General features: G+C 40.9%; 1 protein-coding gene across 1 annotated transcript; it reads right to left on the bottom strand.

The window, feature by feature from the left end:
* Window positions 1–38,144: 38,144 nt before the first annotated feature.
* On the bottom strand, window positions 38,145–41,240 carry LOC127535837 (putative nuclease HARBI1). Its single transcript, XM_051954726.1, is given in 5 exon segments — window positions 38,145–38,482; window positions 38,485–38,520; window positions 40,331–40,442; window positions 40,528–40,640; window positions 40,743–41,240. Coding segments are annotated over 5 exon segments (1,038 nt in total). The 5' UTR covers window positions 41,182–41,240.
* Between the last annotated feature and the right edge of the window lie 102,939 nt (window positions 41,241–144,179).

Raw genomic sequence — 144,179 nt, 5'->3', positions numbered from 1 at the left:
TGGCTTGTCAATATGCATTTTTGCAAATTCCAGTCTCGCTTTTTCATGAGTTTTTTCAGCAGTGGTGTCCTCCTTGGTCGTCTCCCATGAAGTCCACTTTGGCTCAAACAACGACGAATGGTGCGATCTGACACTGATGTACCTTGGCCTTGGAGTTCACCTTTAATTTCTTTGGAGGTTGCTCTGGGCTCTTTGGATACAATTCCAACGATCCGTCTCTTCAATTTGTCATCAATTTTCCTCCTGCGGCCACGTCCAGGGAGGTTGGCTACTGTCCCGTGGGTCTTGAACTTCTGAATAATATGAGCCACTGTTGTCACAGGAACTTCAAGCTGTTTAGAGATGGTCTTATAGCCTTTACCTTTAAGATGTTTGTCTATAATTTTTTTCGGATGTCCTGGGACAATTCTCTCCTACGCTTTCTGTTGTCCATGTTCAGTGTGGTACACAGCTTTTCACCAAACAGCAGGGTGACTACTTGTCTCCCTTTAAATAGGCAGACTGACTGATTATGAGTTTGGAAACACCTGTGATGTCAATTAAATGACACACGGGAGTTAATCATGTCACTCTGGTCAAATAGTTTTCAATCTTTTATAGAGGTACCATCATTTTTGTCCAGGCCTGTTTCATTAGTTTGTTTTTTAAAATAATTATGTTAATCAACAATTCAAAAGTAATGGCTGTTTTTGATTATTTAATTTTCAATAAATTTTTATTCATTGTTACTTTTGTGAGTTTCAAGTGATTTCAGTGAGAATTGTGGGTTTTTCCTTCTTTAACTGAGGGGTACCAACAATTTTGTCCACGTGTGTATGCCCAGATATCTGATGTTGCCAGTAGGAATAGAATAATGCAAGTTTTGGACTGTGGGATTCTATGAGTTTTCTGTTAAAGGTAATATGATTGATTTTGACCAGTTGATGAAGTAGTCTGAAAGCCATGAGAAGGTTGTAATAAGGTTAAATACTTTCTTCACTGAGGTTTTGGTTCTTGTAGGTAAAGTAAAATGTCATCTGCGTATAGGATAATTTTCTGTTCAGACTCCAAAGCGCAGATACCTTTGATATCAGTGCTCTGACGTACAGCTGTTGATAATGGTTCGATAAAGATCGCAAACAATAAAGGAGAGAGTGGGCATCCTTGGGCCTATTTCACGAAGCAGGTTTTACAAACTCTGAGTTTCTTCCACAACTCTGAGTTGATCTACTCTGAGATAGAAAACTCTGAGTTTTCGGTTTCACAACGGCCAGGGCTGGCCCTCGGACTTTGGTGGCCCTAAGCAAGATTTTTTTGTGGCCCCAAATCACGTGCACAGCTTGTAATTGGGTTAAAACACACATGCACATGATTGACAGCAAATATTCAGCCCACTCCTGAACTTCCTTTTTGAAGCCATGATGCCATCTCCAGTGCTACTGCTTTTCCATCTGTGGCTTCTCCAGACCAGTGTAATCGATCAAGTTTGAAACGGTGCCATGGTGTCACAGTAGCCTAACTTACACACGAAGCATGGAGTCACCAACTGACTGCTGGTTTATTTTTTCCTTCCTGTGTTTTTCCCATATAGTTTTCTAATAAGCCAGTTTAAATTGATATGTTACCATGATGATTTATGTTTTATTGGAATAAAGACAGGCATGGGTGTAACCACCATCTCAGAAGTGAGGGGGACAAATTTTTCAGAGTGATTTATCATTCTCTTACATTTAATTGCACCGTCCTTAGTGGCTAAAGAACCACATAATCCCTAACAGCCACGGTACAATACCAGGGGACCAACTAGGCTAGTTCTTTAAACTATAAAGTATAAAACTTTAAACTATAAAATCTAAAGTTTTAGTGGCCAAACTCTAGTTGAGTTGACAACAATGTCCCTTGAACATCTACTGGACGAGTAGCCAAAGGTGCCAAACACTGAACATGAAATGATCAGTACTGCCTGGTTTCTCCCTGCAATAGATATCTTATTTTCAGGAAGTTACACACGTGGACAAAATTGTTGGTACCCCTCAGTTAAAGAAGGAAAAACCCACAATTCTCACTGAAATCACTTGAAACTCACAAAAGTAACAATAAATAAAAATTTATTGAAAATTAAATAATCAAAATCAGCCATCACTTTTGAATTGTTGATTAACATAATTATTTAAAAAAACAAACTAATGAAATAGGGCTGGACAAAAATGATGGTACCCATAACTTAATATTTTGTTGCACAACCTTTTGAGGCAATCACTGCAATTAAACGATTTCTGTATTTGTCAATGAGCGTTCTGCAGCTGTCAACAGGTATTTTGGCCCACTCCTCATGAGCAAACAGCTCCAGTTGTCTCAGGTTTGATGGGTGTCTTCTCCAAATGGCATGTTTCAGCTCCTTCCACATATGTTCAATGGGATTCAGATCTGGGCTCATAGAAGGCCACTTTAGAATAGTCCAACGCTTTTCTCTCAGCCATTCTTGGGTGTTTTTGGCTGTGTGTTTTGGATCGTTGTCCTGTTGGAAGACCCATGACCTGCGACTGAGACCAAGCTTTCTGACACTAGGCAGCACATTTCTCTCCAGAATGCCTTGATAGTCTTCAGATTTCATCGTACCTTGCACACTTTCAAGACACCCTGTGCCAGATGCAGCAAAGCAGCCCCAAAACATTACTGAGCCTCCTCCATGTTTCACCGTAGGGACAGTGTTCTTTTCTTCGTATGCTTGGTTTTTGAGTCTATGAACATAGAGTTGATGTGCCTTACCAAAAAGCTCCAGTTTGGTCTCATCTGTCCAAAGGACATTCTCCCAGAAGCTTTGTGGCTTGTCAACATGCATTTTTGCAAATTCCAGTCTGGCTTTTTTATGAGTTTTTTTCAGCAGTGGTGTCCTCCTTGGTCGTCTCCCATGAAGTCCACTTTGGCTCAAACAACGACGAATGGTGCGATCTGACACTGATGTACCTTGGCCTTGGAGTTCACCTTTAATTTCTTTGGAGGTTGCTCTGGGCTCTTTGGATACAATTCCAACGATCCGTCTCTTCAATTTGTCATCAATTTTCCTCTTGCGGCCACGTCCAGGGAGGTTGGCTACTGTCCCGTGGGTCTTGAACTTCTGAATAATATGAGCCACTGTTGTCACAGGAACTTCAAGCTGTTTAGAGATGGTCTTATAGCCTTTACCTTTAAGATGTTTGTCTATAATTTTTTTTCGGATGTCCTGGGACAATTCTCTCCTTCGCTTTCTGTTGTCCATGTTCAGTGTGGTACACACCTTTTCACCAAACAGCAGGGTGACTACTTGTCTCCCTTTAAATAGGCAGACTGACTGATTATGAGTTTGGAAACACCTGTGATGTCAATTAAATGACACACCTGAGTTAATCATGTCACTCTGGTCAAATAGTTTTCAATCTTTTATAGAGGTACCATCATTTTTGTCCAGGCCTGTTTCATTACTTTGTTTTTTTAAATAATTATGTTAATCAACAATTCAAAAGTGATGGCTGTTTTTGATTATTTAATTTTCAATAAATTTTTATTCATTGTTACTTTTGTGAGTTTCAAGTGATTTCAGTGAGAATTGTGGGTTTTTCCTTCTTTAACTGAGGGGTACCAACAATTTTGTCCACGTGTGTATAATCTCTCCTTACCTGTAAAGACCCTACATCCTTGTCCCTGCTGCTGGCCTCTGATCCATCTCCTCCCTGACTCTGCTCTTTCTGTTATGGCAATAAACATTAAAAAATGTGGTAAGTAAAATTCTGAAATAGCATTAGGAAGAGTAAAAATTGCAGCAGAATTTAACCTCAAAATCACTTTAACCCATAGATACTTTTTTTTTTTTCTCTCAGCCACTTATATATTTTTTTTCACCTCTGCAGACCCTGCATGGTCAACATTACTGCTGGCCGCCGCCTCTGGTCCATCTCCTGCCTGACTCTGCTCTTTGTTATGGAAATAATCATTAAAAAAATCTGAAAATCAAAATTCTGAGATAGAATTAGAAAGAGAAGGAGTAAAAAATAGTTGTAAATTTATACCATAGATAGCCTATTGTTTTTTCTCCTCCCTGACTCTCCTCTTTTGGGACCAAAAGACTTAAATACATGGAGAGCAATTGTGAGCACATCTTCTGCCCAGAAATGAAAGAGGACTGGGCTTATTCCAAGAATAAACTAATTAGCAGTAATGTAACAGAGGCAACAACATTTAAATTATTGTTAACTAGCTTAACATATTGATATATTGCCACGTTTTACCTTGTCATCATTTAGTTAACAAGTCTAACATTGTTTGCATCCAACAAGGTCACACAACTTACACGGTTTGTTTGGAAAAAACTGTGTAAAGCTTTTTGCTTCTTGCTGGCTCTGGTTGGTTTGCTAAACATTACTCCAGACGCACGTTCAGCACAGCACAGCACAGCAGCACGTCTCCTGTGGAACACTTGCGTTAGCATGCGCTCATGGTGCATTCAAAGACGGCTCGGGAAAGCACGTTACTGGATGCTAATAACGGGTTTAGCTGTTGTAAATTACAAGACACATGTCTGGGGCTGCGGCTGCCGCCCAATCAGCGACACTGAACTTACAACGCGTGTTGGGAGGTTGCCAGGTTAGTCCGAAGCAAGTAATGTTAGATGGCAGTCTGTGGGTCACTCAGACCATCAGACACAGTCAATTCGGGGGCCCCCTAGTGGCGGCAGGGCCCTAAGCAGCCGCTTAATTCGCGTATAGGGAGAGTCGGCCCTGACAACGGCTGATTTGACTTGGGTTAATGAACTCGGAGTAGTTTGACCCGGAGTTACGCGCGTGCACCGCAAGTCTGAAAAGACAGCATCAATGGAACCCTGATTCGACGAGTCACCATGGAAACAGGGAAGCGAAAGGCTGCGTTTTTGAAATGGAAGTTTTTAACACGCTCATATGGCGAGTTTGAACATGTTTTTAGAAAGAAGTGCAACACCGCTGCAGCTGCAAAAGAGAGGGAGACGGTGTGGAGAACACTGCTGCCCGGATCAATGAGTAAGTTTAAATGTAGTCCTTTGTAATCGTAATAATATTACAGGGAATAACTGTCTGAATGGCAGCCTAGTAAGTTATTTCATTTAGGGGAAATCCCGACGGGGCAGCAGCTTAAGATGAAATATAAAAACATTGTTCAAACAGGTCATACCTCGGCATTATTTCATGGAGGTACTTCATGTTGATCATGTTTTACATTGTAAAGTAGCCTAAATATTAACTGGCTGTTTGACTGTGCAGTTGTTTTATCCACATATAGCCTAAATGTCTGCATCCATATCATGTCCTGTTAAATAATTAAGCCTATTTAAACTAACATAGACTTCTGCTCAGCCAACAGAAAGAAAGCAGATGCCTATAAAACGGTGGTATAAAATGTCATGGATGCATACATATATATATATACCTTGTAATTGTAAGTAGGCAACACTCCAAAGTTTTATCCAAATGGTGGTTTAAGTGTACCGAAACATACAACCCGGTCTCACGGGGATTCGTGAAACTGTCACGTAAGTTTTAGTTTCGGTTTCGTCGTGCGCACCAACACGATTTCGTCATGTTTTTCGTGCCGCTCACCACGAAATGTTTTTCGCTGTGGTAATCACATCTGAAAGTGGTTTATACCGGCGGATTCATGACGATCTAAGCTGTCCATCGGCGTATACTGCTTGTGTGATCGCGTTTGCGGCCGCCGGACATTCTTGAAATTCCTATGCAAATTGGTAAGTGTACCACCGGCTTATGGTTAGGTTATGGTTATGGTTATGGTTAGGATTATGGTTAGGGTTATGTTTAGGAACGATGTCATGCAAAATATAGCGTTGGATTCGCCACGGTTTTACATTAAAATATAATATACACATTCTTTTGAAATACGTTCTGAGTGGCACGAAAAGTCCGCCGTTTAAAATACATTGGTGCGCATTTCGTGGTGAGCGGCACGAAAAACATGACGAAATCGTGTTGGTGCGCACGAAACCGAAACTAAAACTTACGTGACAGTTTCACGAATCCTCGTGAGATCGGGCTGAAACATATCACTGATCTAGGATGAAGAGGATGAAACTGTGTCTGCTGCCTTTACAGAGGGGTTCCAGAAAGGCATACAGAGGTATGTTACGGATAGTTCTCTTCTCATTCAGATTTTGGGTGGAATATAGAGTGTGACATTTAGCCTACACTGAAGTGTTGCACATTCTCATCCTTTTTAACAGAGCATGGCTGGACAGCAGCAGGATGGTTCCTCAGCTTCCACTGCAGTGAGATGGATGTTCAGGAAACACCAGAGGTTCATTCTGTGGAATTCATGTGCAACTGTATAAGTTAATGTCTTCTATGTATTCCCAGTTATCAGTTAAACGGATTTACAAACTGCATTTGCTGAGAAAAATCCAAAAAACAGATTAGGAGGGCAGATCTGGAAATTGAAAGACTGGAGCACAAGTTAGAGGTGGGTGATGGTCACAGGTGAATTATGTTAACTACTGGAACATGAACTGAACTATCTTTTATTTGTAGGAAATAAAGAAGACCAAATGAAATGTGTATCATGTCTTTATTTGCTGTGGTGGTGATGATGGTGACTTAAACTCTAAAGTGATTATTGCATACGGTGTCTCTGACCGCTCTGCTGTCCTGGATAGCTGCAGGTGGATGGGCTCATCATCTGGGTCTTCAGTTTGTAGGGCAGGGTGTTGCTCTCCTCTAATAGTGGTAATATTATGAAGAACAACACATGCCACAGTAATATCACAGGCCCTCTCAGGGGTCACCCTGAGGAGACGTAGGCTCTGGAAACGGGCTTTCAGCAGGCCTATGGTCATCTCCACCCGGGCTCTGGTCCTGCAGTGAGCCCGGTTGAAGTTCTGTTGGGGGCCTGGTTCAGGGTCAGGGTATGAGGTCATCAGCCTGGGTTGGCATGGTAACCCCTGTCACCCAGCAGAAGGCCATCAAACTCTCCTGTAATGTATAGTGGATACATCAGAGTATATTAAAGGAGGGAGACAAGAGAATTCTATTGTGAAAATCTTTAGGCTGCTGACCACGCTGCAGTCTGTTGCTCAGGTTAGACTCTCCATAAATCCTGGAGTCATGAACAGACCCAGGTCACGTGGCCTCCACATTAGAAATGATATATGCAGCATCACATTTGATCTGGACAGTGCAGAGAATGACAGATGTTGAACTATGATGCAGTCTTTAACATTTAGAAACAGTAGTCAGTCTACCTGTAGCCTACCTGCACATTTATGCCTGAATGGACTTCCTGTTCATGATGTGAGGGAGCTGTGATGGGGATGTATGTGCATCTATGCAGCCAATCACACTGGGAAATCCTAAAAGAAATTAAAATGACTAATCCCAGTCTGAGGCTGCAGCACAATGTCATGAACAGAATATGATTTAAAATGAATTTAACAGATCTCTACATCATTCACCTGCAATCCCATGCACAATGATGAGTAAAAGTCGTTTCAGAGCCAGGAAAACTTTTCTGACTGTTCTCCATACAGTTGCCTTACTCTGCATCTCCGACATTATATAAAAACTTTCATTTGCAAAGAACCGCAGCGCAACACACAATATCTGCTGGATGTGAGAGCATGACTGCGGCTGGTAATGTAAATGTAAGGACAGATTAGGTTGTTTATGTAGATTATGGACTTGAAACGATTACGAAACGGTACCGCTCAAATCGATAATTGTCCGGAAATGCGAGAACATTTATGCGCGGTCTGATAACAATCTACTGATGAATATTTATTATCTGTGCAGTAATGCTGCTCCTTTATCCACTGGATCGTTAATAAAAGCTGTTCTACGCCAAAACTCGCTCGCTTAATGACTGAATGAATGAGGAAATGAAACAGTGTGTGTGGCTGAAAGTGGGCGGAGACGGAGAGAAACTCGAGGTTTTCTCAGATAAACCTGCTGGCGAGCAGGTTAGAGTCATAGAGTCTGTTACTGCGGTAACTGACCTGGAGTTGAAGTTACCCCTCTTTGTGAAACAGGCTCGAGTTCCCCCGCATTCCCTGGTTAGAGTTACCTCGCTTCGTGAAACGGAAAACTCTGAGTTTCCCTCATTTCAGGGTTAACAAACTCAGAGTTTTCACTAAACCTGCTTCGTGAAATAGGCCCCTTGTCTCGTTCCCCTTTGCAAACTGAAACTTTGTGAAGTGATCCCATTAGTGGTGACTGTAGCCTTGAGTGAGTTGTACAGAGCCGCTTTCCACTGGATAAACGACTCTCTGAAGCCAAATTTGAGGAGCACAGCGAAGAGAAAAGACCAATTAACTTTGTCAAAGGCTTTTCCTGCATCCATTGACATAATGATAGCTTCTTCGTTGTGGTGTTGCGTCAAAGAAATTAGAATAAGAAGTCTTCTGATATTGTTGGTGGAGTGTCGGCCATTTATGAAACCTGTTTGATCAGAGTGTATTATTGACAGAATAATTTTCTCCAACCTAGAGGCAAGTGCTTTTGAGATAATTTTGATGTCAGTGTTGATTAGTGACAGAGGTCGATAGCTGGAGGGAAGTGTAGGATCTTTGTCTGGTTTCAATAATAATTTAATTGCAGCTGTATTCATGTGCAAACTTATATAACCATTATTTTTTAATCTCTGTCACTGTCCTGAAGAAAAGGGGGGCTAACATTGACCAGAAATGTTTAAGAAATTCAGGAGGGAAACCATCAGGACCAGGTGCCTTGCCTGCTGGCATACTGTCTAATGCATACTGTAAGTCTTTGATAGACAATGGAGCATCTAGTGTGTCTCTGTAATCTGACGTTAATTCGGGAAAGTTTAGATTGTCAAGAAAGTTATGAATATCTTCTTCGTTTGGGTTAACTGTTGATGAGTATAAACTCCGGTAATAGTTATAGAAAGTCTGATTAACTTCCTGGGGTGACTGAGTGTATTTTCCTGAGGGATCCTGAATTGCTGTCATGAAGGATTTTTCTTTATTGCGCTGGAGTTGGTTCGCAAGAAATTTTCCTGATTTATTGTCGTGTTCGAAATCATATCTCAGTTGTTGTAATAAGAACTCTGTTTTCTTTATTAGTATTAAATGTCAGACATAAATGATAAATATAAATGCTAAATATAAATGTTAATGTCATATTTAACATTTATATTTATCATTTATGTCTGACATTTAATACTTACATTTAACTATTTAAGATATTTCTAAGATGAGAAACATTGCAGTAAATGTTGCAAAAGGTCACCAGAAAAAAAAATCACACCACGTGTTTGTACATGGTTTGAAGCTAAACGTGACAAAATGAGCTGCTTTACAGACGACACCCCATATAATATTAATGAATGCAATAGTTTTCATCGAAGACAGCTGTTAAAGTTCAAAGTGTCTTCTTTTATATCACAAATATAAACTAATCAAATAATCATTTCTGATGACAGGTTGAAAATGCTGTGTCCAGTGGGGTAACTGGCATATCCTGCACGGATGAACAACAGCTCTGGAATGTGGGGACTCAGAATGAACCTTGGCTCAAAGCGATTGATAGGACAACTACATACCTGTCTGCCTGCCTGCTTGCCAGCCTCACCTGCTTGCCAAACCCACCTCTGCTTCAATCCAGCCAGCATTCTGCATAAACTCTCTTTTCCTCCCACAAAAATGCACTTTTTCCTTTATCTCAATCTTTCACTTCATAAATAAATTCCATTACTTTTTTAAACTAAATTCTGTGTTGATGTCTGCACTTAAGGCTCGTGTCCGGAGTTTCCGTTTGTTTTCAATTTATGTATCATTGTTTAACAAAGCTTAAATGTGTTAGTCTAGTTCGATACTATAATATAATGTTGGTATGACGCAATATAAAAATTTATTCATGAGCTCCGCCTTCCTCTCATAGACCCCCATGTTATTCCAAAAAGCGCCGGTCGCTGCCGACCAATCAAGTTCGAGCTTCCGCTTTGTCATGCTGTCAATCAACGGTTACGCGCACAGCAAGCAAGCCCCTGCAGAGGTGGACGAGCTACGCACTACGCAACCGCACGCACATTTGTTTTGCTTGTGGAGGAGAAAGCATCAGGGATCAGCAACTTCCAGAAAAGTTACCAATCCCACGGCTTGTCAGGCCAAGAGACTGCAGGACGTTTTTTGGCTCGGGGTGCTCGCGTCGCTCCCCGACCACGGCCTCCATAGCCCGCCTGACGGCTTCGTTTAGATGCCCGACCTCTGGAGGAAGATGTTGGGGCGTCTGGGACATACTCTTCGTCAGAGGAGTCATGCAATTCTGAACTCTAGATAGAAATAAATAAACAATGTAACACATATACACGCGTAAATGCACTAAGTTTGATAAACAACGTCATCGAGAGGGATACACGAGTGTAATCACATATTGAAACTTTACTCGTTCATCCTAGCAGATTCATGTTATTTTGGTATTAGGACAAGTTAGACTCAATACAGCATTCTAACGTAATTCCTTTATGATTTACTAATTGTACTAAACGTAGAAGAGTGGAAAACAGCAAAACAGGCAAGATGCTGCAGCACTCCGGGCACTCTTGTCAGGTACTGCGCACGTGCACAAATAAAGGGGCGAAATCAGAGGGAGGGTGGGACCAACAGTGTTTTGGGAGACGCTGCGATTCAAACTCCGGACACGAGCTTTAAGGCCACACTCAGTCATTACAGCAGTAAGTGCTTTAAAAAATAAATATTTGTAACATAAACACATTGATAACATTTGTTAATAACAAACAATTTACAAACAGGTCAGACATTTTTAGGTTTATTACAATTATATTGTAAAGATTTCAGATGAAAGGGGCTTCAGATGGAGTGATGATCTTGCAGGATAGCTGTGTTCAGACACAGATCCTCCCACTGAGTTTCCATATCACAACGTGGAGGCATGCGAATGTGGTCATCCATCTCCTCTGCATCCTTGATGCTGACTGTCATATCTAATTACAAAAAACACAATGAAAATGTTTTTTTATTAGGAATTAAACTTCAACCAGAACATCCATGGGTCATGTGAGTGTTGCTAAGGTCCACATAATGACAAGTAGTACAGACTAGCAAGAATTAAAAATACTGAGACTGATATACGTTGCAAACTTTAGGTCTTACAAGTATCCAGAAATAATGTAAGCTACATTAAGACTGATCACAGTGTTCAAAACCACCATCTTAATAAAATTTAAAATGTAATTTTAGAAATTGTTTCAGTTAATTGTTGATAACTGATCATTAAATGTAATCACAGCACCCAGATAGCAAACTATGGGTGAATCAATGTTGAATCTATGTTGAGACCTAATGTCGAAATTATACAGAAAGTGCGAGGTTGATAAAATGTTGAGTCAACGTTTGCTTTTCAACCATAAATCACACTTTACCCAGATAGCAAAAGATGTTAAATCAATGTTGAATTAGGGTTAAGAAGGTTGAATTGTGGTTACGGTTGAAGACTGATGGTTGGATCAACGTTGATTCAACAACATTTTGTCAACGTTGAAGTTTGTGTTTAAAAGATACCATTGAATCTGCATTGTATTTTGGCTTAATTAAAATGTTTGACAGGTCAATGTTTAATTAATGTTGAATCTATGTTTGCAAACGTGTAATCTATGTAAGCAAACGTTGACTCAACATTTTATCAACCTTGCGCTTTCTGTATAATTTCTACGTTAGGTCTCAACATAGATTCAACATTGATTCACCATAGTTTGCTATGTGGGCATGGATCATGGGAACTTTACGTTAGGCAAAACAATATCTCACTCACTCCTATCTGACAACCTCTTCAAAGCCCGCTGTGGCTTCTTTACTGGAGCATCATAGCCGAGCCATTTCTCGGGGTCAGGGTGCTCCTCTGTTGGCTCTCTGTCCACAAAATGAAACGAACATACATAACGGCGCTTCGGTGGGCACTTAAGGTTTAACGCTTTCAGCCACAGCCGCATGTGCTCCTCATCTTTGGGCGGAAGATGTAGATTATATGGTGCCCCACAACACTCCGATCTCTGCACGATGTTCAAAACAGGTTTGTTTCAAAAACTCTCTCCTCTTGGCCCAGTTATTATGGCAGCCTCGACATCTTGATGAAATAAAAGCACTAGCTGGTTACCTTACACCGCTCATTCCTTTTGTTGACAACTGCACTTCCGGTCTGAAGCAGAAATCACAGGACAAAATGCTGTAATATGGCGCCACCCTGGCGAAGCTGCAAAATAGGGTCAATAGAGAGGGAGAGACAGAAAAGTAGTAGGAGGAGGGGGTTCTCCGGTGGGGAGTGTAGATAAGGAGAGTGAAACATTTACATTTGTGTGATTTTGATTTTTTTTTTTTTTTTGGTTACATTTTCGAAACTAAATTACTAAGTGATATAGTATTTAAGATTTTATTATTATTGTTATTAGAAGAGCCAGGGGGTAATGGAAGATTCCCAAAATAGCTGCCCATCTATGTATAGTTTGTCCACAATTAGTGCAGTCCGTTTACCTTTCTGCCTGTGTTCTTTCATGATGGGGTATAAAACTTTGCGCCTCTCATTTATTTCTCTGGGAAACTGGTCATTCATCCCGTAAGACGTACGTACCTTTCAGCTCCCATCCTTTGCTCCTTACAAGCACTTTCTGTTGCGATGATAGGACGGGGACGGTTTCCTCCTCAGGGCCCGAGCCGGTGGACGCGGTGGAAAGTGTTGTTTTTAACCGTATTCGCAGGGATTTTAAGCGATGACACCAGGAAGTTTTAACCAGGGACTCTGGATTATCCGGTGTGGACTCAGGGATGCCAGAGAAGATCAGGTTTTCCCGCATACTCGTCGACTGAATGTCCAGGACAGTCTCCTTCAGGATTTTGTTCTCTTTTTAAGTGTGGTCACCTCTGAAGTGACGGCTGTCAGCATGGACCGGAGTTCCGAGTTGTCTCTCTGCAGGTCCTCTATCTGCTGGTGGGTGAACTCCAGGGTTGCCTTCAGGTCCTTAATCTCCTGGTGAAGCAAACCAAGGATATCAAGTTTTTTATTTATAGATTCGAGGACACCTACCTGGATATCCGTGGTCTGCAGGTCTAGCGTGTCAGGCGCGGAGTCGGCTTTCTTCCTCTTGTTTGGGTTTGGGTTCTGGGAGACCGGAGCGGAGTTTGGGTCTTCCATAGTGCACCGGACGAAGTGGTCGTCGATAAATCTCTCAAGGTCCTCCACTTTTAGCACTACTTCTACGATCTTGAGCAGGCTAGTTAGTTAGTTTTTAAAAAATATATATATAAATAAGTTGAGAAAACGGCGATTTGTTTACTTCTAATCTAGCAGCTGGGGGCCGCCATGTTGAATTTCGTCACTCTTGCAGAATCTCGCGATCTCACAGCATCTCGTCCGTCCACAGCCTCACTAACTCAGTCTAAGACACTGATTCTAAATTATTGCTACTCTTCAAAGGAACAACATCTGAATGCTAAAAAGCTATGACACCAGCTGGATATCAAGAACACTACCAAACATTTGTTCTCAACCCTTTCGGTTTATTTTTTCATAAGATGAAGGCATGTATGAATCAATAAGCTCTCAATGTTTTTTTACAACTAGTCAGACACAATGTTTCCTAATAAGTGAAACTTTTGTTGCATCTTGTAAAACTCTCCCTATACTCATTACTTCAGGTCAGCATTACTATCTCCACCTCTGGTTCATTTGGGTTATCAAACTCATTTTGCATCACGGGCGGCTTCGCCGATGTACTGAAACACAAACATTGCTAATTACTCCTGTCTCTGTCACTAACGGCTAATCAAGGCTGATGCTGATAACAAGGACCCCCCCCCACACACACACACACACACACTCACACACACAAGCACACACTCTCTCTCTCACACACACACACACACACACACACACACACACACACACGCACTCTCTCTCTCTCTCTCTCTCACACACACACACACACACACACGCAATGCTGTGCACAAAGCCAAAGATATAAGTATAAGACGGTTTCATAGAACAACAAAAAACACCCCATGTGAAGTAAAACTGTTTTATTCTCCTGAAATGTTACACTTACAGTGTAAAGAGAAAAGGAAAGTCACTTCTTGAAAACAGTTGGTGAGCAAATTAAACATCAAGAAACAAAAAATGAGATCAGCTATCCTTAAATTCATCCATACTATATCCATAAGTAAATATTCAGGGATACACTACCACCCTCATCCATCTGTGGGTGTTTAGCCTCAAGGACCTGTGGCATGTCTTCCTGTCTAGGGGTGATGCACTGAGCTGGATGATGCTCCATATCCTGGCTGGGTGTGTGAGTGGGTGAGAGCCAAGAGGGCAAATGGAGCAATATAATCTGATGTCAGGGGGCTTCAGGGGTGGAAAAAAAATGAGAGGGGAAGAGATGTGAGAGCAAGAGAGGGTTTAATAAGGATAGAAATGGAGATACAAGGGGGAAGAATCATATAAAGTGACGGAAAATCATCTAACAGAGCTTGCTATGCTAAGTTTTACTGCTGCAGAAACAGAGTTTGAAGGTATAAATACATTTATTGGTGTTTTTTTCTTAATCTAAGTGCTTAAAGACAATGGAAATGACACCCTATGATGTTAGTAGGACTGCACAGTGGCTTGGTGGATAGCACTTTCACCTTGCAGCTTGAAGATTCCCGGTTCTCATCCTGGCCTTCCTGGGATCTTTCTGCATGGAGTTTGCCTATGTATGCGTGGATTTTCTCCAGGTACACTTGCTTCCTCCCACAGTCCAAAAACAAGCTGAGGTTAATCGGTAACTCTAAATTGTCTGTAGCTGTGAATGCGTGAGTGTGATTGCTTGTCTCTATATGTAGTCCTGTCATAGACTGGTGACCTGTCCAGGGTGTCCCCTACCTTCATCCTAAGTCAGCAAGGATAGACTCCAGCTCCCACATGACCCTAATAAGGATTTAAGCGGTGTATAGATAATGGATTAATGATGTTGGTAAATATCAGTCAGCAGTCAGCTAACCCAACCTCAGCCTAATTTTAGCCCCACTGAACATCAGTGAGCCGCTATAAGCAGGGGTGAAAGTAGTTTTAAATTCTTGCCGGAACTATTACCATTATGTCCGTAATGTTGCCAACTCCTCAGTAAGGAAAGTCGCTTTTGGCTGTCCTAAAAGTCACTAAATGACGTCATCTCTTAACTTGCATATTTCCCAGTTTGCATGTAATTGTAATCAATGTTGTAGGAGAGAGGAATAACGTTGTGGAAGAGACCAAAAAGTGAGTATAAAACACCCAAAATATGTTTTTGAACTCAAGGTTAAATGCTGTGGTTTATTTTAGTATGACAGTGAAGAAACATTTTCATTTATATCCCAATCCGTAAGTCTGGATGGGATCTGTAGTGACTTTGCCACTGGGACTGCTGCGGGGTTACTGGACTGACAGCCTGTGCTTTGGTACGGGGAGAAGCTCACAGCAGCACCTGCTGCTTGTTGAGGACAGTAACTGCACAATGATCTGAGTTTTCCTGTCAGAGTCTCCAAAACGGCAGAAAAAGTCACTAGATTTGTTGCTAGTTGCTTTTGACAAAAAAATGCTTTGGAAGTCGCTAGATTTAGCGAGAAAGTCGCTAAGTTGGCAGCACTGTATGTCCGTTGATGCTAACCGTTGTAAATCCTGTTGAAAGTTTTTCAGCCAATCACAAGAACGTGTGGAATTTCAGGCGTAATTTATTGCTCGCCCCCTCCCGGCGCAAGCAGCGCTTATTGACGTCTATTGACTAGTTGTTGAAAATGTCCCAGTGCAATAAATCAAGCACACCTATTTGCTATTGGCTGCTACTGGCCACAACAATCGCTGTGTTACAGAAGTAGACACGCACGCGCACTCACATACTGCTGAGTGATCTCCGGTCGATAGCAGGGAGCCGAGCGGCGCATGGGGCGCTGTACCCATAGATACCGGTGGAAGAGTGGCGTACTGCCACCGGATCTTTTCCCGGAACTGCGTTCCGCCACCAGATCTTTTACCGGAACGCAGTTCCGGACCGTTCCGGCTTACTTTCACCTATGGCTATAAGGCTGAAAAACACCCAACAATCCTGATATGTCAAGAACTTTTTTCAGTACTTAGATCATGCAGGGACAAGGCTATTCTTTAGAACTCGGTTAGAGTGTCTGTTCAAACTAAAATATTCTGAAATCTTGATTTTGCAACTTAGCACTAAAATATTTCTGCCATCATTATTTACAATTGAAAACTTAAAAACAAAACAACAACAAAATAAACAATACAAATCTGAGGAACCTTCAGTGGTGATCTCTCTGGTCCCTACTGTACATTCATTACGATGAAAGATCTCTTCATATGACACAATTCTGCTCAACAGCAGCACAAAAAACTTCCCTCACACTGATGAAGGTAAATCAACAACTCACAAAAGAGAAGGGGAAAAAAGAAAAGAAAAACTGAATATATTTCTTATGAAGCCAGGATGATTGTGAGATGTGTAGGACAAATGTACTTAAAACTGAGTATAGAAAGCATAGGCTAATTATCTCTTTCTCTATTGCTTTTATGTCTTTCACTATTATTTTGTTTTCATTGTCATTGTTGTGATTCCTGCAAAGCAATAAATAAATAAATAAATAAATAAATAATAATAATCCTTCCACATGAGATTAGACTGGATTCAGCTTCACTGTATTGCATGAGTCCAACGCATTACAATTTAGTGCTTACACCGCTGTGCTGCCAGAGTTACATGAAGATCAAATACTCTGCAGAATGACCAATAGACCAATATGCTGAAGGTGTGCAATAGCAATAACACTACAATAACAGAGTCCATATTCATGGTAATGATGAGATGAGGCTTTCAGTGCAACACTGATGTCTTTTTAATAGTTTTGGGGAGCAATAAAATAACTCTATGGTACAGAGGAATACAAGAAAATCAGTCTATGGATGCTTGTTAGGGAGCATTTTCATACTGGCTGTGGAGTTTTCACTGGATTTGTCGACCATTTCAAAAAAGCCACACATTCTTGGCAATGTTCCCTTTTATAAAATGTCTTTGCAACTTTGGAAGGTACATAGCTTTTGCACATGGTGTCATATGTAATCATATTTTGTTCTTTTAAGTGGAATAAATGCACAACCTCCCCTTTAAAAGCACGTCACCAAGTACGGGGGCTGTATGACTACGGGCAACACAAGTCATCGTCAGACTCCACTTTGAACACGCAGCCAATCTAACATGCCCGCTGCGCTCTATCAATGTATAGGTATGAATATTCACACTGGAACAGGATTTTAAGGAAGACTTTGATGTGAAAGGGTGACTATCCAAGATGTTGAAAGCATGTTAAGGAGATTAAGGATTCCTAACTTATGGACTACTGACTGTCACCAAGGGAAAACATCATTTGGTCTCGAGATGTACATTAGAGTTCCAGTAATAAGTCCAGACATTTGTACACAATTGGTTTATAGTTTGGGTATAAAAAAATGAAAAAAACAAAACTTGAAAAAAGGTTGAGAAAGGATAATAACCTCTATTAACCCTGCATTTAAACAGATGACCCCACACAGCAATGGTCAGGGCAGGTCAGGAATTACTTTGATTTTGTGAAATGGTCTGGGAAGGCACTATGGCAAGGCAAGTGAACCATTTTTTTCCTTAACAACTTGAGGGAGATGACACTAATTGTAAAAAAAAAAGATAAGATAAGATAAGATAATCCTTATTAAGTAAGAACTACGTTTACTTAGCTGTAAGTGGCAATATGTACATTGTAATGTTTAAATGGTGTGTTAAGGAATTGCTTGTGATTGCTGCCATGCCAATTTAATCATTAACTGACTATTGTGATCAATTTTGTATCATTCCATGTAGAATGTAAACAATAAATGAAACTTTTGAATAAGCACAAAAATGTGATTTGTTCATTTAAAATCTGCATGAAGTTAGGAAAAAAATATAATATTTTAGTAACTGCATTCAAAATGCCTGAACTATATTCAAAGGAAAACTACAAGTACTCCAAAAATAATTGTATTAAAAGAGAAATCCTGCACCAAATGTTGGATGTGATGTGATGTTGGGTTTAATGTCAGTAAATCATAGTAAGAGCTTAAAAATTTGTGCCGTGGTTCACTATACATCTGTTGGTTCACAGATTTTATGGACTACAGGACAATATGCATACTGGTGTGTAATTAGTTATTTGGAAATATTTCAGTATCTTGACAGCATTTTAGGACCTGAAGTCATGATGTAAAAGTCGACCATGTACAGCGTGGGTGGAACACTGGACACCAGTTTGGTTTGATCACTGGTACTGAAGCTTCTGTGATGTAATTTGGTGTTTTTCCTGCATATGTGGATCAGGATGTGGCCATTTCTTGCTGAGGAATCCCTTGGACACCCAGATCTTGATTTGTCTTCCAAGCTCTTGGATTCTTCTATTCAACTGCTGAAGATCTGCATTTGCACTTCCTGGCTATCTGGAGGCAACTGTACCCTTCCTGGCTGAGAACATGGATCTCTACAGGCGTGTTTCCTGCATTAGGTTGTTTGTTTTAGCCATTTTTTTCTCTGAATAACTTTAAAATGTGCTGGCTTTAAATAGACACGAAGCACAGCAACAAAAATTGTGTCTTTTAATAAAAAGCACGACCTTCATTAGTGGATCACTGGTACCAAAATGATCCAGTACTCAACATATTTTTATGCTCTCATCAATTTTAAATCTTCAATGGCGTTTTTAGGATTTGTTTACTGTTTAGGCTGTGACGGTACTAAAACAAATTGCACTTCAAGGCCAAAGAGTGATTTTTTTTATGCAATATTTCACAAATGTATGGGCTGTATCAAAACTTTTTGCCACCACTGTATAGGTAATTCTAAATTTTCAACAGCTAGCACAAAAAAGTGTTTAAAAAAAAAGAAAGAAATAGCTTTGTCAACAGCACCATCATTAAGGCTAGTCTCTTTAACAACTCTAATTAAACAGGCTAAAATAATTTTCCTCGCCAGTTCAGATTAAAAAAGTATTCTAAACAAGATAAGTAATTGTGCTTACCGAGGGCTTGTTAATTTAAAAGCACTTTGTTAGCCTAATAGCATAGTTGCCTAAGTCATGAAGGCCAAAAAAATGACTTAGGTAATTATGCTATTAGGCTAACGACTTGTGTCTGCTCCATTATCTTACCCAACCCAGCTGTTCCTTCTAAGCTTGGACTGGTCAAAGCTATTTGTGTCCACTTGAAATTGTAAAAAGACCATTTTATTGTCCTGCAGGTTAACCATGTTAACTTAAAAAAAATTAAAATTAAAATGAAGCTATTAAGAAGATCAAGACTCTGTTAACGGCTTACAAAACTGCTCTTTAGTATCCAGTTATGAATAAATAAATATAAACTATGCTAACAATGCTAACTCAAGTTCATCTGGGACGCGCAAATAGATCACTGGATCTGGATAGAAGAACATGAAGATTCCACTGGGACGCTCTATTTCTGTTGTTTTATACAGGGACTTCAGTATTTTCTGCAGAATGACTGCAAAGCCTCTCTGCTTTGACTCTGTAGGTTGACAAGTCAGCTGGCATCCTGTTTCCATGCAATCCATTTCTCCTTCCTGTCCTCCTTCCATCTTCCCTCTCCATCCAGTCAGTCCATCAGTCTGAGTCAGTGTTTCAGTGCCGTGGGGAGTCTGGCAGCCTGTCTGCCACTTTCATCACTGACCTTCCTCCTTCATCTCCTCCTCATCCTCCCACACTGTCCTTCTCCCTTCTGTCCCGCTTTTATTCTCTTGCTCATTTGCTTTCCATCCCCCATTGACCTCTCCTGTCTCCTCTCCCGTCTTTCCTAACTTTCACACTCGTTCTTCCTGACACTTTCTCTCCTCTCGTCTTTTCTATTTTTTAACGCTGACCTCTCGCTCTGCCTGTTGGTCTCCAACTCTCTCGTTTCCTCCTTGTCTTTCTCAGCCTTCCTCTCTCTCTCAGTTTGCATGCTGATGAATGCAGCTTTCCGGCCGACACAATTACTCAGACTTGTTCATTTTCATATAAAGTATGGTTCTGCAGCTGAAGTATAGTGGAGGAGGGGTGGGCGGGGGGACATATTCTCCAGAGTTTTATTAGTGGATACTAGAGACATTGTAGGGTTTTACTGCAGAGAAAGAGAAGAAAGTAGCAGGTACAGGGATAGGAGGGGAGCCCACCACAACAGAAGAATCTAAAAAACATGGAAAAGTGTACAGAAGAAAAGCACAGTGTGTAGTTGCAGTCATGAGATTTAATAAGTGGCTAGAAATAAGCTGCACTTGTGAATGAAAGCAGCAGTGCAGCCAGATCTTTTGCAAATATATTTGGACACATTTTTCTATCTGGACACCACGACTGTATGTATTTTTCAGACAATGTAGTACAACTGCTAAAGTTCACACTGACAAAAAGTTTCTACACTGTCCTTCATTGCCCTGAAAACACTGCTTTATCATTTTAAGCATTCCATATTTAAACTAATGACTCCTGCTAGCCACAAGCTAATGAGCCTGTTTTCTGCCAGAACTAGCTAGTGGCTTCAAGTCAGAATGTCACGAGTGCCAAAAAGTCATTCTTCAACTCAGAGACAGAGGAGAACACAAGCTTTCACTCCTAATTAAAATGTCCAGTTTGCAGTTTGGGTTTACCCATGCAATTACAGCTTGGTGAACTTTTATCATATTTATTGGATATGACACAAACACGAACAAATTAAAAGAAATCAGATGGTGAAAAAACATCTGATGGAGGTAAAATTTCAGAAAATAAAACACACGCACACACACACACACACCCACGCACAACTAGTGGTATGCACTGATTTTGTTGCCACAACTTTTGTTTTGCTGTCGTGTTTTGTTCAGTGTACTTTTTCGGAAATGTTGCTATTACTTTTTGTCTTTTTGTTGTTGCGATTTCTAATTTGATAATTTGCTTTCGACTGTGTTGCATTTTTTGTTTTGTTGTGTTTCATGATACTTCCAGCTAGTGGTCAAAACATGTGATATAGATCCTACAACACAGTTTGTGGTAAAGTGCAGCTGTAATGTTGAAGATTTGATTCAATTAAATTCCATTTTGTTTATATAACGGCAATTGCAATTCAAATGGTCTCAAGGCGCTTTACTGAACCCATACGCCTGAACTCCCAGAGCAAACCATAAGGCCACAGTGGAGAGAAAAAAAAACAACTTCCTTTTAAAAAGGAAGAAGCACTGAGCAGAACCCTGTAGATTCTTGGCATGTATATGTTTTAACCCATACAGGCTATCACTATAAGCTGTGGCTATGCTCTTTATGCTTCCAAACTGTAGTGTGGACTGTTTAGTTACAGAATGATTACTTGTAAAGTAGCTGTGTTTCTGGGCAAATCAAAAAATTCTAAAGTCTCCTTCAGCATTTGATGGCCAGAAGATTTCACAGACTATACTGTAGCGATTGAAGAGCCAGTCGCTGTGACTCAGCAACCACTCTACAGTATTTATTTTAGCATACTGTTTATTGTGGTGACAATAACGCTACGACAAAGACAACAGAAGTTTCCCAGCTGATTGTCTTCTGGTTCCCCTACAACCACATCTCTTGACATGCTTATTTGAGTGTGTGTGTGTAGTGAAACCAAAATGTTACTGATGAACACTAGACCAAAATGTTTTTCAGCCTTTTATCAAAGATATGTTTTAGTTTGTCACACAAATCAAAAATGAACAAATAAAAAAATGAAAATGTAAAAATTGATCAAAATCATCATAATCAACAATGTATTAAGCAAATTATTTCCCTCTGTAGCTGGCAGAGACCAAATTGGAGCTAAAGTGATTTTTTTCCTCTTAGGTCTTGTTTTAACTTGTTTAATTGTGATTACAATTAAACAAACAGCAACAACAACAACAGCAACGTCAACATCAGCCTTCTGCTGCTGGACCGTGAGAGTTTCAGACAAGTGATGAGGGAGACAGCAGAGGCCATTATAGAAGAAGAGGGTCACAGAGAGAAAGGTGGATAAGAGAAGGAACGTGGGAACTGATAGACCAGAGAAAGGAAACAAAAAAGAAAAGTGACCAGGCAAAAACAGCAGTTGAGAAGGAAAGAACAGGTCGAGAATTGGACCGAAAGGTGAAGCGCAGTTGCCGAGCGGACAAGAAGGAGGGGATGGAGGACAAGGCAAGAGAAGCGGGGGAAGCAGCACACAGAAATGACACAAGAACTCTATATCGAATTGTAAGGGATCTCACTGGAGCCAGAAGCAGCGCAAGTGTACCCATAAAGGACAAACAAGGAAGAACACTACTGACCACCGAAGAACAAGATAAACGTTGGATGGAACATTTCAAAGAAACCATCACCAACAACGATGTACAACTTCAACAATATAACAAAAGAACCACCTCTGGCAGTCAGTGTAGCAGCAATAACAGAAGAGGAAACAACAGCGGCAGTGAGAAGTCTCAGAAACAACAAGGCAGCTGGCCTGGATGAGATAGCAGGAGAAATACTGAAACATGGTGGACCTGAGATGATCAAAGAACTGACACAACTGCTGAATGCATGCTGGCAGGAAGGGAAATTCCCGGAAGAATGGCAGCAAGGTGTGATTGTGAAACTACCAAAGAAGGGGAACACAGCCGACTAACAACTGGAGACAAATAACTCTACTATCGATCCCTGGAAAGGTGTTGTGCAGTGTGCTGTTACGCCGACTGAAAAGAGCATTGGACGCAAAGCTGAGAGAAGAACAAGCAGGATTTTGAAGTGGAAGATCATGCATGGAACAGATTTTCACCCTGAGGAATGTAATAGAACAGTGCACTGAACACCAGGGACCTTTGGCCATAAATTTCGTTGATTTCAAGAAAGCGTTTGACAGCATACACCGTGAATCAATGTGGAACATCTTGGAAGTGTACGGCATTACAGATAACTTCATAACCATCTTCAAAAGGTTGTACCAAAACTCCAGCTGCTGCGTAAGAACGGAGTCAGGAACAACACCATTCTTCAACATTGACACTGGAGTCAGACAAGGGTGCATTCTGTCGGCATTGTGCTTCCTACTGGCAATCGACTTTATCATGAAGAAGGCAACAGAGGGTCAAGACCTTGGAATCAAATGGAAGGAAACAGGGAAACGGCTAACAGATCTAGATTTCGCAGATGACATCGCTCTACTGGCAGAAACAACTGATGACCTACAAAAGCTAACACGACAACTGGAAGAGGAGGCAGGGAAGATCGGGCTCAGAATCAGCAGTGAAAAGACCAAGGCTATGACAACAACAGCAACAACAGTAACAACTTAATCATGGTTGGACAACAAGCAGTAGAAGCAATAGACCAATTCACCTATCTGGGCAGTGTGCTGGCAAGTGATGGAGGCATAGAAGCAGACATCAACTGCAAAATTGGAAAAGGTGCCGCTGTCTTCAGAAAAATGAATCGAATCTGGTCAACACCAACAATAACAACAGCCATCAAGCTCAAGTTGTACAACACTATTGTGCTACCCACGACGCTGTATGCCTGCGAAAACTGGAAAATGACTTCAAAAATCCAAAAGAAACTCGATGCTTTTCATCAAAGATGCCTGCGGAGGATCCTGAAAGTCAGTTACCGAGATAGAATAACTAACGAGGAGATCCACCAGAGAACCAACACAAAGCCACTACACGAAACGATAACACTGCGTCGCATCAAGTTGGCTGGGCATATCCTGAGGTATTCTGAACAACGCCATGCAAAAACCGCGATGACCTGGGTTCCAAGCGAAGGGAAGCGCAAGACAGGACGCCCAAGGATTACCTGGAGATGGACTTTTCAAGCAGACCTAACAGTGCCACAACAGCAACTTGGAACCACCATCACCTGGGACAATGCCGAGACGCAGGGGCAGGACCGATTGCAGTGGAGAAAGTTTGCGGCCCAATGTTCTACGCAGAACAGGCGAACCTAAGTCTAAGTAAGTCTAATTGTGATTATTTTTCACACTTAGGTTTTCAGCTGGTGTTTGATTATTTTTAGGGACCAGACAGTGGTGTAGTGGTCCCTGGAGAAGTGGGTATACTCTTAATTTTCACCTTTTTTTTTAATTAGTCCAGAAAAACGCCCTGTTTTAGAAACAGTGACATAGAAGACTACTCTTTTCAATTTATTCAGTCATTTCTACTTGCCCACTATTATAAAATTATCATGACTTGATTTGGAGCAGTTTGTAGTTATTACTGGTCATGCAAGCAAACTGGATTAATGTAACATGTATTTATCATGAGGCAAGCATGGTGTTTCAGTTACTTTTGAACATTTATTTAAATAAAATACTTCAAATATGAAGTTGACAGTGCATCCTTGTTCATATTTCATCATGAATAAAACCTCAATATTGTTTTAGGTCAAATCTTAAACTACCTGTCCCCATTCTTGTGTTTTTACTTACTTTAAAATCAACTACCAGCCTAGAGGTTTTCCCACATTATCCCAATCTAGCTAGCTTCAGACTTACGTTAGAATAACGTTAGCCTTTCAAAACGTTAGTCAGACTCGGCCCGACACTCAGTTTAACCCGTTGCGCTTCAGTTGCGCTTCAGTTGCGCTTCAGTGTCCCACCCGCGGTACACTTTGAGATCTGCATAAGCAATTTGCTAAATGTCTGAAACTGCAAACGCGATTATACAAACACTATACGCCGATGGAAAGCTTAGATTCTCATGAATCCGCCGGTATAAACCACTTTCAGATATGATTACCACAGCGGGTGAGAAAAACACATTTGTCCGACAAAAACGAATATCCATCCATCCGTTCTCTATACACGGCTTCAACGTACACAGCGCGACTCACATTTCCGGGTTCATTATTACACACGGATGAAAGTATTCCACAAAAAACGGCCATGATCCAACCTTAGACATCCAGACGACACAAGCCAGTAAACTATTTTGTCCAAAACATGTCTTGAAGTCGGTATATACTCCACGAATAGGTCATTTTCAAGGAAATGCACCTCGCGATGCGCGTCCAATATTCCCTGTATTTCTCGTCATATTTTTATTTACAAATAGAATATTAGCGATTTTTTTTGTACTGAAAATGGCTGGAATTGACTGCGGCTTTAACCACTGGCGACAAAATATCCTCTCCTTGAAATGTGCAGTCATGTTGCCAGTAGTTTAAAACAATGATTCATTTGGAAACCACCTTAAAACTTACCTGAGAATTATATCGTCCATGAAAGTAGGTTTGCTCGATACGTGCCACTCACTTGAAAGGTGTTTATTCTGACTTTCTCGCATTTCCGCGCATCTTTCAAGCAGACCTGTCAATCAACTGGAGTGCCACAGAGGTGTTAGCAAAATTTTCCTCTGTATGACCCGCCCTACTCTGCCTCTGATTGGCTCATCCCTAAAGTTAACCAATCGAATCAGTGAAGGTAGCATGTACCAGCCAATTACAGGCAGAGGAGGGTTGTTCATGGCTTCATCATCCTTAAGGAAAAGAGGGCTACCTGGCACACAGATATTACTGAATGATGCGCACCAGGGAGCATTAAAAGTGGGTATACGCAATGCTAACTGAAAAATAAGTGGGTATACGCCGTATACCGCCGTATACTGCCGTATACCCTGGACTAAACCACTGGGACCAGAATTGCTTAGTTTATGTTAAAATATAGCCTGTTGCTATACATTTACCACAAAGTAAAGGGCTCTATTGTGCATGTTTCGAAACTGACGGTTCCACTGGGGATTTTACATTTACATACTCTCTTGATAGCAAGAAGTTGTTTCTTTATGATCAGAATGAATTACTACAGGCCTACTGAACCTACCAGAAGGTGGAGGAGGTCTGCATAGTCACTATGGGTGAATCAATATTGAATCTATGTTGAGACCTAACGTAGAAATTATACAGAAAGCGCAAGGTTGATAAAATGTTGAGTCAACGTTTGCTTACATAGATTACATGTTTGCAAACATAGATTCAACATTAATTAAACATTGACCTGTCAAACATTTTAATTAAACCAAAATACAATGTAGATTCAATGGTATCTTTTAAACACAAACTTCAATGTGGACAAAATGTTGTTGAATCAACGTTGATCCAACCATCAGTCTTCAACCGTAACCACAATTCAACCTTCTTAACCCTAATTCAACATTGATTTAACATCTTTTGCTATCTGGGTAAAGTGTGATTTATGGTTGAAAAGCAAACGTTGACTCAACATTTTATCAACCTTGCGCTTTCTGTATAATTTCGACGTTAGGTCTCAACATAGATTCAACATTGATTCACCCATAGTTTGCTATCTGGGATGGCAGAGGGTAAAATGAAAAAAAAGATGTATATGTACATATGAGAATAAATCATCCAGATCGTATTCAATAAATGGCAAACGCAAACAGTGGGTTTAAATCAAGGTTGTAAATGATCCTAAGAGTTTGTGCAGACATCAACTTTGGTGAGAAGTTGTTCCTGACATGTGACCGTACAACTTAGTGCTGCCATCCAGGTTTAGTTTTGACTCAGGGCACAGAGTTCCCCAGGTGATCTGAGAAGTGTACCAGGAGAACAGGCATAAAATATTCACTGGTTTTCTGAATTTTGATGGCTTATAAACAAAAGTTTGCCAACACATATGTGTTCACATCAGTTTTATCCTTACAAGTACCCATCTTGTCAGTTAGTAAAAATAACAGTTCTTTAGCTTCATGTAGCATCAGCTTTGTTGTTTCATAGTGACATTATGGTCATCTCTACTCTGCCTTAATTTTTTGTTTTCTGCACCTGTCTCTTGCTTGTCTTTGCCTAAAATGGCAATACTACAAAGAAAGAGCCTACAGTTGAGCCAAAAATCACTCATGCCCCTAGCAAATTTTGACTTAAAGCTACTTTTATTCAACCAACAGTTTTTTGTTTTTTTTTTTTATTGGAAATGACACAGGTGTTCCGAAAAGATAATATGATGATGTACACGAGGCATCATTGCGGAAAAAATAATTTCTCAGCTTTTATTTACATTTAAAAGTAACTTTAAGTGAAAACTTGCTTGGGGTATTAGTAATTTCTGGCTTGACTATTTCTCTTTCACTTCTACACTTGTGTTTGTCTGATGCCATGCTTTAGTTATAAAACTGAACACATACACACGTGGACAAAATTGTTGGTACCCCTCAGTTAAAGAAGGAAAAACCCACAATTCTCACTGAAATCACTTGAAACTCACAAAAGTAACAATAAATAAAAATTTATTGAAAATTAAATAATCAAAAACAGCCATTACTTTTGAATTGTTGATTAACATAATTATTTAAAAAAACAAACTAATGAAACAGGCCTGGACAAAAATGATGGTACCTCTATAAAAGATTGAAAACTATTTGACCAGAGTGACATGATTAACTCAGGTGTGTCATTTAATTGACATCACAGGTGTTTCCAAACTCATAATCAGTCAGTCTGCCTATTTAAAGGGAGACAAGTAGTCACCCTGCTGTTTGGTGAAAAGGTGTGTACCACACTGAACATGGACAACAGAAAGCGAAGGAGAGAATTGTCCCAGGACATCCGAAAAAAAAAATTATAGACAAACATCTTAAAGGTAAAGGCTATAAGACCATCTCTAAACAGCTTGAAGTTCCTGTGACAACAGTGGCTCATATTATTCAGAAGTTCAAGACCCACGGGACAGTAGCCAACCTCCCTGGATGTGGCCGCAAGAGGAAAATTGATGACAAATTGAAGAGACGGATCGTTGGAATTGTATCCAAAGAGCCCAGAGCAACCTCCAAAGAAATTAAAGGTGAACTCCAAGGCCAAGGTACATCAGTGTCAGATCGCACCATTCGTCGTTGTTTGAGCCAAAGTGGACTTCATGGGAGACGACCAAGGAGGACACCACTGCTGAAAAAAAACTCATAAAAAAGCGAGACTGGAATTTGCAAAAATGCATGTTGACAAGCCACAACGCTTCTGGGAGAATGTCCTTTGGACAGATGAGACCAAACTGGAGCTTTTTGGTAAGGCACATCAACTCTATGTTCATAGACTCAAAAACCAAGCATACGAAGAAAAGAACACTGTCCCTACGGTGAAACATGGAGGAGGCTCAGTAATGTTTTGGGGCTGCTTTGCTGCATCTGGCACAGGGTGTCTTGAAAGTGTGCAAGGTACGATGAAATCTGAAGACTATCAAGGCATTCTGGAGAGAAATGTGCTGCCTAGTGTCAGAAAGCTTGGTCTCAGTCGCAGGTCATGGGTCTTCCAACAGGACAACGATCCAAAACACACAGCCAAAAACACCCAAGAATGGCTGAGAGAAAAGCGTTGGACTATTCTAAGTGGCCTTCTATGAGCCCAGATCTGAATCCCATTGAACATATGTGGAAGGAGCTGAAACATGCCATTTGGAGAAGACACCCATCAAACCTGAGACAACTGGAGCTGTTTGCTCATGAGGAGTGGGCCAAAATACCTGTTGACAGCTGCAGAACGCTCATTGACAAATACAGAAATCGTTTAATTGCGGTGATTGCCTCAAAAGGTTGTGCAACAAAATATTAAGTTATGGGTACCATCATTTTTGTCCAGCCCTATTTCATTAGTTTGTTTTTTTAAATAATTATGTTAATCAACAATTCAAAAGTAATGGCTGATTTTGATTATTTAATTTTCAATAAATTTTTATTTATTGTTACTTTTGTGAGTTTCAAGTGATTTCAGTGAGAATTGTGGGTTTTTCCTTCTTTAACTGAGGGGTACCAACAATTTTGTCCACGTGTGTATATGAAACACAAATGTTATCCAACTTTGCATGAATGGTACATAATATCATGTGCACACCATGGCTGTCTGATAAAAATATGAACATATTTAAATGAAACATTAATAATGTAGCCGCAAGGGGACACAAGCCAGTGTCTTATTGTGCCAGTCCCAAGCCTGGATAAATACAGAGGGTTGTGGCAGGAAGGGCATCCGACGTAAAACTTTGGCCAAATCAAACATGCGAATCAAAAGTATGACTTCCATACTGGATTGGTTGAGGCCCGGGTTAACAACGACCGCCATCGGTGCTGTTGACCTACAGGATGCCGGTGAAAAATGGACTACTGTTGGTCGAAGTAGGAGGGGAGGAAGGTGTGTTCGTAGGAAGAGAGAGAAGAGGAACACCAAGAGTCTAGAACTGAGAGTAGAGACTTTGAATGTTGGAACTTTGACAGAAAAAGGTAGAGAACTGGTTGACATGATGCAGAAGAGGAAGGTGGACATACTGTGTGTCCAGCAGACCAGGTGGAAAGGTAGTAAAGCTAGAAGTTTAGGAGCAGGGTTCAAGTTGTTCTATCATGGTGTAGATAGGAAGAGAAATGGAGTAGGAGTTATCTTGAAGGAGGAGTTTGTTAGGAATGCCCTGGAGGTAAAAGAGTGTCAGATCGAGTGATGAGCCTGAAGCTAGAAATTGAAGGTGTGATGTTCAATGTTGTTAGTGGGTACGCTTGTTTGCTATATATGGCAAAACAGACCTCTGGAGACACTGCAAGGGATGCAAACTTCAAGCGAAAGAGAATGACCCTGAGAAGCTAAATGTTCAGGCAATTTGCTCTCTATCACTTCCCAGGGATACTTTCCAGTTGACTTAAAAAAAGAAAATCTGGAGACATTACACTAACTTAAATGATAAAATCTGATGCAATAATGGTTTCACTGATTGAGGGAATGTTCCTCAAGTATGGAAAATTTAGGTGGCACTAAGGGGCATTAGAAGTAAAATGAGATAACTTGACCGACTTGTTCTGGTGGCAATAGGTAGATAGGACTTGATCAACCCAGGAAAGTTTAACATGGAACGGATAATCAGTGTCTCATTCCCAACTCTCTTGGGCATTTACATCACTCATTTCTGTACTGAATATTGTGGGGATTCCATGCCTCCAATTGCCTTGTGCGTTCTGGGAGAAAGTTCTTTAGCCTCTGGGTAAGGTCCAACAGACTCAGAGGAAAGTTCTTCCAATAGACTGTCATTTCATAAGACTGCTGTGAGATCTTGCATGAATGAGCCATATCATATGTGTACCCTGGGTCTATGCGAGATTGGAGGGTATGCCTGAATGAAGCCATTAGGAACATAAATGGAAAAGTCTGCAGCAAACAGATTGATGAAGGGAAGATGATAGGTCCTCTACACTCAAAGCCACCCTGAGACAGCAAGCCATTCAACAATGGAGGACTGCGAAATACATGATGCATGTAGGTGGGCCATTAAAACATGTGATACAGCCTGCAGAGGCACTGATGAGTATATGTTAAAATTCACACACTTGCTGTCCCTGCTTTGGTAATAAAGAACAAAACAAAAAACAAAACACCACAGACACAAGCACTATTCATAGATTTTTGCACATATTAGAGAAATTAAAACTATGACCAAATGTGGACCAGTAAAAAGGTCCCCTGTTGGTGAATGTGTGGCAATACTATGATCCCCTGTTTGACATGTATACAAGTAGTCACACACATGGGGATCAGTCAACATATTTCAGTACTGGTCTTTATAAGATCCCTAAGACCACAAAAGAATTACATTGCTCTCTGGATTACAACGAAGAAAAAATGATTTGGCCATGGTTAAACTCAATTTGGTAATTATTCTGAAATGTATATGACAAGAAAATATGTTAAAATTTAACTATACAATGCATAAACATAAAGGGAGAAAGATAAAAGATCAGTAGGTTCTGCACGTCAGAATGCAACAGGCGGACGTGTTGATGATGCTGATGTTCATACTTGTTCAAGTTTAATGGATGTAAGTCAAAACTCCCCATCCACTGTCTGTTTGCATTACAAGAATCAGATACTGCATTCACTTATTCCAAGCTAGTTACTTTTTTCTGATTAACAGTACTGATATACAATCCTACAATCAATTAATATTTCTTACCTCCCTGCAACATTTTTCATGACTCCTATAAATCCCTTCAGCACTGCTTACACCTTCAGAAGTTAAGTACTTTTCTTGCAAAACTGACATTCACAACTGCAGCTACACCACAGTTGTAAATTTTTGTGTGATTCTCCCATAAAAGCATACACAATAAAAAGGTTAGAGATGCACCAAATGGCGTGTAAGTACGAGTAACATGTCGCAGTCATTTTATTTCATTGCCTGAATGTTCAATATTGATTCAGAGTGTCTTCCGTTCAGTAGTACACTGGGTGTGTTGTTCGTCCAAGGTACCACGTCTAGTTGAATACAAAACTAGCCAACACAAGCACTGTAGACAAGGTTAATAGCTCTGGAGCCTTTTTAGTTTCAACTGAGTTATCAAATTATGAATGTGGCATTCTGTGTTTTAATATGATTTTAACAAGGAAGTAATTGAGTGTGAATCACAGCTGAACTGAATGTCGCTGTTGATAAAAATTTTTTGCCTTAAACACTTGAGATTGTTTTCACTGCGTTAAGTAGAAAACAGCCTCACTGGATATACTGGGTGGCCTGGCATTGCAGCTTACACGTTTCTGCACTTTGCTGCGTGTGCTAAAAAGTGTATGCGCCATACATCAGCATGTGAATAGTGGTGTTAGGAAGTAAACACTGTAGAAATGTGCAGGTCATTTGTCCTGTAAATTCTGATAAATCTTTCAGGCCTTCACAATGGGGTTTAATGAAGCTTAACAGCCAAGCATGTTGGTGAGAAGTTCAATTGTTCCCAATTTCTGTTTTGCTGACTCTACTTTCTTTCCCCCTGTTCCTCCATCTCCCTACGCAACCCTTGTCTCTGCCTCTTTCCCCTCCTCTCCATCTCGATCGTCAGCCCTCTTACTCTCTCGGTTAAGCATCTCAGACGCTAAAACCCCTGACGCTGGGAATGCATTTATAGGTAACAATTATGTAAAGTAAGTTAAGCCTTAGCCAATTGTGCTTTGCTCCTCTATCCCCTTTTGTGCTGCTAGTTTGAGTAACTAGACTTCTTTGCTGTGAGCCAAATAACTATGGCATGTGCACTCTCTCTTTTTTGGAAAAAAAAAGTCTACACAGGAAGGTAAGCGCAAAAGAATAGGAATAAGATGGCAAAAGACTTGATATGGAGGTTTGAAAGGGATTTTGAGGGGGAAGCATATGGGAAAGAATAAATATCTGTAACACGTTGTGGAGGTAAAAGAATAAAAAGGGAGACAACCCCAACTTCTCTTTTGTTTACAGATTGCCTCTTAAAAAGGAGTAATACCAAATTCTCTGTTGCTGTGACCTCAGAAACTTCAACACAGACAGAAACCCCCTTTAAGGCCTTATCTGCCTGACATGACTACACTAGTCAACCATGGACTGTATGACAAAATTATTGCTAGGACACTTGCCTTTTGTTTGCCACTGTTTTGATAGTAGGGACCAATATGGAGAGAATTTTGTTTCTTTATTATTCAATCAAAAAATGTTTTGCAACCAAAAAAGAGAGTTTAGACCAAAATACATAAAGTTGCAATCAAAAAATAAAAGATCAATCAAATAGAATAGATCTGAGATCAAAAAAATAATAATTTTTGAGATCAAAACAGAACAGGTTGCAAATGAAAATATAATTTGAGAACATATTGACTTAACTTCAATCAAAACTAATATTTTTTTGCTTGCAAGTTCAAAAGTTTTGCTTGCAAGCTCAAAATTTTGGTTGCAAATTAACAGGGAGAGGGGAAAACTCACAATTGTCCTGGTGGGGAATCGGGAGACCAGGTGGAGGGCTGAGCTGAGGAAGATGGCGGCGGAGGCGGTGTGAGGACTGAGCAACAGGCGGACAGAGAGTAGATGGGAAGAATGCAGAGTGGGCGAGGGATTCCGGGTGAAGAGGGAGGATGGGGCCAGCAAGGTAATTCTCCGAGAACAGAGTCCAGACGATGGAGGGTGTGTGAGGGGATGCAGAATGTAGCAGGGTTGGCAGACGAGGTAATTCATTAGTCCAAGGAGCTGTGTGCTCGTGGTGGGGTGCAGTGAGTCTCAGGTGGGAGCATGATGCAGGAGATCAGTGCCCAGTATGTGGCAGGCATGTGACAGATATGTGTCAATGACGCAGCGAGGAATTGAGTGAAGCGCCAGGCTTTATACTGGGCTGATTGTCATCGTGCTCAGCTGTGCCTCTCCCCAGCTGCTCCTAATTAGCCGAATCAGCACTGGCACAGGAGGATTGTGACAATTAAAGCTGCAAGCAGCGTTGGATGGGTCCTCGCATCCTTGCTGGTCGGCGACCCCAAGCATTTCCACCAGGCAATGCTGAGAGTGTATTTAGGCCCATGAATGTGACGAGGGCTGGATTCTGAGCACACAGGTCAAATTTCAGGCAGATTGGAGCATGCACAGGCCATTTATGCAGCAATTTCTGTCCATCCACCAGGTGGCGCTATCTCTGTGACTGTATATTGGTCTATGAAACTCATAAGGAGTGGACTCTGATCAAACATGTAAAGTTTGAGGCAGATTGCAGCATGTACAGGGGATTTACACAAGACGTCCTGCTTCATGGCGTAACATTAAAGTTCAGTTGGCAGCCATGGCCACACCCTTTGAGTTTTGTGAACAATTTTCACAAATATGCAACCTGCAGGTGTGTTTTATATATATATTGTCCCAATTTCAGGTGTTTTGGAGTTATTGCCTGTGAGAAATCAGTTGTTGAAAATGACCAAAAACACCAAAACTCTGACATTTAATTCAAAATGGTCGACTTCCTGTTGGGTTTAGAGAATGACCCTAAGAGACTTTTTTGTTTGCACTGATGTGCTACACATGCATGCCAAATTTCCAAGTCACAGGTGAAAGTCTCGGAGGAGGCTATTTATTCAAATGCTGTAGGGGGCGCTATGGCACATGCTGTGAATGTATTTTGGCCTATAAATATGATCAGGACAGGACTGTGTTTAATGTGAGGTCTGAGGTAGATTGTAGCATGCAGAGGATAGTTAGGTAGCACTTGATGTTTTATGGCGAACCATCAAGACTCTGGAGGTCGCCATGTCCACACCCTTTGACTGTGGAAGAATCTTTTAATAACTTTTGATCAGGAGATCATGTTGTATATCCTGGCAAAATCTGAGGTCTCTTGGAGTTAAACCCTAGGAGGAGTTCGCTCTCAAAAATTAAAAATATAGAGAAAATTTTTTCCACTTTTCACAATTCAAAATGGCGGACTTCCTTATGGTTTTAGGGGATGGCTCCAAGAGGCTTTTTTGTGTGTCCTGGTGGTCTCTATATGCCTCCCAAATTTTGTGGATGTAGGTGAAACGTGCTGCGGGGGCTGTTTATTAAACATACTGCAGGGGGCGCTATAGCACATGTAGTGCAGAGATGCATACAGTGTTATTCCTTGAGGCGACAGTGATGTGTGTGGAAATTTTGGTGAGCTGTTGAGCAATGGTGTGTGCAAATGTAATTTTTGAAGTTGTTGTTACCAATAGGTGGCGATGTGACTTTTTCTAAATTTTTCAGTGTGGATGTCCTCAGACTTTGCCTGGTGTCCAGCACATGAAGTTTGGGGCAGATAGGATGAGGATTTGCTGAGATATAAATATTTTAGTCGTCATGGTGAGACATCGAAATTCGCTGCGCCACCACAGACACGCCTTTTGATGACACGTCACCATTTTCACTGTGAATCATCATCAACATGTTTAGGTTTATGTCACCACATTTGAGGTGAATCTGAACAAGAGACCAAGAATAATACATCAAAGTGTAAAAAATGATGTTTTCTGTTGCCAGAAGGTGGCACTCTGACTGTGAATGGATTTCATCATATGGATGTGATCAGGGCAGGACTCTGATCATACATGTAAAGTTTGAGGCAGATTAGAGCATGTTCAGGGCATTTAAACAGCATTTGAAATTTCATGGTGAAGGATCAAAATTCCAGAGGCCGCTACAGACACGCCCTTTGACTTTGGAAAAAGATTTTAATAACTTTGGATCATTAAGGCCTCCTGTATGTCCTGGCCGAATTTGAGGTGAATTGGAGTTTCCCCCTAGGAGGAGTTCGCTCTTGCAAAAAATAAAAAATGGACAAAATCTGACATTCAACGCAAAATAGCTCACTTCCTGTTGGGTTTGGAATGTGACTGTCACTCACTTTTTTGTTCAGCCTGATGTGCTGCATATGTGTACCAAATTTGGTAGCTGTAGGTGAAACATGCTGCCCGTGGGAAAGTGTAGGAGCCATTTTGCAAGACACCTCCACAGTTCCTTTAAAATATCAAATTTACCAGTTCTGATGTGTGTACAGATTTCCATGGCTTTTTGAGCATGTTTAGGCCCTCAAAAAAGCCGTCCTTTTCGGAAAAGAATAATAATAATAAACCTAAGGGTTTCAATAGGGTCCTTCGGCACCGTGGTGCTCAGACCCTAACAATGACATCATATAAAACATCTGACCACATTCTAACCAGAGATTTCACATTCCAGCCTTCAGAACGTCGATATGCTTCATCTATTTTTTCCCCCGTTATTCAGGATTTATTTATTTTACCGGGGCATTGCAAGTTAATCAACATTGTATTCTATAGAATCAATGCATTGTAAATTAAATGCACTGACTTTACAGAACACAAAATTAAAGTTTTTTTTTATTTCTAAAGACGTAGAACAATAATAGAGACGATTATATTTATTCTACAAAACCTTAACGAGCCCACTCTTGAACTACATAGCTAGCTGCTGTTTCAAACAAGATCTCACAACTCAAGACGTGAAACAATAAAATAAGAATGAATAAAAACAGACCAAATAAGATCATCTTGCTGAATTGTTCCACGCTAAGTTCCATCTGCAGATTCCCTCTCAGACTAAAAACTGCCTCTTCACTGAACACCTTTACACTTATATATACTTATGGCTACCAATAGCTGTGAATAAATGTTATTTTTTCCCCTTTTTATTAGCTTTATTTGACAGGTAAGTAGAGAGACAGACGAAAAAGTAGGCAGAAAGCCGTGAGCTGGAGTTGAACCCGAGCCGCTGCATCGGGTTTACCTTCCTTTTTACAGAGCTCCTGTTCAGTCACCTGAGCTAATGCACAAGTATATGTGTTACACTGAAAGGAATTGGTGTCTTTTCTCAGTGACATGTCAGTTTAGAGTAGTGTGACACAACAAAGTTCTGCTGCTGGTTTGAACTTGAATGTCCTGTGAATTTTGCTAAATTGCTGCATTTCAAATCCAATACGTTAAATACTGCCGGGCTGTTTTGGTCAAATTTTGATGTTTGTGTTATTTAAATAAGACAATGTAGCTACAATGTGATCTAAACCTGCCAATACTGTATCAATATATTAATGTTATACTGCAACACTTCGGCATTCTGTTATCACCCGGCTTGGTGAACTTCTTGTTAAATAACGTGCACACCGTGTTCTGGGGCCTGTTTCACAAAGCAGGTTCAAGAAAGTTGATCTACTCTGAGATAGAAAACTCTGAGTTTTCGGTTTCACAACGGCTGATATGAGTTGGGTTAATTAACTCGGAGTAGGTTGACCCGGAGTTACGCGCGTGCACCGCAACTATAAAAAGACAGCATTAGTGGAGCCTCGATTCGACGAGTCACTATGGCGAAGGGGAAGCGGAGAGCGACCGATTTTACGCCACTTAAACTGGATATTTTAATGTGGGCATATGGCGACTTCGAACACGTTTTTCGAAAGAAGTGCAACACCGCTGCAGCTGCGAAGGAGAGGGAGACGGCGTGGGAGACCATTGCTGCCCGGGTCAATGCGTAAGTTCGGCCTTTGAAATCACAATAATATTACAGGGTAAACTGTTTGAATGGTAGAATATTAACTTATTTCATTTAGGTGCAATCCCGCGGGGGAGAAGCACACAGGGCCGCAGCTGAAGATGAAATACAAAAACATTGTTCAAAGAGGTAAGACCTCGGCATTATCTCATGGAGGAAATTCTTTTTGATCATGTTTTACATTGTAAAGTAGCCTAAATATTAGGTACGTGGCTGTTTGACTGTGCGGTTGTTTATCCACACATAGCCTAAATGTCTGCATCCATATCATGTTCTGTTAAATAATTAAGCCTATTTAAACTAAGACAGACTTCTGCTCAGCCAACAGAAAGAGAGCAGATGCCCGTAAAACGGGTGGTGGCCCTGCACCGCCACCTCTAACGGAGGCAGAGGAGTTGGCCCTAAGCCAGAATTTTGGAAGGCCAGTGGCTCAGGGAATCCCTGGAGTCAGCTCATCTTCTGAGACCACACCCCAAGACACAAGTGCTTTCATAAAATGTAATATGCCGTGTGTGTGTGTGTGTGTGTGTGTGTGTGTGTGTGTATTTATATTTAAAGCATATTCATACAAATATTTTTCTCTTTCGTGTCTTCTTTTTCATTTGGCCCAACAGATTCTGATGGTGCTATCTGCCTGGTGGAGCCTCTTCACGCCACAACAGACCTTGTAACTGTAAGTAGGCAACACTCTAAAGATTTTGCCAAAAGATAAGTATACTGAAACATATCACTGATCTAGGATGAAGAGGATGAAACCATGTCTGCTGCCTTTACAGAGGCTGAGCCAGAAAGGCATACAGAGGTATGTTACTGATAGTTCTCTTCCCATTCACATTTCTTAACATGCTGGTGGAATATAGTGTGACATTTAGCCTACACTGAAGTATTGCACATTCTCATCCTTTTTAACAGAGCATGGCTGGACAACAGCAGGATGGTCCTTCAACGTCCACTGCACAGATTGACACAGTGAGATGGATGTTCAGGAAACACCAGAGGTTCATTCCATGGAATTCATGTACAACTGTATAATTTAATGTCCTCTATGTATTCCCAGTTATCAGTAAAACAGATTTACAAAATCTACTTAATGAGAAAAAATCAAAAAACGGATAAAGAAATGCAGTACTTGGACCGCCAGATTAAGAAGGCAGATCTGGAAATTGAACTACTGGAGCACAAGTTAGAGGTGGGTGATGGTCACAGGTGAATTATGTTAACTATTGGCACATGAACTAAACTATCTCTTTTATTTGTAGGAAATAAAGAAGACCAAATGAAATGTGTATCATGTGTTTATTTCCTGTGGTTTATTTCCCGTGGTTTATTTCCCGTGGCTTAAACTCCAAAGTGGTGATTGCATATGTTGTCCCTGACTGCTCTGCCGTCTTGCAGAGCTGGCAGGTGGATGGGGTCATCATCTGGGTCTTCATATTGTACGGCAGGGTGTTGCTCTCCTCTAATAGTGGTAATATTATGAATAACAACACATGCCACTATAGTATCACAGGCCCTCTCAGGGGTCACCCTGAGGTAACGTAGGCACTGGAAACGCGCTTTCAGCAGGCCTATGGTCATCTCTACCCGGGCTCTGGTCCTGCAGTGAGCCCGGTTGAAGTTCTGTTGGGGGCCTGGTTCAGGGTCAGGGTATGGGGTCATCAGCCTGGGTTGGCATGGTAACCCCTGTCACCCAGCAGAAGGCCATCAAACTCTCCTGTAATGTAAAGTGGATGGGTCATTCCTACTATTCGGTGCCATTTGAGTTCCCATGACAGAGTATTGCATATTTTTGGTAAAAATGTTCTAATACTAATTTTCAAAAGCCTGGCTTATATGGTTAACAGTTCTCTACCATAATATACAATGATATGTATGCAGGAATATTTCAATTTGAAACAATTACCCTTATTTTTGGATAAGTAGGCCAAATTCCCATGTCTCAAATCATGTTTGCTCAATTAAAAATACATATAAAAGTAATAGTAATAAAATAAACCCAACACTTTTCACTATTGTTGCACAGCTTTGTTTATAATCTCCCTCCCCAAATGTTATTTTTTGTTATTTATACATTTTTACTGCTTAAAATATTCAAAATATGTTGTGTCCCTGAGTCAACTGTCCACCCTGTTGCTTTGATACAAAGATCTCTGCACACGCCCCCCCAATACATCATCTAGTCACATGATACAGGAAGTAGCTTACACTTTTGGAGGGAAAATCAAACTAATGGAAGCAAAGTAAGTACCTCTCTTTAAACAACCTTTTGTTTAAGTGTTTTAGAATGCTTGACTGACGTGGTAAAGCATAAGATGTCCACCCTGTTACCCTGTTTTATAGCAGAAAATTATATTTTTTGGTAATTTCAAAAATATGGTTAAAAAATATGTTAAAAATCTTCCTTGGTTGTCACTAAGTGCTAGCTTGTTTTTCATCACATTAGCAGTAAGGGATAGCTTTAGCATTAAATGTCCCCCCTGTTACCGTCCACTCTGTTACCGTTTTGTAGAGTAACAGGGTGGACACACAGTATTGAACTGATTTCTTGCCTTTAATTATTGAATGAATTTCCTATCATTAATTACTGATCAAATTTCTGTTTTTTCTATTGAATGAATTTCCTATTTTTATTTATTGAATGAATTTCCTATTTTAAATTATTGAATGAATTTCTAATTGTTAATGAATTATATTGTTCAGTGAATTTGTATGTAAAGCTGATGCTAATGAAGTTTTTGATGTTTTTCATATGACTAGTTAATGATATTTTTATTTATTTGTTGGAAGTATTTAAAAAAAATAATTTTAATGTTTATGTAAAGGCTAAATAAATTTACTTTTTAAAATAAAATTTTGTTCACAAATATTAGGTCCATTCTGTGACGTCTTGTCCACCCTGTTACTCGTCTGTCCACCCTGTTACCTTATTATTTTTTGATGAGAATTAGATAAAAAGTCTGAAATATTTAGCATATCTTTGTGTTTACTTGGAGTTTCTAATTAGTATAATGAAATCACAAAAAAAATAAAGGCAGATTCCATTGAAATTATCTTAAAATTGGAAAGAAATGTGTTCAAATTGTGTTGTGCCTTACAATAGAGCACATTTTTTGTAGATATACTTCTTTGTTAATATTTCTCAAAATAGATATTTCAAGGGTAAATTAAGGGACATTTTAGCTCTTACTAAATGTAATTATTATAGCTAGAGTGGTTTGGAAACATAGTGTAATAGATGTGAGAATGTCCCGTAACAGGGTGGACATTTGCCATCTGTCACATGCAAAGACTTTGGTAAAAATATTAGATTACTGATATCCTGAGCTGGACCAATATAGTTTTCTTATAGTTTGATAAGTAATCCTTCAGATAAAAGATGAAAAAATTGGAAATTTTAACATTTTTTTTAATAGATTAAACAAGGCCAAAATGGCACCAAATAGTAGGAATGACCCGGATACATCAGAGCATTTTAAAGGAGAGAGACAAGAGAATTCTATTGTGAAAATCTTTAGGCTGCTTACCACGCTGCAGTCTGTTGCTCAGGTTAGACTCTCGAAAAATCCTTGAGTCGTGAACAGAGCCAGGCCACTTGGCCTCCACATTGGTAATGATGCATGAAGCATCACATATGATCTGGACAGTGCAGAGAATTACAGATGTTGAACTATGATGCAGTCTTTAACATTTAGAAACAGTAGTCAGTCTACCTGTAGCCTACCTGCACATTTATGCTGTGAATGGACTTCCTATTCACATAGTCTCCTTCATTCTGTGATGGAGCTATGATGGGGATATGGGTGCCATCAATGCATCCAATCACACTGGGAAATCCTAAAAGAAATTCAAATGACTAATCCCAGTCTGAGGTTGCAGCACAATGTCATTAACAGAATATGATCTAAAATGAATTCAACAGATCTCTACATCATTCACCTGCAATCCTGTGGAACTCCTCCTTGATGGCTCTCAGAGGTTTGTGCCCAGAGAAAACGACAAACATCGGTAGAAGCCGTTTCAGGGCCAGGCACACTTTTCTGACCGCCCTGCAAACAGTGGCCTTACTGTAATGTTCTGCATCTCCGATGTTGTATAAAAAACTCCCATTCGCAAAGAACTGCAGCGCAACACACAACATCTGCTGGGATGTTAGAGCGCGACTGCGGTTGGTAATGTTGCAAATGTAAGGACGGATTAGGTGGTGGATGTAGATTATGGAGTCCGAGGTGAAGCGGTACCGTTCAAACAGATAACTGTCCGGAAATGCCAAAACATCTATGCGCAGTCTGAAAACAATCTCCCGACCAAGATTCAATTCTGCGCGCAGTAATGCTGCTCCTTCGTCAACTGGACCATTGATAAAAGGACATGCCATTTTAACACACGCCAGAACTATTCAACGCCAAAACTCGCTCGCTTACTGACTGAATGAATGAGGAAATGAAACAGCGTGTGTTGCTGAAAGTGGGCGGAGACAGAGAGAAACTCGAGGTTTTCTCAGATAAACCTGCTGCCGACCAGGTTCAACTCATAGAGTCTGTTACTGCGGTAACTGACCGAGAGTTTACCCCTCTTCGTGAAACAGGCTCGAGTTACCCCTCTGTCTCAGGGTTAAGTTACCTCGCTTCGTGAAACGGAAAACTCTGAGTTTCCCTCATTTCCGGGTTAAGAAACTCAGTTTTCAGTGAACCTGCTTCGTGAAACAGGCCCCTGGTCTCCTGTCTTCTGCTTTGACAGGAGTAAACAGTAAACTGCAGTAAACAGTGATCGCAGCTCCACTCGTCCCAACTGCGTTTACATAGTTTTTCTTTCATGTAGCCTGACAGCGCATGACTTTTAAAATGAGAACGCCTCTTATTTTCAGTTATTTTGTCAAGACCGAAATGTATAGAACAGCAGAAATATCGTTTTATAGATGAAGTTGTCCCATTGTTTATTTCCTGGTCAGTAGGTAAGGGTCCTGAAAAGCCACGCCTATGAAACATCTGTCTCAGAAACCCTGCTATCACCAGTTGATTGGAACACCAGTTAATCTTGAACACCGATTGTAGCCTAAAATATTTAGCATAATTAATTTGTGCGCAACCGGCTACCAACTTACCTAGCGTGGGAGCAGCCGGCAACAGCACAGAGGGGAGCGGTGGAGCAAGGTCAAACCGACCAATAGGAACTCTTGTCTCGTCCACCAGCATTGGCCCCGACCATTTGGTTCAGTCAGATTTGCAAGCAAAACTTTAGAATTTGCAACCAAAACGTTTGACCTTGCAAGCAAAACTTTAGAATTCACAACCAAAACTTTTGAACTTGCAAGCAAAACTTTTGAACTTGCAAGCAAAAAAATATTAGTTTTGATTGAAGTTAAGTCAATATGTTCTCAAATTATTATAGTTTCATTTGCAACCTGTTCTGTTTTGATCTCAAAAATAATTTTTTTTGGTCTCAGATCTATTCTATTTGATTGATCTTTTATTTTTTGATTACAACCTTATGTTTTTTGGTCTCAACTCTCTTTTTCGGTTGCAAAACCTTTTTCGATTGATTGAATAATAAAGAAACAAAATTCTCTCCATAGACCAAGAGTTCCTCCAAAAATCCTTCATTTGTCATTCTGTAGAAGACTTGCAGGGTAAGGGGAGAATGAAGTGAGAGACAAGTACACTGAAGCGGTAAATACCCATGTGGATAAATTTACAGTAATGGAAACAAAGCTGTCCATATGTAACCATGCACAGCAACACTGTCACTGGCCGGTCCAAACCCCTCGACTCTGCGTTGTGTATTTTTAATAAAGGAGTCAAAAAGGCCAATATCGTCTGCTCTGTGCCGTTTAATGCTGGTAAAACAGAGAACCACTGGTCAGCAGGTCAGTCATCTCAAGCAAGGTACACTCATTGACGTCTCTCTGGAACTGACGGCGTTCTATACCAATTATACCACACATTATACAATAACAAATTACTAAAACACAATATGTACCTGGTAAAACAGAGAACCACTGGTCAGCAGGTCAGTCATCTCAAGCACGGTACACTAAAGAAAAAGAGCACATTCATTCAGCTAATGGTCGCTACATAGCTAGGTCACCGAGTGTCTCATGTCTAAACACATATAAGAGAACACATAAAAGCATAAAACATATGCAACCACTCTCCACTCGACATCCGGATGATCATATTTAACACATACTCAAAATACAAATGACCGTGTGCCCCCAACACCAGCCGCACACCACAGCTCCAGAGAGGGCGCCACTGAGCCATAAACAACAACCAGAAGCAGAATCCAGCAAGTGGAATTATATATCACATGTACACTGTTACACATATACATTAGTTATAATTCATTTTATTTGACAATTTTCTTTATTAGATAAAAAGTGTTTAAGAGTAAATTGAAAGAGTGAGGCTTCTCATTTTGAGAAGAAAAGAAATTGAACCAAATGTTCTGTTATTACCTACGAATTTCCACTTCCAATGAAGTGCTGCATTTACTGAGCTAAAATGGAAGTAGCAGATGCTTTCTTTATGTTGTTAATAGTGTTTTTGTTCCCTCTTGACCTCTTGCTGTATGTTTAAGTCTTAGCTGTTATTCTGTAAAACTGAATATTATCATACCAGTTTGGCAGAGTGATAAGTGTGTCTCATACAATAAAAATGCATTAGTATGTTGCCCTCAGGCATGACTGGGTAAACATACATATATATATATATATGAATAAAATATCGTCAGAGTGGAGCCCATAATTTATGACTGCACATATATATTGAATATTGATTATGAACAGTGCATTTGTATGACTACAGTGAGGATTATTATCAGATAACTGAGTGGGTCTGATGTAGCTCATCATTAAAGTTTTAACCTCACCCACTTAGTCTCAACACCAGGGAGCAGAGTGCTGAATAGAAACAAATGAATGAATTACATTGGGTTTAATATAGTCCCAGGTCACTAATCAACTAATTGTTTTGTATCCAGTGGCCTCAGGTATGTATTGACACAAGTTGTTGTAACATGCTGGTTCAAAAGTATAATGGGCTGCTGTTGTAATTTTCCAATGGTTGTCTCACTATCACAATGCCAAAAACAAGGACATACATACAGAGGTGTGTCTGTTTTAATGGTAAAGAAATTGCCAAAGCAAGCTATTTGCATCAGATCCTGTAAAACAAAACAGCTGACCAGCAGTCACGTGACAAAAATATCGGACTTTTTCATTGAACTGCAGGTGGTGTTTACAAAAAGCAGATAGAAGACAAATATGAAAATAACTTAATAAAAATAAATTTATAAACATGTAAAACATAAACAGTTGTGAAAAAACCATTTTATGGAGAGTCACCATGGCCACAAAGTTAAATTGGATAACTTCTTTACAAAGTGAAAATTGCTTTGTCACTGTTTGTAAGACAACCATGGCATCTTGAAATTTGAGAAAAGTTAAAGCGGTTATACATCAGACGATTTAAAAATGAGCATTATTGTGCTTACTGGTGTCTGTCCTACAATATTTCTTTGAATGTCTCTATTCTTGTTTTTGTATTTGTTTTCAATCATTTACATTTTTGGAAAGTGTTGTGTTAAATGTCAAAAGTCTTTGCTGATGTGCAGCTTTCTGAATTGATATGTAAATATTTAAATAGAAACAAGAAATATAAAAATGCCATCCATTTTGAGTATGGTGTGCAATGCACTTTTGACTTTTTTGTTTACTTGTTTGTTTGTTTTTGCATTGATCACACATAGATAGTGATGATAGAGGTGGGCTGTTAAGCCAGCTGGAATAACTCCCATGCATGATAATCTGCTGGAACAAATGCATCAGTTTTTGTCATGTGAATTTCAGTGCTTTTTGTCAAGGCCCATGTCTTTTACACAAGCTGACCTCACATTGCTGCATCAGATGGCTGGTGAGACTGCACAGCCTTAAATTGTGCATCAGTCAGTCAGGAGAATCCTTTAATTTCTTCATCTGATCAGAATCTAGCTCAGAATTAAACTTTAATATTTGAGGACACTGACAGTAGGTCTCCCCTCCCAGTCATTACTCTGGCTGCAAATTACATCATCAACATGAAGTGACAGCTCCCACTTTTGAGATATTTTGACTTCACTTTTCTACAGTGGGTGAAAGTGGTTACATGTGGTCCATCTTTACATACCATCTATGATGTCACTTCAAAGAACACAAGCTGAGCACAAATTTAGCCGCTGGACGCTGTCCGATTCTATTTAGAGTTCCTCTGCTGCCATGCATGTCTATGCATACAAACACAGTCCAACACCTGAAATAGCTGCATAGAGGGAGGAAGTAAATGCATCATCAACATGACTTTGTTTTTATTGCCTCCGTTTTAATTACCAACCAGCACTCATTTGGGGGGTAGACTGCATTCCGTTACTGAAGAAGTACTTTCCACTTTTACTGCACTGAGGAATACGCACACACACGAAGAAATCTGTGTGTTTGATTTTTGTCTCAGCAAAAAATCTTTAAATGGACTTTGGTATCCCTCATTGAATCTCAGTTTTCTCACAGCAGGACCCACAAACACAGAAATATATCAAACCATCCTGGACACAGCAACTGACAGAAAAGAGAGGGAAAAAAGGAAATAGGGAATTCACAGTTTAAAGACAAGTAATGACTTTGAAGGCAAACGCCTGCTGTTACAGTCTTAGTCATACATGTCAACTCCATTATATGATACACATAAATGTTTTTGTAACTGTTTCCTTTTTCTAGTAGCAGCCACTGTTTTGGGAAATTGTCCACTGCACTGCGTCCTGAGCAAGTTTTCCTATTTAGCAGTCAGTCAGTCAGACTATTGTTTAAAGTACACATATCTGTGACACACTGGTTTCTGTACCGTGTATCTTTTAGATTTGCTGTATAAAATAGCTACTGTGGGGGAGGTTTTGACTGGGAAAATCATCTAAAACATTATTACTATTAACATCATGACTTCTGACCTTTGCAATAACTCGTAATAGACAGTGGTTGTTGGTTTTGTTCCATACAACATCCAAAGGGAAGAAAAACATGTCAGGGGAAGTCATACAAAGCAGCACAATATCAAGGAAACTCTTTAATTTAAAATTATGTAGATCCTCAATGAATGTCCATGTGACACCTACATGATGTCACTGAGCACAGTTGTGAAATCTGGACTGTTTCAGAAAAGTACAAATATCTGGTCACACATGCTGTGAGTGAGTAATAGCTTTTGTAGTGTAATTGCTCAGCTCTGCCACAAGGGGCAAAGTGAACATTAGTCATAGTGGGGCTGTGTGAGATCTCCAACAATTAGTGTCGTCTGTCTCTGCTTTTAAATGTACAGAAGAACTTAGTTATGTTTTATATGTGTCCAACAAGGTGGCCATGACCGTCTTTTAAATGTGGAGATGTACTTTGCCAAGTCAGAAAGAAGCATCCTAACATTGTCACAGATTTTAGAGTTGGATTTTAGAGGAGAGGGCCCTGACAGTACCCCTCCCTGTCAACAGGCGCCTCCTGGCGCCCCATGAGGCCGGTCAGGGTGGTCACGGTGGAAGTCCTTGATGAGGGAGGGGCCCAGGATGCGGGCCTAAGGGACCCAGGATCGCTCCTCTGGGCCATAGCCCTCCCAGTCCACTAAGCATTGGAACCCCCTACCCTGACGGCGGGAACGTCTAACAGGCAAGAGACAGTGTAGATGGGCTTGGCATCTAGCATGTGTGGGGATGGGGGCGCTGGAACGGAAGGGTTCAACGGGCTTTCCTGAACCGGTTTGATCTGTGATATGTGGAAAATGGGGTGAACCTTCATTGATGGGGGAAGTCTAAGATGGACAGCGGATGGGTTGATAATTTTATCTATGGGCAATGGATCAATGAACCGGGGTGCAAGTTTCTTGGACGGGACGCGAAGGGGCAAATCTGTGGCAGACCCTTTGATGAGGTGCATAGATAGGCACCTTGGACCGGTGTCGGTTTGCCTGATCTTGGGTTCGGCGGGAGGCTCGGAGGAGGGCGGCGCAGGTCTGACACCAGGTGCAGGCGCACCAGCGGAGATGCACCTCTACAGAAGGAACCACTATCTCTCCCGGTCTGGAAAGAGCGGAGGCTGGTAGCCGTAGACACAGTGGAAAGGGGACAGACCCGTGGAGGAGCAGGGCAGGGTGTTGTGTGCGTACTCCACCCAGGGGAGTTGGGGGTTCCAGGAGCTAGGGTTTTTAGACATGAGGCATCGGAGGGTGACCTCCATCTCTTGGTTTAGCCGTTCCGTCTGGCCGTTGCTCTGAGGGTGGAACCCTGACGCAGTACAGAATGCGCGCCAGACCTGTGATGTAAACTGGGGCCCACGGTCCGAGACGGTGTCAATGGGGATGCCATGGGCTCAGAACACGTGGGCTACCAGTAGGTCAACGGTTTCATGGGCTGAGGGGAGTTTAGGCAGAGAGATAAAGTGAGCAAATTTGGAAAAGCGATCTACAACAGTTAAAATGTTTGTCATACCTTGCGATGGGGGCAGACCGGTGACAAAGTCCAAAGAAATGTGGGACCAAGGGCGACGTGGTATCGGCAGAGGATGGAGGGGTTGGCTGATTGGGGGTCTTGTTTTGGGCACACACGGAGCAGGCTGAAACAAATTCACGGCAATCCTGCCTCATGGTGGGCCACCAAAAACGTCAGCGCAGGATCGCTAGCGTCCTGGAAACCCCTGGGTGGCACATTAGCTGGCTGGAGTGGCTCCACCGGAGGACGTCTGGACGGACGGCCTCTGGGACGAACAGTGTTCCTGGGGGACCGGCTTCAGGAAATACCTGGTTCTGCTGGGCTCGACGGACAGTGGTTTCTTTGTCCCATGTGAGGCAAGCCAGGTGACAGGGGGACAGGATTGACTCAGGGCTATCAGGTGTGTCCTCTTTTGCGTAGACGCGGGACAGGGCGTCAGGTTTGACGTTTCGGGTTCCGGGACAGTAGGACAAGGTGAATCTGAATCGATCAAAAAACAACGCCCACCTGGCTTTACAGTTATTTAGCCGTTTGGGCGGCTGAAGGTACTGCAAGTTCTTATGATCGGTCCACACCAGGAACGGCTGTTCGGCCCCCTCCAGCCAGTGCCACCACTCCTCCAGGGTAAGCTTCATGGCCAGTAGCTTTCGATCGCCCACGGCATAGTTTCTTTCGGCCGGGGAGAGTTTACGGAAGTAGAAGGCGCAGGGATGGAGTTTATCATCCCCGCCGGTGCGCTGTGAGGTGTCCGAGGTGTCAACCTCCACAATAAACTGTAGGTTAGGGTCTGGCTGGACCAGGATGGGGGCAGAGGTGAAACGGGTTTTGAGGGTCTGAAAGGCGGTGCGGGCAGCGGGGGACCAGATGAATTTGTGGGCTGGGGAAGTGAGAGCGGTCATGGGGGCTGTGATCAGACTGTAGTTCTTGATGAAGCGGCGGCAGAAGTTGGTGAAGCCCAGGAACCGCTGAAGCTGTTTGCGGTCCCTGGGCTCCGGCCAATCCTCCACCACCGCTATCTTGGCTGGGTCCATCCTGATCTTCCCCGCAGCGATGATGTAACCAAGGAAGGACACCGTCAACACGTAGAAGACACACTTTTCAGCCTTTGGTGTATGGATGCGTGTGAATGTTGGTGGTGGTCGGAGGGGCCGTAGGCGCGGATTGGCAGCCACGCTTCCATCAGTCTGCCCCAGGGCAGCTGTGGCTACAAATGTAGCTTACCACCACCAAAGTGAGAATGTGTGAGTGAATGAATAATGGGTCCATTGTGAAGTGAGTGGCCAAAAAAGCGCTATATAAATCTAATCCATTATTATTCCATTATTATTATTTAAAAATAGGCAATTTTCCCAAAGGCGTTCCAGGACCAACCTCACGTGTCGACGGTGCTCCTTTAGGCTGCGGGAGAAGACCAGGATGTCATCCAAATAGACAAAGACGAACCGGTTCAGGAAGTCTCGGAGCACATCGTTGACCAGATGCTGGAAGACGGCCGGGGCGTTGGTAAGGCCAAATGGCATCACTAGATATTCGAAGTGGCCAAGGGGGGTGTTGAAGGCTGTCTTCCACTCATCTCCCTCCCGAATCCGGACCAGGTGGTAGGCGTTGCATAGGTCCAGTTAAGTGAAGACATGGCTCCGTGTAATGGGGTAAATGCAGAGTCCAGGAGGGGAAGTGGGTATTTGTTGCGGATGGTGATCTGGTTGAGCCCCCGGTAGTCCACACAGGGGCGCAGTCTTCCATCCTTTTTCCCCACAAAAAAAAAATCCACCGCCGACAGGGGAGGTAGAGGGACGGATTAATCCTGCAGCCAACGACTCTTTGATGTAATCCTCCTTAGCAATACCTTCTGGTTTGGAGAGGTTGTAAAGTCTCCCACTGGGTAGGGAGGCATCTTGTTGTAATTTGATGGTGCAATCATAACGTCTGTGAGGGGGAGAGAGAGGGCTTGGTCTTTATCGAATGCTGGGGCCAGATCATATATTCAGGAGGCACTCCGGAGAGGTCAGGGGGCTCGGAGCGAGCAGGAGTCGTTGGACTACCGGGGGCGGGGGCGGAAACTAGGCAGGTGGCGTGACAAGAGGGACTCCAAGTTAGAATTCTTCCCTGGGACCAATCAATGGGGGATTGTGGAGCTTAAGCCAGGGGAAACCAAGAACCAGGGGTGTATGTAGATTTGGGAGGGAACAGAAGGAGATGGATTGAGAATGATTGCCTGATATTCGGATGGTGACAGGAGTGGTCTGAGACGTGGCCTAGACGGCAGCCGTTCAGGGAAAAGGCGGACAGGGGCGGTTGGATGGGTTCGGTGGGAATTTGCAGTTGTTTGACCAATGACTCATCTATAAAGTTGCCCGCAGCTCCCGAATCCACCAGCGCGAGCCGTGGCTTTTCCCAGCTTGGCCGGGCAGGTAATGTCATCGACCCTGACTGATCCACTTCTCAGTCCCCGCTGTTGCCCTCCGCTTTCGCCCAGCCAGTGTTGGGGGAGGAACCCATGCAGCTCGGCCGGCCTGCCTCACTGACGAGGAGAAGGCAGCCCGCCGTCAGCGAAATGCCTGCCTCTACTGCGGTGAGGTGGGCCTGGCCAAGCTGCATGGGTTCCTCCCCCGATGCTGGCTGGGCGGAAGCAAAGGGCAACGGCCGGGACTGAGAACTGGATCGGTGAGGGGAACTGGTTCCAGGGTGAGGTCCGCGGGTGCCGGAGTAGGAGGAATGGATCTGGACTGGGAGGCGAGCCCGGTTGGATGGGGAGACCTGGGACTTCTTCTTCCGTCGACGCTCCCGGAGCCGGTTGTCCAACCGGATCGTCAGGTCAATCAGTTTGTTCAGGTCTGCTGCCTCCTCCTTGGGTGCAAGCTTGTCCTTTAAATCCTCATTCAGGCCCCGCTCGAAGGCGTAGCGGAGGGCCAAGTCATTCCAGTCACACTCTACGGCAGTGGTCGGCAACTGGCGGCCCGTGGGCCAAAACTGGCCCATCAGGAAAAATATCTGGCCCGCCAGATGATTTTGAAAATTTGATTTGGCACAGAGCCAAGCCAGTCCGTCACCGCAACACGAAACTCTCGTGGTTGGCTGCTGCTGGGCATTTCCGCGTTCGCGCTACTGGTCGGACACGGTTGTACCAGCCAGATTTCACTGAGCAACAGTGCGTGCAAAACATGTGTGTGTCTCGGCAGTCATTTTTAAGACATCTGTGATCAGAATTGAGACCTGTGCCCCAAGCAGCGGCGATCAGCTGTAGAAGCGCCGCTGCTCGTGGTATCGCCCCCCACCCCCACCCCCACCCCCGCTCGTGGAATCGGAGCGCACCCCCCGCAGGTTGGCCCGCTGTTCGATTGTTTATAAACATTTTGGCCCGAAGCCACATCTACTTGCCGACCCCTGCTCTACGGTGTAGTCGGCCACACTCTGTCCCCCCTGGACGAGGTTGCCCAGCCGTTTTGTGGCATTCTGCCCTTGGACTGGATGATCGAACACTCGTTTCATCTCAGCGGTGAATGCAGAGTAGGAATCGCAGGCGGGGTTGTTGTTCATCCAGACCGCGATCCCCAGTGCCGCACTGCTCCGGAGAGTAAACTGAGGGTGTACGAAATCTTCTGCTGATCTGTGCTATAGGTAAGTGGTTGCATGGCAAAAATGAGGGATGTCTGCATGAGAAACTCCGAGCAGGCGCCTTGGTCGCCAGAGTAATGCTCAGGAGTGGGGATGAATGGTTCACGAGCGGGAGGTGAGGGAAGAGCAGCGGGCTCGGGAGCTGGTGGTCGAGGTGGTGGGGAAACGGGTCGGGACTGGGCAGCAGAAAACTGAACTAAGGATGAAGCAACCTGATTTAGCTGGGCGGTGATATTGTCCATTTGAGCATTCATATGACGGGTGGTTGCGGCCAGATCCTGTAGGGCTTGGCTATGCTGGTTTAATAGGGCTGGGGCGGAAGCTACCTGGGACATTTGGCTGGATAAAGCACTGAGTTGTGCGTTCATCTGCTGACTGGAGTCTGTAAGCTCACGGAGTGTTTGGTGGTGTGGACCCAGAAGGTTGCCTTGGCTGGCTACAGCCTGCATAACGTCGGCCGGGGCGGGCAGGTCTGGCCTTGGCAGCGATGCATATGCAGGGGTTGGAGAGACGTCAGACACTGACGATCCGGGGGGCCATGGTGGTGAATGGGCTAGGTGGCGGCTGACGTCTTGCAGTCTCGTGGGGTGCCGGATGGATTGAGAAGCCGGTGGGGAGCCAGAGGTGGGTTGAAGGTGGTGAATGGCTGGAGAATCCGGGGAGGAAGCCAAGAGAGGAATCCAGGAGGGGAACGAGCCGATTAGGGGATCCAGGAGAAACGGCTTGGTGCCGAATGAGTTCCAGGGGAGAATCGGGGAGGCAGAGCAGGAGAGAACCCGGACAGCTGGATTGTTAGGTTGAGTTCAACAACCTGGCAGGGTGTGGAAGGTTCAGCTGGTCTTTATTGCAGCAGGTGTAATCATGGCGATGAGTTGCAGCTGTCCGGGTCCCATGATGAGGCTAATTACCTGAGTGGCGGCAGCTGTGAGGCCACCCTCCACTCAGGTGAAGCGCTGAGGAGAGAGAGCAGAGAGAGAGGGAGAGGGGAGCAAGAGAGGTAGAGAAAAAAAGGAGGGAGATAGATAGGATGGGGTGTTTGGGATGCCAGGTAGGAAGGGGTGAGGAGAGGGCCCTGACAAACATACACACATACACACATGTACAAACACACTGACCTCTTCATGTGTGTGTAAAGATGTTGTGGAATTTTAAGATTGAACAAATGATGAACTTAGATGAATAGGATATGCAAATCAAATTTAAGAGCAAACATTAATAACGTTGGAAAACCTAACGTGTCAACTGAAGTTATGAAGACACTAAATAATCCTGTGGAAAGTGACAACTCAACAGAAGCCCATGAAGCTCATATAAGGCATTAACACTGGAAGTTCATTCCCTCTCTTCTTCTGCACTTGTGAGTTGAAACCAAGGTCATGCTGAGCTAAGCAGAAACAATGCCAGAGGCAATATGGTTTAATATTATGTGAGAATGGAATGTTAATGGCCTTGTGTATTTGTTTTTAATGTATTTTATTTTTTGTGAAAAATGTCAAATTGTTTTTATTGTATTTTATTTTATGAGAAATAAAAAAGAGGAGGTGGTCTAACTTTTGATACGATTATATCATATGCATCCTGATTGACGTTGGGTTGTAGTCTTCCACAATGGGAGAGGAGTGTTTAGGAGAAGATACAGAAGATGATGTAACACTTTGTGTAGTCAGTTAAAATCTTGAGATTTTGCTCATGTTTGTTCTTACAACTCTGTATTGAATAAACATTATTTGCATCCGACTCTGAAGACTGCTTGAACACTTTCTTGAGAAATTTTTGAAGACTCTACATTTTGATTCAGAATTGATTTTTTACTACTTGTTTAACAAAGCTACCTGATCATCGTTGGCCCTTAGCAGGCAGACTGAGTCACAACAAAGAGGTCGATGTGTTAGACAGAATGAATGCTGTCTAACATGCAGCAGATGGCTGCTCCTCTGTCTGCAAAAATAAGTCAAACCACAAAGAAGTCGATGAGGAAATGATCCTGATTCTCACTTGAGTTGTTAGACCAGTGAAGATTGTATGGTCTTTATCACTATTTTTAAATCTTCTTTACCCTTCTGTTGTGTTTGTTTCTCAGGAACAACAATAATGTTTGTGTGTTTAATGATCTAGAACTGTCAAAAACCAAAAAACTTTTTTGATCGCCTAGCTGGTGAGAGAGAAAGAGAGAGAGAGCTTTGGGTGAAATATGTCTCACAGTTGCAGAGAAACAAATAGTATTTGACACTTCTGACCCCTTTTAGTCTCCACTTTGACTACCGGGTCAAATTGACCTGGGGCCTATTTCACGAAGCAGGTTTTACAAACTCTGAGTTTAATCCTCAACTCTGAGTTGATCTACTCTGAGACAGGAAACTCTGAGTTTTCGGTTTCACAACGGCTGATTTGAGTTGGGTTAATCAACTCGGAGAAGTTTCACTCGGAGTTAAGCGTGTGCACCGCAACTCTGAAAAGACAGTATCAATGGAGCCCCGATTCGACGAGTCACCATGGCAATGGGGAAGCGAAAGGCTGCGTTTTTGAACTGGAAGTTTTTAACGCGCTCATATGGCGAGTTTGAAGACGTTTTTAGAAAGAAGTGCAACACTGCTGCAGCTGCAAAAGAGAGGGAGACGGCGTAGAGAACACTGCTGCCCGGATCAATGCGTACGTTTAAATGTAGTCCTTTGTAATCGTAATAATATTACAGGGAATAACTGTCTGAATCGTAGAATATTGAGTTATTTCATTTAGGGGAAATCTCGCGGGGGAGAAGCGCTCGTGTCAGCAGCTTAAGATGAAATATAAAAACACTGTTCAAACAGGTCAGACCTCGGCATTATTTCATGGAGGTACTTCATGTTGATCATGTTTTACATTGTAAAGTAGCCTAAATATTAAGTGGCTGTTTGACTGTGCAGTTATTTTATCCACACATAGCCTAAATGTCTGCGTCCATATCATGTCCTGTTAAATAATTGAGCCTATTTAAACTAACACAGACTTCTGCTCAGCCAACAGAAAGAAAGTAGATGCCTGTAAATCAGGTGGTATAAAAGGTCAAAGCATATATATCTATCTCAGTACACTTAAAAATCGGTGTATCATTCGTTCATTTGTTTTTCAAAATAAAACCAAAACCAAAAAAACGAAATAACGACTCGTTTTTTTCAATATTTGTTTCCAGACCCAAATCGAAAAAACGGATAACGAATCTTTTTTTCCGATTTCTGATTTTGTGCACAATTGGAAAATGGACTAAACGGATAACAGGGTTAGAATAATAACTCTAATTTAGCTATTATTGGTACCCATTTCCCAATGTGCTTTGCTCGCACAACAGAGTAGACGCCGCTCGGGCTGCTGCGCAGCGAGAAATACGGCCGCCCTCTTGGTCCGGTCACCCGCTCCACTCAGCGCTGTTTGACAGCGCATTTAATCCATCTTAACTCTGAATATTAAACTGATTTTCACGCGTTTTATTTTTATTGTTTTTGCTGCAAACGTCATACATGTAGCTATGTGATACAGGACAAATAGTTCGGCGTATTTTAATATTCATAGCGGGATTAACAGTAATAGAATATTCTGATATTAAGCTCGACTGTAGACAGGTATTTTGCAAACACTGTAAACACACACACACTAATATATGTTAGAGAAGCAGATAATGGCAGTAAAGTCAATTATTTTAATAATTTGAAGAGACTGGGAAATGCATACCAATAATAGCTAAATTAGAGTTATTATTCTAACCCTGTTATCCGTTTTGTCCATTTTCCAATTGTGCACAAAATCGGAAAAAAGATTCGTTATCCGTTTTTTTCGTTTTGGGTCTGGAAACAAATATTGAAAAAAATGAGTCGTTATTTTGTTTTTTGGTTTTGGTTTTATTTTGAATAACGAATGAACGAATGATACACGGATTCTTAAACTACCATTTGGATAAATCTTTGGAGTGTTGACTACTTACAATTAGAAGGACCTTGTAATTGTAAGTAGTCAACACTCTCAGGGGTCACCCTGAGGAGACGTAGGCTCTGGAAACGGGCTTTCAGCAGGCCTATGGTCATCTCCACCCGGGCTCTGGTCCTGCAGTGAGTCCGGTTGAAGTTCTGTTGGGGGCCTGGTTCAGGGTCAGGGTATGAGGTCATCAGCCTGGGTTGGCATGGTAACCCCTGTCACCCAGCAGAAGGCCATCAAACTCTCCTGTAATGTATAGTGGATACATCAGAGCATATTAAAGGAGGGAGACAAGAGAATTCTATTGTGAAAATCTTTAGGCTGCTGACCACGCTGCAGTCTGTTGCTCAGGTTAGACTCTCCATAAATCCTGGAGTCATGAACAGACCCAGACCACTTGGCCTCCACATTAGAAATGATGTATGCAGCATCACATATGATCTGGACAGTGCAGAGAATGACAGATGTTGAACTATGATGCAGTCTTTAACATTTAGAAACAGTAGTCAGTCTACCTGTAGCCTACCTGCACATTTATTCTGTAAATGGACTTCCTATTCAAGATGTGAGGGAGCTGTGATGGGGATGTATGTGCATCTATGCAGCCAATCACACTGGGAAATCCTAAAAGAAATTCAAATAACTAATCCCAGTCTGAGGCTGCAGCACAATGTCATGAACAGAATATGATTTAAAATGAATTTAACAGATCTCTACATCATTCACCTGTAATCCTGTGGAACTGCTCCTTGATGTTCTGACAGATTTATGTCCACAATGATGAGTAAAAGTCGTTTCAGAGCCAGGAAAACTTTTCTGACTGTTCTCCATACAGTTGCCTTACTCTGCATCTCCGACATTATATAAAAACTTTCATTTGCAAAGAACCGCAGCGCAACACACAATATCTGCTGGATGTGAGAGCATGACTACGGTTGGTAATGTAAATGTAAGGACAGATTAGGTTGTTTATGTAGATTATGGACTTGAAACGATTACGAAACAGTACCGCTCAAACCGATAATTGTCCGAAAATGCGAGAACATTTATGTTCGGTCTGATAACAATCTAACGACGAATATTTAATTATCTGTGCAGTAATGCTGCTCCTTTATCCACTGGATCATTAATAAAAGCTGTTCTACGCCAAAACTCGCTCGCTTACTGACTGAATGAATGAGGAAATGAAACAGCGTGTGTGGCTGAAAGTGGGCGGAGACGGAGAAAAACTCGAGGTTTTGCGAGATAAACCTGCTGGCGAGCAGGTTAGAGTCATAGAGTCTGTTACTGCGGTAACTGAGCGAGAGTTTGAAGTTACCCCTCTTTGTGAAACAGGCTCGAGTTCCCCCGCATTCCCTGGTTAGAGTTACCTCGCTTCGTGAAACGGAAAACTCTGAGTTTCCCTCATTTCAGGGTTAACAAACTCAGAGTTTTCACTAAACCTGCTTCGTGAAATAGACCCCTGAACACTATCTTCGAGATACAAACATGGCGGAGGAGAGTTACAAATATGTGAAGTAAACCATTTTTATTTTATATGTTGATTACACTTATTAAACCAAGCAGAACAAAAACATTTTCAACATTTCTTTTTTGTTTTTCAACTTTAAAATGGGTCAGCTTGACCCATAACATAATGGGAGGGTTAAGTACAGCATGCAGTTCATTTTGTAAATGTTGGTTCCTTTTAGAGTAAAAAAGACTATAAGTCAGTTGCTACATTGTGAGAAGCCATTTGCACAACGGTGGGTGTAGTTTCCTCGACATTCAATCAAAGTGGCTAATGCAGTACTGCAAAATAAAGCAAACATTAGTCAGTATCATAATTCTGCCTTCAGACAATTAAATGAACAAGATTGACTGAGATATGTACATTTTATTTATACTTTGCATTTACGGTGCCTAAAAACAAATTATTTATCCCACATGAAAGTTTTCCTTTTTTTATTTACTTTTCAACACTGAATCATGGTAAGTTTGATTTGTCTTTTTTGTCACTAATCCTGGTTATATCTGCACCGTGAAGTCACAAGAATGCTTAAAGCAGCGTTATGAAAATTAAAAAGCATAAATCAGAATTAACACAAGAACATTCCCAGGTCATTGAATATTACTTGGGGTCAACTAAAAGCCATTATGAATCAAGAAATTTAAAGAATGTGGCACATATAAATCTATCATCAGCAGTTAGTTGTCAAAAACTGAGTGACTATGTAAGCATGACACTAGAGACGGAGGCCATCAAGACACATATGACTCCTTTTAATGAGTTACAAGTTTCAGTGTCTGAGATGGGAGATACTAAAACACCTGTTGTCTGTTCTTCACCAGTCATAGCTTAAGAGAATGGCAAAGAGAAGAGCCACTTTTGAAAAATGTTTAATTAAATCTTGACTAGAGTTCACCAGATAGTATGTGGGAGACTCTGAAGTGAAGTCTGAAGATTATTTGTCCTGATGAGAACAAAACTGCCATTTTCGGCCATCAGAGCAGACACAATGTTTAGCAGACACCAAACATTACACGTCATCACAAACACACCATAAAGTCTGTAAAGCATGGTGGTGGCAGCATCACAATGTGCAGATGCATCTCAGCAGCAGGCCCTGGAAGTCTTGTAGGTAGAGGGTAAAATAAATGCAGCAACACATAAGGAAACCCTGGAAGAACACCTGATGCAATCTGGATGAGAAATGTGATTTGGAAAAAGTTCTGTTTTCCAGCAAGACAATGACCTGAAACAAACAGCCACAGCTACACAGGAATGGTTTAAAGACAACACAGTCAAAGCCAAATTAAACTGACCTTGATGCAATGTTGAAAAACAATAAAAGGGGAAAACTTTAAACAGGAGTGAATATTTTTTTTATAGGCACTGGATTTGTGCATATTGTACCTTTAAGTGGTCAAAGGTGTGTTTATGTGTGTGATGGAAGCCAGTGTATTGTTGTTTCTCTTTGGTAATTGTGTTTAGGTCTGCAGTAACATAAACAGGTTTAATTACAGCTACTGGTCGAGACATATTTTTTGGAGCTGGTAACTTGTTACCAATGCTCATAGTACACACTAAGAATTTTAGAGTTTATGTTTAACGTAGCAATATTTTCGTACATTTAAATGTTGCGAATATATTTCCTTGTAAATTAAAATATGAATCATCATGTTGGAATTTCAAATTAAAATTTGTTATTTTAGAAGGCAAATTTGAATTTATAAAGGTTGTGTAGATAAAGAGAAAAAACAAGGTAATTTTTTTTATAAGATAGACAGCAGTCTGCAGACCATGCATAAAAGCAGTCTCATATCTCCATAACAGGCTTCAAACCTGTTTCGTACATAAAAATCATTCACATTCATAATAAAGGGGAACAATAGGATCTCTCTGACTGTAACTGCATGATGACGTGATGGTCTGAGTGTGTTTGAAACTTCTGACTTTCTGGATTTTCACCTGAACAGCCTCTAGAGTTCAGTCCGAATGGTGAACGACAAACAGAAAATAGACATTTAGTGAGAAAAGGACGTGTCATTTTGTAGAGAGAGGTCAGGGGGCAGATAGGAGCTGACAGAAAGGTTGCTCTAACTCAGATAGCTACTCTTTACAACTGTGCTGAGCAGAAAAACAGCTCAGAAGGAACAATGTGTCCAGCCTCAAGGTGGAAAGGTTTCAGCAGCAGAAGGCTAAATCATGCTATGGAAGAGAGGCTCTGTACACAAATAATATTTCATTGATGTGTTCTGCCACATTTCTGTTGCCAATCAGAAAAAAGAAAACTAATATTACTAGTACAAATACCTTGATAGTAATATAAATTATTTTGATAACACTTAAGCATTGATATTCTTTGGTAACTTCAGACTCCACTGCAACACTTATGCATCTGTATTTGAAGGTCAGTCAGTCTAATGGCGTTAGTGTGATGTCAGTGTTGTGTGTACAGCTTATCAAAAAAAAAAAACATTAAAAAAATCAAGAAATAATGAAGAACAACAAATGCAATGCCATACACTACCCATTTACCAGCATATAAAAGAGACTGAAGTGGGTTGAAAAAGACATTAATACTGACTGTGCTCTGTTATTAATGGAAGAACTGCAATTGACATATATTGCCAATAATATTACAGCAAACAAAAAATGAATAGAAATAGTAATGCAATTGTTTCTGCTGCAGAGATAAACAAAATACTGTAGGAAAAAAGACACCTTTGGAAATAAAAAAGTTGGAGAAAAAATGCTGGATGAAGGTCTATAGTATCTGACTTTAACATTGCATGAGTAAATTAGCCCACTGGGAATTTGCTTCGAGTGTGAGTGCCCTGACTTCTTATTCTGTTCACTTAGGACTCTCGAATTCTGCAGAGACTTTATGAATACAATGAAAGAATTTCAGTGTAGCTGCTGTAAATCCAATGTAAGAGTATGTCTCAATTGTTACTCATATCTACACTGTGGCCAACTCAGCGTAAATGCTCTGTTTTAAAGCCAAATGTGCAGTGGGGCTTCTAGATGTGTTAAACAATGGTTCATTAACATTAGCCGACTTACCAGTGTTGTGTTGACAGGTTGAGTGTTCTCCTGCCTCTAAGTGGCCAAAATACCATGAATGTTGCTTAAAGTAACACAGCTATGACACACTTTATGATAGGTCCTTTTTACATTATGTTTTAGTACCTTTATTGTTTAAATTGACGTGGATATATTGTGCATTCTTGAAAATGGAGGATTACAATCAATGTATGAGTTCTATCAACATGTTTTTGCCCTAGAACCTGCAAACATGTTAATCTTATCTTCCCAAATCAGTTACAATGATCAAAACAGCTCTGAACCATTAGTTTATGGACAAATGTCCTCTTGTGGTTTTGGGTACTGGGACTTTTGTAACCCACAAGACCCTCAGGACCTGCTGCAGAATGGGGCCTTTGCTGATCAGACTTAGTCGAAGACATCCCATGAGTGCTCGATGATCCTGAGATCTGAGCAGTTTGGAGGTCGGGTCAGTGCCTTGGGCTCTTTGGCCTGTTCCTTCGGGGGTGGTGTCACTGTGGGACAGTGTTTTTGGTCTATAACAATGTTTAAATGGACAGTACATGTCAAAAAAACATCCACATCCATCCAGGAACCAAAATTTCTCAGCAGAACTTTACACTCTAACAAGATGGTGATGTCACCTCGCTGTCATCTATTTTTAGGCTATAGCTCATGGGGAAAACAACACAAATAAGACACAAGGAGAGGAAAATATGATGCAAATGATCCAAATAGCATGGCTGAGAAAGATAAATTAAGCTTACATGACCTCACATGTTGGCTATTTTGGAAAAAAAAAAAAAAAAGCCATTGTATTAAGTTAAAGGAGGCTGCTTAAGAAACTTCTGATTTTGTGGTGAATTGCCTCTTTTACATAGTTCACAAACATTTGCTTATTGATCAGCATGATTTTTTGCAGGAACATGCAGTTATAGAAATTATTTAAAAGCCAGAAACAGCATATTGTGTATTATAACAGCCATTGAGTCTGTTTGTGCGTATGTGTAGTAGCACACCACACAAAAAACATTAAATGATTTAATAGCTTTCAGCATAGGGTTATAACAAAAGTTTACTCTTCCTTCACACCTGTTCAAAGACTTTCTCTCCTCTTCCCTCCTGAAGAACTAGAGCGTCTCTAATTGACATGCTGTATGCATGGTCAACTCAACGGCGCTGGTGAGCCGCCCTCCTGTCATCGTATCCACCCAGAGAGGCCTCTGACCTGGGCAGCAGCCCAGATATTACACGGATCAGTGATGGAGAGCAAGGGCAACACTTACACATCTGTCAGAGATTCCAGTGTGGAAGTAACAAGTCGACAGGCGAGGATGAAAGCTTTCATAGATGCAAACACACACATGCAGGCAATCGCTTATGAGATTGCACTGTGGTACGCAGGAAGCTGTTCAGAAATACTTAGTCTAGTTTACATTTGTTTGAGGAGGCTGAACTGAAGTGGCTACATACTCTGTTTATGTAGGAAAACCTCTACCTGACACCCACAACATTAGATAAACAGAAATTAATAATGCATTGTTTACATGAACACTATTAATATGCAGTGTGAACACAAATTATTTTCTTTTGTTTTTGCATTTTTTTTATTTTTATTTTGGAAATGGATCCAATAGTCATGTGACTTCAAAAAGCTGGAAATAATCAGAAAATGTGACAATTTTTAAAACATTTGTTTCGTTTTAGCTTCTGCGCTATTTGTAGGTAATCAGTCAAACTGAAACAAATTAGCTGCATTAATATCCATCCATCCATTCTCTATACACCGCATTATCCTCACTAGGGTGGTGGGGGGTGCTGGAGCCTATCCCAGCTGACTCGGACGAAGGCAGGGGACACCCTGGACAGGTCGCCAGTCTGTCACAGGGCTACATATACAGACAAACAATCACACTCACATTCACACCTACGGACAATTTAGAGTAACCAATTACCTCAGCATATTTTTCGACTGTGGGAGGAAGCCGGAGTGCCCGGAGAAAACCCACGCATGTACAGGGAGAACATGCAAACTCCATGCAGAAAGATCCCAGGCCCACCCCGGGATTTGAACTGGAGATCGTCTTGCTGCAAGGTGAAAGTGCTAACCACTACTCCACTGTGCAGCCCCTGCATTAATATGTTCTTCATATTTTTGTTTTTTTCTGTTGTTTCGTTTTATTCTCATAATTGTTGTAGGTTATGCACCTTGCATAACGGATGGGAGCAATGATTCAAAAATGTGAGAAGACGAGTAATTTGTAGTTGAGTTTTATACTTTTGCTTTCCTTTGTACAGTATACAATACACTGTTGTTTCCCTTCAAAAATGCATTTCAAGCTACTTTCTGCACATTTTTGGTGCTTTCTTAGGATATAGAAGTAGTATCTCTTGCTAAACAAATGATGTTCACACCTATGCAGTACATTTAGCAGCAATAACAGTGATAATAAACCTCTGCTTTGAAAAAAAATAGTTATGCCATGAAATGTGATGTAATAAAAACGAGTGTCCACTGATGAAATACTGTCTTTCTGCCCTCTGAAGAGCAAAAAACTCAGACATTCACCAAATGTGAGATCCAGGACAGGTTGGTTGTTCATGTAAAGTAGATTTTTGGTTGAATCTATTAAGGTGCTCTGTAGAGGCTCAGTGGAGGTGAATCATTTTTGACCCTTAGGACACAAGACGTGTACAGGATGACAACATGAGGGTTAACCATGTTAACTCACTTGTACAAAAGGTCAGATTTCCTTGAGTTGTATCCTTCTTTTGAAACGGCATTCAAATGACACTGATATGGATTTGACCAACTTAACAGGTTTGTTCAGCTAAATCAACCTGCAGCCATTTTTCATCACTTCTAGATGTCTGTGCCTGAAGCTTCCAGCAGAACAGTGCACACTGTGGGATTGTGATAGTGGGAAACATGGCATCAGAACTAAGTGAAAGTGAAAGAAATTAGATTGTTACTCTAATCAAGTGAGTTCACCATCAGAACATCTGTGTATTAGAGACAGGAAAGCAGCTTTACAGTTGTGGAATTTAGTAGAGAGAACATGAGACTCAAATCGGCAAAAGTGTTTGACTAAGAAGGATTCTAGTACACATGCTCTGTTGGCCCAAAAATGCAGAAACAAGCAGAATATTTTGTATCCAGCTCCCTTTGATACATTAACGTCACATAACGTTATGTCCTGACTGTTTTTGTTGACCGATACTGCACGAAACTCTGGATGAAATAGAACAGTTTGAGGCTATTGCAAACAAATATTGTTAAAATTCCACTTTTAACCCAAATTCTGTGTTTGTTGCTACCTGATTGCTTTAACAGTACTGAAGGGAGCCAAGCAGTGGCGTTTCAGCACAAGCTGCTGGTGATACTAGGTTCTATTACACGTCCAATAGTTTTACAGCTACACTTAAGTCTTGTGGTCCCGAATTACTCATGTCACTTTCAACTTGTTTTTCGCCGTCTTCCTGCACCAAATTCTTTTCAAACCAGCCACGCCTGAGTAGCATCTGTGTCTATAAGTGTTGTGTCTCGTCAGGCTTTGCTTGTGTACAGCTGACTGGCAACACGCACATGCAGCGAGGCACAGCTACAGTTTTCTGTTGGGGTATCCACTTCTTCTGAGACTGACTGCCAGCATACAGCAGTTCCCATTAGCGCAGGGCTTTGTGAAAGGATGTATGTGTGTGTGGAAACTGTCAGTAAGCGTCCCGCTGTGCAGAGACCGAGCAATGGGAGGGACAGCAAAGTCTCTCCAAATATTCCATGCTGAGATACCATTTGCATCCTCACATACACATAGCTCTCTTTGTTGTCATCCTCAGCTGTCTGCTGTTTAGAAGATGCATCTCCACATACATGCTCTATTTGACTTTCATTCACTTTCATCATCTATTAGCCTAATAAGTGTTTTTTCTTTAAAGTTTTCTCTGTGGATACACATCCACCATCCTACTTTAACAGTCATTAGGGATTTAAAAGATAACAAGAAGGATGTGAGAAAAAGGCCACCAACAGGATCCTTCTTTCTGATTATAGCAGCTTGAAATAGCTAAGTTAGAATTAACAATCCTTCTGCCTGTCTCATTAAATTGTCAAGAAAAAAGAGGTTCCAGCAACACATTTGGTCATGCTGATGTGTTGTCGCATTTGTCTGATCCTTGATCTGTTCAGTCAATCTGAGTGAGATTCCACAGAGGCAATCAAATTTTTGTCTCACTTGGAGTTCATTATGATTCAGTAGTTTAGTAATCTAGCTGCATTTTAATTGTTGTAACTTGACTACTAAAGAATTTCAGCTACTCTTCCTCTGGAGGTAAACACAAAGTAATGATGACTCAAGGTGTTTTCAGCTATCTTTGGAAGAATGTCAGGCTTCCTGTTTCAGTATATCATATTTTATCGAAGAAAATCCAAACTAGCCATCCTTTGCTTTGACGTGAACTTTGCACATTCATATAAACAGACTCAGCTGAGTTTAGGTTGGTTATTGCAGCGGTCAGGACACTCTTCTTCTTGGGCAAACACCCCTCACAGAGCCAGGAGGTGGGATTTGGATCACTGTACTGCTGAAAAACAAATGGCGTTCTCACAAAACTCAAACCAGATGGGCCTGTCTGTCATTGCAGGATGGTGTGGTAGACATGCTCATCAAGTACTGCATTGCCCTGGATTGTCAGTGGTTGAGGGTTTTTGTGACTTAACTTGAAGAATGTTTTTTCTGGCTGGCTCTTGGGATGATATGGATTATTACAGTTGCTTACAAAGGCTGATGTGCCATCTCTTAGTTTTGATGTCTTCAGTCTTGCTCGATGCTGCATAAAATAATACACATCAAGAAAAGTTCTTAAAAGAGCAGATGTGTCTTAACTCTTTACTGGTGCTGCAGATACAACACCTTACAATGATGGTATTCATCAGTAATTCCACTGTGAGGTATACAGATAATGTATTGTATGAGATAGAGTACTGCTATTGGAGTGGTACTTGGTTGAAGTATCCAAATCTTGTTTAATCCTTGAATTTGTACATTCAAGTCACTGAGTTCATCAGTTCTTGACTCATTTTTCTTTAAATTATAAAACTTGCCTGACAGAGATGAGTCCATAATTTCTGAAAAAAATGTACATTCTTTTGACATTTTCAAACCTGCTGACTATGAAAATGAATTGAGACCAGGTGGAGAGGTGGAAATAACTAGTTTCCAGTTGACATCAAAAATTGCTATCCTGCAATCCTATCCATCCAAACATGTGTACACCGCTTAATCCTCGTTAGGGGGCGGCAGTCTATCCCAGCTGACACGGGTCAGGGGGACACCCTGGACAGGTCATCAGTCTATCACAGGGCTACAGGGCTACAGACAAACAATCACACTCACATTCACACCTACGGGCAATTTAGAATTACCAATTAACCTGAACATGTTTTTCGACTGTGGGAGGAAGCCGGAGTACCCAGAGAAAAAACACGCATGCACAGGGAGAACATGGAAACTCCATGTAGAAGGATCCTGGGATGCAAACCAGGGATCTTCTCGCTGCAAAGTAACCACCAAGGCACTGTGCAGCCCTCCTGCAATCCCACAGGGTGATCATCAGATGATGGAAGAACCTGCTCTGCATCGGTGAAAAGGTATTAAATGACTTTCACCTTTCAGATCTTCATTTGAAGACACAAAAGTTGGATTTTTTTTCTTGCACTTGTTCTCTGTCTTTCTGAATCAGTGTCAAATGCACATGTATGTACATTGACGTGTGTGTGGTTGGTGTTCTTTGACAAAAAAGAAGTGCAGCAAGCATCGCTAACAGGCGTAACACCACATTCTGACACCTTCGCACTTTAACCAACTCTGCGTCTGTCTGTGTATATCTTTGACTAGGAAAAGGCTTGGAAAAAAAAATGCTGTCCGAGAGGCTCTGTGAAATCAGTTGTAACAGAGATGGCTGCACAATGCAGCACCATCAGGACAACTTTGACAAGCTTGCACTATGGCAGCAGTGAGGGGACAAAGTAGCACCCTCCACATGGTGAAAAGTCTACTGCTGTCTCAATCCCTGCGGCGCCTGTGTTCTCTGGTGGTGTTACTCCTGCAGGGACAATTGGAAAAATGAACAAAGTTATCCAGGAACACAAAGTGCAGCTGCTTTCGCCAAAGCTCACTTTAAAGTCTCACATTTTAATATCAATTTCAAAAATCATACAGTGGAAATTAATTCTTTTGCAGGTTTGCATTTTGAAAGCTAAATACAGTGCCTTGTGAAAGTATTCGGCCCCCTTGAACTTTTCAACCTTTCGCCACATTTCAGGCTTCAAACATAAAGATATAAAATTTTAATTTTTTGTCAAGAATCAACAACAAGTGGGACACAATCGTGAAGTGGAACGAAATTTATTGGATATTTTATACTTTTTTAACAAATAAAAACCTCAAAAGTGGGGCGTGCAATATTATTCGGCCCCCTTGCATTAATACTTTGTAGCACCACCTTTTGCTGCAATTACAGCTGCAAGTCGCTTGGGGTATGTCTCTATCAGTTTTGTACATCGAGAGACTGAAATTCTTGCCCATTCTTCCTTGCGAAACAGCTCGAGCTCAGTGAGGTTGGATGGAGAGCGTTTGTGAACAGCAGTCTTCAGCTCTGCCCACAGATTCTCGATTGGATTCAGGTCTGGATTTTGACTTGGCCATTCTAACACCTGGATACGTTTATTTGTGAACCATTCCATTGTAGATTTGGCTTTATGTTTTGGATCATTGTCCTGTTGGAAGATAAATCTCCGTTCCAGTCTCAGGTCTTTTGCAGACTCCAACAGGTTTTCTTCCAGAATGGTCCTGTATTTGGCTCCATTCATCTTCCCATCAATTTTAACCATCTACCCTGTCCCTGCTGAAGAAAAGCAGGCCCAAACCATGAGGCTGCCACCACCATGTTTGACAGTGGGGATGGTGTGTTCAGGGTGATGAGCTGTGTTGCTTTTACGCCAAATATATCGTTTTGCATTGTGGCCAAAAAGTTGGATTTTGGATTCATCTGACCAGAGCACCTTCTTCCACATGTTTGGTGTGTCTCCCAGGTGGTTTGTGGCAAACTTCAAACGAGACTTTTTATGAATATCTTTGAGAAATGGCTTTCTTCTTGCCACTCTTCCATAAAGGCCAGATTTGTGCAGTGTATGACTGATTGTTGTCCCATGGACAGACTCTCCCACCTCAGCTGTAGATCTCTGTAGTTCATCCAGAGTGATCATGGGCCTCTTGGCTGCATCTCTGATCAGTCTTCTCCTTGTTCGAGGTGAAAGTTTAGAGGGACGGCCGGGTCTTGGTAGATTTGCAGTGGTCCGATACTCCTTCCATTTTGTGCTCCTTGAGATGTTTAAAGCTTGGGAAATCTTTTTGTATCCAAATCCGGCTTTAAACTTCTCCACAACAGTATCTCGGACCTGCCTGGTGTGTTCCTTGGTCTTCATGATGCTCTCTGCACTTTAAACAGAACCCTGAGACTATCACAGAGCAGGTGCATTTATACGGAGACTTGATTACACACAGGTGGATTCTATTTATCATCATCAGTCATTTAGGACAACATTGGATCATTCAGAGATCCTCACTGAACTTCTGGAGTGAGTTTGCTGCACTGAAAGTAAAGGGGCCGAATAATATTGCACACCCCACTTTTCAGTTTTTTATTTGTTAAAAAAGTATAAAATATCCAATAAATTTCATTCCACTTCACGATTGTGTCCCAATTGTTGTTGATTCTTGACAAAAAATTAAAATTTTATATCTTTATGTTTGAAGCCTGAAATGTGGCGAAAGGTTGAAAAGTTCAAGGGGGCCGAATACTTTCGCAAGGCACTGTATATAGGTGTTTCCTACAGTCATTTATGGAAATTTTCTTCATTGTCATCTCTGGACTACTAATCAGAAGGTCAGTGGTTTAAACCCCAATGTGGCCACTGTTGGACCCTTGAGCAAGGCCCTCAACCCTTCCTGCTCCACAGGCGCTGTACTGCGGCTGACCCTGCGCTCTGACCCCCCCAGATGGGGGGATATGCGAAAATCAGAATTTCACCTCGTGAGATTAATAAGGGATAATTTTTAAAAAATGGAACTCGAGGCCAACCTCTTTATCACCTCCACCCACACGTCATACACATTTTTTTTTGTTTGTTTGTTTCCCCTGTATAGTGTCAACAAAAATCAATGTAAAAAAGAAATCTGTGGGCAAGCACAGCCATGCTTGTACAAAATCCCTACACAATCTGGGAAAGCATGATATTTTACTTTGCTCATTTCAAATGCTGGATGAATTTGTCAAAATGAAAAGAAAATGTTGGAAAATATCTGTTTCTAGACAATTATCTTTCTTCCTCTACATCGGATTCTCAGCCATTTCTCTTACTTTTTGTGGATCACAACAGCCAGCCTCAACTCCCAACATATATCAGTGATCTTCTGGTGTCCATGAACCTGCTGCCAGTTAATTTCTGCCACGTTGTCTTTCCTTGGAACACTTTTGGTAGCTACTGACCATTGCAAACAAGAACTGACTGTGTAATAAGCATGCATTGTTTTTCATTGCATCTCTAAATGGTTTTAATATTGCAGCTGATCAGTACCAATGAGAATCAAACTAGATATAAGACAATAAATTTGCGTATTATCAAACTTATGTAATCTGAGAACTTAGATGTACTCTATCACAGTAAAGCCACATATTATGTCCTTAAATATGTGTAATATCAGACTTACAAATGTGGACAACCATTTGTGAAATGAAAATCTTCCAAATATTAATATATAAAAGTAAAGAAAAATAATTAAATGAAAAAGCACATGATAAGATGAGATAACTGAATAATGAGCAACATGTGTGGTGAACTTGAATGGTCAAGTTTTGCTAAGGTTAGAATTTTTATGCTTATAAGATTTACATGTGTTAATTGTGATGTAATATTTCATCATGGGTGATGTTCAGCTGTAATAAGCACATTCTGAAATGTTGTACTCACACTTTGCTTGTGTCCACAGAATGTTTTCATTTTGTTTTCCATGAAAAAAAAATGATTCAGTGAAACCACAGTTTACCATATCTGTTTATAAAGGTTTTAAATGCTCATTTCAAGATATTTTGAGAGCTCATGTCAAGTGATGTTGACTTTGCCTTAGATACTAATATTAATTTGAATAAACCTGATTAAATTGTAAATTGTCTGTAGGTGTTTGAGTGTGATTGTTTGTCTGTATACGTAGCCCTGTGACAGACTGGTAACTTGTCCAGGTGTCTCCTGCCTTCACAAGTCAGCTGGGATAGATTCCAGCTCCACCACGACCCTAATGAGGATTGAGTGTATAGAAAATGGATGAATGAATGTTTAGATTTCTGATGCTAGTCATTAATGTAGCATATCATCACGAAAAAAAAGAAAAAAAACCTATTTGTGAAATTCTGAGGTCATGCATTCAAAACACCACCAGAGACTAGTTTTTCTGAGAGCTGACCAGTTTAATCCAATTTCCTACAGACAGTTTCAGGGATTCATATGTGATTGACAGGTTTCTAACATCCATCCATCCATCCATCCATCCATCCATCCATTATCTATATACCATTTAATCCTCATTACAGTTGTGGAGAGGCTGGAGTCTATCCCAGGTCACTTTGAGTGAAGGCAGGGAACACTCTGGACAAGTCAAAAGTCTATGAAAGGTCTACATTTACAGACAAACAATCACACTCACACCGACCACCAATTTAGAGATAAACAATTAACTTCAGCATGTGTTTGGACTGTGGGAGGAAGCCGGAGAACCTGGAGAAAACCCATGCATGCACAGGGAGAACATGTAAATTCCAAGCAGAAAGGCCCTTTATAAACAACATTCATAAGACTTAATTAAAACTGCAATGATTGCATGGAACATATCAAGAAAACATAATTCACCATGCACCTCTGTTATAAATAATGTAATGTTTATTTGATTTGTGTCATTAGGTTGTAAGAGATAAATACAAAAGCATACACTTTTATGAGACTTATTAACAAGTCTTTAGTTAATTCATATGAAGAAATGCAAAAACAATACATACATAAAACATAAACATTTACTGTTTGAGGTAACAGGAAATTCTGATATGCTTGTTTTTTCCAGTTTGCTTTTCTTTCCTTCCTTTTCCTTTCCATATGGGTGTACAATCCATATGGGTATATTGTATCACAGATTTAACTGAACTCACAGGTTGTTCAGCTCCTCATCTTTAAGAGTACTTCACTGATAGGTAGTATTTTCCTGCAAATATTTCCAGTTTACACACACCAACAGTTTAGCTATACTATAAATGTACCCTCTGCACGTCTATGGTTTAGTTAAGTTTAACCACTGACTTGACTTGATTAGATTTAGGAAAAGCTCATCACCTAAATTTAGAAACATATTTTATGGGGAAAGGCTGTCTACTGCTGCTGTGGTTTAAATGTATTTAGCATTTTGAGCTGTTATATTTTTAGATCTAAAAATAGTCGCAGACCTAAGGGGTTACATTTTACTAATGCTGTCACTAATGCAGGGCTGCACAGTAGAGTAGTGGTTAGCACTTTCACCTTGCCTCAAGAAGATCCCTGGTTCAAGTCCCGGCCTGGGCCTGGGATCTTTCTGCATGGAGTTTGCATGTTCTCCCTGTGCATGCGTGGGTTTTCTCCGGGCACTCCGGCTTCCTCCCACAGTCGAAAAATATGCTGAGGTTAATTGGTAACACTAAATTGCCCGTAGGTGTGAATGTGAGTGTGATTGTCTGTATATGTAGCCCTGCGACAGACTGGCGACCTGTCCAGGGTGTCTGCTGTATTCGCCCAAGTCAGCTGGGATAGACTCCAGCACCCCCCGCGACCCTAGTGAGGATAATGTGGTGTATAGAGAATGGATGGATGTTACTGATGCAGGTCTCTTTTGAGAATGAGAATCTCAATGACATTACTTGTAAAAATAAAGCTTATTAAAAACATGTTAGGGGACCTTTGTTGTCATGGTTACAATATGAAACATTTTGGTAAGTTTTGGTGGAGATTTTGGTCTTGGTTTAGGTAAAAAACAAAACAAAATTAATACTGAAGAAGAAAACAAACAGCAATCTCATCTTGTTAAAAGTCGTTGTTTTGTTGACCTATCCATTCACCCCAACCTCCCCCTACACTGACTGTCTTTTATGCTATAATAACACCACCAGGCTTCCACTCTAGAAGGTTTTACCACTTAAATATGTAATTTTTAGGCATTTGCTTACATGACTAACTTCAACTAATTTCACCTAATTTGCCTAGTTTCATTGCAACACATCTCTTTTTAACAAAGTTTAACAGAAAATTCCTTGGCTTTGACATTTTCAATGACATTCTGTCATTTGCAGTAACGTCAACAGACACTGTCTGAACTGCAAAATGTCACATTTGCCGAGGTCTAATTTTGCCTTTTGTACCTTTGTGTCAGTGATGGAGGATCCTTGACAATGCCTCTGTCTTGACTTGAGGCTTAAAGAGATAAAAGAGCTTTCTGACTGTCCCCTAATCTAGATTCTAGACTAAAGATGAATAAACATGCTTCAGACTGCCACTTGTAGCATTAAAGATGATTAAAGGTCCTTCTGGTTGTTGCTGTACAATAAAGGTGATTGAAGGTCTTCTATTGTTCCTCAGTCTAGACTTAAAGGTCTGGGGAACTAAAATGTATTATTTCTGTAGTGCTGAGTGGATTTAAGTACTTAAAATGGACTATAACCTCCACTATCTTTATTGAACGAACATCAGGTTTTAATGGGCAAGCTGGGTAAATGAAACCAATAAATGTTACTAGCTTTACAATAAACGGAAATTATTTTGCTCCCCCACAACCCGCCCCAGTTAACAGTGTTTGCCAACATTTCACATTGTCTTATAATGGGCTTGTAAATGTAAAATGTTTGTGATTATAATTTTGGCAGCCTTGATAATGTCCATGGATTGGTAACAAGGAATGTTTAGGTGGCAAAAAAAAACACATCCCTGTTCTGTTACTTCAAATCTCGGCAAACTGTATACATTTTTGTGAAACACTGGATTCCTAGAGTAGATGACTACAAATCAAACAGGACGAGAACAGCTGATTCAGTGCATCTGTCTGATTAAAAATTACGTCCGTCCTGTCGATGTTCCATGATCCAGGAGGTTTTGCTAGCTCTGTTGGCTGCTTGTGTCAGTTCAGGCACTAATGGGGATATTTTACACACAGAGTGAGTGATTAGTACTAGCCAAAAATTAATATTCGACAGTGCATTCTCCAAGTTTAATCCATATCAGCTCTCATCTGGTATTTACTATCAGTGGGAGATAATTATATGTTCACTTTCTAAAGTCTGACATAGGCAGAAGCTTTCACCTTTGTCCACCTACTTGGCTTTTACACCGCACATTAAGTAACCGCTAGGCATTTAAATAAAAACACTTCCCAAACATCCCTAAACTCACTCCAGCACTGAATGGGTGGTGACTGATGTTTTACCCTCTGAACTTCCCGGTCCTGCTGCTGCAACCGTTCAGCACTGCAGACCCTTGATAACCTGTATACTCAACTTGTCTCAAGTGATGCTGATCCCACCTCTTGTACATATGTGCTGCCCTTGGTTTCTCCAAATTTGTTTAACTGCAGCCCTTTTATTCCAAAAAATATTAACAAAATGTTTTGGGAGCTTCTAGGCAGATTCATCTACAAGTCAAAGTAGACTCAGTGCATTTTAGCATCCCAACCTATGAATGTTGCTACTGTAGTCTGGTTACATTACACATTTTTTTAGTGCTGGTCAGTGTTGTTGTTACATTTTTACATTTTGATCTGAATGTCTTTGTCACGATTTCAGGGAGTGAACCCACGCAGAGAACCCACAAGACCAAGTCAAGCTGACTAGTGCAGGATTTATTAGTGCAGGTGCAGGGGAAGAGGGAAAGGCAGAGCCACACACGGCTGATCCCGGGGTGAGGAGGCAGGCGGGGAAACCAAGGGAGACAGGAGGCGAGCCAGTCTGGCACGAAACAGGATCCAGGTAAATCCGAAGCAGAACAGGGGCCGAAGAAGAACCCGGACTGACTCGCGGGAAGCAGGAGTCGCGGGGGCGGATCCGGACAGCGGGATTGCTCTAAACAAGAGGAGAACAATAGGTGTTAAGCACTGCTATTTGGTCACAGGAAAATGTACAGAGTGAGAGGTGAACCTGACTGTAGCAGAATCAATGATCTCACGCTGAAGAGGTGCCGGGACCAGCCTCTTATATCACCCGACGTAATCAGGAGATGAACTCCAGCTGCTGTCCTGATGAAAAGCGCTGATCACCAAATGAAGGCAGCTGTGAGGCTGCGCTCCACCAGATGAAGCAGCGGGGAGCATGAAGAGAGAGAGTGAGCTGAACAGAGACAGAAAGAGAACAAGAAGGAGGAAAAGGGGAGAGATATAGGAAAAGGGGATTTGGATGCCAGGTGGGACAGGGACAGAAGGAGGCCTTGGCAACCTTGGATGACACTACAGTTATGCAAAACATCTACGTCATCTCTAAAGGTACAAGTTACAGGAAATACACTTTTCAAAGATTTCTTGAGCGAATAATGTTGGTTTATATTACTTTTTTACATAAACAATAAACTTTTGCAGTTTTGCTTTTGAAGCTATGATGTGTCTCATGATTTTAGTGCTAAAAGTTGGTTACAGAAAAAAATCTTGCCGAACAAAAATCTTTTTCAATTGCAACAACTCTACAGACAATAAAATTGATTTGATTTTGTTTTACAAATGTGTCTTTTTATTGTTAAAAAAAAATCTACGTCTGTCACATTTCATAGAATTTAACAAGGACACATGAACTGCTGGAAAAAGTCATGCAAAAAAAGTTATGCAAAAGTAAACAAACAAAAAAAGCCACCCTGATATGCACCTGACAGATTTGTAACAGAGAAAATATTTGTGGTAGGATGATAAAGTGATATAAAGTGATGATAAAAATATTGCTAAAGTTGTTGCATTGTATCGGAATATTTGACACAATAAGCAAAGTTTTTCTAATTCAAACAAACTTTTGGTTTACAGATGAATCAATGAATGGACATATATGTGTTTAGAATTAAAATTTTGAAAGGAGACATAGAAAAAGTGATTTTGATGATTCAAAGCCTGAACTTAGCTAACAGCAGCATGTTTTGCACTGAGGTGACACCAGCGACTTGAAGTGCTGCGGTGTTAAGAAAACTCTTTATTACATAATTTGCACATTATCATGCAAGCTGACATCAGGAAGATTTTTAAAAGAAAACTCTCCGCCCAACAAGCTTAATGCAGTCTTGTCTTTCTTCACTGTTCACCAAATGCCTTTGTGCACTGATGTCACTCCTGTGTGTCTTCTTCACAGCTGAAAAGCAGACTTCAGGTTCATTACCACCACCTACTGGGCTGGAGTGTTCATCAGTGTTACCGGTGTGCCAGAAATTAGGGAACTGAGAAAGGTGCAAGTAAATGCATTGTTTTTTTAATGTGTAATTTTTTCTATAATTAATTAAGCAAAATTAACTCGTTCAAGTCCCAGTCCTAATATACACTATTGCCAAAAGTATTCACTCACCCGTCCAAATAATCAGAATCAGGTGTTCCAATCACTTCCATGGCCAGAGGTGTATAAAATCCAGCACCTGGGCATGCAGACTGCTTTTACAAACATTTGTGAAAGAATGGCTCGCTCTCAGGAGCTCAGTGAATTCCAGCGTGGAACTGTGATAGGTTGCCACCTGTGGAACAAATCCAGTCATAACATTTCCTCGCTTCTAAATATTCCACAGTCAACTGTAAGTTGTATTATAAGAAAGTGGAAGTGTGTGGGAACGACAGTAGGCCATGTAAACTGATGGAGCGGGGTCAGCGGATGGTGAGGCGCATAGTGCCAAGAGGTGGCCAACTTTCTGCAGAGTCAATCACTACAGACCTTCAAACTTCATGTGGCCTTCAGATTAGCTCAAGAACAGTGCTTCAGCAGAGAGCTTCATGGAATGGGTTTCCATGGCCGAGCAGCTGCATCCAAGCCATACATCACCAAGTGCAATGCAAAGCGTGGACCGATGTCATATTGAACGCTATGGTCTAGGAATGGGATGTCACTTATGTTATGCAAGTCAAGTCAGGTGAGTGAATACTTTTGGCAATATAGTGTGTGTGTGTTGGTATGTGTATGTGTGTATATATATATATATATATATATATGGCATTCTTGAAATAGAATGTCTCTGCTGTTAGGTGTCTTATTTAGACAAGAGTGAAAGTTGTCTGAGACAGAGTAAGATCAAGATCAGAAAACAGATAAAGAAGTATGCTGGCTTGTACGGTGTGTGTGTGTGTGTGTGTGTGTGTGTGTGTGTGTGTGTGTGTGTGTGTGTGTGTGTGTGTGTGTGTGTGTGTGTGTGTGTGTGTGTGTGCGCGCGCGCGCGCGTGCGTGCGTGCGTGTGTGCGTGCGTGTGTGTTTGACCATGTCCAAAGGTTAAAAGCACAATCTAAATGGTGTCACAGACCATTCTCTAAAGGGCTGACCTCTTATGGCACTCTGAAATGAAACAGACAATCATCAAACACACACAGACAAACACTGAACCTTCGGCTTTCCCTTCCCAAAGTGACTTTTCTCTTTTTAATCATGAGATTTCGTACTGTTCATGTCTTACAGACACATAACCGACATGTGCGCACTCCCACACACAAACATTCAATGTCTCTTCCTCATTTCCTCTCCCACACAGACTGCATAGATTTACGATAAGCAGTTTTAAACCTGGTGATCAGTCCTGCTTTGTAATGTGGAGGCTGTGGCAATGAGAGTGGGCCCTGAAACGACACATTTGAAATAACTTATGAGTGCCAAGCCTTGGAGGTATACTCACATGTTTTTAATACTTTTTTCTCACTTACTTTTTCTTTCTTCTTGCAGTAAAGGCTTGGTTTTTTTAGTTTTCTCACTCTATATCTGATAGTCCATAGAAGCAACATGTCAGACTGATTGTTGACCACCAATTACTATGTTAAGTTAAATATGTAAAGAAAACATCTGAGCATTGATTTGGTTACGTGATTTTTATCTATTACTGCCCCTCTATTTGAAATCTACTTGGATTTCTGTTCTTGGAACTTGTTCCTAACAGGTCTAACAGGGATTCAGACAATCTATGATTAGAGAAGACATCATGCACATTTTAAACAAGCAAATGCCTCTTTTAAAAGCTGGGTGGGTAGCTACATTTTGGCATCATTGGGCCAAAATTCCTTACTTACCTTTTAGCATGGTGAGATTTGCACGATCTAAGAGGAGACTAGATTTCTACACCTTGTCTTAGCACTGTTATGAGTCTGCCATTCTGGGAGATTTAAACCAATCGTAGGGTTTTTGAAGCAGAGCAGGTGAAACAGACCAAAAAGCAACAAAGTCTAACAACCCAACAACAGGATGTGGTGATGCAATAGGTTAGATGGAGGACTTTCACTTGGGAGAGTTGGAATCAAGTCCCAGATGAAGTGTCTGTTAATCTGGTGAGAGGAACTTAGAACGCAGAGAAAAGAGCTGCAGAAGGAAAGATGTACACTTTTTAAAATCAAGCCTTTTTTTGCCTTCTTCACAAACATATAGATCATGGTTTAGTTACACTGGGATTTTCCTGGACATAATACCATTTAGCTTCATCATACTCAGTGATGTTGGGATGTCCTTTGAGCCATTTTGTCGAATTGTAAATTGAATTCAAGGGAACACCTAATATAGTCACTGAATGTATGAATAGTTCAATGGTGTACTTAACTGAACGTTCAGCCTTTAACTGTGAGGGACAGCAAAATGACACATGGCATCCAGTGGCCCAGATAACAAGGATTAAGAAGAAAAATCTCCAAGGGGTTCTGGAGCTAGCTCTTCACAAGGATCTCACAATCACATCAAAATCAGATAAATTGTTTTGCTCGCCCACTGCAATCACAGATACAAGGGATTTTTTTTGGTGCATTGGTGACAAATACAAGGGAACTTCACAAAGTTATTTGCATCACCAGAAAAAGTGGCAGGATTGTTCCTGTGCTATTTTTAACTTCAATGCACTTGTTTCAATGTTCAGTGTTCAAGTTTCACTGTCCCTTCATGCAGTGGCGGATTTAGCAATTTGGGGGCCCAAGGCGAATTTAGCTAGGGGGGCCCTTCAAATCCTTGCTTTTAACAAGGACCTTTTAAAATGTGAGACATACGATTTAGATTGCATTCCGTTGTATGCCAAAATGCGAAATATTTATTTTTTTAAATAGTTAAGCAGTGTGACAGAATATTTGTGTGAGTCAATAAGTCCCATTTTATCTATAACTGTAACTGAACAATTAATAATAAAATAATAACACAATATTGTAATAATACAATAATAATATCAATAATATCAATCACAGCAATGTGAAGAGAGAGACAGAGATCGAGAGAGAGACAGAGACACAGAGAGGGAGAGTGTGTGAATTAATGTATGTGTACGAGAGAGAAAATGTTTTGGAGTGAAAGAGAGAAAACAAGGGTGTGTGAATGAAGGAATGAGGGAAAGTGTCTCTATCCTTACTGCTACTGTCTCCCTGCTGCTTTGTTCCTCTTTTAATGCTGTTTTCTTCTGCTTCTCTCTCCCTGGATGTCCATGTGTCTCTATCCTTACTAGTAACAGAAAAAGTGTAAATTGTTATGAAAATAATTCAACGCAATAAAACTGAGTTGCTGCATCCTTGTAAATAATGCACCTACTCTTTTAAGATGAGTCGGGAAGTTAAACACTGATGGAATAACACCAGGTGTGAGCCGGCAAATCTGCCCCACCCTGTCAGACTCATCACTTGCAGCAAACCCCACCCTCCTCAGCACTGCTTCCCACTTCCTCCTCCACCGAAAGTCTTTGGGACACCTACATGGAGTAAGAACAATAGACAAAAAGTAAATAAGTCTGTACACAACAACATATCTAAAAATAAATCATGCTACTAAATTAAGGACAAAGAACAGAAGTAGCCAATATACCGGAGAACAAAGTTTTTTTAATTTGATCAGTATAACATTGTTTAGTAAAATTTCAATTATGTGAGAGCAGTCCTAAAGAATTGCCTGAAATCCCAATTCTAAAATGGGTTTGGAGGAATAACATAGATGCTAGTCTGGATATATATGAGTTAAGCTTTATAACTACTATTGGTAGTATTGGTGGCATTAATAGTAATGTAACTACTACTACTAGTAGTGGTAATACACCAACTATTGCTGCTGATACTGTCTCTGCTACTACAACTTGTAATACTATTACAAATGCTGACACTACTTCTACTACTCTAATGGCTATTTATACTACTACTGCTGCTTGAACTTTTGGTATTGCTATTACTGCTGCGTGTACTTTTAGTATTACTACTACGGCTTGTACAGCTATACTACAGCTACTAATAATCGTCTGGTGTTTGGTTGCCCAGCTATTAGCTTGCGTTAGTGTTTTGCTAGCGGCTAACTGGTTAGCTCTCATAGACTCTGAACAAGATTTAACAATGAAAAAAGAACCAAAAAAATTCTTACCTATGGAAAGTTATTCCAAGTTTCCTTGTCTCCAACGTTTGACATAGTGTGCCATTAAATGCAACGCAATGAGCCGGCATTCTTCTTGTTTTAGTTTTCGCCTCGTACACACCAATGGAATAAACTGAAATTTTGCCTCCACTAGCCTTGTGTCTCCGTAGGCACGCCGCTCTGAGGGGCATGTCGTATCTGCTCTTCATACCTATGGCGATCATGGCCTGGATGGAATAGTCCATTACTAAAAGAAATGGGAGGGGTGTACACGGATACTTTATTTCTTTGTATTTTAGTTTGTTGTCTTTGTTTCCCATTTAAACATACAAATTTACTATTTAAAAACGCAATGGCTGGGGATCACTGTCCACAGGGCCCCGATTCCCAGCTGAATGGAGAGTGGGCTGCCAGTCTGGGGGCCCCTGCAGTTGGAGGGGCCCCAGGCAGTTGCCTACCTTGCCTCTATTGTAAAACCACGTCTGCCTTCATGGAAGGTCACGTCTTGAGCATATAGGTTCTCCTCAACAGCATGCACGACTACATCTTCACTTTGAAAATGGTGACCATTCAAGTTGGATTTCAGTTTGGGAAACAGAGGCCAGACGGTGCAGGTTTTTGAGTAATGTTCATGAGGCAACAGTTCAAAGTTCTGCTGTGTGGTTGGACACTATGTCTTGGAGCAACATCAGTCAGCTCAAAGCTTTCCTCTCCTGGTCTTTTTGATTGCTTTAACCTTTTAAATTTTTTTAGATAAATGTAATGCTTTACAGTATGCACCTATGGACAACAATTTGAGTTACGGCCCCTGAGCTATTTCAGGTGCCCTCGTATATGAGAACAGCTTTTAGCTAAACAGTACTCTTGACAGTGTGGCAAATTGTAATTAAGTCTGTATATGTAAAGGTCAAAAGGTACCTTAAGCACAAAAATAACATTTATCTGTGAAAAATGAATGCACCACTTCATCACACACTATGAACTGCTGCAGTCTTACACATGTCTCACGTAAAACATGTGCAGCTTTTCCATCCATCCATTATCAATACACTCCTTTATCCTCATTAGACTGGTAGGGGAGCTGGAGCCTATCCCAGCTGACTTAAAGTGAAGGCAGGGGACACCCTGGACATGTCGCCAGTTTATTACAGGGCTACACAGAGACAAACAAGCACACTCATATTCACATTTACAGAAAATTTAGAATGACAAATATACCTGAGCATGTTTTTGGACTGTGGAAGGAAGCTGGAGTACCCGGAGAAAACCAGCCGTCTTGTGAGACTTGCTCAATTTACAGATATGCTCCGTATTCCATTTAGTTTTTATCCAGTGATGTACTACATGTCAGAAAAGTGATAATGTGAGTACATGTGATATTTATCTATTTGATCATTTTTCATCATTTTATGTCAGAGCACATTATGAATTGAATAGAGGTAGATAATTGCTCCCTTCACCATTAAATCATTGAAACGTGAAAATCATTAAACTCACATCTCCCATGCTTTGTTGATTGTGGAAGACATAGGTTGTTAGAGAAGACATGTGATCCTTTCCAGTAATTATATACAGGAGTTGTGAGAAGAGTATTATAATAATAAAACAACTCTACCAAAATAACAAGCTATCTTTAGCTGAAAGAACTGTTGATCAGTGTGTTCTGACACTCGTGAATGAAGTTCAGCTAATGAACCACATAATCCTCTTAAGTTTACTATTTCTCACAGCTTGTGAAAGAAAAATAGATCAGGAAATGTATGTTCTCAACGACTACATTTTAATTTTTTAACAAACACAATCATTTATAGATGTATTCAGATATGTTTTTGACCTTTCTAATTCATCTAAATTTTGCTAAACTTTGTTAGTTTTGAGGCATTGCACATTCAGCTTTAACTGGATATGTGCAATTATCATACAAAATGACATATAGACCCCATGTGTACACCATAATCTAAACTGGGGAGCAATTATTTCAGATAAGCAGTATTCAGACTGGAAACAATAACATAAGAAAACCATGACCATTAAAAAAGCTGCGATTTGACACGTAGGCAATTTAATAGTCTCTTTGATTTTTACAGTAGTCAATTAAATGCCATCAGAACTTCACTGTGTGAAAGCTAAACAATAGTGGAAACTATCACAACAACTAGAGGCATCTTTGCTCGGTTAGTGAATCCATAATTGTCACTGTGAGGAAGAGAAAAACTCTGCCTGCTCTGTGAATGCAATAATAGCAGCAATAAAATGCATTTCCTGTTTTCCATCTGTCTTGTGCAACCAGAAGATTAGCAGTAATAAGGTGCTGATCATTTCCTAAAATTTGCCAAAAGAACATCAGGCATGTCTGAAGTGATGACAGGTGTTTCATAATGTGGCATATTGCATTTTCCTGTGTGTTGGGTTTAGACTACTTCATCTGTTTGCTCATACAATATTGTCCTTTTATTCTGTCTGATATTAAAAACAGTGGCATTGATTTCTGATATGATGGATATGCCAACTTTCTTCATTTTAAAATTAGGTAGATTTAAAGATAAATAAAGGACTATCAAGACAAAACAAAGGAAGCTTCTGTTGAATAAAATTTTCCTTGATAAAATTTTGTCTCTCAGAAGCTGTTTGGTTGATATTGTCCTGCCATCACCAAACTGCAAAACTCTTTGTAATGTACTGAGAAACATGTCCCACTTTTGATGTGAAAAGTGAAGGACAGCATACAGTGAATTAATCAACTTTTGACTACTTTATGTTTGTTTCTTCACCTAAATTTCTTAATTATTACAAGCACAGAGGTCATTTCTCTGGACTGATAGGAAACATTAATGTCTATTTCAAAATATGAAGGTTTATTAAAATATTTTACACTGTCAGTGTCGCTGCAAATTAATTACAATCATTAAATAGAGGGCAGCATTGCCACAGATGGCATATGAATTCCTAGAAAAGGTAATCTCAAGCAAATGCACACATGAAGGCAAAATCCGTATTCTTTTAACTGTTGTCGAAATCATTTGATTCCATGTTTAGTGTATTCCCAACTACAGCCAGTTTTCTCTGCAGCTTTAGGAAAGTCAGGAATGATCACAATCATCAAGAGGTAAAGGATGACCTAGGATGCATGATAAGAAATGGATATCGAAATCAAATTTGGTCCTCAGTCATGTGAATGCGAATCTGTCCACATCTATTAAGTGTTTATTCTGTCAGATAAGAAGTGGCTCTTTGTTGTGTGCACAAAATTAAGGTAAACACAGGAAAAGAAGACTAGCAGCTGTAGATAAAAAACAGCAGAACTTTGAGCTGAATGCTAATGTTAGCATGCAAGCTGCTGAGACCAATGCAAAACACAATGAACAACCGAATCTGATGGGATTAGTTTTGCAGATATTTGCTCACAAATTAGCAAGCTGAGTGCAATGTTTTGAAAGCTGACGTATATAATTAACACTAACGCATTAAATATCAGCCAATTCCTTCCAATTGCTATAAACAACACGTTAATATTTAAGATGTATGTGGTGCGTATGTGCATATGTAGGAGTATACTCCATATATAATCTACATTTATGTAACATTCATGACTGCCAGTGACATCTGTAATTAATGACTACTGCAGTCAAGTCAATTCTTTGAATCCATACATTAACATTAGCTGGATTGCTCTGTCCTTCTGTTTAAAATCCCCTTTCCTCCTCTTCACTGTAGACATTTTGCTGCTTTGTTAATTAGCGGCTCTGACAGAGATGCTTGAAAGCTTTTAGAGATACAGTTAGCTGCTTCAGTGCTCCCTGGCTCCACGCCACAATCTGTTCCCATCAACAGAAAGCAACATGCTGCGGCTTTACTGGCTAACACCATATATAACATGTCAGGACAAATGATTTCTTTAATCTGCGTTCCTCTTCCTGTTCTTGTTAAAGATGACACAAGAAGACAATCTGGCACCACAGTGTGATGAGTAACTGAGACTGATGGGCTTAAATGAATCATGGATGTGATGGAGCAGCAGGCTGAGAGAAACCATAAATGATGTTAGGTTGTAGGGGGGCAGAGAGCAGTAATTAGTCCACTAGAGGAGTCGTGGTGCCCATTCATGCACATGTATGATGGATTCATATAAAACAACACATTCATTTAACAGTTTGCTCTCAGTCTTTACCAAACTCATCTTCAGGTAAGTGTATAGGCTTTTATTTCTGAAGCAAATTAAGAATGGCCCTATGATTTTTGTAAAACCTCAGTTGAGGGTGACAGGGATTATTTATATGTCCTGTCACACCTTTAACCTTATTTGTATTTAACTGTCCCTCATTAAGGGACAGTTAAATACAAATAAGGTTAAAGGTGTGACAGGCTTTGTTGCAAGCCTCTTGGTACCAAAACAACTCATACAATACCCATTCATGGCTGTAATAATTATGAGTAGAGCAGTTAAAGAAGTGATACAGTGTAGTTTAGCCTTGATTATGCTCATTTCCAGAGGCTCACATGTGGAGCTGTGGAAAGTGCGGATGTGTAGGTGTTATTATATTAATTTCTAGTCTACTTGGAGTGCAATGTGAGGATGATGTACCAGACGTGCAGAAAAATCATATCTCTATACAATACACATGCACTACTGCCTTTACAGCGTAGTCGCATGGACGCAGACTTTGGGTGGCATGTGTAGGCGTTTCTTGTTGATTTGGGGAGATGAAACAATATTGTAGAATTTACATCATGCAGACCCTAGTGGACGCTCACACACTCACAGATGTGGAAAGTATCAGTTTGCATAGAGGACAGCATACATGGGCGGGTGGACAAAACTTTGGATTTTAACATGAGAGACTGCTATTGGTATCTGATTTCAAATCAATAGCCAATGTTACTTTAACAAGTGTGCAATCAAATTTATCTATTCTAACCCAAAATGTTTTTCTAAAACTCAAGTTGTTTATGTTCCTGAACCTAAATAAACAAATGCAAAACAGGAACTGTGTTATATTTCAAGTTCTTTAACCCTAGGATGCATAGGTGGGGTCAAAATTGACCCCAGAGGTTGTTATTCCTTAATATCTTTAAGATTAAAAGTTTTGATATTTTCATATTCCAGGTATTCCTCATAAAACATGTTTGTGACATGATGCCATTTGCATTTTTATTCATTTTTCCATTAATTTAAAAAAAAATCAGTTTTTGTATCAGTACCCCACTCTTCCATGGGCGGGGTCAAAAATGACCCCAAGTATTTCCAATGGGATATTTCACTTAACATTGGTTCTTGGCAACTGTGAGTGTAAATAAACATTTACTGTCCCTCATACAACTGATGTCAGCAGTCCCACCACCTAGGAGGTCATTTTTGCACAGCATTATACATGTAAGTATTATCTCCATTTATAAACTTATTTTTCATTGACAGAATATGTGAATTTTATGTGAATATCTGTGAAATTTGCCTAGTTTGTGGTTAGCTAGCAATACTGTTAGCTAACGATACTGTTAGCTAACATTATTATTAGCAAACAGTATTGTTAGCTAACACAATCACACACACACGCATGCACGCACGCACGCATGCACACACGCATACACATACGCTCATACACTGTTGTTGCACTTTTATTACACAGTATCTTAGCTAACAGGATTGATAGCTAAAGTATTGTTAGCTAACACAAACACACACACTCTCTCACACACACACACATACACCATTGAATAATTGATGATCATATAATAGGCTACCTAATGGGTTAGTGTGTGTGTGTGTGTGTGTGTGTGTGTGTGTGTGTGTGTGTGTGTGTGTGTGTGTTTGTGTTTGCTAACAATACTTTTACCTAACAATCCTGTGAGCTAACATACTGTGTAATAACAGTGTAACAACAGTGTGAATGTGATTGGAGGTGTGTGTGTGTGTGTGTGTGTGTGTGTGTGTGTGTGTGTGTGTGTGTGTGTGTGTGTGTGTGAGCGCGCGCACGCCCGTAGATTTACTTACAAAGCTACAAATGATTTAGCCATCAATCTAACATTTAGCCACCAACTTCTGTTGGAAATGCAAAAGCCCTGTCTGCAATGGTCACAGCCACAGGAAAATAGTCTGTGAAAGCTGTGAAGAGTGAGAAGAGACATGTTTGTGTCTGAACATGAATGTTGAATGAATGTTATTGAATGTTATGATTGTTATGAATGTTATTGATTATTGTTACTGAATGTTAATTTATGTGTCCCTCTGTCTGTTTTAAAATACGGAGGAAGATTAAACATGTTTTGATACCGTTTCAGTGATTGTTATGTGATAAAATTTGAATTAAAAGTGAAGAAAGAACATATCAAAACTGAAAATACTCTTTTGTTGAACAAAATTTATAATGTCTAACCAACATGAAAGAAATGTCTCAAGTTTATTGCAAAAATGTATTGATTTCAATTGGGGTCATTTTTGACCCCACCCATGGAAGAGTGTAGGTATTGGTTGGCCATGCATCCAAAGGTTAAGGACTTGTTGCTATATTCATCGTTAAAACCAAGTATTCATTAACCTAGAAGTACATACACACATGCCAAAAATTCGTTACTTTAATGTCATTACTCTTCTTAGTATACTTTCTCAACAATGTAGAAAGTTATTTATTTTGTCATGTAAACATAAGCGGATGCTTGCAGTGATGACGCTGCTAATTATCATATGACTGCTGGTACATTCAGGGACACATTCTGACAAAATGTAGCAAAGTGTTCATTTACACAGAAATAAAGTGGTGCTTTAAAACCCTGTTGTGTTAGCAAGAGTACTACTTGAAGATAAAGATCACTCCAGAGTAGTTATGATCTCTGACACGTTGACCAAATGACAGAAAATGTACTTCAAAGCAGTTTAACCTAGAAACTGTAGAGAAACAGTGAACACTGTTTTTTGAACTGAACATGCTGCATCTCTATGGGGCTTTGTGACATTTTGCAACTTGCTGTTTTTTGTTTTACAAACCTGTAATCCTGTGGTTGTACATGTCCAGCACTAAACAGTATATCGACAATGAGATGGAATTGGAGGAGCATTAATAAGAAAACATCCAAATACTTCCTCGTGGATATCAGAACAGAACTACTTAGAGGCAAATTGTGATTTCACATTCATCAAATTTAATTTAAAATCAACAGCAAGGTTGTGCCATGTTTGCTGGAAGTCTACAGATATTAGAGGTTTGACAAAATGACCTAAAATGATGTAAATATCACAAACCAAATCTGAGAAATCTCACACTATTTTCTGAGCAGCTCAAGTAACTTCTTGGTGCTGAATGCTATTTATACATCTATTTAAAAATCTATGGACAACTCCAAGTGCTGTTTAACATCATCCATCCATCCTCTATACACCGCTTTATCCTCACTAGGGTCGTGGGGGGTGCTGGAGTCTATCCCAGCTGACTCGGGCGAAGGGAGGGGACACCCTGGACAGGTCGCCAGTCTGTCACAGGGCTGCTGTTTAATATCCAGATATATTAAACTGTTTAATATCCAAAGATATTAAATAGTTCAATTTCCAACAATATTAAAGTAAAAGCCAACAATGAGCATTACTGGTTCAAGATGGCAAAAACCAGGTGGGCAAACCAAACATGTGGAGACACAAGGGGAGAGGCTGAATTCAGAATCCTGGCAAGGTCCACAAAAAACAATCAAGGTACTAATCAGGAGCAAAGAAAATGCTGGAAAACAAAGACAGTCTGGCAAATGGCTAGCGCTCGACAGAGGGTATACATACTGAAGGACTGATTGGTGGGGTGGAGTGGAATTCAAGTAAGGAGGGGCAGGTAAGGTGATAACTGACGAGCAAGTGGGAGTGTTGAGATCTGAAATGACAATCACTCTAATTATTATTATTATCAGTTTATTTAAAAAGGGACTATGTACAATATTAAACATTAATCTTTCCATTTGATGCATTGTACCAGAGTTAGCTTTAAGCTAATTTCCATCTGCAGTCCTTTAGCAATTGTGAGGGTTAAATGTTCAGGATTCTGGGTTGAAGTTCAAAGATTGAAGTTTAAACCTTTCTTTGTCTAAACAAAGGTTTAAACTCCAATCTTTGATCTTATCCTATCTCATGCTGTCAGACCACACGATATGACAATCATCCGGTCTGTTTTTATGATGATTGTACCATAGTTTTGTGATTCACATCCATTATATATTTATGACAAAAATGCTTCAAGGCATATGAATTAATCATCTTTAACATTAACACAGAGAAATCCTCTTGTAACAACAAGCTCACATGTGAGCTTTCAGTAGTAAGGCATATGACTCATGCTCCAATTACAAGATTGTTTTGTTGCATTTGTTGAATTGGAGTTACAGGGTTTCAGAAACGGCTGCATGGTGCTAATTATTTAGTGAATAGATGAAAATTGCATAGAGATGTACCCTTTCAGTGTTTATTTGCAGCAACATGATGCTGATGACTTGTGACACCACAGCTTAAGTCTTCATCATTGGCTCTAATGAAGCTGTTCATTCAACATCAGCCCCTATCAGCTTTATGCTGACAATTTAAATGCCGAGCACATTAACCATAACTGAAGTTGAGAAGCAATATTATACTAAGGCCTTATTAGAAATAAAGGCACATAAAAGAAGTGCTTTACAAAGTGACTGGCCATTTGCCTCTGTTGTTGTCAGAGCTACATTAGCAGCAACATGTCATACACTTGTCAAAGCCTCCATAATTCTCCCACAACTTCGAAACTACCTCCTTGTGTCCATTATTTCTACCTAAATTAGTCACTGCATATTGGTCAGTAGATGTACTTTTCAGACACATACAGACCTGATCAAAATCTTAAGACCAGTTGAAAAATTGCTAGAATTTACCCTTTGCACATTTGGATAATAAAGTTTTAAATAGAGCTACAATATGCAAAAGCAAGAAGGGTGTGTGTGACAAAAAGCACTTTGAAAAAGTAATTTATTGACAACAAAAAGTAAACTGAAATAGGCTGTTTATCAGCTGATCAAAAGTTTAAGACCACAGGCTATAAAAGCCAAAATCTGCTCAAAATTCTCATTTTCTGTCAGCCATTCACATGGTCATGCCCTCCTGATGGCTAAAGATAAGAAGCTTTCTCTTCTTGAATGTGGTTGGATCGTCGAGCTGCATAAGCAAGGCCTCTCACAGCATGCCATTGCTGCTGAGGTTGGACGCAGTAAGACGGTCAGTTAAATTTTTTGGAAGATCCTGAGCATTATGGAACAAAAAAGTCAAGTGGTAGACCCAAAAAAATTACACCTGCGCTGAGCCGGAGGATCCGATTGGCTGTCCGTCAAGACACATTGCGGCCCTCGACCCAAATTAAGGCCCTTACTGGTGCCGACTGCAGTGCAATAACCATCAGACAGCATCTGCGGGAAAATGGTTTCAAAAACAAAAAACAAATTCAAAGGCCTCGTCTCCTTCAATGCCACAAAACTGCCCGTTTAGACTTTGCCAGGGAGCATCAAACATGGGACATTGAAAGGTGGAAAAAAGTTTTATTCTCTGATGAGAAAAAACATAACTTTGACGGTCCAGATGGCTTCCAACATTACTGGCATGACAAGGAGATCCCACCTGAGATGTTTTCTACACGGCACAGTGGAGGGAGGTCCATCATGATCTGGGGAGCTTTTTCATTCAGTGGAACACTGGAGCTTCAGGTGGTGCAGGTCGTCAAACGGCTGCTGGTTACATGCAGATGTTGCAGCGGGCATCTCTCATGACTGAGGGCCCTCGTCTGTGTGGTAATAGCTGGGTTTTTCAACAGGACAACTGCAGTGCAGTTCACAATGCTCGCTTGACCACGGACTCTTCAGGGAGAATAACATCACTCTTTTGGACCCTCCCGGATGTTTCCCTGATTTAAATCCCATAGAGAACATTTGGGGATGGATGGCAAGGCAAGTTTATAAAAATGACCTTCAGTTCCAGACAGTTGATGCCCTTCGTGAAGCCATCTTCACCACTTGGAGCAATGCTCCCAAAAGCTTCCTGGAAACACTGGCATCAAGCATGCCCAAATGAATTTTTGAAGTGATTAACAAGAACGGTGGAGCTACTCATTACTGAGTCCTACTGAGAAATTTTTTTGTTCTGGTTTGAAGAGTTTTTTGTAATTTTTTGAGCGATGGTCTTAAACTTTTGATCAGCTGATAAACAGCCTATTTCAGTTTACTTGTTGTTTTCAATAAATTACTTTTTCAAAGTGCTTTTGGTCACACTCCCCCTTCTTGCTTTTCCATATTGTAGTTCTCTAAAACCTCATTAAGATCCAAATGTGCAAAAGGTAAATTCTAGCAATTTTTCAACTGGTCTTAAGATTTTGATCAGGTCTGTATGTGTGCCAGCATTAGCAAATCCTAGATGCTGCACAGGTAGTGGTAAAGAGATCAAAACTACTCTGCAGACAGGTTGCGATGGCAGAAAAAAAGTGAGAAAATAGGATAATGCTCAAGCCTTAATTGTGCTCTTTGCACACAGACAGTTGTGGACACCACAGATGCATAGTTTTTTGTTATTATACTGTTTTTATAGTCCACAGAAGTCCACTCAGGGGACTCTTTTTACTTGAATTCAGTTTTACAGTTTTATTTATCTAGCGCCAATCAACAACATGTTCTGTCAAGGCATTACACATAGTAAGGTGAAGACACTGCAAAGTTTATACAGAGAAAAAGTACAGTTTGCTGAAATATCTTTGAGCAAACACTTGGCAACAGTGGGAAATAGAAAAATATCCTCTCCTTCAGAAGAATAAAAAAAAAGCTTGCAGCAGAACCAGGATGCAGGAGGGGGCAGCCATCTGTCTTGGGATAAGGACAACTCTTTTACCTTCATGTGCAGTAGGCTGTCACGTACGTACCTGTGGATGAGTAAAGTTCAACACTAGCCTAAGAAGACCTACTGACAAGTCAACTGAACCCATGACATTTTGGTCACCAAAAGAGCAATAACTGTAATAGTCTTACAACTTTTGATCTGAAGCTATCACCAGGTAACCAAGGAGACTGCATAAGCAGTCATTTGGATTTATTTTCTCAAAAAGACTAATATTTTGATAGAAAACTTTCACCATCTTGGTAGTGGAAGAGGAAAAAGTCAGGGGATCCCCTGGAGGTGTTGCCTCCAGGAGCAAAGTGGTGCAGAGGAAATGCGCTGGGACCATAACCTAGAGGTCAGTGGATTGAAAGCATCATTTGCTATGAGATGGCTATATTTCCATTGTTACACTGACCTGTTGTCATTGGATTAAACCTACATCCTTTGATTCAACATTTAGAAGTGCATTTTGTCAAAACAGCAAAAATAGTAAAGACTGAGTTTGCTCTATCAATAAACATAATTCTTTAGACTCCTGTAGTTAGGAAGCGTTCTAACTTTACAACATAAACACTCTTATAGTGTAGGTTCAAGGTCCATCACAGAAATCCTTATCTATGTTCACTTGTACTATTTTCCTCTAACAGAACAGTAAGGCGTTTTAGTGATATAGGCTGCAGTCAAAGTCATTTACTTGCTTCATTTTCCTTTAAGTACGTACCACATCTGCTCTCACAAAATACATACAGTTTAATGTGGTATGCATACAACTGGGACATACTATTTTGTCATAATAATGTGTTTTACACTTTGAAGTTAGTGTGAATTGAGCTGTCATCTGTTTGTGCACTGTCAGAGGCTTGAGCACTACATCGAAAGAAAAGTAACTGTGTAGAAAATTATAGGTCAGAATGGTCAGAAAATCAAACCAGATGTACAAGGATGTCTGGATGTTTTTTGCATGCTGTATTTGACTTAGTATGTATTAGGACAGATTAATTTTTTATGGTATACAGTGAACCCTCGTTTATCGTGGGGGTTACGTTCCAAAAAGAACCCGCGATAGGCGAAATCCATGAAGTAGTCAGCTTCATTTTTTACAGATATTATACAATACAGCACTTGGGGGAGCGCAGCAGCTGCAGCCAGGTGGACGCCGCTGCGGTACTCTTGCCTCAGAGAGCGGGCCGGCTGAATCAATTGGAGCAGTCGGGGGTGGGGAAGGCTCGCGCCCGCGCTCTTCACCTGGGGAGCGCGGCTGCGGTGGCCAGAGACGGCTGGGGACCACGTCCACTATCCGGTTGATGGCGGGGGGAAAAGAATAAGGCTGCTCCATCGGCTCCGTCTTTCAGGGTGTCTCACTACATGGAGACCAAGGAGAGAAATGATCCAGCGCTCCACAGCAGGCAGCACTGGCCTGTATGGCAGAGGAGACGAGGCGCGGAGACTGTTCACGTTGGTCAGTCCCTTAGCCAATCAGGATGCAGAACACAATGAACTGTTTTTAAAAAAAAAGCATAAAAAAACTGCACTAAAAAAAAATCTGTGAAACAGCGAAGCCGTGAAAGGTGAACCGCGTTATAGCGAGGGTTCACTGTACTATATAGTGAGAAAAGATTGGATATCAGAATGCAGCCATGATTTGCTGTGTCCACTGTCTTTAATGTTGGTTTGGTATGTCCCAAAGTCTGGATGCAAGCATCACATACCAACTGTATCACAGCAGAGCGGCACAGAGGAAGGCATGCGCCCATAACCCAGAGGTCAATGGATTGAAACCATGCTCTGTAAACAGATTATCTCTTTACCTTACAAGGAAGTTTGCAGTGTTGAAACTGCAAGTAGTGTATTGCTCGATTTAAGGCACTAGATTAAAATCCCCTGCCTGCCACGATCTGTGTCTAAATGAAACATATTTGATTCATTGTCATTTAGAAGCACTGGTCATCACAGCAGAGACAAATGAGATCTTGTGTTATGAGCACACAAGTTCTTGTATCAATAAACAGATGCTCTTACTATTTATGTAATGTGAAAGAAAGCACTAATCAAAGTAGACAAAATGGCAGATGATCCACTATAGAAATCCTTGTATATTCTATTGTTTCTACAATAAGATTTGCTAATTTATTTATTCAGTACTAAATCTTGAATATCTGCTTTCATTACTTAATCCACAAATTGCAGACCCTGTAAAACCTTGGAATGAGCATACAAGCTTTAAGGTCAATTCACACTTCTTGTTTCCACATATTTGCAAAGATGCACATGATGTAGAGCAAACTGAAGAAAATTGTTGTTCTCTTTTAAATCACCTGCAGATCAAACCAAACTACAACTATGCTGTTATAAAAGTAAATGTGAAATCTTAAAAGGGAACATTTTTTTCCCATGACCCAGACAAGATGCCTCACTTCAACATCTGAAGGAGACCCTTTGTGGAATCTTATCTCACCAGTCATTTTGATCCCCACAAACTTTAAGGGAAAGGGTTGGGCATCGCAAACTGATTCTGACATGAAACCAAAAAACCTCTCTGTACATTTCTTCAGACCAGGAAATCATTTCAATGCAGTTCAAAGATCGGAAAAACCACCATCATCCAAGAAAGGATCTGGGATTAAAACTGACTGCAGTATATGTAAGTCAGCTTAAAGCTGCATTTTGCATTTGCCCAAGACTGTGAACGGCCCAGATTTTTTGACTGTATGGGCTGTATGCAGTGAAAACACAGTCTGTGCACCAGGAAAAAAAATGGTGCTTCAAACAAATGCTTGTCATGAGGAGAGAAAAAGAGGAGAATTGCTGTTGACTCCTTTATAATTCATCATTAAACAAGCTGTAACTGAAGTAGCCACTGTTGGACTATAAAGGTGCTTTGACCACCATTAATGGAAAGAACATACACATCAACCACAGTGGAACGTTTTGAATTTTACAGAAATTACATTTTATGTCCACCTGCTGTTTAAAGCACACAACAGGTATGAACACATTGCGAACGTGCATCCAATCTATGACCAGCTGCTATATGCTGTAAGAAGTTTAAAGTAAAAGACTTCCAGTAACACTTATCTGTTCTTCTGTGTTCGACAGGCACATACCTATTGTACGAGTATGAGCAGAACTCTGTGCAAGCTCCAGATTCTGTATACAATTCTGTATACTCCATGCAACCTGTCATAGCAGAGTGGCACAACGGAAGCGTGCTGGGCCCATAACCCAGAGGTTCAAGGATCAATACCTTCCTCTGCTAATGCAAGCTATTCCGTATAGCACAGGTTCATGCAGTATTTTAAACAATGTATCAGTTAAGACTGTTTTTAGTCCAGAAGCCAATCAAAAATGACCACCACCTATCATTATACAGTGGGGACAACAGCAGCAGTGAACACACATTAAAAGGCACAGAACTCATATGTGTTTGTATCTAAAAGTTTGTTTGTGTTATAAAAAGCTCCCAAAAAAGCTCCTGCCTCCTCATAATTTAAACACAAAGTCATTCACATCCAAATGAAATGCACAGTACTTACTTTTATAAAAAGAGACGGAGTGAAAGAGCGGAAACAATGAAGGGTTGCAAAAGCATAATGTATCATCCTACCTGCAGCTGTTTTAACTGGAACAGACTGGAGAGACAGGAGGTTATATCAGAGACAAACAACACTTAACACCCACGCACTGGCTTAAAGGTACAGATAACGTTGATTTGGAAACGCACACCTCCACAAACAGCTAACATGCACACACATGGAGATGCATAAATGAATGCAGAAATGCATCAATGGTCACCACTCTTTCCCAACTCAAACACACTTCTGCATTGTTTTTTTTTCTTTCCTCACTCAGATATAATGTATTCACACTGATATATGCACGCAGTACTTCACAGCCTGTCTATCTCCCTCCCTCACACTCAGTGATTGTTCTCTTGTAATTCTAACTGCAGCCTGTCATGTTACTTTGACTATTCAGTGTAGTTTAAGCTGCTACATGAAACAAAGGTCTGATTTATTGTGATACCTTGTACCACAAACAAATGACAGCACGGTTGAGATGAATGGCAACCTCCTTCCAGCACCTGTGTAATTACAATTCATCATATTTAAAACAACAGAGCTTCCCATTACCGTCAAATCAAGGTTCTTATATATTGTGAGAACTCATGCAGGCACTTTTCAAATTAACTGTGACAAAAGCTGACAGCTGGAGCTTAGCAAAGGATGGTTTTGACCCATCAACCTCTGAGTTATTGGCCCAGAACGCTTCCACTGCGTCACTCTGCTGCTAGAACCATAGATGTCCCTAAACATGGCAAAACCTTATCTATAAAAGTCTTACCCAAATGCAGCAGAAGACCGGAGAGCATGGAGAACTTAATATGAGAGTTGTAAAGGTGCACCTCGTCTGTAAAAACGGCCTAGCTGGACCAAATTACCAAATAAAATGCAATTTAGGTTATGAGATTATTGTGTGATCAAAGTTAAGTAAGAGGTGAGTACTAAATAGTTTGTGAATTAAATAAATAATAAACATTTGTGTATTTGGAAGAAACACTTCTTGCCAACAGTTTGATGAGATTAAACTGACTTTCTCCAAAACTTAGGTTCTTTGTAGTGTCAGAAATTCTAAAGCTTGCTAATTTACTTTTTGTGTTCTTTTCACCCATCAGAGACTGGGTGACATTACTGTTCCAGGCAAAGGCATCGTCCATCACTTAACTATTTAAAGCAAGTCACAGTTTTTAAATCACAAATTGCAAACAGGAGTCATTTTATCACTCTGTCCAAATTCCACCTTTAAGTACCAGTTTAAATTTTATTTGTACCAGAATTTCTTCACTCAGACATAGTTTGAGATTTTTTTACCTTGCTGAATGCTGCCCGCAAAGCATACTTACTGAATTGTCAGTTTAAAAACAACGCTATCCTATGATAAAAAACGACAAAATGAACATTATTCAATTATGAGTACCGTTTTTCAGCCAAAATACACGTTGTCTGAGGTTAATTCAAGAGGAAATACAGTTTTTTTTTTCCAGTATCATGTGATAGAGAAAAGCACTAAAAATGTTCAGCGCTGTGTAAAAAACAGGACTGAAAAAACAAAACAAAAAGCAGTTTACATGCTTTAATATGACTGATAATGTGTGGATGAGAGTCTACTTCACCTTATACAAATTTTGTCACTGTGGCATAGTACATATTTATATACACACACTGTGAAAAGGACGTACATGCAACTCAGACTGCCTTTAAACATGGTTTCAGCGACCACATCTCAAGGCATACTGATACATGACCTCTTTTAAAGATCAAAGATAAATTGTCTGATTAATGGCAGTGGTGGGATTTGAACCCACACCTCCTTAGAGACTGGAGCCTTAATCCAGTGCCTTAGACTACTCAGCCACACTATCTGCACTATGATGCAAAATCTATTAAATTAGGAATGGAAAAGCAAAGATTTGTTAGTACAGGCCGCAATAAATGTCACCATCTGTGTGGGACATTATGCTTCCAGCTTCCAGCTTCCAGCTTCCACAGCACTGAGGACAATGAATGTCTAACTTTGGACCTTTGCCTCTTCTCTGCCCATTTGCTGGCACATGGTTACAGTTCATAGTCCATCACTGCCAACAAGTACAACAAAACATGAAATCAGTGACAGAAATGAGTGTTGTAAGTTCAATTATAAAAAAGGAGAACCAGCTGTCAAAATGTTCCACCAGAATGCCCAAAACAGCCTCAATATTCTGTAATTGACTTGAACCAGCATTTATCGTTGTACACAGCTCTACAAACACATGGCAGTGGTGGGATTTGAACCCACACCTCCTAAGAGACTGGAGCCTAAAATCCGGCACCTTAGACCATTCAGCCACACTACCAATTGATCATCTGTTCTTCTGTCCTTTCTCTGTTTCTCTCGACTCATCTCAGCAGCATCTCTAAAATTTCTAGCATCAAACTGTTATAACACAGCAGTTAAATCCCAGTAACTCAGCTTAGTTCACTTCTTTCTTAAATTATCTTCAGAATCAATCTTTTACCTGTGGTATTAAACCACTTAGTCAGGACATCAACATTTTGTCTTTGCTTTGATGATCAGTGTCTCCAAGTAATGAGAAATCAAATACTTTCTTAAAGTTTTCACAGAGTGTGTTTCCATTCGCCTGTTTTTCATATACTAAAAATGAATGCATTTTTTTTTAAAAACTAGGCTCAAGTGAAAAGGTTTTAGGAAAAGCAAAATGCAACAAAGTGCAATGGAAGTGGGCATAATTTTCTCAAAAAAAAGATACAAATACAAAAGGCGACCTCCATTTTCTTTCATGTATTAATCTACTTCTAGCATAAAGATGCACTACGTGACAAAGCAAAAGCCATCTCAGACTAGTTTCCTTAACATGACAATGAGTTCATTGAGATCTTCACCAGATTGTCACCAGATCTGAATCCAGTAAAACACATTTGGGATGCAGTACAGCTGGAGATTGGCAACATTAATGTTGAGCTGACAAATCTACAGAAATGATGTGATGCAATCATGTCAAAATGTAGCAGCATCTCAGAGGGATCCTTGGCATATTGTGGAAACCATGACACCAAGAACTGAGGCTGTTTGTTAGTCAGAGAGTGTATGCAAAAGGTTACGTGAATATCTTAACAGTTGTGGAATTATGCTTTACTTAGCAAGAAAACTGAACTCTACTAGGTACTGGCTCTTTTTAACTTCACTCTGACCAGCCCTTGTCTAAAACCCTTTAGACAAGGGCTGGACACTAGAGTTCTGACTTGTGTAATTAACCCCTTGATGCCTTTCAATCGGACTGCAGCCAAGCTAGCGTATCCATTCCCCCAGTGCTGGCTTGTGCATATTCAGTACATACCTTGGAATCTTTTGAAGGCACTAGTTTCTCATAGGACCAATCAGAGTGGGAAGTAATTATTATATATCCGTAATTATTATCATTATATTTCTGTTCCATGTGTAACAAATAAATTAACAATTTCCAGTTACTATAGTCTGAGCTGAAAAGCAAAAACAGAGTTTTTTTTAATTTAATTGTGAGTAAATTCAGGCATCAAGGGGTAAAATAGCTGTTTGACATTTTTATAGTGTAAAGAAAAAACTGATAACTTTTGAAGATGCAGGTTAAAATGTATTAAATTTATGCAAATAGTATGCCATTTAGAACTCACTACTGCTGGTTAGGACTGTAATGTTTTTGGTTCATAACTTTCCCAGAGTTTAAATAAAGAATTTAAAAAAATAAAAAAGCCCTGTACGCAGTCTTATTTTTGGTCTTTTACTTTTTAACTGAGCTGTTTTAAAGCTGAAGGCTGCAAACTATTCCATGCACCAACACTTTCAGCAAAAACAACCGAAGTAGTTTCTAAATTTGATTTCTTATTTCATGGACATTTACTTAAATGGCTCTAACAGTGACTTTATATTAAGCCAATTAACTACCATCTGCTTATAACTTCTGTTAGTGCCAATCATTTCTCAAGCTATTCATGCACATTAAGCTTTTGTAACATTTTTTCAGTGTTATCTAAAGTTTCAAAATTAAACACCTTAATAATCACTGCTTTGCATTGCAAAATTTTTATAACTCACAGCAATCTTAATTTTACTTGTAAAACAACCCTTTAAAGTGAGACTAATTTCCTTGATGGAAGTGGACATTCTAACAAGGTGGGATGCATAACCTTGCCACCTTTACTGTGGACTTGAAATGTCCTGATGTTCCAGAGTTCAGCATTTGTCTGTCTGTCTGTCTGATGATGGCAATGTCAGGTCCTCTTGTCATTTCCTGTCTCTCTCTCAACAGCATTTTCCCCTCAGAGCATTAGGGTTTAAACTTTTATAGTACAACCTTAAAGTCACTGATGCTATGCTAATACAGTGCAAGTGTTTTGTTTCCCACAAACTACTTTAGGTGTTGTTCCTGAGACCTTGCAACTCTATAAAGCAAGATACACTGACGCGCTTTTGACCTTATTTGAATTATAAAATCTGAATACAGGAAACCTCAAACTCTTACAGTACAACAATGAAATCCCCACCTTCAATCTCTAATGCATGGATAGGCTGTTGTGCTCCACATGACAAATACCCACTTTCGAAATGGATATACGTCCTTACAGGTAGTGTTCAGCAAATGTGCATTGTTTCATGTATGTATAAACAGACCAGCCACTATATTACAACCACCTGCCTAACACTGTGTAAAGCTCCATTCTGCAACCATTATGGCTTGTCCATCGCTGCACTGGCGCATGACTTTTGGGGTTGTTCTGTGGCAGGGGTCGGCAACCTTTAACACTCAAAGAGCCATTTCGACCCGTTTCCCACAGAAAAGAAAACACTGACAGCCGCAAAACCCTTTTGGCATTTAAAATGAAGACAACACTGCATATATCGCTTTTTTTTACCTCTATGCCCTTGTTAATTTTGACTAATTAATTAATAAAAAAAATAATGCATTAAAAAAATAATATATTTAACCGCACCTTTCTCAGTTCCCAAATTTCTGGCACACCGATAACACTGATGAACACTCCAGCCAGGTAGGTAGCGCTAATGAACCTAAAGTCTGTTTTCCAGCCGTGAAGAAGATTCACAGGATGCACTGTCAGTGCACAACAAAGTTTGGTGAACAGCGATCGAAGACGAGAACACTCTGAGTGTGTTGAGCAGAAAGTTTCTTTTAAAAATCTTCCTGATGGCAGCTTGGATAAAAATGTGGTTATTTGGAAATTGTGGAACAAATAGTTTTCTGATCACCGCAGCACTTCAAGCCGGTGTATCCATCCCATAATACACCACTTTTTGAGATGCTAAAGGTGCTTGAGTTTACATAAAGCTTTAAAATATTGAACTGAATTGCGACAAATGAACTTTGAGTTTGCAGTAATCTGTAAATGTAGTAAACTGATAAATATAAATGAAATATACTTGTGCAGGACTCTGCTGTGAAGGCGGAGACGTGCGGTGGTGGTGTATTTGCAACAATAAAAAAGAAAGAAATTTGAAGGGGCGACTGCTAGGATTTAGGAACGGTGGCCCGCCACTGCTGAATGAATGTAGAGCAAACACTGGGATCTGAAGATCAACAGGACTCCAAATGAATACACTGTTAACCTTTCCTGCTCAGCTCCCAACCGTGGTCAGGAAGCCCAGGGGAGGACAGTTCTCCAGGGCCGAATTTATTGTTGTTGTTACTTTGGGGTTAACCCCTTCACTTCCTCAGCAGTCGTAGAAGGCAAAGACACAGGAGCCTGGACTTGTTGAAGAATACTGCATCCTTTGTTGCGAATTAACAGTGGCTGAACCATACCGTTGGGCTAACCCAGCACACACCTCTTCTCTCTTCCTCCCCGAACCGACTGTTCTATTCCTCACTCGTGCTGCATTCAGAGTCACTCGGACATCTCGCTCTCCCCCTCACACACACACACACACACACACACACACACACACACACACACACACTGCTCTCTCTCTCCCTCTCTCACAACGGAGCCACACACTCTCATAACAACACGCAAGCCGGCGAGTGTCAGAGATGGTAGTTGCTAGAGGTACGGACCTAACTTTCCATTTGCCAATCAGATACGCGAGATCTGGTCATGTGACTCCCGATAGACGCTGGAGGTACAGACCCGTAGCATCGGTACTACAGGTACGGACCCTAAACCTGACCCTAACACTAACCCTAACCTTAACCTTCGCTTACCTTTCAACAGTTTGCAGTGGTTAGCAGCTTCTTGGCTCGTGAGACTCGCGTACGGGTCCGTATCTGTCTGGCAAATGGAAAGTGCCGTATCCGTAGCCCACAGGCTACGGGTACGGGTCCGTATCTGTAGACACTACGGTCGGAGATTGATGGCTGGGACGCATATTTTGACAGACAAAAATTAAGCCGTTTTATTTTGATATTACAAGATCACAATAATCTTCAAATTTAGAATTCAATTTTTAAAACTAACAAACTAAAATAAAAGAAATTTTAATTAAATAGCCAGCTGATTATTAATTTTCCAAAGCTACAGGGAGCTGCAACAGAGGGACGAAGGAGCCGCATGTGACTCTGGAGCTGCGGGTTGCCAACCCCTGTTCTCTGGCATTGAGACATGAGAGAAGTAAGTCGATCCTTTGGGTCTTTAGAGCTGGGGGGCAGGGTCTCTGTGAATCAGGCTTGTTCCAGTGCATCCCACAGATGCAGAATTGGACAGGGATTTGTGAGCTTGGAGGCCGGGTCAGCCCTTGTGCTAGTTGCCCTGCCTTTTGAGCTAACTGATCAGTTTTTGCAATTTTGTAGGGTGCACTGCCCTGCTGTTGCCACAAAGGATGGCTCTGATTTGCAATAATGTTGAAGTCGGTGGTACATGTCAAAGTAACATCAACATGAAGTATAGGAAGAAAAGTTTACCAGCAGAACTCTACATTATAATGAAATGATCCAAGTTGCTTCACCTGTCAGTGGTTTTAGGATTGTGGCTGACTGATGCACAAATTACTTGTTTCTGGAAAATTCATTGATTAAATGAGCAGGTATTTGGAGCACACACAATGAAACCATAACACATTTGTATACTGGATACGGTAAGTATTTTAAAAAAGTTTTTCGGACTGTTGTGAGGTTTGTTGATGATCATGCAAAAACCAATGACAACAAATTGTCCTGTATGTAAAGTCATCACTAAATAGTCATCAAACTGTTACAGTGCCTTGTGAAAGTATTCGGCCCCCTTGAACTTTTCAACCTTTCGCCACATTTCAGGCTTCAAACATAAAGATATAAAATTTTAATTTTTGTCAAGAATCAACAACAACTGGGACACAGTCGTGAAGTGGAACGAAATTTATTGGATATTTTATACTTTTTTAACAAATAAAAACTGAAAAGTGGGGTGTGCAATATTATTCGGCCCCTTTACTTTCAGTGCAGCAAACTCACTCCAGAAGTTCAGTGAGGATCTCTGAATGATCCAATGTTGTCCTAAATGACTGATGATGATAAATAGAATCCACCTGTGTGTAATCAAGTCTCCGTATAAATGCACCTGCTCTGTGATAGTCTCAGGGTTCTGTTTACAGTGCAGAGAGCATCATGAAGACCAAGGAACACACCAGGCAGGTCCGAGATACTGTTGTGGAGAAGTTTAAAGCCGGATTTGGATACAAAAAGATTTCCCAAGCTTTAAACATCTCAAGGAGCACTGTGCAAGCAATCATATTGAAATGGAAGGAGTATCAGACCACTACAAATCTACCAAGACCCGGCCGTCCCTCTAAACTTTCACCTGGAACAAGGAGAAGACTGATCAGAGATGCAGCCAAGAGGCCCATGATCACTCTGGATGAACTGCAGAGATCTACAGCTGAGGTGGGAGAGTCTGTCCATAGGACAACAGTCAGTCGTACACTGCACAACTCTGGCCTTTATGGAAGAGTGGCAAGAAGAAAGCCATTTCTCAAAGATATCCATAAAAAGTCTCGTTTGAAGTTTGCCACAAGCCACCTGGGAGACACACCAAACATGTGGAAGAAGGTGCTCTGGTCAGATGAAACCAAAATCCAACTTTTTGGCCACAATGCAAAACGATATGTTTGGCGTAAAAGCAACACAGCTCATCACCCTGAACACACCATCCCCACTGTCAAACATGGTGGTGGCAGCCTCATGGTTTGGGCCTGCTTTTCTTCAGCAGGGACAGGGAAGATGGTTCAAATTGATGGGAAGATGAATGGAGCCAAATACAGGAGCATTCTGGAAGAAAACCTGTTGGAGTCTGCAAAAGACCTGAGACTGGGACGGAGATTTATCTTCCAACAGGACAATGATCCAAAACATAAAGCCAAATCTACAATGGAATGGTTCACAAATAAATGTATCCAGGTGTTAGAATGGCCAAGTCAAAGTCCAGACCTGAATCCAATCGAGAATCTGTGGGCAGAGCTGAAGACTGCTGTTCACAAACGCTCTCCATCCAACCTCACTGAGCTCGAGCTGTTTCGCAAGGAAGAATGGACAAGAATTTCAGTCTCTCGATGTGCAAAACTGATAGAGACATACCCCAAGCGACTTGCAGCTGTAATTGGAGCAAAAGGTGGCGCTACAAAGTATTAATGCAAGGGGGCCGAATAATATTGCACACCCCACTTTTCAGGTTTTTATTTGTTAAAAAAGTTTAAATATCCAATAAATTTCGTTCCACTTCACGATTGCGTCCCACTTGTTGTTGATTCTTGACAAAAAATTACAATTTTATATCTTTATGTTTGAAACCTGAAATGTGGCGAAAGGTTGAAAAGTTCAAGGGGGCTGAATACTTTCACAAGGCACTGTACTTCCCAGTGTACCGAATCTACAGAAACAAACCAAGCTGGCCTGCATTTACTGGCAGATATTAGACAAGAATGCATAAATGAGGATTTAGATCAGGCCCTCTACTCCTGTCCATACACTCTTTTGCGGTGGCCGATTCACAGAGCTCAAGATGCTAAATCCAACCTGACAAGAGCTACATCAAAATTTTACAGCCTTGTAAGCGATCTGCTGTTGCACTTGGGAGCTGTTTTATTGGACAGATTAAAATTGCATGGTTCATAGTGAAATATAGACATGCTCATACAGACATTTCAGTGTTCCAAGGCAATAGCTGTGAAGAGAGAAAGCTTCGTCCTCCTGTCATTACTCTACACTTTTCCGTCCATCTTGCACTTGACCGTCTCCTGTCTTATACCATAATTTTTCTCCATCACTTTAATTACTGCATTTCCTTACCAGACAATTTCTTGTGAATCTCCCAAATAATTCCTCTTGGGAGGGAGCAACACCACAGCCGTAATTAACCAGCATTAGTTCACCGGTGTGCAGTCGAAAAAGTGGGACATCTACCATGGCTGCATCTGCAAATGGCTCGCTGGTTAATTATGCTGCAGTACTGGTCTCTCCCATGAGGGACTATCCACAAAATTACACTTTCTGTTTCTGCTGCTTTGGTTTCTCTCTTGTAGCCAAAGCACAGAAAGCAAGCAAGAAAAAGGCAAATCAACCGAAACATGTTGTACATCTAAAGATGACTGACATGCTTTTCCTTCATGCGGTTTTTCAAATGCCAGTTCCAGATGTTGGAAAACAAAAATTATGACAGAACAAATTAAAATTTGCACTTTACACTCTATTGAAAAAAGGTGCATATCTGGGGAACATATTCATCTTAATTCAAACAAAAATTGTGGGTGAAGACCAGAACAGTTGACATGAAAACATATTGGGAGAGTTACAAGCAAATAAATTAGAGGGAACTGATGCAAGTTTCATTTGCTTTCACACAATTAAACTCATGCTGACATGAAATCTAAACAGATTTTATACATGATATTAGTATTCAATTATATTCAATTCAATTTTATTTATTTAGGCCTAATTACAATTCGAATTGTCTGAAGACACTTTACAGAACCCATATGACTGAACCCCCAGAGTAAGCCCTAAGGCGACAGTGGCAAGAAAAAACTCCTTTTTAACAGAAAGAAACCTTGAGCAGAACCTGCCTCTTTATGTAGGGGGACTCATCTGCTGCTGGCTGGCAGGTTGAGAGGAACAGAAGAGATAGAGAGGTAGAGGGAGGTGGGGAACAAGGAACATATAACACACAATTGGATACATGCATGACAAGATAGAAGATACATACAAAGTACAAGCTAACACTGAAACTGATTCACAAGTTTTCTGTTATGGTGTAAGCCTCTGGCATGAAATATACTATATGTATAACTGGTAAGTATCATGATTATTTTTTTTCTTCTCTTTTTTCTAGTGCACAGCTCATACAGGACATATCTCCAGAGGACTGGTGGATAAGCTTAGCCAGGCCTCCACTGGAAGGGAGCTGAGCCTGAAGTAGCTGATGCTATACAGTGGAAGTGTTCTGGGACCCACAAACCACCTTAAATGTTTTTTTTTTTTCTTTTTTCCCTGAAGTGCCACAAATTCATATAGTTAAACACATTGGCTGGGGACGCATTGAGCATGTTTACATGCACATTAGCAACCATTATATAAACTTTATTACAGACACAGTGGTCCAGATAAAACAGTACATAAAAAAAAGAAATAAAAACACAACATATACACAAAGAACAATTAAAAAAACAAATAAAAAAATCAATTACCTTCGAGGAGATTACTATACCAATGCTTCCATATCTTGGACAGATAGCGTGTAGTGCTAAATTTGATGTTAGTCAATGCCATAATTATGCTGTTCTCTGAGTTATTCAGTCGACATATAAACTTTTACATAGAATTCCTCAGTGTGGCATGCAGCGTATTAACACCTGCAGCCACAAACATCTCGCTGGCGCTACACCATCGTGGTCTTCTCACCAGCATTCTCATGGCATCATTATAAGCAACCTGGAGTTTATGCAGGCTTGCTTTGCTGTAATTAGACCACAAGTGGGCAGTATAGAGAGGAGTGCAGTGAGCTCTGAACAAAGTCACCTCACTGTTTCTGAACATGCCCCAAACTTCCGAAGCAAACTATTAGCTTGAGCATATAAAGCCCGGCATTGCCTGTAAATGTCTTGGTCATCCTGCAGCTGGTCGGTAATGAAATGCCCAAGATACTTAACTTTGCTCACAACTCTCAAATTATTACCTGCCAATTTGAAAGTAGGAAACATTAGACTTTTGTCCTCCTTAGTTCTACAAATCATGACCACACTCTTATCTGTATTAAATTTCATGTCAATGAACAGAAACATATTCAGAACAGACCTTAAGAAGTTGCTGGAGACCAGCACTGCAGGGACTGAAGATCACAAGATCATCCGCATACATAATATGATTCACCAACATATTACCAATCATACACCCAGTGTTACAGTTATTCAGGCCAATAGAAAGGCCATCAACATACAAATTAAAAGAATTGGAGAGAGGATTCCACCTTGTCTGACCCCATTCCTGACCCCAAAAGGGGCAGAAACACAGCAACCCCATTTTACACGCATGGACTGGTTGGCATACCAGTAAGACAGAATTCTCACAATACATTTCAGTACACCTCTGCTACTCATTTTATAGAATAACTTGAAATGATTGACCCGATCGAAAGCTTTCGATCGGATCAGTTCTTAAATACAGAAGAAGAAAAAAGCCCTACACCTTTTCAAGCATCAACAAAACACATAAACACTGAGGAATTCTTATCTCTATACGTATTAACAATTTCCTTTAAGGAATACACGGCCATGTCAGTACCATGCTTAGCTTTGAAGCCAAACTGGTTATTGGTAGAAGAAATAATCTCCACAATTCTGTCCATCAGGATGCTTTCAAAAACTTTAGACAGTACACTGGCAAGGGCTATAGGTCTGTAATTATCAGAACAGCCAACTTTACCAGATTTGTCCTTGATCACTGGAACTAACAGGACGGACATCATTGCCTCTGGCAAGAAACCATGAATTAAAAAGCATTAAAACAAATGGCAAGGAGGGGGGCTAACCTCATGCTGGCATATTTCATGTGCTCAGCAGTGATGCGATCAAGACCACCTGCTTTGTTATCTTTTAGCTTATTTATAGTACAAGACACTTCATGTGAAAAATTGCCTTATAATCAACACACTCAACATTATCAGGCACATAAGTATCACTTTTAACACAATTAAATAAGGTGCTGTAGTGCTGTCTCTACATCTCAGCAATATTATCAACCCCTGAGATACCATCAACAGTACATGGGGCGGTATTCTACACTTATTTAGACACTTTACCTCCTTCCAAAAATCAATAGTATTGTTACTTACAATCTTCTCAGCCATAGAGTCAGCCCTCAAAGCTTGCTCATTTTTACAGATAAATCTAACCGCATATTTATACAGTGCATTAGCATGTTTCTTATGCTCAAACAAAGGCCCCTGCCTTGGTCTGCCAGCCAACACCCATGATTTAAAAGCTAACTTTGCGTCCTCATGATACCCGGACACATACTTCTTCCAGCCAGGCCTCATAGTACCCCTTTCGTTTTTCTGTTTAAAATAGGGTCTACTGCTATCATACAGAACCCTCACAACAAGAGTATATAGAGAGGAAATTTCCTCCCTATGCATCCAATCATCACAATTAACATCACTACACCTAATTGCGTCACACTGCAAATTAATATTATTCAATAATTTATTTTTCTCAGCACAGTAGGTAGCAATATCCTCCCTAGAGAGGGCAGACCAGTCCAGAAATTCAATATTAGGATCACTATCCCTGAGGAGCATTGGAATATCTTCAACATTAATCAATAACACCACAGGCATGTGGTCTGAGGTTGCTGCACCATACAGAATGTTCATACCCACTATAGATGCAGTGTGCGCCAATGACGTCGGACCATCGGTCAAATCCGATTTGTGTACCAAAAGTCCGGTAAAACTTACTATATTACCGATCTCATGTCCGGTGTAATTTTTTTCCTGTAAATCACCCTAAAGTCGCCGAGAATCACCAAGGGATAATGCAACATCGGGGGACAGCAATTTTGTATGATGACGTTATGTCACATGATCACATCATGATTCCCGGCGCGCACAGAGTGATTTCCGGTTACAAGTACACAGGGATGGGATCAGCAAGTTCTGATTCCAGCGGAAAGTCGTTGACGGGGGTGGGGGGTGGGGGGTGTGATGTGTGCGGCGGCGGCGGCAGCGCAGCGTGCGGCGGCGCAGCGACTTCCAATTGCTGGGCCGTTTACAATCGAACGACAGCTTGTTAACGTCGTTACCAAGCTATCGTTAACGTCGTTACCATTTCGCGGGAGTATCAGCGACAATAAAGTGTTCAAACTTGAAATGAAATCCACGGATCCGCGGAAAATTCCCATCCCTGAGTACAAATTCAAGTTTCTGCAGGAGCGTGTGAAAGTAGCGCCAAAACGAAGCTGAGAGCTGTTTTTCTGGTCAAAATTGGACGTGTATGGTGAGTAATTCAATGGTAAAAGTGGATGGTGGTATGGTAGAATGGTGTGGGAGGGTGTAGTGACGGTGACAGTGCATGTAGATGGTAATTTACCAGGTGTATAATGAGAGAGGGTGGATGCTGAGCGAGATTGTCTGTTGCTATGGGAGTATGGTAGATTATTTCATGGATTATGGTATGCAGGGGTTGATGGTGGGATAGTAGAATGGTGTGGAAGGGTGTAGTGACGGTGACAGTGCATGTCGATGGTAATTTGCCAGGTGTATAATGAGAGAGGGTGGATGCTGAGTTAGATTTGGCTGTTGCTATGAGAGTATGGTAGGTTATTTCATGGATTATGGTATTACATACCATAATCCATGATATGGTATGCATAAAATATTCGGTCCAGTAAAAACTGTTTCAGTCCAGTAAAAATTACTGTTTACTGGTCCACGGTCCAGTAATAAATTGTGCCCATTCGCGCAGACTGTAGATGTATGTGCATCGACTGTGCTGATACAGTGATCCACCCATGAGGCAGTATGCCAGGCCTCACTTATATAAGTGTAACTGTCTGAGGGTAGTAACTCTTTACTTGACAGCATTAAATTGTTTCCTGACAAAACTGAATCAAGTGCTTAGCAAACCGTGAACCTCTGTCAGCAATGTCTGCATTCATATCCCCAATCACAAAAACACAAGAAGTGGTACTGCTCTGAAGGAAGGAATAAATAAAGGCAAGCCTATTAAGGTATTCATCTTCATTCAGAATACATTCATATGGTGCAATAAACATTGAGTATAATAAACTCTCTGCCATTGTGACTGAACTGAACACCAATCTACATCAAGCCTAAGCACATTAAGACATAAATCAAGTCTCTTATTCCACAGAATAGCCACACCCCCAGGTATCCTACCCCTGATTATACCTGAGCTGAGATCAGTTGTGGATTCCCCAGCACCATGAAAATTGACATAAGAGTGTTAATTTAGCCAAGTCTTGCCAAAAATGTCTCTTGCAAGCACAGAATGTCACAATCTTCCAGTAGGTTGTCAACAACCAAGCGGCGAGCCCTATCTCCTGCGCCCTGGCCCAGACACAGGCCTCGACAGTTGTAGGACAGAACACGAAAAGGACCAGTCATATGGGGATCTAGTGAGTGCTCCCTGCACCAGATGACACACCACTCAGCTCAGCAGACAAAACAGCATTAGCCCCAGTAGCACCCGCCCGACGCGGCTCATAGTAGCGCCGGACAAATGCCCCGTCCAGCCAGAGCTCCGGATTGTACATTTCTCCAACCTCATGGCACTCAGCAGAAACTTAAAAGAGCTGCATCTGCCGTTCTCATTGCCGAGCCGGCTGCATGAAACCACCAGGCCAAGTTTTTCGCTAAGATAGCCAGAGAGAGCTTCCGCATCGAGATCAGGCGAGAACTTGGAAGCAAAGACACTAACCAGCTTGGTCTTGACTGTTTTGATGTTACTAGCAGCTCCGGTGCCAACAATAGACGTGCCGGATTTCTTCTTCTGCCCCGAGGTGGCTTTGCGCACCCTAGGTTCGGCACCAGCATCCGCAGAACCATGTTGTCGTCCCCTTTTTACGATCTGAGTCCACTTGGGGCGACCCACACAAAGCAGTTGGGCCTCCTGGGTGTCGCGTGGATGTAGCCCCCTCCGGACCGAGAACAGGCTCCCCTGGCCCAACCCCAGCTCCAGCACGCAACGCTGATCCACCCGCAGAAAGACGTCCGAGCGCCAAGTCATCCAGGCTGGACGCCCCTCCACCCAAAGCCTTGGACACTTCCGAAACATCCCCTGGATCCTGATCAGCCATTTCCAAAGCACACACTCGGCGGTTCATATCCTTTGTAACCACCCGCAGATCCTCGCACACATCACCTGCAGCTGCATTACGCGCTTCATGGAGCAGATCTCAGAGGACAACTGCTCCATTTTCCCAAGTAAACACGAGACGTCCATGTTGGAAAAAGTTACCGGAGGTAGCTCTTCCAAGTAGTGAGAAACAAATCTAGGGGTATTCTCACCACACTCATTCAACACTTTGAGACAGCTTTTTATGTTGTTTATGTCCTTCTGCGATCCTTTATGAGAGACATTGCGCAGCGTGGTCGTGCAGAGATCAAATAAAACTTTTTTAGAAGACTCTATCCACTCTGAGTCAAAGGAGTTTGCAGCCAGCAATACAATCTCATCTTGACTCATTGTCTTCATTTTGACAGCAAGAAAGTTCAAGAACTCATCCTCAACAATGATTTTGCCGTCCACAGTTTTGTAGATATCTGGTTTTAAACAAGGGTGGCTATAGGCTCGAGTCGCCGCACAAACGCGTCACCACCGTCGGCCATGATGACTTAGATGCAGTAAAGTGTCATTATTATTTTTTCTTTTTTATTAGCTCATCCTGGTTTTAACCTTACTGGAATTCTGAATATAGTAAACATGGTTATCCATGCCCCTTTATACATGATCATAACAGCATAAGGTTTTCTGCTGAATTTGAATTTGTCAGAATCCAGAAAACGGTGTTTAAATGCCATAGCATCCTGGTTTTTACTGCCACTATTAGACCAGGGCATATCAAAGCTCTGAAAACATTGTATCTTGTTGCACCACATAACCATGATAACCCTGTAACTTAGTCATGCACAGAATACTAAAGCACATGCATGCTCCCTCAGTCATTCACATTTTTAATCACTCATTGCTCATTCTCACTGCATTCATACACTGGCAAAGAAATGTGTTTTTATTACTTTTACCAGAGACTGTGTTAACACAGCATACATATAATTATAATTCAGTTGCACTCCACATGGCCTAATCCTTAGAATGGTTGTAAAATTGTTCATTGGCTTGTTTGAGCTCTTGTTATGGTTATTGGCCTTTTTAAAAGACTGAGGCTTACCTTTGGCCATGAGGTTTCCATAAATGCTATTGAGTCCACAGTGCTTCCCACATTATTTCTTAACTGGGTTTGTGTCAATAATTAGTTTTTCAGCAGCTCATATGTTTCTTCGATTTTTTGTGGGCAAAACATCAAATTCCCTGCTTTACTCACAGGGTAATTGGGTGAACACACTTTGTGTGAAATGTTTATTTTTTGATATAATAAACTAACATTTTTTTTGTTTGGTTTGGTTTTCTTATGACCAGTTTTGTCTATCTGCAGTAAAAAAAAAAAAAAAAAAAAAAAGACTGTCCAACTTCATATGTATATCAATATGTTGGTGTGGTCAGAGTGAAGGAGAGGTGAACACCACTGGCAGTGCAGTTTAGTCCACAAAATACAATTTTTGGCAATATTTGTCTTTATAAAATGAAGAAGCCAGACAAAGGAAATAATTAAGGGTTTTGGGTGCATGATACATTTTCTGTCTCTATTGTCCAAAACACTTCAGTTCAGTTTTGTTTGTATAGCACTAATTCCCAATATTAGTCATCTCAAGGCTTTTCACACAGTAAGCCTTTGCAATATTATGTTACAATGAGACTTACAGATTACAATATTGAAATTGTTATCCAGTTGAAGCAGACATCCGCCCACCCAGAGTTCTGTTCTGTTCCAGGTTTCATCCTATTAAAAGAGAATCCTGCTTTGATTTACTGCACTATGAATAACACCAGATTAAATCGAATGGCTCTGCACTGGATGGCTATTGACAAATACAATCAAACTTGAATCTGATTAAACTTTCTGAACAATGTGCAAAGTGAAAAATCTAAGTGGTGATGCTGAAAGTAGCTACTGTGTGAAACTGACAACACCTGAACAAAGTAACTCTCTTGTGATCATGTGCAGAGAGCCTTGAAGGCCTAAAAGTCCAGAGATTTTAAACAGCCATAACCAGAAGATCTACTAGAGAAGCAAAACACACTTATCCAAGTGAATGCTCTACAGAAGAGTTTATTTTTACCTAAATTTCAACTTAATTTGTTGATCAGTAATGGGCCATGAAGGAATTAATCTTCTGGGTCACAGTGAGCCAGAGAATTTAACATAAATAATGCAACTGGAACCTATTTAGTGTTGCACGATTCAATTTAATGTAACCTCATCTGTTAAAAATAACACAACACTTGCAGACAATCAAAAGACACTTGGAAGCACAAATATGATATTTGAGTGAACTGTGTGAACTTATTGTTCTGTTATTGATCAAGCTAACAAGTTTACCAACCGACTGACTGATGTTTTATCTGTTTAGGAACTTTATTTCAGGCGATTTTAAATCTTGTATGGACATATAGTACCATTACTTAGACATTAAGCCATATTGCAGACAGTTATTCGGCAAGAATTGATTGTACAAATATGGTACTTGAATAAAATGTGTGAACTTACTGTCCCATTTGTGACTCAACTAAGATGAGTTTGTGTGGCAATTTTAATTCCAGTGTAAATGTATTCTTCTGTTAACACAGGAGAGCAGTGAAGAGATAAGGCATGTAAATGTAAATAAACACTTAGAACTGTGAACGTGTGCTGTTAGAGATTGGTAACTGAGTCTTATTTTTCCTTATCATTTATGTTTTCATTGGAGAATATGTATTGGGGTGAACTGTTCTTGCTATCCCAGGAACTATTGTGACGACCAGGCTGAATAAGTTCACAGTTAGCTCATCAATTACAGCAGTTGGCCAACCTACTCTGGTTGGTGATATAACACAAGATGGCATAAACATTTACACAGTCGGTCCTGTAGTCCGTCATTTCAGCCTTTTGTTTCCATTCCAACAACAAATAGTAGTTACTGGATGTAATTGAGTTCTATGGGCAGGCAGGAAATAGAAAATGGGATTTTTTATGTTAGCAGATATCCTGAAGTTTATCTGGAAGATAGCAATGTTTGAAAGAGAAGATTGCATCTCAATGAAGACTTGCAGAGGGGCGTATGAAGTTTTATGAGTTTATCAAATCAACCAATGCAGGTTTCAAGCTGATCAAAGTACCTTCCCCACAATAGACACTTTTCTCCCTCCAAGCAGCTCTGGAAGAGGTTTTTTTTTTGAGGTTGGAATGCACAAAATGGTTCCTATTGCTCGAATATGACCCCATTCTGGTTTGAAAACAGTCTCCTGCACCAAACTTAACACTCCACATACTGCATTTTGCACAGACAAATGAATTGTGACTGCCAAATTGTAGTCAGGTGTGAGGAGTGTTACGACCCTGGCTCGTTGTGTGGGTAAGGGTGGCAACATAAGCCCCAGATGGAATTTGGCGTTTAAATGTTTTAATATATATAAATAAAAGGTACAATAATAAACAAAAAAAGAGGCAACAATTGATAAATGTAAAAATAAAATACAAAACAGCAACAAAAGAGACTCTAAACTAGAGTTATATCAACGAAATATCCTAATCTAAATCCTACACTAATGTGTGTGACAAAACCAAACGAAAAGCTAGTGCCTCAAAACCACAGTTTTCATAAGGGTTAACAAAATACTAAGGCCTAACAGAGTCCAACAGTACAACAGTTTTCCAGATCGCTAACAAAGTTTTACTAAACAAGGCACTGGAGCAGGGCTGGTTACAGCGGCAAGCTCGTCATCCTCAGGCTGACTGGCGTCTTTATGCTTGTCCACCATGGCACCGGATTGGCTGATTCTCATGCCGCAGCTGTTCTTGATTACTCCAGCTCCAGGTGAACCGAGTTGTCATCAGCCTGGGAGTGACAGGACATGCGCACTCACATACACACACCACACAGCACACACAGCACACAAGCACTCAAAGGAGGAGAAACCCCAAATACGGCAACGCCCGTAACAAGGAGAAAGAAGGTTCCTTTCTAAAACGTGACCATGATTGTGTTACACAACCTGCTTTCCCTTAGAGAGGAGTCAGATCTGAAGATTATGACAATTATTGGATAAATGCAAGTTAAATGCATATGTCCCTCAAGCCAATTTGCAAATATGTGACACTTCCAATCAATGACATAAACGCTGTGTTCAAACATGTTTGCCTGACAGGATGTGAAGGCCTTCATTACAATTGCCTCCATATTTTATCTGCAGACTATGTGCTGGTCAAGATTCTGGGAATAACCTAGATTTTCCCATGAATGTGCCACTAATCGAGGGATATTCTTCTAAGAGCCGAGGAGTTTGCACCTCTTCAACTCCTTCCTCACATGCAGCTCCCCTCCTGATGGAATTGTACCAATTGCAAAGCAGTGATTAAGGGGGATTCTCATCTTAATCTCCATTCAGTGAGGAAGATGAAAGTCTGGGCTTGAATAACCTGTACTACAATTCACTCTTATTAAAATGCCCATGTGGCTTCTACTTTGTCAGAAAGTCAAAAACATAATTCAGAATATGTCTTACAGAATATAATAATACCAAAGCAGTGATAAAAATCTCCAACAGCTCGACACTTTAAAACCGTGGATCTCTTAAGTGACTCATTTAGGTTTCACAAAATTTGGACAAAAGTTGGACATTTCAGAGGGAGGTTCAGAAACTTTGATGCAAAAAGAATCATTCTCCCGTGGAATAAGTGTGTCTCAGTATGCGCTGTTCATGCTGGGTGATTCTGTCACATGATTTGAGACAAAGCGGTTAGGAGTGTATCTGCATTTTTAATAACAAACACACACACACACACACACACACACACACACACACACCACACACACACCCACACGTTTGTTTTCTATACCGGTGGGACTTACCATTGACTCCCATTCATATCTAACTCCTAACCCTTACCCTAACCCTAACCTTAACCATCACCAAATCAATGCCTAACCCTAAACAAACGTTTTTGCACTTTTACATTTTTTATTAACAACAATATGGCCAAGAAAACGGTGTTGCCACCCGTGGGACCTCATTTTAGGTCCCACCGTAAGACAAGTCCCCACCTTATAGCAAATAGTCAGGTCAAAGTCCCCACCGGTATAGCAGAAACAAGTACACACACACACACACATTAACTTTTTAAACCTGTGCCACATTAGAAGAAAAATGTGCAGAGCTCTTATGAAAGCACATCACATGCAGAGGAAACTTGGTGATGAAACATTGAATGTTCTCATGAAATGCTCTTAAGAGTTGTGGTTGGTGTCAGATTTTTTGAATCCCAACAATCTTTTATTTATGCGGCAAAGCAGTTCTTTTGTAGTGCTGGTAGCCGCCTCTGACTGTATCAAAGCACAAAGACTGCTCAAACTATTGTCAGTTTAGCGATCAGTTTAAATCTGACTATTGTAATTGTAATGGAGCAAAACAAGATTGAGATAATTAGGTAACTAACAGATTTTCCTGTGGATACATAGAGATGACTGTTTTAGCTGGTGGTGCACATTACTCAGCATTACTTTGCAGTACAAATACATTGAAACGGTATTTCTTTACTGAGGATTAATCAGAAAAGCATTTACCAGATGAGACTTTAGAGCTGCAAATGAAACATTGACATTACAATATTATAAAGCTGTTATCACAAACGTGTTGATAACAGTTGTCTATTTACACATCCAACAGATACCAGCATTCATCTGGAGTTGTTCGATCTGTTGACTATACCATCTTCTGAGGGAATCCTGACTCTATATGCACTAAATTGCTCCATTATGTTTCCCAGCTTGGTACTAACTGATAACCTGCCATCTAGTGCTTACTTTCAGCAGAATAAGGAGCTAACAGAACAAAAAATGATTTCACAGCAATGTCACAAAGTAACCATATTTAATTCCACAAAGAATATTCTGGTGCTTAACTAAAACATTTCAGAATTGAGAAAACTTCAAAGTTTGACATCTGTGTGGGTTATCACTTCCAAGTGCTTATTCACTTATTAAATTTTTAATAATAATAAATAAATAAATTAATATATATATATATATATATATATATATATATAATATATTATATACACATATAGATTAATGCAGCTGCAGCTGCACACCTCTGGTATTTTCTTTTTTAAAGTTATAGGTGTTGGTTGTAATTGACTTAGTTCCTTCTTATTTAATAGTTGAAAGACTTTTGCATTGACGAGCAGTTGTTGGGGTGGACTAAGGTCAATGTGTGATAAAACCATGTGAGATGAATGTAAATGCAAGGATGCAGTGTGTAGTTCAGCACTTTGCTGTTGCTCTTATCAGATCAGGCGGGAAAGGCAATCCACACATGCAATGATACAAAGTAGCTCACATGAAGGCACATACCCCCATCTCAGTCTCACAACAGTACACATAAAAGATAGTTGTTCGCTTGTGAAGATGAATCAGATTAGAAAAGAAGGGAGAAACAGGGCCTGCCTGTTGATTAGAGCTTACTGTTGCCTCTGCCATATCTCATACTGATATCCAGCACATGTTGCCAACATAAAATTAAATGTTGATTACTGCATGCTTTTTTTTCTCTAGATTTAATCATGCGTTCTTCTAACCTGTGGCCATTGCGTAGTTTGTGTCTTCATCCATCCTGTCCATCCAGCACTCTCAGTGAACAATTGGTGCCACAAAGACTGCTCCTTTTAATATTTCAGTCATCAGCACAGTGTCTGATTTAGTTGTTAATGCTTTCTTGGAATTTGAGTGGGTCTTTTTAGGTCGACCTTCAGTGCCGGTTGAAGCCGGCCGACACTCTCAGCTGGTGCTGGCAGCTTCACTGCTGTTTTGACAGAAGCTGCGATCTGCCTCGCTGGGAGGGGTGCTTGCTGTGGGTCATGCCTCTGCAGTCGGTGTCTGCTACAGCCTTCAGCAACTGTCATTGTGCCAACAGCAGCAAAAAACTACCCTCTGCAAAAATGTGGGTCTTTTAGTATTACATTATTTTCGTCTTACAATAAAAGGATATTTCATGTGATGTACACTGCTCAAAAAAATTAAAGGAACACTTTGAAAACACATCAATATTCAATGCGGGAAAAAAAACAAACTGGATATTTACATTGATATGGACTGGTTATGTGTTAGGAATGAAAGATGCCACATTGTTTGATGGATATGAAAATTATCAACTCCCAGGAGGGCTAAATTCAAGACATTCCAAAATCAAAGTGAAAAACTGATGTGGCAGACTGGTCCATTTTCTGAAATTCGTTGGCAGCAACTCAAAACGGTACTCAGTATTTTGCATGACCTCCATATGCTTGTATGCAGTCTGACAATATCGGGAATAGCTCCGAATGAGACGATGGATGGTGTCCTGGGTATCTCCTTCCAGATCTGAACCAGGGCATCACTGAGCTCCTGGACAGTCTGAGGAGCAACCTGGTGGTGTCGGACGGAACAAAACATAATGTTCCAAAGGCATTGTATTGGATTTAGGTCAGGTGAGTATTGGGGCCAGTCAGTGGTGTCAATTCCTTCATCCTCCAGGAACTGCATGATTTCTCTTACCACATGAGGCCAGGCATTGTTGTGCACCACAAGGAACCACCCATTGCACCAGTGTAGGGTCTGACCATGGATCCAAGGATTTCATCCTGATACTTAACGGCAGTCAGAGTGCTGTTGTCTAGCGTGTAGAGGTCTGCGTCCCTCCATGGATATGCCTCTTCAGACCATCACTGACTCACCACCAAACCGGTCATGCTAAACCATGTTATAGGTAGCATAACGTTCTCCATGGCTTCTCCAGACCTTTCCATGTCTGTGACATGTGCTCACGATGAACCTGCTCTCATCTGTGAAAAGCAAAGGGCGCCATTGGCAGACCTGCCAATTCCTGTGTTCTATGGCAAATGTCAACCGAGCTCCACGGTGCCAGTCAGCGAGCACAGGGGCCACAAGAGGATGTCAGGCCCTCAGACCACTCTCATTACATCTCTTTCTGATTGGTGGTCAGAGACATTCACACCAGTGGCCTGCTAGAGGCCATTTTGTAGGGCTCTGGCAGTGCTCATCCTGGTCCTCCATGCACAAAGGAGCAGATAGCTGTCCTGCTGATGGGTTGAGGACCTTCTGCAGCCCTGTCCAGCTCTCCTCGAGTAACTGCCTGTCTCCTGGAACCTCCTCCATGCTCTTGAGACTGTGCTAGGCAACACAGCAAACCTTCTGGTAATGGCACGTATTGATGTGCCATCGTGGAGGAGTTGGACTGCCTCTTCAACCTCTGTAGGGTCCAGGTATCGCCTCATGCTACCAGTAGTGACAGTGACACTAGCCAAATGAAAAATTATTGAAAAACAGTCAGAAAACATTAGGAAGGAAAAAATGTCAGTGGCCTTCACCTGTAAACTCATTCCTGTTTTGGGGGTTGTCTCATTGTTACCCCTCTAGTGCACCTGTTGTTAATTTCATGAACACCAAAGCAGGTGAAGCTGACTAAAAACCCCCTCTTTTACTTACTTAACCAGATCAGTATCCCACATGTTTGACGGATTTGATGCAATACTTAGATTAAAAAGTGTTCCTTTAATTTTTTGGAGCCGTGTATATATCATTTTATGTCATCTGGTCAATTTGATAGAAAAAAATCCTCAAGAATAACATAAATCTGCTTAAAGTCAACAACAAATCTTTTGCTTCAGTTGCTACAAGCTGAAGACTTCTGGTTTGGCTTCTTCGTCTGCATTTGAAAAAAAGGAGGGTTCTGCAGGGGAAATAAAGCAAGCATACTCAATAGGTGGACTAATCAACATTGTTTGTATAAATAACTGATCAAAAAATCATTTGACGGGTAAAGTTTGTACAGATAGACCAACATTTGGATATTTATCCACAGCCATAACTAGTATTTTAGCATCTCAAGTTTCACCTCAATGAACTTTGTGTCGTACAGTGTTTTTACCTGAAAAGTTGATGGCAAGTGGTCTTTTTTTTTATTTTCCTGCTCAGCAACATTATAAGAGAGGTAAAAGGATGTGTGCCTGAGTATCTGATACCAAATCAGTGGTGAACCTAGAATAAACTAGCTTAATTTGATTGGAATAATGTTCCGTATCTCGTATGTGAAAACAGCTGCAAGCACAACTGCCATAACTCTTTAATTCAAAGTAACACTTTTTATTGAAGGTAATACTGTGTCTTCAGTTTATTGTACGACCCACAAGTGACAATGAACTCTGATCGTTTAATGCTTTCTACAGTGCTGCTGATATCAGCCTAGTTCCCTGCAATGGTAGACAGTCATTTAAAGAAAGCAAAATCCTCAAGAACTCAGTGAATACTAGACACACCAACCAGGATATACTGCATATAAAGTTAGCAACTACTAGGGCAAAAATTTAAACATCCAGAATCCAGGACAACGTATAAGTTTGCAAAGCACAGCTAACAAATCAAAAGGTACAGGCTAAAAAGAAGCAAAGAAACAAAGACGTCTTCAAACCAGGAAAATTTGACAGAAACATGTAGGCATTTTCACCTATTAAGGTGATTGCTTTGTTTTGATTGCTTTTTTTTTAACCTATTTATGTCCAACATCTGTTAAAACTTGTTGAAAATTAACTTTCTATAACATCTTACATAGTTAAGATACTTCCCGAGTAAGTAGTTATCCAGAAACTGTGTGAAAGCTGGTAAATTAGCCGTGGAGAGCCAGTCGAAGTCTGGTCTTGTTATTTATCTCAAGCCAAAAATGCTTACTTTCAGTAAAAGTTCAAAATGCTTTTAAGGGGTTTATTCCTTTAGCATTTTACAAAGCAGAGCACGGAAGCTCTGAAATGCTCTAATCAACTGCTTTGCACTTGTGAGGTTGAGTGTTGACCCATCAGGAGGAAAATTCAGCAGCACAGAAACCTGATTGGACCTCCAGGGCTGTTTGGCAAACTTCCGACAAAATTGTCACACATCAGGTGAAAATCCTGGGTGTGCAACTATGGTAATGAGTGGAGTTACAGTAACATTTTGGCAACTCATGCAGTTAAAAGGAGCACTGTTACTTTCATTTTTTTGCTTACTTGCACCTATTTCCCAGCAGCTTACATGTGTCTAACCCCTCGTTCAACTCTTGCTTCCACCTACTGCTACCTGGCAAGTTTCTCTTGGTATTTTTAGCATTGAACACTACACAAACACACACTGAATCAGCCTCATCATGTCCAACACAAAACGTGATGAGCTGTAGAGGTCAGTCTCCAGATTCACATCCACAAACACTCACACTCTCTTCCTTGGAGGCAGAATTGGACTGCCTATTCCCATCTTATTTGACCCCATCACTGTAAATATCACCTACAAGGCAAACACAATAGACTCCCTATGACATTGACCATCCATTACAATTGCTTTCCTACGGATGCACATTTATGTCCCTAAAGGGTTGAATGTTGTGGTTTAGTAAGAGCTTGGTGTTCCTGCTCCACCAGATAAAATCCCCTCTGGGCTTATGATATAGTCTCAGTACTGGGCTGCATGCACAGCTTATTTCTATGCATGTACCTACCCATGTACGAATCCACCCCTCTGTCATCATCTTTCATCATCTCCTGTCTCCTCTTTGACATGAGAGTTTGCTGATACATGATGTAGGGGCTGGTTAACGGTATAGACAAAGACACTCGGCCTCCCGGCCAAGATGCTGAGTTCAAACAAAAAAGGACGGAACGTTCCCTGTCAGGTCCAGTCAAATCACATTTATATGTAGATTGCTTTTAACAAATCAACTTCATCATGACAAACTTCACAGACGCAGCAGAGAAGAAACGCATCACACATTTAAAGAGAAGTGATGAAATAAGGCCTTGATTGTGTGTGTGTGTGTGTGTGTGTGTGTGTGTGTGTGTGTGTGTGTGTGTGTGTGTGTGTGTGTGTGTGTGTGTGTGTGTTGTCGTAGTTGAGGAGATCAGGGAAAGCAGAAAGTTCTTATGCAAGAGCATCGAGCAAATAGCAGAGCTGACTTTGCTAGATAGGAAAATTTGCATGTCAAATTTGCTCAAAACTCAGAAGCTGATGGGAATGGCATTAGTTCTGTTTTTTAAAAAAAAATTATTAAGTGTTGGACAAAATTTTGAACAGATGGCACTTGACAAAACATCAAAGAGCTCATCTCATGCCATTCAGTGTTACATTTTGGAAGATATTTCATTCAAAGCCATAAATGTCACCCAACTGATGGTGCCAGAGAAAGGCCGGGGGATCATTTGGATAGCTTCCCAAGTATCCACAAATGTAGATAGAAAATGTTGAGATTTCAGTCTTGACCAAAGAGGTGCATTTCCATTTCTACTTTTTTTTTTGTCACAGTTTTGTGTTTTTCAGCTCTTCATTCAGTCTGATTGTTCCATTTTTCTCTCCTTTCACCCACCAAAAGACCCAAGCTCTTTCTCAGGGCCCAGTGTCCTGCCTGCCGTCTGTTAAACAGTGACATCCTGCTTGCATTCTTTGAATTACTTGAAACAGTGCTAGCAAAGTTATGAATATAGAGTTCAGCTGACAGACTGTTTCGTGCTTCATCTTAGTCAAGTATCTCAATCAGTCATGCTTAGTCTTCACAAATGCTATGTTGACTTTTGCGAATTTCTTTTGTATAACTTTTTTACCTGTTCCTCCATTTCTGGATTTTTGTTGTTGCCTGACTCCCTGTTTGTCTTGGAAGTATCTTTGGATATTACTTGTCTCTACTTTGTTTTTGTTTTACAACTTTGTGTATGTTTCTCACCTGGACTGTTAGCTGATCGACCAGGCATTGTGTGCAAAACCGTTGGCTTCTAGTGAAGACTTTATTTCTTCTGGGTTAAGATTATTTCACTTTTTCTCAGTGAACAACTTTGGACTTTACCCTTTCCATCTTGGAGATCTCTCTACCTGCAACCACATCTGTTATACCAACACAAGCTGAAGCAGTTTTTCAAAGGTTACAGGGCACATTTATCTGGAGCTTCAATCACAATGCACCAGTTTGTTACAGATCCAGTTGAGAATACTTGAAACAATTAATGGGTTCATATAAGAAAGAACTACATGAAAATAACACAATCCAATACAAGATAGAATACATGATTTTCTTTAGAATGTCCTTCTTAACAGAAAAATAAATGTATTTAAGACAACGATTTGTTAGACTGCTTTCAATACCACACTAGAATGTCAGCATCAATGGGTTTAAAGAACTCAAGCAGGTTTGTAGTTAGTGTGTGATTCATGGAAAACTGGTACATGCCTCTGGCTAAGATAAACTTCAAAAATTTAATGTTCATTCTTTCCTGTGTGATTCATCTGAAGGAAAGTATTTTAATTTGACAGTTGTTCAAGTTTATTTAGAGCAAAAGGAGCATATGATGTAATAGCATGACTAAGTGTTTTCTATTGTGAAGAAAACAATTTTATGACTTTCTTGTTTCTTTAATAACTGGTTAAGTTCTTCTCAAGAATTATCTGACAGCAACCATTCATTTTAATTCAATTCAATAAAATTTTATTTATACAGCGCCACTTACAGGTCAAATTGTCTCAAGACGCCTACCAGAACCCATATGCCTGAACCCCCAGAGCAAGCCCTAAGGCAACAGTTGCAAGAAAAACACCCCTTGAACACTTCAAGCACTTCAAGTTCTTTACAATGCTGTAGATGCTCAACCTGTGGCAGAATCGAGCTTTACAAGGACGATCTTTGTCTGCATTTACATATACGCTACCAGTCAAATGTTTGGACACACCTTCTCATTCAATGTTTTTTCTATATTTCTACTACTTTCTACACTGCAGACACATACTGAAGATACCAGAACTATGAAGCAAAATATCTAGAATTATATAGCAAACAAACAATTGTGAAATAACTCTAAATATGTCTTACAATTTAGATTCCTCAAAGTAGCCAACCTTTGCTTTGATGACAGCTTTGCACACTTTTGAGCTTCAATAAGCTTCATGAGGATTGTTAGGACCGTCAATTGTGTTGCATGTAAGTCAGGTCGACACAGGGTTGACAACCTTATTTGACAACTGTTCGAATCCATTATGGCAAGAACCAATCAGCTAAGTAAAGAGAAACAATCCATCATTACTTTACGAACTGAAGGTCAGTCAGTATGGAAAATTGCAAAAACTTTTAATGTATCCCCAAATGCCATCGCAAAAGCCATCAAGCACTACGATGAAAATGGCTCACATCAGGAACGCCCCAGGAAAGGAAGACCAAGAGTCTCCTCTGCTGCTGAGGAGAAGTTCAGCCTCAGAGATCGCAAATTAACAGCACCTCAGAATAGAGCTCAGATAAATGCCACACAGAGTTCTAGTAGCAGACACATCTCTACATCAACTGTTCAGAGCAGACTGACCAATCAGGCCTTTACGGTCAAATAGCTGCTGAGAAACAACTACTAAGGAAAAGCAAGAAGTAGAAGAGATTTATTTGGGTCAAAAAACACAAGGAATGGACAATAGACCAGTTGACATCTGTGCTTTGGTCTGATGAATCCAGATTTGAGATCTTTGCTTCTACCTGTCGTGGCTTTGTGCAAAGCAGAAAAGGTGAACGGATGGTCTCTACATGCATGGTTCCCACCACGAAGCATGGAGGAATGGAGGTGTGATGTTGTGAAGGTGCTTTGCTGGTGACGCTGTTGGGGATTTATTCAAAATTGAAAGCACACTGAACCAGTATGTCTACCATAGCATCCTGCAATGACATGCCATCCCATCCTGTTTGTGTTTAGTTGGACAATCATTTATTTTTCAACAGGACAATGACGCACCTCCAGGATGTGGAAGGACTATCTGACCAAGAAGGAGAGTGATGGAGTGCTGTGTCAGATGACCTGGCCTCCACAGTCATATAACTTAAAACCAATTGATATGGTTTAAGATGAGATGGACCACAGAGTGAAGGTAAAAGGGCCAACAAGTGCTCAGCATATCTGGGAACTCCTTCAAGACTGTTGGAAAACCATTTCAGGTGACTACCTCATGAAGCTCAAAGAGAGAATGCCAAGAGTGTGCAAAGCAGTAATCAAAGCAAAGGGTGGCTATTTTGAAGAATCTAAAATATAAAACATGATTTGATTTATGTCACACTTTTTTGTTTACTACATAATTCCATGTGTTCATTCATAGTTTTGGTGCCTTCAGTGAGAATCTACAATGTAAACAGTCATGAAAATAAAGAAAAACATTAAATGAGAAGGTGCACCCGAAAATTTTGACTGGCAGAGTATACATACTGCATATATATATACAGTGGGCACGGAAAGTATTCAGACCCCTTGAAATTTTTCACTCTCTGTGTCATTGCAGCCATTTGCCAAAATCAAAAAAGTTCATTTTATTTCTCATTAATGTACATTCAGCACCCCATCTTGACAGAAAAAAACAGAAATGTAGAAAGTTTTGCAAATTTATTAAAAACGAAAAACTGAAATATCACATGGTCATAAGTATTCAGACCCTTTGCCGCAACATTCATATTTAACTCACATGCTGTCCATTTCTTCTGATCCTCCTCGAGATGGTTCTGCTTCTTTATTAGAGTCCAGCTGTGTTTAATTAAACTGATTGGACTTGATTAGGAAAGGCACACACCTGTCTATATAAGACCTTACAGCTCAGTGCATGTCAGGGCAAATAAGAATCATGAGGTCGAATGAACTGCCCAAGGAGCTCAGAGACAGAATTGTGGCAAGGCACAGATCTGGCCAAGGTTACAAAATAATTTCTGCAGCACTCAAGGTTCCTCAGAGCACAGTGGCCTCCATAATCCTCAAATGGAAGAAGTTTGGTACCACCACAACTCTTCCTAGACCTGGCCATCCAGCCAAACTGAGCAATGGTGGGAGAAGAGCCTTGGGTAAAGAAGAACCCAAAGATCACTGCGGATGAGCTCCAGAGATGCAGTCGGGAGATAGAAGAAAGTTCCACAAAGTCAACTATCACTGCAGCCCTCCACCAGTCGGGGTTTTATGGCAGAGTGGCCCGACGGAAGCCTCTCCTCAGTGCAAGACACATGAAAGCCCGCACAGAGTTTGCCAAAAACACATGAAGGACTCCCAGACTATGAGAAATAAGATTCTCTGATCTGATGAGACCAAGATTGAACTTTTTGGTGTTAATTCTCAGGATCGCATCTCTGCTTTTTGCGGATGATGTGGTTTTGTTGGCGTCCTCAGACCGTGACCTCAGCACGCACTGGAGCGGTTTGCAGCCGAGTGTGAAGCGGCAGGGATGCGGATCAGCACCTCCAAGTCCGAGGCCATGGTTCCAGTGTTACCAACTTAGCGACTTTCTCGCTAAATCTAGTGACTTTTCAAAGCTCCTAGCGACTTTTTTTGGTCAACAGCGACTAGCGACAAATCTCGCGACTTTTTCTACTGTTTTGGAGACTCTGATAGGAAAACTCGGCTCATTCTGCAGTTACTGTTTTCAACATGCAGCAGGTACTGCTGTGAGCTTCTCCCCCTCCCAGAGCACAGGCTGTCAGTCCAGTAACCCCGCAGCAGTCCCAGTGAGGGGAGGGAGAGACCCACATCACTCTGCGGCCAGACGACAGATGAATCGCGCATGCGCAGTCACTACAGATCCCATCCAGACTTACAGAGCCATATAAACGAAAATGTTTCTTCACTGTCATGCTAAAATAAACCACAGCATTTAGCCTCTAGTTCAAAAACATATTTTGGGTGTTTTATATTCACTTTTTGGTCTATTCCACAACGTTATTCCTCTCTCCTACAATGTTGATTACAATTACATGCAAACTGGGAAATATGCAAATTAGGTGATGACGTCATTTAGCGACTTCTAGCGACTTTTAGGACAGCCAACAGCGACTTTCCTTGCTGAGGAGTTGGCAACAGTGCATGGTTCTCTGCCGGAAACCGGTGGATTGCTCCCTCCGGGTTGGGGGGGAGTTGCTTCCCCAAGCCGAGGAGTTTAAATATCTCAGGATCTTGTTCAAGAGTGATGGGAAAATGGAGCGAGAGATGGACAGGCGGATTGGTGCAGCGTCAGCAGTAATGCGGGCGTTGTACCGAACTATCGTGGTGAAGAGGGAGCTGACACTGCATGAAAAGCCAGATTATCGACCCTATGAATTCCGGAAAACCTACCTAGTTCTCCACAGTTCTTGGCTGTTCTCAGGGTGTGAACAACCATTCAGAACGGGCTGAGAACGACCTAAAACGGAACAGGTTTGTGGGGTAGGGGGGTGGGTGCGTGGGGCAAGGGGGGGAGTGAGACTTCGCACCTGGGGCATGGCAGAGGTGTGAAAACTAATTAGCATCCAGCCTTCCTGTCTAGCGTGACTCGGGTCATTGATTGGATGAAACAAGACATGGCAACAGAAAAAAACTGTGTCATGATTGGTTGAAAGATCTGTTGCTATTGGTCAACCCCTGGGCCATGACCCCCCCCCCCCACACACACACACACACACACCTCTTCACCCCCCCTCACACACAATAATAATAATGCTTATTATTATTGATATTTTAATAAGGCATTAATAAATATGGGCCATGTAAAGTGTCTACTTAGTTAACCTGCATACTTGTCGTTGTTAACCAATGGCATAAAAAATGACATTTTGAGACATGTTGAGAAACAAGCGCTTTATTGAACAGTCTACAGTTTCAGTGATCCGAAATCAAAATTAAAATAAGCTGTTCTTTAAAAAAAATAAAATGAAAAAATGAAATAGAATTGTTCAAAGTTTCAAAAAAAAAATACATTTCAAAACAAAAACTAAAACATAGTTGATCTGTCACTCCGGGCTGGTCTCAGGCATCAGCTCTGGAATAAAATGTTTTCTGGCTGCTGCCTTGTCGTATTTCAATGGCTTCAGTCTTTCAGACGGCTGTCCATTGTAAAAACGTCTGTGATGAAGAGCTGTGTACCTTCCATCAGCTTCCAGCCTGGCCTGTAGGGCAGCACACAACTGGAAAGCTCCTGGCTGCGGAAGGATGGAGGCCACACAATCCATCCATGTACGCCATCTACACTGCCATCCTCCTCATCCGACATGTCCGCTGTGATGCCATTCCAGAACTCCTCTTCGTCTGGAGCAAGGACCGTCTTCCTCGCATCCAGCAGCTGTGAACACAATCAGTACAAGAAATCAATACATTTACTAATGTAACAGAAAAATAGTATCATACAGGCCCGGACTGGCAATCGGGAGAGGCGGGACTTTTCCCGGTGGCCTGCCTCCTTATTGGCCTGCCTGGACAGGCAATGAAAAAACGTTGATCGGCTTTTTGGCAGACAGGCCAGAGACAGCAGCGCTAGAAGCCTTACAGAGTACACGCCCACCCTCCTGTCACTCACACAAAGCAAGTGCTCTGAGCTCTAAATCAGAAGGATAGGGATTGGTCAAAGTGACATTTTTTTTAGAAGAAACGTGCCATGATTAGTTGCTTTATGGCCCGCCCCTTCATAGCGAGAACGGGATGCATGCACTGCAGAGCGGTGATATGAGTGAGGCAAGAGAGTGGAAGGAGAGAAGATTATGGAGCACCCTTACTTCAAGTAAGTTTACAAACGGTCGGTTCTTCTCACAAATGCATCATCAGACTTCAAAGGCCAAAATATAATAAAAAATGTCCAGCCCAAATAAGCTCCACAGGTGTCAGGTGGGTTGCAGGAAGCCTGAAAACGTTTGAGACCCCCTCTTCAGGTAGGATAGGCAGACTTACAATTTTCAGTCATAAAATGAACATTGGTGTTTGCATATACTATTAGCTATGACCAGCTGACAACTAAATGATTTGCTGACAAAACAATATATATTTTTTTAATTCCACATGTTATATAAATAATAGGAAAAGGAAAACATTGGAAAAATTGGTGAGGGTAGTGAAGAGATTACAGAAGAGAAAAGTACTGGACTGTATGGAGCTGTTGTTATGGTTGTGTTTAATAGACTTACTGTCTGTTTAGTAGTGTTGTAATTGCTATAACATAACTGTAAAAGGCATATTTTTGGAAGGAAAAAACACAAAATTTTGGTGCATTATCCCACGTGACACAGCCCTTGCGGTGGCGGAAGTGGCCTGACTGATTGGAAATCTCCCGGCCTGAATTTCTTTCCCAGTCCGGCCCTGGTATCATAGAGACCAGCAATACTATTCTAACCACATTTTATATAAAACACACACTCCCATGAATGAAACTGTAATCAAATGAATGTCAAGGCTCCCTTCTCACCCCCGTCCTTCCCACCTGACACCCCCAATACCCCCTTTCTATCTCTGTGTCTCCCGTCCGCTCCTCTGCCCCTGTCTCTCCCTCTGTCTCTTCGGTTTCCTGTCTGCTCCTCTTCCCCTGTCTCTCTCTGTCTCCCATCCACTCCTCTGCCCTGTCTCTCCCTCTACAGCTCGGTGCCTGAGTGGAGTTCAGCTTCCCAGCTGACTCCACTCAGGCAATCAACCACCTCTACGGCTCCCGGACAGCTGACAGACATCACCCTGATTACTCACCTCAGCAATAAGAACCAGCTCATCCTTCCACTCCCTGCCAGATTGTTGAACAAAGACCCCACAGTCAGTTCACTCTCTAGCCTCCGGTAAAATCTGTTCAGTTTGCCAGTTGCCTTACGTTGTTTTTTTGTTTCCTTCTGCCTCCGCCAGACCCAGCTGTCCGGGATCCCCACCGTCCTCCTTCCCCTCCAGCTCTCCCCAGACCATTCATCACCGGTTTTCTCCTGCCTGGACCCCCCGTTCCTGCCTGGACCCTTCTGTTCCTGCCTGGACCCCCCATTCCTGGTCAAAACCCCCCACTACACCAGCCGCTCCCCGCTCCTGCACCCTGGTTTTCTCCCACCGAGCCACTATTTCTCCCCCAAACAATAAAGCACATTTTCATTCCAGCCAGCCTTGGTAGTGTGGCTCTCTGCTCGGGTCCAACCCGCTCATGTGTGACAATGAATCAAAGTAATATCTCTTACTCTCTTTCTTCTCTGCCGACTCCGGGCAGATGACTTAATCGCCTCCATCTGATCCGCCATGTCGGGTTGACTATAGTGGAAATTCCTGCGCAGAGTCTCGAAATGGGTTTTACAAGCAGCTGGAAAAGAGTAAAATGAAGCCGTTATTAGCTTAGAGAAGATGGAGGACTACATATCAATGCTTAACGTTACCAATTCAGAAAATTGTACCAAAACTCAATAAAAAATGTCCTACAAATGGAATATATCCTTACCACAATTTTAGGACTGTGCTCTCCTCTTTTCCGCTGAATTTCCTCGCCACCCTTGCGCTGGAGAAAGTGTTTATTTGGGCTTCCATGGCAGACATCCTCTCATGCAGCTCAGACACCGCTCCAGTCTGTGCTCCAGCTCCTCCTTCAGTGGTGCTCTCTGGCAGACAATCCGCTGATAACGCTCAACAGTTTCTTCTCAGTGTCTGTCGCGGGTCTGACTGAAACCAGTCGGTCATGTCCAGGCTGTTCCATGCGAGGAGCCTGTAGTGAGACTGGCGCTACCGGGCCGCCATTGTAGAAACTCACATAACAAAGACCACTTCTTTGTCCGTTCGTTTATTGCGCGGTTCTTGCGAGACGATGCGTGTGATTGGACGAGCAACTCTAACGTGACGACGTCAGTGACGCAGCATTTCTGAAGGTAGCAGACTTCTCCAGGCCTGCTTTGTGTGGCCACAGTCAAAAAAAAAAAAAAGAAGCAGACTTCTCCAGGCAGCAGAAGGAGGTTTAGAAGTTTAAAAAAATTTTCACTTAAATTCTACTTTCAAATTTAAATGGCTTAAAAATGTTTGGAGCTACCAGAATCACTCTGGAATTTTATTCCACACAATGTATTTTAAAAAGGAGGAGGCTTAAAATTTCTAATGAGCTGCAACTTCTCAGTTTCTAAATTGCCACTGAAACTCTCAAAGTATTATCAGCAGGCATTACTTTCTTGGAAATTGTGTTATGTTCACAACTTTTCTCCACATAAAGAAATACTTTGGCACAATGGGCAAATTACTATTAAAAACAAAAGTGTATATAATGAGAGCTGGATTGGGAGGGACATAATCTTTGTGACATCCTTATTTGATGATAATGGAAGTTTTTATAGCTATGAAAACTTCCTAAAGGCTAAAGCCTTTCCAGTCAAATACAGAGAATATGTCACTATTGTGAAGGCTATTCCATCTGGCATAATTGAGTTAATAAAATCCCACTTAAGTTATCAAAATGTTCAAATACCTGTTGAGGGCATTGCTGGCAGATGTGTGGTAAACACATCCACTGTACAGTTAAGCAACACAAGAGAAAAGGTGACTGTAGTCATGCTGCTCTGCATGGTGTTTGAGATGTAGGATTTTGACAGTGTTAAGTGCCTGTGATGCGCTTTGATTTTACTTTTATAAAAGCTTTATGAACCCTGATTCAAATAAAATATATACTGTATAGTTCAACACGGTCTCACGGGGATTCGTGAAACTGTCACGTCAGTTTTTTTTTCGGTTTCGTGCGCACCAACACGATGTCGTCATGTTTTTCGTGCCGCTCACCACGAGCGAAACCCGCTGTGGTCATCACATCTGAAAGTGGTTTATACCGGCGGATTCATGACGATCTAAGCTGTCTATCGGCGTTTGCGGCCACCGCTGCGGCCGCCGCTGTGGCCACCACTGTGGCCGCCGGACATTCTTTAAATTCCTATGCAAATTTGGCGGATTCATGACGATCTAAGCTGTCCATTGGCGTTTGCGGCCGCTATCGCGGCCGCCAGACATCCGGCCGCAGCAGATGACCACTTTCAGATGTGATCCGGCCGCAGCAGCAGCCGGATCACATCTGAAAGTGGTTTATACCGGCGGATTCATGACGATTTAAGCTGTCCATCGGCGTTTGCGGCCGCCGCTACAGCCGGATGTCTGGCGGCCGCAAACGCCGATGGACAGCTTAAATCGTCATGAATCCGCCGAATTTGCATAGGAACTTAAAGAATGTCCGGCGGCCGCAGCGGCTGTATATACAGTGGTATGCAAAAGTTTGGGCACCCCTGATAATTTTCAAGATTTTCCTTTAGAAATCACTGGTTGTTCGGATCAATTTCAGTTAAATATATCATATAGCAGACGAACACAGTGATATTTGAGAAGTGAAATGAAGTTTATAGGATTTACAGAAAGTGTGCAATAATTATTTAAACAAAAGTAAACAGGTGCATAAATTTGTGCAAAAATTACATCAATATTTAGTAGATCCTCCTTTTGCAGAAATAACAGCCTCTAAACGCTTCCTATAGCTTCCAATGATGGTCTGGATTCTGGTTGAAAGTATTTTTGACCATTCTTCTTTACAAAACATCTCCAGTTGAGTCAGGTTTGATGGTTTCCGAGCATGGACAGCCCGCTTTAAATCTTACTACAGATTTTCAATAATATTCAGGTCTGGGGACTGAGACGGCCATTCCAGAATGTTGTACTTGTTCCTCTGCATGAATGCCTTAGTAGAATTTGAGCAGTGTTTGGGGTCGTTGTGGGCTAGCACTTTTGCCTTGCAGCAAGAAGATCCCTGGTTCAAATCCCAGGGTGGGCCTGGGATCTTTCTGCATGGAGTTTGCATGTTCTCCCTGAGCATGCGTGGGTTTCCTCCGGGCACTCCGGCTTCCTCCCACAGTCCAAAAATATGCTGAGGTTAACTGAGTACTCTAAATTGCCCGTAGGTGTGAATGTGAGTGTGCTTGTTCGTCTGTATATGTAGCCCCTTCATTTCACTTCTGTGACAGACTGGCGACCTGTCCAGGGTGTCCCCTGCCTTCGCCCGAGTCAGCTGGGATAGACTCCAGCACCCCCCGCGACCCTAGTGAGGATAAAGCTTTGTATAGAGAATGGATGGATGGGGTCGTTGTCTTGTTAAAGTATCCAGCCCCGGCGCAACTTCAACTTTGTCACTGATTCTTGAAAATTGTTGGAAAGATTTGCTGATACTGACTGGAATCCCTGCGACCTTCAGCTTTAACAAGATTGCCAGTACCTACGCTGGCCACACAGCCCCACAGCATGATGGAACCACCACCAAATTTTACTAGTAGCAAGTGTTTGTCTTGGAATGCTGTGGTCTTCATCCACCAGGCATACCGCCCCTTGTTATGTCCAAATAACTCAATTTTACTTTCATCAGTCCACAGCACCTTATTCCAAAATGAAGCTGGCTTGTCCAAATGTGCTTCAAGCAAACCTCAAGCGACTCTCTTTGTGGCATGTGTGCAGAAAAGGCTTCTTCCGCATTACTCTCCCATACAGCATCCCCTTGTGCAAAGTGCACTGAATAGTTGAACGATGCACAGTGACACCATCTGCAGCAAGATCATGTTGTAGGTCTTTGGAGCTGGTCTGCGGGTTGAGTTTAACTGTTCTCATCATCCTTCACCTCTGCTTATCTAAGATTTTTCTTGGCCTGCCACTCCGGGCCTTAACTAGAACTGTGCCTGTGGTCTTCCATTTCCTCACTATGTTCCTCACAGTGGAAACTGACAGCTGAAATCTCTGAGCTAGCTTTTTGTATCCTTCCCCTAAACCATGATGTTGAACAATCTTTGCATTCAGGTCATTTGACAGTTGTTGCCACTCTTCAGAGATGATGCAAAGAGGAGAACAACTTGCAATTGGCCACCTTAAATACCCTTTCTCAGGATTGGCTCCACCTGTGTATTTAGGTGTAGGGTCAGTGAGCTAAACAACCAAATTTTGTGTTCCAATAATTAGTGCTAAAGGTATTCAAGTCAATAAAACAACAAGGGTGCCCAAATTTATGCACCTGTGTACTTTTGTTTAAATAATTATTGCACAATATCTGTCTTCTCATATATCACTGTGTTCATCTGCTACATGATATATTTAACTGTGAAATTGCTGATCTGAACAACACACACACACACACACACACACACACACACACACACACACACACACACACACACACACACACACACACACACACACACACACACACACACACACACACAGTGCCTTGTGAAAGTATTCGGCCCCCTTGAACTTTTCAACCTTTCGCCACATTTCAGGCTTCAAACATAAAGATATAAAATTGTAATTTTTTTGTCAAGAATCAACAACAAGTGGGACACAATCATGAAGTGGAACGAAATTTATTGGATATTTTAAACTTTTTTAACAAATAAAAACCTGAAAAGTGGGGCGTGCAATATTATTCGGCCCCCTTGCATTAATACTTTGTAGCGCCAACTTTTGCTGCAATTACAGCTGCAAGTCGCTTGGGGTATGTCTCTATCAGTTTTGCACATCGAGAGACTGAAATTCTTGCCCATTCTTCCTTGCGAAACAGCTCGAGCTCAGTGAGGTTGGATGGAGAGCGTTTGTGAACAGCAGTCTTCAGCTCTGCCCACAGATTCTCCATTGGATTCAGGTCTGGACTTTGACTTGGCCATTCTAACACCTGCATACGTATATTTGTGAACCATTCCATTGTAGATTTGGCTTTATGTTTTGGATCATTGTCCTGTTGGAAGATAAATCTCCGTCCCAGTCTCAGGTCTTTTGCAGACTCCAACAGGTTTTCTTCCAGAATGGTCCTGTATTTGGCTCCATTCATCTTCCCATCAATTTTAACCATCTTCTCTGTCCCTGCTGAAGAAAAGCAGGCCCAAACCATGAGGCTGCCACCACCATGTTTGACAGTGGGGATGGTGTGTTCAGGGTGATGAGCTGTGTTGCTTTTACGCCAAACATATCGTTTTGCATTGTGGCCAAAAAGTTGGATTTTGGTTTCATCTGACCAGAGCACCTTCTTCCATGTTTGGTGTGTCTCCCAGGTGGCTTGTGCCAAACTTTAAACGAGACTTTTTATGGATATCTTTGAGAAATCGCTTTCTTCTTGCCACTCTTCCATAAAGGCCAGATTTGTGCAGTGTACGACTGATTGTTGTCCTATGGACAGACTCTCCCACCTCAGCTGTAGATCTCTGCGGTTCATCCAGAGTGATCATGGGCCTCTTGGCTGCATCTCTGATCAGTCTTCTCCTTGTTCGAGGTGAAAGTTTAGAGGGACGGCCGGGTCTTGGTAGATTTGCAGTGGTCTGATACTCCTTCCATTTCAATATGATTGCTTGCACAGTGCTCCTTGAGATGTTTAAAGCTTGGGAAATCTTTTTATATCCAAATCCAGCTTTAAACTTCTCCACAACAGTATCTCGGACCTGCCTGGTGTGTTCCTTGGTCTTCATGATGCTCTCTGCACTTTAAACAGAACCCTGAGACTATCACAGAGCAGGTGCATTTATACGGAGGCTTGATTACACACAGGTGGATTCTATTTATCATCATCAGTCATTTAGGACAACATTGGATCATTCAGAGATCCTCACTGAACTTCTGGAGTGAGTTTGCTGCACTGAAAGTAAAGGGGCCGAATAATATTGCACACCCCACTTTTCAGTTTTTTATTTGTTAAAAAAGTATAAAATATCCAATAAATTTCATTCCACTTCACGATTGTGTCCCAATTGTTGTTGATTCTTGACAAAAAATTAAAATTTTATATCTTTATGTTTGAAGCCTGAAAAAAGCCTAAAAACTCCTCTCTTGAGATTTCTTCCCAAGATTGGTGCTTAGCGGGATTGAGGCCAGAGACATTTTTATTATTTTGTCTTGATCCAATTTTGAGACAAATATCCAAAGTCTCCTCTGTGTGATCTTCTATCAGTGTCTCTGTAAAGTGCAGTATGTTTCCTGGAACCCTGATAGATGTGCAGCGCTGCTCTTCAGGTGGTGATGAAGTGAGGAAGTCTATTAAGTGCAGGGGCATGGTGGAGGAATACATTAAGGCCAAACCAAAAATAAAATTCCTTCTTCTAAGAACTCTCTGCCAATATAACTATAAGTTTTCACCCAAACTGTTACACATCATTGTCAGAATTGGATTTTTTTATTTTCTTTTTACCAGGATCTAAAAAAATTGCTCAGCTTTATCTGCTTTTTCTGATAGTCACAAATGATTTTGATTGACTATCAAGTGTTGTAATTTGTGTCTCTGTCACACTTTGCTCTTCAAGTTTTCAATCCACATATTTTCAGATGATGCAGTGAGACACCAAGACACTTGCTCGTCTACATTTTGTATGGTGAACACATTTAATATTACTCAACAGTATCCTAAGTGAAAAAATGGGACTTTTTGTCAATATGTACTGAGTTCTGTTGGCTTCTGTGTTTATCCTCTAACTCCTCTGCAGCTGCATAGCTATAAAATGATTGCCATGATTCACTTACTGTCAGTCAATTATGATGGTAGAAGGTGAGCATAAAGCTGCATTATTCAAGTTTTGAAAAGTTAAAAAATATAAAATTATGTGACAAGGTCAACATGATGTTGTCGATAAATGTCAGTAGTTGACCTGACCAGTAGTTTTTTTTAAATTTGTACCAACAGACTAAATATTTGTTCATCCACCTATTTAGATGAATCTTGTTTTTTAGATTACCTTCAAAACAGCAGCAAATGTAGATAAATTCTAGGATTTTCATTGGATTAAAACTGGGAAAAACCTTGTGTGAGTGGAAGCTCCTACATTACCAAGTATCTATTCAAAGACAGGTGCAAAACCAGAAGTGTTCTCTTCTGTGTGCTTTGAGAGAAGGATTGCAGCAGCTTAGATAAAGCCTTCCCCTGCTGTGGTTTCCTAATGGTCTATTTGTCTTTTCTCAAGGCCCACATCTCTTCTCTCAAGGCCCACATCTCTTCTCTCAGCCTCTTCAAGATCTTCTGACCTCCTCATCTCTCAACTGCCGACTGCATCCACGTGTTCCAATAACAAGTCCTTTAAACCTGACAAAGGCTGCCTCATTTGAGGCACCATACCTTGTTTTGTTCTCAAGGAAAGTTGCTGCACACATCTAGCATTCTGTGAAAAGTACATCTCACTATGAAAATGTGGAAAATGTACAGGGACAGCTGGTATAAATGGGCTAACAGGGCTAAGCCCTCCCAAGCAAACACAAAAAAGATGAGAAAATTATTTTTTAATAACTTACAACAGATTGTTTTAAGTTTAGGTGAAAAAAAGGTAGCAACAGCACCAATCAGTCAAAAGAAAAACATAGAATATCTCTAAATGGGCTTATTTTTTTTACAGCCCCAGCAGTTACAGTCCACTTTCATTCATTTCGTTCTTCTAAGTGATTGACAGCTGTCATGTCCCGCCCCCGTGATTTACAGATCATTTGGGCTAACTTCGGTCAGCCCACAGGCCTTTGATGCAGCGAGAAAAGGTTAAGCTGTTGTTTATTGTTTATTTGTTCATGGAACCCAGTTAGCTTCCACCGATGTGGTCGCTCGTCTTCCTGGGGTCCAACCAAGAAAACATTAAAATACATATATACAAGAAACATTACTAAAACACTTGAAAAACATTTAAAAGATGTACAAAAACGTCTAAAAATATTTACAAAAACATTAAAACATCATGGCAACATTACGGCAGAGATCTCAACATTTTTTTAAAAGCCTGCAGGGTAGGCACATTCCTTAGCTTAGCTGGTAAGGCGTTCCACTGCTGAGATGATCTAAAAATTATAGTTTTCCTGAGCAGAGAACGATTTGGTCGATCCAGAGCTAGGTTACTGCTGCTAGCACTCCCAGTACTATAAGAATGAATCTGGTTGACATATTTCATTTTTTCATTAATAGAACTAGGTAAGCCTGAAAGAATTACCTTTTTCAAAATAATCTGCAAGTTATACTTAAGTTTGTTGTGAAGCATCGGCCAGCGTAATACACTATGCATTTGTCTGACACTTGATGAATACGGACATCGAAGCACCGGACAGGCGGCTCTGTTCTGGATGACCTGAAGCCTTGTTAGATCAGTCTTATTAGCTGCCGATCATATGATGGAACAGTACTCGAGATGCGATAAGACAAGAGACTCGACTACTCGTTTTCTGACTGCAGATGAGCTGAAATATGCATACTTTCTAATAGCTGCCATAACTTTACCCATTTTACTTATTATCTGATCTATCTGAGGTGTCCATGACAGATGGTGATCCACTGTGACCCCGAGAAGTCTGAACTTCTGCACTTGCTCTAATACTGAGCTATCCAACCTCAAATTCAATGAAGGACGAACACGTTGGCTCTGATTACTACCAATAAGCATAGTTTTTGTTTTAGAAATATTTAAAATCATATTATTGTTCTTGACCCATTTCACAACTGCTGTTAACTCCCTTTCAAGAATATATGTTATTTCATTTACATTAGAGTTTGAATAGTATATTGTGGAGTCATCAGCATACATGACGACTGATGCCTCTTTTAACACATATGGTAAATCATTCGTATAAACTGAAAAAAGCAAAGGGCCAAGGCAACTGCCTTGAGGCAGGCCACAGTGGATACCAGAGCTTCTTGATAATGAGCCATTATAAAAGACCTGCTGACTTCTGTCACTTAAAAAGTCTTTCAGAAGGAACAAGGTTCTTTTGGAGAGATCATAACACCTCAATTTGGAAATCAAGAGGTCGTGATTAATTAAATCAAACGCCGCACTGAAGTCCAAAAATACAGTTCCTACTAAGCTGCCACGGTCTAGTTTCTCATACCAGTAGTCTATCATGTTGACCAGAGCTGTGGTAGTGGAATGACATGGTTTATAGGCGTGCTGAAATTGTGCAAGCAAGCCATGCTCAACAAAATACTTTTGAAGCTGTTCACATATGATAGACTCCATCATTTTACCTTAAAGCTATGGCGGGCGTTAGCATGAACGAGGTGGATTATTTGCTTTCATGTCCATTTTCCTCAATGTCTTTGGAGGAAAAGCTGGAAGTTAAGAGACTGGGATCACATCGGCCGTCGGTGTGAGCTTCTTTTCAAATAAGGTAGGCCCATGTTGACCTGTTAAAGGACTGTGACACCTTGTTTTTGCTGAGGTCATCTGTTGTGCTGAAGGCGTGTTTTACACTACATGTCGCCAAACAGTTGTAATAAGACAGTTGCAGCAGGCTATCTGTGGGCAGTCGTTGCAGTTGGAACACGTTTTGTAGTGGTGTGTGTGGGCGGGTAACTATAGGGGTTGTGGGGACCTAATGTCCTCACAACCATAGGAAAACCAAAAGAAATGTCATTTGTGGGGACCTCATTTGGGTCCCCATGAGGGGAAACAGTATTTTCTTGGCCATGTTGTTGTTACTGAAAAAAGTAAAAGGGCAAAAACGTTTCTTTAGGGTTAGGCATTGTGTTGGTCTGTGTGTGTGTGTGTGTGTGTGTGTGTGTGTGTGTGTGTGTGTGTGTGTGTGTGTGTGTGTGTGTGTGTGTGTGTGTGTGTGTGTGAGTGTGTGAGTGTGTGAGTGAGAGAGAGAGAGAGAGAGAGAGAGAGAGAGAGAGAGAGAGTGTGAGTGTGTTGATGTGGAGCACTAAAAAAGTATAGTGCACCTGTAATTGATGTAACTGTGTGTATCATAGGTGATGTTGCTTTTGCAGCTGTGTTAACCATTTAATCGGTATTATGCATTTGATAGCCCACCCAACATATTTCACCACCAGCCACCACTGAAAATGTATGTGTGTGCATGTTCATAACGTCACTAATCTGCTTGGATGAAACAGGGTGTTCTGTGCTTCTACACAACAGAGCAACTGAGAAATGTTCACACTCTCCACTACTCCACAATGAGACAGTAGAGAAGAATGTATAAATGTGTGAAGAATAAAGAAATATATTTACACATTTAAGTCCATCTGTTCAAAATAGTTTCACACTTTTGGACATAGTGATTTATAGATGCAGAACTTTCAACCATAGTTTTTTGGGGAGCCAGAGTAGCTGCAGTCTTTACTTTATATCCAGTCGATTATTTCGGCTCTTTCCAGCAGTTCAGTGCATGTCTGGGAGGCGTTGCCAGTCCTGCTTGTGCTGACATCTGCTGACCAATCTGCCAAGTAAACGCATCCCTCGAGCTCCATTGTTTTGGGTTGTAATCTAGAGAGTTAACCAGTGACCAAACCCTAAGTCTCACAGAAAAATTTCACATCAGGCTTTCATATTCAAACGTTCCTTCATCCATCTGAAACAAGGCTGCTGTTAGTTACTGTTACTTGCATTTTCCTTCACTCCCACTATCTCTGTTTTAAAGGCTGATGGAGGCTAAGATCTGTCAAGGGAACATTCACTCCAATCTAATTATCTTAAACATCCAATAATATAGTCATAAAATTACTTAGCTACCCTCCCAACGTCAACCATTTCATTTTATTTGTCTGCGTTTTAAAGGGATTTGCAGTTATTTGGAATGTTTAAGGAACACTTTGACCTTTGGGGATATTTGGAGTGTTGTTTTTGTTGAGCATAAAGACGAGCTGGGTGTAACAGTTAACCTGGTTCTGCCCAGAGTTCAAAAGTTAAACTACCATCATCTCTAAAGCTCACTTTTATATTAATCATAAATAATAATGATACATTTTATTTGTAAAGCACTTTTCATTTAGGCAAAAATCTCAAAATTTAAGATGACAATCATGAAATAAAAACAGAGCAATCAGATGAAATAATCAAAAAAAATAGAAACATTCGGGAGCACGTTCAAATAAAAGTTTTGTTGAAAAGAAAGGACTTTCGGTCCCTTTTTCCTTTTAAATGCACAAATGAAAATGATAATTTGTGGCTCTTCAGTGATCTTAACAAATCTTGTCACACTGAGTTGTGTCTGTCTTATTATTTAACGCTTGTGAAACAACTTTTTAGATTTATTTTAAAACATAGTAGCAGCAGAAGTGCAAATACTTTTTAGTGAAGCAATAATAGAACCTGAGATTATACCTGTAGTATTTAAATATACTAATGTTTGATGGTGATTGTTCATGTAAACCTTGAGAATAAACACTGTAGTAAAAAGGAACACTAAGGCAATCATGAATGGACTTATCCTTTGTTCATTGTCTGACCACAAATAGAACACTACTGCTATGGGATTATAAGAAGTTGCTTCATCAAAATGAACAGCTGATAGTGGAACTTTTCCAGTCAGGTGCCATTAAAACAGTGCTGGCAAAGGCACCACGACACCTTGAAAGAATACCAGCGATTCCTAAAATGGCGAGGACTTCTATTTTACATCTATCAAGTCCAACATTGGGGGTATTGAAGTCACATACTTGGTGTTCATCATGTATTGACTGAGCCTCTTCCAATTGCACTTTGTCATGTTTTGCTTTTTATCAATATTGAAAAGCTTTTCCACGTCAGCCAAGCATGATATTATGTGATATTTTATAGAACTATGGCATTTCTGCTTAGAACCTTTTATCAGAAAATTGAAAATACACATTAACACAGCTGAATAAAAATACACTGTGTCTGACTTTACGTAGTACAAGCCAAACAAGTGACTGGAACGGTGAGACTTTATGAACCTGAAAGCTTTTCATTGTGTATACAAAGTGTATGCTTGCCCTCATGGTGTTGCTTTAGACTACAACAAAGTGATGGATGGCAACTGCCTGAAGCTCACATTGACTTTTAAATGCAGTGCTTCACACTGTCAGTCTCACACGTCACCATGTGACATCGGAGCACTTTATATTCACTCATGTCAACGGCTTCCAGCCTGCCGCATGTCACAAATGTGTATGTGAGAGATTCTGTGTTATTTCTTGCCTCCTACCTGCATTCATGTGTATGTGTGTGTATCATCAGCAAAGCCAGATGCAACCCACTTGTCAGCTATTTAACCCTGGAGCAAACATAGAAGTCAAAGGGAGCTTGTCAGTGTACGGCTGCTCACTCCTGCTACTGGCTCCTGCATACAGCTGTTCACAGCAGTACTCAGGTTGTACCGCTGCTGCACTGCTACACAGTGACACTTCAACTGTTCCTGCAGGCTGTTCATCACCATGAAAGAGGAGAAAAAAAAATGGAGCGATAGATCATGCAGCTGTAGATCCTTAGGGCATTAAAATGGCTACAGACTTGCCACAGTTGCTGTTTACAGTAATGCAGAAATTTCAACGCTTATCCAGCACGCTGAAGGTACCTCGTTTAGTGATTCCCATCTTGCTGATCTTCTTGCTGCAAGGCAAAAGCGCTAACCACTACTCCACCGTGCAGCCCTCAGCAGTAACATATGAGCCCTAAATTGTGCAACTCAGAAGGTGTGAACTTGAGAAGTAGCCCAGTTGTCATGAAAACCACCTGATCTGTCCAATAACTTCACTGTATGTGTAATTTACTAACAAAAAAAGGTGGATTTGGTGTTAACTAACAAAAAATTTCACAAAATAAAATGCTGCTGTGCACCACAGGTGAAGATCAGCATCACTGACTTCCATAACTGAAGGGGGAAATTTGCTGGTTCTTGTTTTGGTGGTGGCTAACAAACCACAAACTGTTGCTGAGTATATGTCAAAACTCCAAGAGCAAGTTCAAAACAAAAGACAACTTGCTTCTTCGAATTCATTTGAACAATCCACATAACTAAAACCTGAGTGACATCTTAAGATCAATGCCCTTTGAGTGTGATTTTCTGCCTTCCTTTCTTGTTATGGTATTATTGCCTAAAAGGAAGATGTGCTATTAAAAGTCAGGGGACCCATCCCTGGTGACTTAGGGTGAGGGTAGAGGACACCCTGGACAGGTCGCCAGTCCATCGCAGGGCTATATATACACACTAATAATGACACTCACATGTAAGGACAATTTAAGGTTACCAGTTGATATAAACATGTTTTTGGACAGGGCTGCACAGTGGCTTGGTGCTTAGCAAGCTAACCAGGATCTTTCTGCATTGAGTTTGCATGCTCTCCTTGTGCATGCATGGGTTTTGTCCAGCTTCCTCCCATGGTCCAAAAAATATGCTGAGATTATTTGATTATTCTAAATTGCCTGTAGGTGTGGATGTGAGTGTGATTGTTTGTCTCTACGTGTATCCCTGTGATAGACTGTTACTTGGCCAGGGTGTCCCCTGCCTTCACCCCAAGTCACCTGGAATAGACTCCAGCACCCCTGCAACTGTAGGGGTACTACGTAAGGTAATTATATTTTTGCACTCATTGAATATAGGGCACCACCTCACTTATGCAAGAAAATTAATTAATTTAGGCAGAATTTCAAAGAAATCCCTGTCGAAATACAACAGATCAGTCTTATATCTTAAAGGCTAGAATTCTCAGTTAAATTGACCCAAGTTCTGACACAATTAAATGCACCAGGCTGTAATTTGGTCTAAATAAAAGCATTGATTTACTATTCTATTGAATAACACCAGTGAAATCTATATACAGTGACGTGTGTTTTGTGTGTGTGTGTGCGTGCGTGCGTGCGTGCGTGCGTGCGTGCGTGCGTGCGTGCGTGTATGTGAGATCGTATGTGTGTGAGGAGATTCAATTTTGCATATTAAAATTAAGGATTATGGTAAGGTGAAGCCAGATAGCTAACTTGACTAAATAATAATAATTAGTTTGGTAATTTGGATTAAGAACGGTTGATGAGAATAACGGATTAACTGAATTTAATTAATCAAGTGATTAGTATTATCAAACCCTGATCAGGCAGAGAACTCAGCTGGTAGCTTACTGTAGTCGAACCGTCAAGATGCTGGGACTTGCGGGCCTTTAGATGACGCTTCACAACGCACCTGGAATTGCTGGTTCTGGAGCGTAGTATCGTCTTAATGGCAACGCATTGATGTCCTGCCGTGGTCGATCGGTTCGGTGCAAGGAAATCTGAGCCAGCAGATTTCTGGTGTTCTGTCAGCTGAAGGTGTCCGGTTGATGAAGACACTTGATTAGAATAATGATGGCTCTCAGGCTTTAGCAAAGTAAAAGAACGGATAAACTGTAGAGCCCAAAAAGTAGAAAAATGTAAATTGGTTCTTAATCAGTTCTTTGTCAAAAATCACGGATAAAAAGAATAAATTCAGCGTTGAACGTGAGCAAAGGTCTAACTTCGATTACAAAAATGAAGGATAAATAACTAACAAACATTGAAACAAAGAGAACTTCAGAAGATAGAAAAAACGCCGCCTTTGATAAGAAATAGTGAGATGCTGTGGCCTGAAGCATCCCCGAGTGACACAGAATGAAGAAGAGAGCGGACAGGGCGCTTTCCGGCCTTTTGAAGGTTGGGAGGTCTAGGGGGGCGTGCATAGGATGCTTGGGCGTGAATCGCCACTCGAAATTTGACTCTTACTTTGTTCTCAAGGAAAAGGAGCAGAGAGGAGAGATGGTCCGAAATGGATGAAAAATATGTGATATTAAAACGATTAAGCGATCTGTCTATCTCTCACCATAATCCTTCAAGCAAAAGTGATCACATATTCCTGATTATACAGGCTAACACGTGTGTAAAATTATGTGAATTATTTAATTCATAACTATATGTTTATGTTTTGGATATTAAAAATATATGTCACAGTGAAAATATGATAACATGTCATACATATGGTAATGAGTAAACACAATTTTCACCTTTCAACCTGAATAGGAAGAAGAAATTAGATTAAACTTCAAAAATCAATAAATCCACATCTATAAGACATAGAAGTGTCAATTTCGGATATGTTAGAGATGAAGCACTTTCAGTAACTTTGGTAAACCTGAAAACACAAGATACAGCTCAGAAATATGAATTTTGAAGATGGTCTTTGTTCCTTGAAGAAAGTGTGTCTCTCTGTGCTCCAGCCTCCAGCAGAGCCATAAAGTTTTATGGCTGTTATTTGAGCCTGTGGTGAAAGTCAGAGATGGAACCAGAGAGAGCATTCCAGGGGGAAGGGGTTTTAGCATGAAAGTTGATTAAACAAAACATTCATAGCATAAAAGTGAAAGTTATTGTCTTTCAGAAAGGTCCTTCCAGGTGCAGGGATCTCCATCCCTCGGCAGAAGGTCTGAATGTCCTTTTCCTGTGAATGAAAACACACAGAAATACAAATGTCCCCATGTCTCCAGAAACTGGGGGAAGGGAGTTCAGTGCTGGAGAGAAAGTGCTTATCTGAGTTTGTCATCTCCCATGGCATTCCAAAGGCCTATGCTGGGTTCCTAAACGACCCCAGTGAGGATTAAGCGGTGTATAGACAATGGATGGATGGATGTTATTGGACTGCGGGAGGAAGCCAGAGAACCTGAAGAAAACCCACACATGCACAGGGAGAACATTCAAACTCCATACAGAAACATCCCGGGAAGGCCGAGACCTTCAAGAGATCTTCTAGCTGCAAGGCGGTGCTAACCACCAAGCCACTGTGCAGCCCTGCTGCACTATTATTTTTCCACATATTAAAAAAATAATTTGCTTTTAAAAATTGACAGCCTTAAAGTGGCTAGTTAAGAAGCATCCTGGTCAATCCAGAAACCAACAGAAGTGATTCATGTATTTTCATGCAGTCTTCAAGTTTGTCTGTAAAACAGATTCTCTAAATGTGGTATTCATGCCTGAAGACATGAGAAGAAGTGAAGAAGACAGAACGATACACAATAGGATGAGGGAGGACAATCAAGTGCAAATGACCATCACTGTTCCTCGCTGTTGCATAAGGTTTCAGGGGACAAGCCGTCCTCTGCACTCAGTATTTCTCCTCTCCCATACTTTCCTCTGTTCAGCCCTCTCCCTCTGCTTGGCTGCTGAATAGCAATGCAACACATTAAATAGTCTCGAGAGGGGATACAGCTAACAAGACTCAGCAGTCACTGGCTGCCTACCAACACAGGCTTATAGAGAAAAAAACTGTCTCAAAAGAAAGAGATTAAAGCAGTCTTCAACAACCTCTCTGGCCCTGTGTTGATTTAAATGGAGGGAGTGCGAGGTAAGAGAATTGCAGGCAGAATGAGATAGAATGAGAGGAGGAATGGGAAATAAATAGATAATCAGGAAGAGATGGGAAGGCCAGAGATGCAGACTGATATAGATGTAGGCACTGCAGAGGTCCCATGTTTTATTATGTGGCTGCCCTAAGGCTGACTAACACCCAAGAAAAGTTGAAGGAAAAGTTCAGATTGTTGTCCTCTTCGCAGCTCAAAGTCACAGATGTCACTTTGGGAGTAAATTGGACGATTCCCTGAATTTATTATTGTGATTTCAGAATTTTAGAGCCCTGACACAGACTGGCGACCTGTCCAGGGTGTCCCTGCTTTGCCCCAAGTCAGCTCGGATAGACTCCAGCCCCCCTGCTGTATAGATAATGGATGGATGGATGCATGGATGGACTTATGAATTTGCCTCTTTGTCACCAAATTGTTTGGTGAACCATTCAGCATGGTGAAATATCTTTCTAAAGTTTATATGCAGGGTGCGGAAAATGCCTAGTTTACAGAGGCTGTAAAAGTGTAAGTAGATACTTTATTTTACACCAGTGGGAACAGGATTGAATTGGTGATTCCAGTTTTATTCAATATACATATAGTAAACTTTTTTAAATTAATATTTTTTAAATTACTGGTGGCATTACTGTGCCATACTGCATAAAAAACAAAACAAAACAAAAAAACACATACAAAGAAAACATCAACAACAACAAAATAAATACATAAATAAAAAATCTGAGTCCTCTCCACTTCTTGCCATGGTTGTGCTGTTTCCATAGAGGTGCAGGACTTTTTATTGTAGTAAAACCTGCAGTATCTCAAAATGTACTAGCAAAAAAGGCAACATTTTCAGTGGTTTAGGTTTAGTGATTGCTTATGTTGTAGTCATTCATTGAGAATTCAAAGTAAGAACATCCTTCAGTGTGAGTTAAAAATTGCTTACTTCATGCTTAAAATTTGATCTTGTTTTGTTAGCTTCAGCTTCGAAACCAACCAAAAAAATCCTATCAAAAACAAAAAACACAAAAAAAGAAAAACATAACAATTCTTGCAAGGGTTTTAGTTTCCACATGTACTGGGACAAAACATTAAATTCCTTTCTTGACAAGAGTCAGATGAGAAAACGATACCATTCTAATGTCTGTGTGCTAAAATCCCTCCAAAGTTTAAATAAATAAATGAATCACCAGTGCTGTGCTTGTTTATTCATTTAAAAACAAAAATGTCAATTTCCAACTCTTCACACAGCATGAATTACTGCATCAGTTTGATTGGACTTCAGAAATTAAATAGGTAGCACTTTATAATAACTATACACTATTAAGCATTAGTTAAGCATTGGTTAAGCATAATTTCAGCATTAGTTAATCCTTAAATCCTCATGAACTCATCATGAATTCACCATTAGTAATGCATTACAAAGCATTAGTAAAGACAGTTTTAAATGTTCAACCAACACATTATTAAGCATTAGTTAAACATTAGTAAAGTGCTTAATTCATCGTTAACTCATCATTTGTAACTAATTAGTTATACGTGCATAATTAATCATGAATTCATGATCTGTATGACATTTATTATGCATTACTAAGCACTTAATAAATCCGGTTAGAAATGTTTTGTTGCTCATTGATAATCTCAGATGTTAATACTTTATAAAGGGTTAGCAACTGTGT

The sequence above is a fragment of the Acanthochromis polyacanthus genome, chromosome 10, assembly GCF_021347895.1.
Source record: "Acanthochromis polyacanthus isolate Apoly-LR-REF ecotype Palm Island chromosome 10, KAUST_Apoly_ChrSc, whole genome shotgun sequence".
In the NCBI taxonomy this organism is placed as follows: Eukaryota; Metazoa; Chordata; class Actinopteri; family Pomacentridae; genus Acanthochromis; species Acanthochromis polyacanthus.
The sequence above is the reverse complement of the archived record's forward strand: the minus strand, read 5'-3'. Positions and strand labels throughout refer to the sequence as shown.